This window comes from Mobula hypostoma, chromosome 19 (assembly GCF_963921235.1).
Source record: "Mobula hypostoma chromosome 19, sMobHyp1.1, whole genome shotgun sequence".
Lineage (NCBI taxonomy): Eukaryota > Metazoa > Chordata > Chondrichthyes > Myliobatiformes > Myliobatidae > Mobula > Mobula hypostoma.
In genome coordinates this window covers 62,247,835-62,350,377 of record NC_086115.1, presented here as the reverse complement: position 1 = coordinate 62,350,377, position 102,543 = coordinate 62,247,835, and the positions used below count along the sequence as shown (strand labels likewise).

Sequence of the window (102,543 nt, the reverse complement as noted above, 5' to 3'; positions counted from 1 at the left end):
ACTCTGGGCATTGGCTTTGCAGCTGACAGCACTTTCACAGAAAGTTCAGCAGTGGGGTCATCTCACACTGGTTAGCCTTCCCCAGTGTGGTCAAATCACAGGCAATAGAGACCAAAGCATACTAAGCCAGTGGGATGGGTCCTCTATATCCAGAACAGGCGAATGCAGGTGTAGAGATAAGCAGGCCAAATATACTCAGAGAAACACAATTCAAACTGTATGAACACCTTTATTTCCAAATGGTCACATTATGACAACAAAAACATTTTAAGCATTTGAGCAAGGCAAAACAGTTTGCAGAATATCTTCATCTTTAGCTCCAGATCCGCAAAATTTAAACCTGAAAAATAAAAACAAATGAAATATATCTTGAACAAGTAAGAGAATCTTACATCAACGAAACATTTACATTCATAGATTTCATCACCTTCATTGAAGATGTAGTGCAAAATGGTACTGTATTCATTTTTAGTCCAGTTCTGATGAAGGGTGTCAGGCTGAAACATTGACTATTTATGCTGCCTGACCTGCTGAGTTCCTCCAGCATTTTGTGTGTGTTGCTCTGGATTTCCAGCATCTGCAGAATCTCTTGTGTTTATGATTAGACTTCTAGTTGCATTCTTGTGGTATCATTCATAATAGTGAGTCAAACAGTTAATAAACACATTCCATTTTATGAACAGTCTAAACTAATTATATTACTCTAGTGAGAGTAGAGCAATTTATTTGGAAGCCACATACCTGGATGAATATTGAGTTTGACAATTTTAAATTAATGAAAAGCGATCATAAATGTACATAGAATCTTTTTGTGTTTGTAATGATGTCCTGGATGGAATATTTAAAGCATATTTGCTAAAACCTATTACTGGATTTTATGTTCTGATCAGGTTGCTTATGTAGCTTTAGGAGCTGACTGTAACCAATAGTGGGTTTCCGGTGAAATGAAGCAAGCATCAAAACCGTCCTAAACCTGTCAGCAGGATCTTCCTGCATTTCGTCTGCTTTTGCTTAACTGCCTAACTGAAACAAGGGATGAAGGCCGGCAGTTCAACAGCCAGCAGTCGAGTTGTAACTTTATGGACTGTCTCATATCCAGTAGGGTGCCATGGTAACGTTACGATTAGTGTGACACTATTACAGAGCTCAAAATGGTGCTCTCTGTAAGGAGTTTGTACTTTCTCCCCACGACTCCATGTTTCCTTCCACATTCCAAAGATGTACCAGTTAGTAGGTTAATTGGTCTTTGTAAATTGTTCTGTGACTAGGCGAGGGTTAAACAGGTGGGTTACTGGGCGGTGTGGCTTGCTGGGCCAGAAGGGCCGGTTCCACACTCTGTCTCCAAATAAATGAAGGCACAGAATAGCTGGGTGGGGCAGGCCCAGACTTGACAGTAATGTTGAATTGTGTACTTAGATGTTTCCCTGATGTTGATGAGAAAGTGATTTCAAGCCTTGAAGCTACATAAGTTCATGACAAAAGACAATACTGTAGTTCTGCACACGGAGACTGATCGATGGCCAACGGCATTCTGGATAGAGGAAACAAGGAATCGCTCAAAAACAGTTAAATCATCTGATGGAAAGATTCAAAGGAGGTATGAGTTAAGTTGCCTCCTATATCTTTGCAGTTCCATTCTCAACATTAATTTCCAGTATTTCAGCTTAAGTCTGGCACTTTAAACATCAGTACTTCATTCGAGCCATTGGCTTTGCCAGCAGTTTGTTAAGATCAGCTAAGTGTTCAAGAGCCTGTTACCTTCAATATACTGCAGTGTTTTCAGCTTATTTTCAGGAAAAGTATAAATGGACATTTGTCTTCCAACCAGAGGGACTGGGCAATGAATCACCTTTTATACAAGTTAGTATTCAGCAAAGCAGCTCACTGGCAAGTTTAATCATATTAGCAGAGTGTTTAGGGATTTCCATTCTTCAAGTATAATGATTATTCCCATAATGGTGAATTGGGAAAGTGTCCAAACTTGCTAGCAAAAAGCAATGTTTTAACAGCATTGCTACATCCACCGTGCAGCAGATCTACTCTAGATACATAACACTCTGCAAAATACATTCAAAATATCTCAACCAATATTGATAAATAATGCATATTCAATAATTTAATAAATGTTTACTTACACTTTCTGATCATATATTCTCAATAAAGTTATAGTTTCTGCTCCAATTTTTGGCCCAAAAAGATTTGGTAACTTATTATTCCAAAGAAATTTGACTTTAGTAACATTTCCCACATCCTCCTCTACATCAATGTCAACTGTGAATGTTTTTCCATTCTTCAACAGAGCTCTGAAAAGCAAAACAGACTGGTTAGCATCCTAAACTGACCTAAGGAAATGTGCTCTGATACTTTTCCTTTCCTGAAATCCCATAGTTTCTGATAACAAACCACCAAAAATACACTGAGTGGTCACTTTATAAGATATAGTACCTAATAAAGTGACAACTGAGGGTAAACTGAGGCTCAACTACAGGAAGCTCTAGAAAGCCATGGCATAGCCATTCTACAAATTTCTTCCTTTGGGAACCAGCACCAACCTAATTTTCCCAATCTACTTGCATATTGAAATCACTTGCATATTGAAATCACACATGATTATCACAGCATTTTCCATTCAGAGATCAGATGGCAGAAAGGAAAATGTTATTCCTGAATCATTGAGTGTGTGTCTTTTGGCTTCTGTACCTCCTTCTGGATGGTGGTAATGAGGAGGTGGAATGCCCTGAGTGGTACGGGTCCTTAATATTGGATGCTGCTTTTCTGAGACACTGCTTCTTGAAGATGTCCTAGACACTACGGATGGAGGCTAGAGCTCATGATGGAACTGACTAATTTTACGATTCCTTGCAGCTTACTTTGATGCCGTACAGTGACCCTCCCCCCATACATGCAGTAATGCAGCCAGTTAGAATTTAGTTTACTCCTTAGTAATATTGATAAATCTGATTTTAGCTTCTCCTTTTCAAACTGCAGGGTGAATTCTATCACACTATGATCACTAAGGGTTCCTTTACTTTAAGCTTCCTAATTAAACCCGGTTCATTACATAACAGGAGGGAGGAGAAGATGGCGGCACGATGCAGCGCGCACGGCCGTTCCGAATGAATATCGATATGTGTAACTCAGGGTGCCGTGCACAATCCAGACTTGATGGAGACCAGCCGTGAGAAGCATGGAGGAACACTTGGAGTAACTTCTGAAATGCCCGCTTCGCTGCTGCTGCTACTGTGTGATCGAGAATCTTCGGAAACGAAGGCCCCAAATCCTCGGCTTTGCCTATTGCCTGTTGCCGGGGCTGGGGTCAAAGCGCTCGGCAGAGGTGGTGTTCGGTGCTTGGTGTCAGAGAGCTGGTCGGAGGCTCGGAGTTTTCGGACGGACTCGGAGTCGGACTGTGGTTGGATGCTTCCAATATGCTGCATTGGCAAGTTGGCAGCGCTGGAGGTTCACCATCTGTGTGAGATGATGGGACTTTTGAGAGACTTTGAGACTTTTACCGTGCCACAGTCTGTTCTTATCAAATTACAGTATTGCTTTGCACTGTTGTAACTATATGTTATAATAATGTGGTTTTTGTTAGTTCTTAAATCGGTTTGTCATGTGTTTTCGTGATATCATTCTGGAAAAACATTGTATCATTTCTTAATACATGCATTACTAAATGACAATAAAAGAGGACTGCGTGTCCTCATAATCTAATCTAATCTAACACCCAATCTAGAACTGCCATTCCCCTAGTGGGCTCAACCACATCATTATCAACATCATGTGCTGTATTGTATAATGTGGGTGGTCATGATTGTGATTGTTCTCAGCAAATTTTTCTGGTGTAGTTGTTTGCCATTGATTCTTCTGGGCAGTGTCTTTACAAGATGGGTGACCCCAGCCATTATCAATCCTCTTCAGAGATTGTCTGCCTGGTGTCAGTGTTTACATAACCAGGACTTGTGATATGCACTGGCTGCTCGTACAACCATCCACCACCTGCTCCCTTGGCTTCACGTAACCCCGATAGTGGGGAGCGGGGGCTAAGGAGGTACAACACTTTGCATTAGGGTGACCTGTAGGCTAGCGGAGGTAAGGAGCACCTAACACCTCCTTTGGTAGAGACGGATCTCCACACCACCGCAAATGGGTTCAACCTCAAACTGCTCTAGAAAGCCATGTCATAGCCATTCTACAAATTTCCTCTCTTCATATCCAGCACCAACCTAATTTTCCCAATCTACTTCCATTTTGAAATCACATATGATTATCACATTTTCCTTTTAACATGCCTTTTCTATCTGCCATTGTAATTCGTGTCCCACTTCCTGGCTAATGTTCAGAGTTCTATATATAGCTCCCATCAGGCTCCTTTTACCCTTACAATTTCTTAATATTACCCACAAGGATGCTAGACGTCAGGAGAATGGACAAACCACAAAAAAACTAAACAGCAAATTAAATGAAAAGTGCTGGGTTGTTCTGAAAGAAGAACTGGATCACTAGTGTCCCTGAGTGCAACGATCACTATTGCCCTTCAGTGCAACGATCACTATTGCCCTTCAGTGCAAGGATCACTAGTGTCCTTCAGTGAAAGGATCACTAATGTCTTCAGTGCAAGGATCACTAATGCCATTAGTGCAAGGATCAGTATTTCCCTTCAGTGCAAGGATCAGTATTTCCCTTCAGTACAAGGATCAGTATTTCCCTTCAGTGCAAGGATCACTAATGCCATTAGTGCAAGGATCAGTATTTCCCTTCAGTACAAGGATCAGTATTTCCCTTCAGTACAAGGATCAGTATTTCCCTTCAGTGCAAGGATCACTAATGCCATTAGTGCAAGGATCAGTATTTCCCTTCAGTGCAAGGATCAGTATTTCCCTTCAGTGCAAGGATCAGTATTTCCCTTCAGTGCAAGGATCAGTATTTCCCTTCAGTGCAAGGATCACTAATGCCATTAGTGCAAGGATCAGTATTTCCCTTCAGTGCAAGGATCACTAAAGCTCTTCAGTACAAGGATCAGTATTTCCCTTCAGTGCAAGGATCACTAAAACTCTTCAGTGCAAGGACCACTTGTGCCCTTCAGTGCAAAGATTTCTGTCTGATCCAGATGTTACCCTTTATTGCAGCGACTCCTTATTGCCCCTTAAGTGCCCTTGCAAGTAACATAATTGCAAGAGAAATTATCATCTATAGATGCAGGATAATCATGCTCTTTCCAACACAGCACGCAAAACAAAAATTAACTTTGAAATTATGACTACAATACTGTGTAGGAGAATTAGGCACATTAAATTTTTTATATGGTTTAAGATGGTATGACCGCCACAGAACCCTGATCTCAACATCATCAAGGCTGTCTGGGATTACCTGGAGAAATGGTAGCCAGTGAAACAGCCAAATTCTACAGAACAACTATGACAAGCTCTCCTAGATGCCTGAAACAACTTACCACCTGATTTTCTTACAAAACTGCATGACAGTGTCCCTAAAAGCACAGGTGCAGTTTCAAAGGGAAAGGGTAGTCACACCAAATATTGATTTGATTTAGTTTGTTTTTTATACTAATTACTGCTCTTTATTCTAAATTTTCTGATATTTGGAAATTTTTCATTTCATTATTTTTGAAATCATCTTTGCTTTACGGAAATTGTTTACATGTGCCTAAGACTTTTGCACAGTATTGTATGTAAATATCAGTTTAATTGGATATATATACATCCACTCTAATGCAATATTTACATTCAAACAATCACTTCCTGCCTTCACATTTTAACTTACTCTGCAATTCGATGTTGTCGCGTATTTCCATTGGGACCATATAAAGCCACGTTGAAGAATCCCCTGATGCTCCGAGTACAGGTGACTTTAACTGAAACTCTGTATCTCCAGCCTATTGTGCAAGATCCAATTCAAAGGTTTTATTGCGGTCACCTTCCAGTGAATAAATATATTTGAAGCAATCTGAAAAACTTGATTTTATACATACGTGCAAAAGATGGAGCATCGCCAGTGTCCAGATAAAATTTGGGCTCTGAAGTAGCATTTCCGAGAGGAAAGGTATCAGCATAGTGCCCCATTAATGGACAGCCTTCTGGTAGGCACTCATTGCAATTCCCCTTAGGGAAGAAAACACATCAAGAATTATTCTTCATTAGCAACTACCTTCCTTTATTTTACATTTGCAATCAGTCCACGAAACCACAAGGGAGCTTAATCTAATATTAATAAAACAATCTAAAACCAACAATCCATTTAACCTTGATCGGCACGCTGATCAGAGAGCCCTGACGCGTCGTTCAAAGTGAGACTGGGAGCTTGAACTCACAAGGGAGTGCAGGACACATCAAAAACTGGGAGCTCAAGGGTAGAAAAAGCAGATTCAGAAATATTAAGAACAACATGATCACATCAATGAAATGTCAGAACCAGTTCTAATATTATGACTTTACTGTCCCCATTTGCCACTTATTGTATTAACTTGCTAAAGAAGAATGGGAAAACAATGGTACAATATTAAACAAAATTGGGCTATAAATTTATTGTCTGTTGGATGTACCATATTTGAAGTATAATAACATAACTGTGTTCAATATGATAACTCCATGCTATAATTCCAACCAAACCTACTCTATATCCAAGCTCCTAGACCTGGGGCTCAATACTTCACTTTGCAACCGGATCCGTGATGCCTTGACCCAATGGACTGCAGTCTGTGAGAATAGGCAGCAACATCTCTGCCACGACTGACAGCGCAACCCCACAGGGCCACATTCTCATACCTCTCCCCTACTCATGACTGCAAGGCAAGATGCTGCTCTGACTCCATCTACAAGTTTGATGACACCATCGCAGTGGGTTGAATCTCAAATAGCAATGAGTGGGAGTACAGGAAAGAGCTAGAGAACCTAATGTCATGGTGTCATGACACCAGCCTTTCTCTCAATGTCAGCAAAACAAAAGAGCTTAGTAAGGGGAGCAATGAACTTGGTTCTGTTTGCATCAACTGTGCTGACGTTGACGTGGTTGAAATTGTCAGGGAATACAGAGGAGGCTTGACCCAAATGTGCAGCAGTTAAGATGATTTTATACTGTATAATGTGTACATACATTAATAATAAATGGGCTTTGAACTTTGAAATAAAGAACCATGAGAATGGAACAAAATAAGAGAGAATGGATTTTTAACACAGCACGGTAACAAGGTAACTGAAGGCTGGCTGGTTCGATGAGTGAACAAGGACTCTGAATAAGAACTAGGTTTAAATAGGCTGCAGGTAATGATTTGAAAAGGAGTGGCACGTGACGTCTGTTAGCTGGGTGGTGCCTAGGAGGTGCTTGCCTGTGCAGACCTGCCAAAAAGCTTCAAGTTCCTGGGAGAAGGCATCACCTAGCCTGCTGTAGTCTAATTGCATAGTTACCATGGGCGAGAGAGCTTACCAGTGCCTCTACCACCTCAGTAGGCTGAAGAACGTTGGTATATCATGTTTGACTCCCACCAAGTTTTATCAATGCACCTTTGAAAACATTCTTGGTGTGGCAGCTGGTCTGCCTGTGACTGCACGAAACCACAGAGGGTTGTAGACACAGCTCAGCACATCACAGACAGCAGCCTTCTCTCCATGGACGCTGCACCTCTGTGCAGACAGCATAATTACAAACCACACCCACCCTGAATATTCTCTCTTCTCCTCTCTCCCATCAGCAGAAGGTTGAAAAGCCTGAAAACACGTACCACTAGTCTCAAGGACAACTTCTATTCCTCTGTTATATATGGAACGGTACAATGATATAGAGTCTTGACCTCACAATGAATTTGCACATTGTTGTCTGCCTGCACTGCACTTCCTCTGTAACTGTAATGATTTATTCTGCACTGTTATTGTTCTCCCTTGTACTGCAGTAAGGAAATGGCACACAAAACAACGATTTCCACTGAACCTTGAAACATCTGACAAAAATAAACAACTTTATCAAAAATTTCCATCTGAAATTTAACACCAGTGACATCAATGCTACCTTGCATATTTAGCATTTAATTTCTACCATTTGCTTGATATAGTCATACATTTAACAAGGTGGTTAGTTACTCTCATTAACATAAGCAAACTGCCATCTATTTAGAAACGTAAATGCGAAGAATTCTGCAGGTGTTGGAAATTCAAGCAACACACGTCAAAGTTGCTGGTGAATGCAGCAGGCCAGGCAGCATCTCTAGGAAGAGGTACAGTCGATGTTTCGGGCCGAGACCCTTCGTCAGGACCCGAAGCGTCGACTGTACCTCTTCCTAGAGATGCTGCCTGGCCTGCTGCGTTCACCAGCAACATGGATGTGTGTTGCCATCTATTTACCTATTTTCTATAGATAGAAAATCGTTAGCCTTCGGAATTGATAGCTATTATTAAATATCACTACACAAGATGCTGGAGGAACTCAGCAGGCTAGGCAGCATCAATGGAAACAAATAATTAGTTGACATTTCAGAATGCGAGTCTTCATCAGGACTGGAAAAGAAGGGAGAAGAAGACAGAAAAAGAAGGTGGGGAGAGGGGGAGGAGGACGAGCTAAAAGATGACAGGTGAAGCCAGGTGTAAGAAGTGGGAGGTGAGAAGTGGAAAAAGCAAAGGGCTGGAGCAGAAGGAATCTGAGAGGAGAGGAAAGTGCCTGTGGGAGAAAAGGGAAAAGGAGAGGTACCAGGGGTGGGCGATAGACAGGTGAGAAGAGGTAAGAGGACAGAGTAAGAAAATGAAAAAGCTGGAAGGGGAATGGGAAATATAACTGAAAGTTAGAGAAATCCATATTCATGCTATTAGGTTGGGGGCTTACTATTAAGTAACTCTGATAGAAAAAAAAGAATAGCTTTTAATCGTATCACTGGATTGGTGAAATTCTGTAAGCTATAACTCAGCATATTTTGCTTGCTCATTAGCACAAGAGAGCCTGCAGTTGCTGGAAATCCAGAGCAACACACACAGAATGCTGGAGGAACTCAGCAGGTCAGGCTACAGAGAGGAATAAACAATCGACTTTTCAGGCCGAGACCCTTCATTAGGACTTTACTTGCTAATACTTATTTTAAATGCAGAAAATTAATATAACTACAGTAATGCTGATCAGTGAGGGCATGAAAGGTTATGGGGAGAAGGAGGAGAGGGAAGCAGATCAATCATGATGAAATGGCAGAACAGACTTGATGGACAAAGCGGCCTAGTTCTGCTCCTGGGTTTCATAGGCTTATGGTCTTAAACATTGTCCATTGTTGATGTAACCATGATTTATTGGTTCAGATGAGTTTTGAATTGTTAGATTTTGTGTAACACAAGTTGGAGAATTAGCATGGTATCTTAGGAAAAGTAAAAACTGACTGACTATGTGTCTGCTGAGATAAGTGGTATTAAGTCATAAACCTTCTGCCTGGTTGAGTTTGATATCAGATATATGTCAAAGGTTCACAAGTGAACCTCGGGCAAGTGAAGGACCTGTTCTATGTAAACAGTAAAAAGGCATGGTTTTACAAAGAGGTATGGAGAAGAGGTTATAATTTCAAAGTGTGACCTATTAATTTAAGACGTGAATGCAGAGGGTTTATTTTAAGACTATTGGACGGGGGTCAGCCATGGATGTTGCTTCCTCACTGTCTACGTGCTACGTAAGCCTGGTCAGTACAATATGGAGAGCAAGCTGTTGACCATGCAGCAGGATCCCCCTCTCCGTGCAGATGAGGAATACCGTGGAACGGAGGGACCAATACAGTCTGGCACCAGTGGCGTGGTGGGAATTGCCTGGCAGTGTTGAACTCAACACAAGACCACTTAGGGCCTCCAATTTCAAATTCTTCCTCAGACTTTACACCCAAAGCCCTCCCCATGAATGGGTGTAGCTGCAGGGTAGTAGAGATTTGAGATAAGAGTTTTCCTTCTCCCAGATGAGCTGCCAACCATGGCCGATGAGCCCCAACTGCCCGAAGTGACTGGTTTTAAGACACTAGTAACCCACCTTTGCCCCTTCCTGTAGAAACGGTTCTGCCGGACTTAGTATCTAAGCCACACATACAGGTCAGGTTCTGGATTTGGTTGTCGGAGGCTATTTGAGATGCACGCCACTGGGAGCATTTACTAGATAGTGGGAGTGTATCCCCACTATTCGCTACCCTTCCCCCGTAGCTATGACAACCTCAAAGAAGCAGACAGGTTGTTAGGTGCACACAAAGCTAAAACAGCCTGTTTTAGGTGGGGTGTGGAGGGAGATAACAGTTGTATGGAGTGTTGCCCTTCTCATCACTAGGACTACAGAGTAGTGAAATGACCTCCATAAGGTAGACAAGAAAATGACATCTAGCCTTCCATTCACTTCCAAAGACGAAGTCTACAAGTAAATCCACACTCTATATCTGAATACACATATTTAATTGTGTCAACCAATTTCTAAGCCAATATTTAGTTAGTGCACCTGATAACTAACCTATAGGCAGTAACACACTAAAGCAAATTTAAGGGTCCATTGTAGGTATGTGACAGAGAAAGAAAAGATACAGAAATGGAAGAGTACCCAAAATTATAATTGAAAGTAGGTGGATGTTTGATGTAAGAGCATAACCTTGTGGAAAAATGTGGACTCTCTTCCAAATCCAGTGGAAGTTTACATCTTCATGGCACAGCTAGACCTGCCTGTGACTGCAGCAGACATCAACCTGCTCCAGGTAAGGTGCAAAAACTCAGAACAGTACTCTGTCACCACACTGGAGAAGCCAAAATCCTCATTGGAAAGGTAAGTATAAAATCCCTGCTCTTCATTCTCTGAAGACACTTGGGGAAACCTTTAATGTTTCTATTCTGAGAATAATTAGTATTTCTAGGAAGCATCTTGAACCCTTTGGTAAACTGTTCTCAGTAGGTGGAGATTTCATAAGGACTGTTAGGGAACTGAACTGAAATTCTTCTGGTTTGTCCCAAAGCCAAAAGAGATAAACTTCTTGATAAACTTGGGAACGTGGTTCCCCTTACAAAATCTGTAGTACCTAGTATGGGTGTTATCCTTGATTCAGATTTGAATTTTAAATCCCCCATAAAGAAAGTGACCTGAGCAGCATTTCTACACTTAATAGATATTGCAAAGGTACTTTTGTTTCTGTTATGTAATGATGCCGAGAAACTACTTCACGCCTTCATATCGAATAGACTGGATTATTGCAATGACCTTTTCAGTAGCCTTCCAAAGCAATCTATTCGTAAACTTCAACTCATTCAGAACGCTGCTGCTAGACTTGTAACCAAAACCAGGATGAGAAACATATTACTCTCATACTAGTTACTCTGCATTGGCTTCCTGTATCTTTAGAATTGATTTTAAACTTCTCTTACTTGTTTTTAAAACTTTTAATGATCTGGGACCAGAGTACATCACAGAATTGTTTTTGTTTTATAATCCTACTCGAGCTCTCCGATCTTCTTCCACCAGTTTCTTAAATTTAAACAATCTCCCTCAAAAGATATTTGACAGGTCAGCTGTTTGAACAATGCTCCTAAACTGTGAAATGCAATACCTAAAACTATTTGCTTCTCAGTTGACACTTAAACACCAGCTCAAAACCTATTTATTTAAGCTTGCTTTTAACTAGTCTTTTTGTCTTTTATTTATGTGTTTATTTTTATTTTGTTTTCATGTTTGTACTTTTATCCCATTGCAAATCACTTTGAACTACATCATCTGTATGAGAAGTGCTCCATAAATAAAGTTATTGCTATTATTATTAGGTGACAAAGATTGGGGAATATCCCAAGGGGTCATTTTTCATTTCTTGCTTTCTACCCCAATTGCCTGAACTGTCCCCATGAAGAAACATAAAAACATAGAAAATAGGTGCAGGAGTAGGCCATTCGGCCCTTCAAGCCTGCACCCCCATTCAGTATGATTATGGCTGATCATCCAACTCAGAACCCTGTACCAGCCTTCCCCCCATATCCCCTGATCCCTTTAGCCACAAGAGCCATATCTAACTCCCTCTTAAATATAGCCAATGAACTGGCCTCAACTGTTTCCTGTAGCAGAGAATTCCACAGATTCACCACTCTCTGTGTGAAGAAATTTTTCCTAATCTCGGTCCTAAAAGACTTCCCCTTTATCCTCAAACTGTGACCCCTCGTTCTGGACTTCCCCAACATCGGGAACAACCTTCCTGCATCTAGCCTGTCCAATCCCTTTAGGATTTTATATGTTTCAATAAGATCCCCCCTCAATCTTCTAAATTCCAACGAGTATAAGCCTAGTCAATCCAGTCTTTCATCATATGAAAGTCCTGCCATCCCAGGAATCAATCTGGTGAACCTTCTTTGTACTCCCTCTATGGCAAGGATGTCTTTCCTCAGATTATTGCCAGCATGTCCACACCTCCCTATAGCAGGACCAACACTCCCTCTTCTCCTCCCTGTTCATCCTAGCAGTTACAACAAATATTTGGCAAGTCCCCAGGTTCAATTCCCAACCTGCTTACTCTGATTGCACAGCAATCTTAGTAAATCATCAATAAAATATGATTCATGGGGGAGAGAAAGGGTTTTAGAAATGAGGAACAATTACTGTTTGCTTTGTCTGGCAAAATCTTAAATGCTTTCCACTGAAATACTGTATGTTTACAAGAATGGAGCAGATGGCTCCAAGAACAATCAATCATTCTGGAAACTAAAATGGTTTTTTGATCAAAGAGAAAGCTTATGCTAGAATGTGCCAAAGATATTAGTAGACATTACCAACTGTGGAGAGTTTTCTTAATTCAAAGTTACTTAATTCATATTTCCTATTTTTTGCATTATTTAATTCAATGTAATGAATAATTGAAATCAGGGCATTGTTCATCTTTTAAAAGTTAGTAACTGTTATAAAGCTCTGCTTTTGTTACTCTCCTCAGATTTCTTCAGAAACAAATGAATGACTGAACAGTGCTTAAAGTTTGTTAATATTTGATTATAAAGACTATGGGTAGAAATTTGCTGTTGGTCAGTTGGGCTGAATGAGTGTTATGATACTAGATGTTCACTGTGATAAGACCATATGGTTAGTTATATGAAATAAATCAGGCCATCTCTGTATCAATATTATCTCTCAGAATAATCCCATTAATCACACACCTCCACTTATTTTCCTGTAATCTATTCCCTCATATGTGCCTAACTCTCCCTAGTTCTCCTATCACCAACCTACTCTGGAGGCAATGTCAATTCATCTGCACACAAACATGTCTGTGGGCGGTGGGAGGAAATTGGAACACGATGATGGACAGTTGCGTAGAAAACATACATTCTCCAGATGGTGAGTACAAGTTTCTGGAGCTTTGTGCCAGAAACACTAACCACTGTGCCAACGTATTTGTCTACAAAGAGATACAGTATGGAAACAGGCCCAAAAGCCCAACGAGCCCATGCCACCCAATTAGACCCCAGTGACCAATTAATGTGGTAATCTTTGGACTGTGGGAGGAAACCAAAGCACCCAGAGGAATCCCATGTGTTCACGGGTAGAACGTAAAACTCCTTACAGATGGGATTTGAACCCAGTTTGCTGGCACTGTAATAGGGTTACACAAACCGCTACGCCACCATGCACCCCACTGGCGGTGAAGGTATCGGTGCTGCCTTATTATTGTCTCATGCACTGAGATAATCATCCATACAGATCATCCCTTATGTAATTACATCAATGTAGTTAAAAACACTGAGTGCAGAATATTAAGTAGATTTAAGAGAATATCGTTAGTAATTCTTATGGCATTAGAACTGATTTTAAAAGTGGAACAATTATAACAAGTGTAATGATTACATCTGCTGAAGCCAAATTGCCAAGAGCTAGCATTCTCTGGCATGACCTTGGATCCCTTCTCCGCCTGGTCATACAACTATAAAACTCTTTACAGGCAAACAAGCTTGCAGAAACATAAATAATAACTTACTGCTGTAAAGTTAGCATTCTCCGGCATGACCCATCTCCGCCTAGTCGTACAACTGTAAAACTCTTTACGGATTAACAAGCTTGCAGAAACATAAATAATAACTTACTGCTGTAAAGTCATTGTAGCTGTTACATGGGATTCCTATGAATCCATTTTTGGATGTAATGCTCTCTGTATAATATTTATATGCCCGTAAGTGGTTACATGCTGCAAAGTCACGAGTACCTTTAAAAGAACCAAAAGAAAAAATGGTACAATTTATTCCAAGGATATACATTAACAAACTGGATGTTCTTCAGTTCTAAAAGATAATTGCAAGAATCAGTAATAACAAGGGTGTGAGGTATGCATTAGGTAAGAAATACTTGTACCTCCCCAAATGCCACTGATATCAATTATTGTTGAAACGATGTTCTTGTCACATCCAGGCATTAGTTCTCCACCATTTGGATAGAAGTCAAGATGTCCAACAGGTTCAAGCAGTCCAAAACCTGTCACATTAATGAATTTGAAATTAGAAAGCACCAAATACTGTAACAGTTGTAGCTTAATTACTTCAAGGCGGTCTATAGGAAATCTTACCAACATAAGGAATCAACGGAGCACCATTAGTGTGGATGACATCAACAAGCAAAGCATCGGAAGGATCTAGTCTAACTTCCAGAGGTGTATTCTTAAAAAAGGGCTTCGCTGGATCAAGACCTATAATAAAAAATATTCAAGAACTCTGGCAAAAGCTAGTTTTTCACACTAACTTATTTGTAGTTGTTCTGCTTATTTTTACATTAACAAATATTTCATGTGGAATGCACTTGTTTTAACATTGGCTAGAACTATAGATCATAGGTTAAGGTTGAAAGATGAAATTTTCAAGGGGAATGTGGGGAGCTTCTTCTCTCAGTGCGCAATGAATCACCAGCGTAAGTGGTGGATGTGAGTTTGATTTTAATGTGGATAGCTACATAGACGAGATGTCTGTGGAGAGCTATGGTCCAGGTGCAGGTCAATGGGACTAGACAGGTTAATAGTTCAGCATGGACTAGATGGGCTGAAGGGTCTGTTTCTGTGATGTCGTGCTTTATGACTCTACGACTCTAAGAAAATTTTCTTGAGCAAAGAATATGGAGTATACAGTCGCTCTAAATGATTAGATAAACATTTCTCTTTTTCTCTCTCTCTCTCTCCGGTAACACACACAAAACGCTGAAGGAACTCAGCAGGCCGGCCAGCATCTATGGAAAAGAGTAAACAGTCAACATTTTGGGCCAAGACCCTTCATCTGGACTGGAAAGGAAGGAGGAATAAAAAGGTGGGGGGGGGGAGGGGAAGGAGGACAAGGTAGAAGGTGACAGGTGAAGCCAAGTGGGTGGGAAAAGGGGGGAGGAGTTGGGTGAAGTAAGAAACTGGGAGGCGATACTTGGAAAAGGCAAAGGACTAGAGAAGAAGGAATCTGATAGGAGAGGAGAGTGAACGTGGGAGAAAGGGAAAGAGAAGGAACATCAGGGGGAAGTGATAGCAGCGAAGACAAGTTCCCAGGAAGGATACATGGCTGTGGTATTGAGTCTGGGAGAGAACATGGTTGAAGAGTCAGAGGGCAGCAGCAGAAGGAGAGTAGTGAGAGAGGGTCTCACTGAAGTCCTGTTCAGGAGAAGATTTAATCTTCTTCAGAGCAGGCACACATTTAATGATGGACTCTGATTTAGTCCGCAGTGTCAACATTATATCCCCCGTTCTACTCTGCTCTGCAGCTCATTCCTTCATTTGACATCAATGGTAATACAACACAGCAACAGCTGAATTTTGATTCTGTTTTGTGAATTCTATAGGTTTTACAAGTTCCTGCACCCAACGGATCATTCCCATGGCTCTTGTCATCAGAGATTTCATCTCCTTGTCAGAATGCCAATTAGAGACAATTTATGGAGAACGTTACCAAGTGCAGACTGGAACCCAGATTGACACTTTCCAAATTTACCTCACACAGAATCCTAAAAATTGGCAGATGCAAAACACTTTGACTCTCATCCACATCCAAGTTAAACTCTAATCCCACTGCAGAATGTCAAAACTCTAAACCTTTGCAGCATTGAATTCTGCGGGCTTCTAAAACATTATTTTTATATTTTTGCCGTACTTTATACAAACTGATTTGACTAATTATCCGTCTGCTCTTAGACATGCATCAAGGGACAACATGAGTGTGACAGCCCTCGTCTACTGTTCACAGGCAACAAATCACAGCATTGTCAATAGAACTCCTTGGGGAAAATATTTTAGCTTCCGGTTCGAAATCAAGTACTGAGAATATAAAAATAAATTAACCTCAGATTTCATTTTATACAACTTTAATAAGTAGTTCAAGGTGTTTACCTGTAATTCTTCCCATCCCTGGCAAGCGTTTCCCTGCCTCTCCAGCAACATGGCTGCCAAGGCTGTGGCCAATAATGTGGGTTACGGAACGCGAGTAGTTAAAATTTTTCTATTATAAACAAATGTAGAGATTACAATGTGACAAGTGTAATTGTTTTTGGGATGAAATGTATTGTAACACTTCAGTAAGTTTAACATTACCTCCAGTACTTCAATTAGATATGCAGTTTCTGCACCAACAACCCGAACGTTGTTCGAAGCTTGATCGTATAGAGTTCTTGAACCACCTACCCAGTCGATGCATATACAATTCACATCTTCCACTTCAAACATTGCCTTAGTAAAAGATCAAAAATAATAAATGCAATTTGAGTTGCAAACGCATGTTAAGATGATATTATCAAGGAGGCTTTACTCTAGTTTTGTGTGGTGTTCTATTGTGTAGAAGGCCTTTGGCTACACATGTATAGGCAATGGACACCAAGGTCCTTCCTGTTTGATCTGTTGTAAGTGTGCATCATGGAGTAAGTGGAGAGAAGTGGGGATGAGGAAAGCAGCACTGAATGAGGCTGCAGAGGATTACTAGAGAACATTGCTGGCAGGTTGTGAGATGAAGATTTCATTGTGGAATTAATTTGAAGGGAGGGCATGGTCTGGAGACATTCAGAGTCTGTAGGGCAGATGAAATTGAGGCGATAATTAGGATGAGTTTGGGGGAACAGGTTGGAAGACAATCATAAACACGAGAGATTCTACAGAATCTGGAAATCTTCAGCAACATGTACAAAATGCTGGTGGGACTCAGCAAGTCGGGCAGCATCTATGGAAAGGAATAAACAGAAGACGTTTTGGGCCGAGGCCCTTCATCAGGAATCATGACCATTATGGTGATCATAACTGGGGTCAGAAAAGGAAGGAGCCTATCAAGAGTATGACCTGGAGATGTTTGTCCGTGAGAGGTGTTAAATAAGAGGACAATGAGTGGTGAAGGAAATGTTCATGACAGGGTGGTGGGGAAACATTCAGAGTGAGATCAGAAAAAGGATCAATGGAGGTACAGAACATTAGAAGGAGAAAAGTCAACGGCAGCCTGAAGTTGCTTTGGTCACAAAGCTGAGGCTGAAGGAGGAAAAGATCTCCATAAGAATCAAACATGTGGCTTATAGGTGTGAGAGGCAATGAGGATCTTTAGGAAGATTGTCCAAGAGCAGATGATCAGAAGAGGAGAAAGTACCAGCGTAGGAATAAGACTGACATTTACAATGTTAAACATTTGTTCTCTCCAGTCCACTGTGGGTGTAGGATATGCCCTATACAAACTGCAATGCAGTTAATTGCCCAGGACACTGCAGTGGTACCAAACCACATGGTCCCCATCATCATGAAGTAATAAGCAGTGGGCAAGGGACCACCACCAGATGCAGCATCTCTTCCAATCAGACACTATCCTGACTTGAAAATCTATCATTGGTCTTTGGGTCCCAATTATGGAACTTCCTGCCCATTGGCACTGTGGAAATAACTTCACCAAATGGACTATACAATAACTCAAGAAGACAGCTTACTGCAGCCTTCCCAACAGCAATTAAGGATAGGTGTTAAATGTTGGTTTTGCCAGCATTGTTTGCATACTGAAAAATAAACACATATTTACTGAGAAGCTGAATATAATTCGTTTTGAAATTAACTCTAAAGCCAATTCTAACGTAAATACATTTGACACATGAAATTTGCTCCATTTTGCATTTGTACCTTGCACATGTCACTCAGCCATGATTCTTCTCCTTTGTCTATATACCCATGAACCACAAACCGAGTTTTTTTGGTTCGGTCAAAGTTCGAGCTTTCAATTGTTGAAGGATTATTTGGAGAAATTTCCTGTGGAGAAAGCAAACTACAGTGTAATTATACTTTAACATATCTTTACCAAAACAACAATGTCAAGATGAGACTGCAGAAAGTTGTGAACTTAGTTAGTTCCATCACGGGCACTAGCCTCCATAGCATCCATGAGCAATGCCTCAAAAAGGCGGCATCTATCATCCATCATTATTGACCCTCATCACCCAGGACATGCCCTCTTCTCATTGCTACCACCAGGGAAGAGGTACAGGAGTCTGAAGACACACACTCCATGATTCAGGTACAGCTTCTTCCCTTCCACATCAGATTTCGGAATGGACATTGAACCCATGAACACTACCTCACTACTTTTTTTTGTTCTGCTTATTTTATTTTAACTATTATATATAAACACACATACTTACTGCAATTTACATCTTTATGTATTGCAATGTACTATTCCACATAACAATAAATTTCACGACATATGCCAGTGATTAAATAAGTGGTGCAAAAAGTGATGAGGGAGTGTTGAGGGTTCAATGCCCATTCCGAAATCTGATTACAGATGGTAAGAAGCTGTTCCTGAAAAGCTGAGTGTGTGCCCTGTACTTTCTCTTTGACGGTAGACGGCATGTCCTGGATGACGGGAGTCCTTAATGTAGATGTGTTTGTGTTATTAAATATTTAAGAGCTGTAAGGTAAAAATGAAGTAGAACTTTCAATAAGTAGATGGAAGACCTTCACGTGAGTACAACGTTAATTGAAATAGTACTTTCAATGAAAATGTGGTGGGGTGTTGGTAGGGGTGGGGGGGGGTAAGAGTTACATAATGGAGGTTATGTCTAACTCCTGTTGCTTGGTGCTCTCCATAAAATGTCATTGCTCTTTTAGGATTACTTGCATGAATATAAATGATTTCTGAGTGACAATTCAATTTCCTTGTCAAATCCAGCTCACTGTTTCTTCCCACTCAATTAAGATCCAAATGTTCCACTTGTCACCCTGGCTGTGACTCAGATTTTGCAGGTTTGCCCTACTCAAGGATTTAAAGAATGGTATGACATCATTGCTTTGAAGGGTCTGCATTGTCAGAGATACAGCTCAAGAGCCAGATGCACTGGTAAGTACGGAGATGTTGGATGCGTGAATTTAAGGTGGGGTTTACTTCAAGTCCTGCTGAATTCGGAAGCAGAACTGAACAGCACACACAAAAAGGTGGCGTTGGGAGGCTGGTGGGATGGAAGACAAGGAACAAGACCAGGAGGGTTAGTAGTTTAGAGCTCTTGGGGAGGGTGAGGGGACGACAACAATGGATTAAAGGGCAGCATTCCATATCGTCCTGCAGGTGTGGTGGGAGATCAGTATTGCCTTCTGAAGAAGTTCAGAAGAATATCAGAGGAGGTGAGATGGAAAGGGTGGTTGGAATGGCAATTGAAGGAGTGGATAAGAATGCAAATTGGAACCATCGGCTTTCGCTTTCCACCTACCAATAGGTTTCCCAGAGAAGGAGGCCAGGAAAGGTTAATTTTAGAATAGTTTTGAATTCAAAGGCTCACTGCGTCATTATAATATTTAAATATACAAAGCTTCTGCAGTGGTCAGATTGGTTTCTCACATTGCCAAGGAATTAAGAGTAAGGTTGGGCTTCAGGATTCAGATCACTATCTACTCTTCCCGTCACACCACTTCAGCCTGCCAATCCCAACAAAGGTTTTTCAGAGCCGATGTTTCTGCAAATTGACATGAAATATCCATAGTTTTTCATTAGTTCTCCTCAAGCTCTCATTCTCTGGCACTGGTTTATAACTCACCAAAACCACAATATCTCATTACATGGTCATTGATTTGACCACTGTTTGGGGCTCAGCCAGCTTTATCATGGGCACAAGTCTCGTCACCATCAATAACACCTTCAAAAGGTGAAGCCTCCACCATTAAGCACACTCACCATCGAGGACATGGCCTCATCTCGTTACCTCCATCAGAGGGGAGGTACAGGAGCTCGTACATACTTGTTTTAGGAACAGTGCCTTCTCCTCTGCCATCAGATTTTTGAATGGTGCATGAACCCATGACCACTACCTCACTCTTCCTCTTTTGCATTTACTTTTGTTTTATTGAAACTTATAGGAACTTCTCATGCCTTGCACTGTACTGACATCACAAAACTACATATTTCATGACGTATGTCATTTATAATAAAACTGTTCCTGAAGATAGCTTTAAAACAATGTCCTAACATGTATTATAAATTTAGGCTATTTATTTCTTATTCTCAACACGCAATGAGGCTTTGAAGTTTACCAGAGACCACATTCGCACCTTGTGAGTATTGGATGGAAAATGTCGACGTGAGGTTTTGCACATACTCCCTGTGACTACATGGGCTTCCTCTTAGTCCTTCAGTTTCTTTCCACATCGCAGAGATGTGTGAACAGACTTTGGTTAACTGGCATCTGCTGTGTAAGAGTGGTAGAATCTGGGCAAAGTTGATGAGGATGTGGGAACATCAAAATCAGAATCAGGTTTAATATCACCAGCAAATGTAATGAAATTTGCTGTTTAGTGGCAGCAGTATATTGCAATACATAGTGATAAAAACTATAAATTACAGTAAGTATACATAAAAATAAATTAAATAAGTAGTGCAATAAGAGAGGGGAGGATTTTGAGGTTGTGTTTATGGGTTCATTGTCCATTCAGTAATCCGAAAGTGGAGGGGAGAAGCTTTTGCTGACACATTGAGTGTGTGTCTTCAGGCTCCTGTACCTCCTCCCTGATGGTAGTAATGAGAAAAAGTTATGTCCTGAATGATGGATGCCATCTATTTGAGACTCCACCTTTTGAAGGGGTACTTGATACTGGGGGAGCTAGTGCCCGTGATGCAGATTGTATATTCGGACCCTCGAATGGAGCTCTCATACACTAAGAGCTGAACTTTTAAATCTCTCAATCTACCTGATACACTTCATTTTTTATTTGCACTGCACTTTTTGTGTAGACAAAGCACAATATTCAGTTCCCTTTCTCTGCATACTGATATGTGGCAAGATCTGACTGGCATGCAGCTTCTCACTGTATCTTGGTGACTGGTTGGCCATCCTATCCGATGATGAACTGCACAACAGAACCTGTGCAGGAGAGTTTTAAAGTGGAAAAGCCATTGTACTGGGGCAGTTTCACGCTCTCAACTGCGGAAGTCTGAGCCCAATGGTATGAGCAGTCGTCACAGCTGGAGTCTTCTTTGGTTGCCAAGGATGACTGTGACCTTTTCTGTGCCTTGTCATGTCCCTCACTCCCCTCAAAGCTTTGCAGAATCGACGCTGGCCATTGGATCTGGCTGTTGATCTCATCCGTCCAGTCCGCTGGAGCTGTCCTAGCATGCAAGGAGAGGCATGTCCCTACCTCACCGGGGTTTGAGGTCCACCAGCATATCTTGGTACATGTGACAATAATAAATAAATACCAATCTGCTCTCCCTTCATTCACCTCCTGCTCCATCTGTGAAAAGTCCACAGTGCCGATACCGGCCACCTCCTAACCCACAAAATCAGAATGGAAACAGGTTATCCATGAATCTGAGGGACTGCAGAAGAAGAAGAAATATCTACCACACTCAGCTAGTATTTTCTTCAAATATCTCTGCTTCCCCGTTCATCTTCATTCTCTTTCCTTCCATTACATCAGCTTTCTCTTTTCTACTCTTGACAATCCCAATTCCAGTTTATCATTCAGTCTTCCAATTAACAGGAGGGGGAAAAGATCAACATTTTATAATGGAGGGCTGTGTGGGAGGGAAGGGATAGATTACTCTTGTGATAGGTTAAAAGGTTGACACAACATTGCAGGCCAAAGAGTCTGTACTGTGCTGTATGTTCTCAATTTGATTAGTCCTGAATTCCAGAGCTGAATTCAACATTTAGATCTGATGGATCTGCTGCATGTTTCTTGAACCTTCATTTTATTCTTTCAAAGTGTCAAGTTTCCATTTAATTTCTTTCTTTATTGTGATTATGTGGTAACCACATTTTATTTCTTTTTAGAGATGCAACGTGGAACATTCCTTCAAGCCATGCCACCCAGCAATCCCCCAATTTAACCCTAGCCTAATCATAGGACAATTTACAATGACCAATTAGCCTACTAACTGGTAAGTCTTTGGGCTAATGCGGAGGAAACCAGAGCACACGGAGAAAACCCACACATTCCACAGAGAGGATGTACAGACTCCTTAGTTATGATATCAGAATTAAACTCTGAACTCTGACAACCTGAGCTACGAAAGTGTTGCCCTAACCGCCATGACATTGTGGTGCCTATTTTAAGTTGCTGAAGAAAAGAATAACTTTAACAGTACCTGATAAGCTGCTGTATTCCTTCTTGTCCAAAGCAAGTAACGTATATTAATATCCTCTGGAGACCAGGGTAGTCTTTTAGTAGGTCTTTCCTTTGTTCCACCCCATGGAACATCATCAGTAAAGCAGCCCAAATTGTTGAAGCAGATTTCATCAGCTATAAAGAGGAGTTACTTTAAAAGTAAAGTGCATAAACAAGGATATGAAAGAAGCAACTTTCATGTTATCCTCCATTAAATCAGATAGTGTAAATTACTAAGTCAGTTAGTAGAAAGGGATAAACAGAAGAAATTTTACAGATGCTGGAAATCCAGATCAACACATGGAAAATGCTGAAGGAACTCAGCAGGAGAGGCAGCATAAATAGAAATGAATAAACAGTCAGTGTTTCGAGCTGAAACCCTTCTTCAGGACTGGGAGAGGAGAGGAAAGAGGCCAGAATTAGAAGGTATTGGTGTGGGGGGGGGTGAGGGAGAAGGAGATCAAACTTGAAAGTGAATTGAATAGATGAAAGAAGTCTGTCAAAATTGAAAATCAATATAAACAAATGAAAAGGTGTTTTGCTGAAAAGTTTTCAATGAAGTATCTTTTTTTCTCTTTGCCACAGGTCTCAGAGCTGGTGGTTTGGCTTTAGTAGTGGGGAATTATGGATTCAGAAAGTTAACCACATCATGAAGATCTCAGGCTGAGACATTAAACTGTATGTCCAGCTACCGCTGAGCATAATAAATCTGAGAAACTGCAATAAGGCTCTACTAATGGGGGTTGGCTGAAATTTATCCTTCAACACATACCAAAGGTACAGTTCAGTAACTTGGTGACTTGTGACTTAGATCAGGTTTATTGTTCATTCATGTCCCTACTGGTTGTTGTTCTCTTACATGTATGCAATGGGTACCCTTTCTGCCTAAATTGTTACCGAAACTACTCATTACAATCTTTAAATTCAGAACATGTGCTGTGTAAATGTGGCTTCTATTCGTTCTTGTCACAATCTGACCAGCAAACAGAGTTTCCAACAAGTGAAATTTTTATGGCATCTACTTGACCACCTGGTTTGATCCACTCTATAATTTTTACTACTTTCCCACAAAAAAATTATTGAACTCCTTTTAACTTCGATTGGATTCTTACTTGGAGTATTGAGACCATAAAGTGAATTCACATAAATAACTCTGTGCTTTGTAACATGAATACGACTGTGCAGAAATCGCTTTGCTATATATTATATAGTATAATATTATATATATTATACAATTTAATATATTCTGTAATGATCAATAAATCAATTGTTTGGAATCAAATGACATGGACTGGTGTCTCAGGGCTGGGTGTGTCTGCACCATGCCATTCCCCCTCCCTCACTGCCCCAGCACTCCTTCTCTGTCCCACACCACTCCTACGGCACTCCACCCTGGCCATTTCCAACACTCTTTGCTCCTGACAGATGTACAAACTTGTTCTCTGCTCCACATTTACAAATACAGTACTGTGCGAAGGTTTTAGGCACCCTGGCTATATACATTTGCCAAAGACTTTTGCACAGTACTGTGTTATATATTATACTGTAATTACACTGCTCTTTTGCTGACGTACTACAAATGGCAAATCCATCAAGAATCAAGATTCAAGATTGTTTAATGTCATTTCCTGTCCACAAGTGTAAACGAAAACAAAATAATTGTTATTCCAGATATATAGATTAATGGTTTGTCCATAAAGTGACACTAGGCACAGGAGTGTCTGTACGTAAAGTGACTGACAGGAAATGATAAAGTAGTAGAGGTCAGGAGTGTAGAGGAGTGGTTTAGTGGGTTTACCACTTGAGGAAAGTAACTGTTTTTGGGTTTGGTGGTCCTGGCCTAGATGATATGTAGCCTCCTCCCTGATGGGAGTGGAACAAACAGTCTATGAGCAGGGTGGGTGGGATCCTTCATGATGTTACTGGCCCTTTTCTGGCACCTTTCTGTTTATAAGACCATAAGACCATAAGACAAAGGAGCAGAAGCCGGCCATTTGGCCTATCGAGTCCGCTCTGCCATTTTATCATGAGCTAATCCATTCTTCCATTTAGTTCCACTCCCCTGCCTTTTCACCATAACCTTTGATGCCCTGGCTACTCAGATAACTATAAATCTCTGCCTTAAATACACCCAATGACTTGGCCTCTACTGCTGCCCGTGGCAACAAATTCCATAGATTCACCACCCTCTGGCTAAAAAAATGTCTTTGCATTTCTGTTCTGAATGGGTGCCCTTCAATCCTTAAGTCATGCCCTCTCGTACTAGACTCCCCCATCATGGGAAACAACTTTGCCACATCCACTCTGTCCATGCCTTTCAACATTCGAAATGTTTCAATAAGGTCTCCCCTCATTCTTCTAAACTCCAAGGAATACAGTCCAAGAGTGGACAAACGTTCCTCATATGTTAACCCTCTCATTCTCAGAATCATTCTAGTGAATCTTCTCTGTACCCTCTCCAACATCAGCACATTCTTTCTTAAATAAGGAGACCAAAACTGCCCACAGTACTCCAAGTGAGGTCTCACCAGCGCCTTATAGAACCTCAACATCACATCCCTGCTCCTATACTCTATTCCTCTAGAAACGAATGCCAACATTGCAATCGCCTTCTTCACTACCGACTCAACCTGGAGGTTAACCTTAAGGATATCCTGTACAAGGACTCCAAAGTCCCGTTGCATCTCAGAACTTTGAATTCTTTCCCCATTTAAATAATAGTCTGCCCGTTTATTACTTCTGCCAAAGTGCATAACCATACACTTTCCAACATTGTACTTCATTTGCCACTTTGCCCATTCTTCCAATCTATCCAAGCCTCTCTGCAGACTCTCCATTTCCTCAGCACTACAGGCCCCTCCACCTATCTTCGTATCGTCAGCAAACTTAGCCACAAAGCCATCTATCCCTGATGGTGGGTAGGCGGGTGCTGGTGATACGTTGGACAGTTTGGACTACTCGTTGTAGAGCCTTCCTGTCTGTCACAGAAAAGCTAATATGAAAATCTTAAGTACACAAATATACTGAAGGATGAAACAGTGAGCAGAATAAACAAAGAAATTATCTCAGCTTTTGAGGAGAAACTCAAGAAATATGTTGTTTTCATGATGGACACAAAATTGATAGCAGTAAGACCATTGTCAGCAATTTCTATTGTTCGGTTCTTACCTTTCACTGCATTGCCCAAAGCAACTGCTGCAATTATAAACCACAACATCTGCAAGGAAATTTACAAGGAAACATTACCAACATTATCGTGAATGAAACTAATGTATTGAATCTTACTCCACTTACGTTAGTGGATGCCTCAGCTGGAAGACAGCAACCAGTTGAAGGATCTATGTAGTGTGCATTCACATATATACACCGCACTCTTGTTTGCTCTGTGACTAGTTTTATCTATGTGAAATGGGCAGATGACAAATTAATTATTGGAGAAAATTTAACCAATGCCACACAGCTTTATGAGTACAGTAAACTGTTACCGATAAACTTGTCAATTCAAAAACATTTCTTGTTTTGTTTCAAAATGCTTATCTAGGAAACAATAAAGTGATTTACACAGCTGCAGGCTGTCCAATATTGCATTAGCTGTAATAAATATTATCAAGCTGCAATAATAGCAAATATTTATAGCTTGAATATGTAACCATTTATGAAAACTGTTTTCACAAGGATTGGACCTGATGGAAAAACACTACTTCATATATAAAAACTTGTATTTCCTTGCATTTCTCAGTTTCTTCCAAATGATTCCAAAATGCTTTCCAGCCAATTATGAGTTTTTTTAAAGTATTGTCACTGTTGTAATATCAAACACAATTCAGTGAGATCCCATAACTAGAAATGACCAATCACTTCCCCCAAGTAGCAATGTCCAATAATCTGCTTTAAAATATTGATTGAGGGATAAACAGTTTGTTAGTGATAACGACGTGTACTTGGAAAATTGTCACGAGATCTCCGACAACCACCCAAGATGTCAAACCTTGGTTTAATGACCCAAAGATGGGTGGCACGGTTGGGGTATCACTTTACAGCTCCAACAATCACTGCTTGGGGTTCGATTCCTGCAGCTGCCTGAAAGGAGTTTGTCTGTTGTCCCCGTCACTTGAAAGGAGTTTGAATGTTGTCCCCATCACTTGAAAGGAATTTGTATGTTGTCCCCGTCACTTGACAGGAGTTTGTATGTTGTCCCCATCACCTGGTGGGTTTCCTCTGGGTGCTCCAGCTTCCTCCCACAGTCTAAAGATGGAGGGTTAGGGTTAGGGTTAGTGAGTTATGAGACCACTGTGTTGGTACTGAATAGGTGGTGACACTAATGGGCTGCCTCGCACAATCCTCGCTGATTTAATGTGAATCAAATTTTATATTTCACGCTATGCTTCAATATTTTGTTGCACATGTAATCTTTAATTTTTAAGGCCAGAACCTCTAACAGTGATGACCTTTCTCAGGACTCAGCACAGGTCAGTTCTGATCTTCATGCTTTGTTTTACCGAGGTGAGACAACCTTCTGATCTTATCCAAGCTTTAACAAATAAGCTACAATTTCTTATTGCTTCAATACCCCATAATAATTAGTTACATTAATGGATTGTTAAAGAACTTTATGGATATTGGTTTAAAAAATAGCAACTGGCAAGAGAGAGATTAGGCTGCAGAGAGACTTGATTTGGCTTCTAATGGCAGGTGAAGTGAAGGACAGATATACAGGAGAACAGAGAAAGATGAATGTAAAACAACTGCAGTAGATTACAGAAAAAAAGGAAGCAAGAACATAAGAGATAGGGGCAGGAGGAGGCCGTCTGGCCTGTCAAGCCTGCTCCACCTTTCAATAAGACCATGTGTGATTTGGCAATGAACTCATCTCCACCTACCCGCCTTTTCCCCATAACCCTTAGTTCCCCCACTATGCAAAAATCTATTCAACCTTGTCTTAAATATATTTGCTGAGGTAGCCTCCACTGCTTCATTGGGCAGAGAATTCCACAGATTTACCACTCTCTGGGAAAAGCAGTTCCTCCTCATCTCCATCCTAAATCTACTCCCCTGAATCTTGAGGCTATGTCCCCCTAGTTCTAGTCTCATCTACCAGTGGAAACAACTTTCCTGCCTCTACCTTATCTATCCCTCTCATAATTTTATATGTTTCTATAAGATCTCCTCTCATTCTTCTGAATTCCAGTGAGTACAGTCCCTGGTAACTCAATCACTCCTCATAGTCTAACAGCCTCATCTCTGGAATCAACCTGGTGAATCTCTTCTTCACCACCTCCAAAGCCAGTATATCCTTCCTCAAGTAAGGAGAACAGAACTGCACACGTTACTCCAGGTGTGGCCTCACCTGTACCCTGTACAATTGCAGCATAACCTCCCTGCACTTAAGTTCAATCCCTCTAGCAATGAAGGCCAACATTCTATTTGCCTTCTTGATAGCCTGCTACAACTATAAACTAACCTTTTGTGATTCGTGCACAAGCACTCCCAAGTCCCTCTACACAGCAGCATGCTGCAATTTTTTACCATTTAAATAATAATCTGCTCTTCCATTTTTTTCTTCCAAAATGGATGACCTCGCATTTACCAACATTGTACTCCATCTGCCAAACACTTGCCCATTCACTATCTATATCTCTCTGCAGACTCTCCAAATCTTCTGTATAATTGGCTTTTCCATTCAATTTAGTATCATCAGCAAACTTAGATACAGTACACTTGGTCCCCTCTTCCAGATCATTAATGCATATCGTGAACAATTGCGCGCCCAGGACCAACCCCTGTGGCACACCGCTCACCACTGATTGCCAATCAGAGTAACACCCATGTATCGCAACTCTCTGCTTTCTATTAGTTAACCAATCTTCTATCCACACTAATACATCACCCCCAACTCTATTCATCCTTACTTATGGATAAGTCTTTTATGCAGCACCTTATCAAACGTCTTCTGGAAATCCAAGTAAATACAATCCATCTGTTCTCCTCTATCCACTGTGCTTGTTATATCCTCAAAGAACTCCAGTAAATTTGTCAAAAAGGACCTGCCTTTGCTGAATTGATGCTGCGTCTGCCTGATGGATCCAATTCTTTCCAGATGCCTCACTGTATCTTCTTTAATGATAGCTTCAGGCACTTTCGCAACTACAGATTTTAAACTAATTAGCCTATAGTTACCTATCTTTTGCCTACATCCTTTTTTGAACAGTGGCATGACATTTGCCATTTTCCAATTTGTTGGAACCTGCCCAGAGTCCAGAGAATTTTGGTAAATCACCACTAAAGCCTCTACTATAACTTCTGCCATTTCTTCGGTACTCTGGGATGCATTCCATTAGGACCAGGGGACTTGTTTATCTTCAGGCCCACAAGTTTTCTCAGCACTACCTCTTTAGTGATAGCTATTGTACCAAGGTCCTCACCTCCCATCGCATCCATAACATCTCTCTTTGGCATGTTAGATGTGTCCTCCACTGTGAAGACTGACACAAAATAGTCATTCAAAACCTCAGCCATTTCCTCATTACCCAATATCAAATCCACCTTCTCATCCTCCAGGGCACCTACATTCACTTTAGCCACCCTTTTCTGCATTATATACTTATAAAAACTTTTACTATCCATTTTATATTTTGTGCTAGCTTATTTTCATAATCTATCTTCCCTCTCTTTATTGCTCGCTTGTTGCTTTTTAAAGTATTCCCAATCTCCCAGTTTCTCATATAAGAACATAAAAGTGTTTAAAATGAAGATGAAGAATTCGAACTTGATGCAGTATAGGTTAATGTGGAAAATTGCCAATATATGTTCTGTTAATAAAAGATGGGAGGCATGCAATTCAACCAATTACATCTGATCAGTCTACTGGCAATCATTAGCAAAACGATGGGAAGCATCATCATAAATACAAAAGTTTCTACAGATGCTAGAAATCTTGAACAATGTGCATAATATGCTGGAGGGACTCAGCAAATTAGGCAGCATCTGCAGAGGAGGAATAAACATTTAAGGTCAAGACTCAGCAGCAGTGATTTCAAGTGCTTTTTAGTCATCATAACCAGCTCATCATTGTGCAGTATGGCTTTTGCTAAAGGCCACTCAGGTCCAGATCTTATCAAACTCTTTGTCTGAAAATGGAGCAAAGTTTAAAGTAAATTTAATATCAGAGTACATATATGTCACCATTATACAACCCTGAGATTCATTTTCTTGCAGGCATGCTCAATAAATCCATAGAATCCTGACAGAATTTTTTGAGGATGTGACTAAACACGTTGATGAAGATAGAGCAGTAGATGTAGTGTATATGGATTTCAGCACGGCATATGTATCATATGCAAGGCTTATTGCGAAAGTAAAGAGGCATGGGATTGAAGGGGACATTGCTTTGTGGATCCAGAACTGGCTTGCCCACAGAAGGCAAAGAGTGGTTGTAGACGGGTCATATTCTGCATGGAGGTCGGTGACTAGTGGTGTGCCTCAGGGATCTGTTCTGGGACACTTATTCTTCGTGATTTTTATAAATGACCTGAATGAGGGAGTGGAGGGATGGGTTAGTAAGTTTACTGATGACACAAAGGTTGGGGGTATTGTGAATAGTGTGGAGGGCTGTCAGAGGTTGCAGCGGAACATTGATAGAATGCAAAACTGGGCTGATAAGCGGCAGATGGAGTTCAACCCAGATAAGTGTGAAGTGGTTCATTTTGGTAGGTCAATTATAATGGCAGAATATACTATTAATGGCAAGACTCTTGGCAGTGTGGAGGTTCAGAGGGATCTTGGGGTCCAAGGCCATAGGATGCTCAAAGCTGCTGCGCAGGTTGACTGTAATTAAGAAGGCATACAGTGTATTGGCCTTCATCAATCGTAGAATTGAATTTAGGAGCCGAGAGGTAATGTTGCAGCTATATAGGACCTTGGTCAGACCCCACTTGGAGTACTGTGCTCAGTTCTGGTCGCCTCACTACAGGAAGGATGTGGAAACCATAGAAAGGGTGCAGAGAAGATTTACAAAGATGTTGTCTGGATTGGGGAGCATTCCTTATGAAAACAGGTTGAGTGAACGCGGCCTTTTCTCCTTGGAGCGACGTTGGATGGGAGGTGACCTGATAGAGGTGTATAAGATGATGAAGAGGCATTGATCATGTGGATAGTCAGAGGCTTTTTCCCAGGGCTGAAATGGCTGCCACAAGAGGACACAGGTTTAAGGTGCTTAGGAGTAGGTACAGAGGAGATGTCAGGGGTAAGTTTTTCACTCAGAGTGTGGTGAGTGCATGGAATGGGCTGCCGGCAACAGTGGTGGAGGTGGATATGATAGGGTCTTTTATGAGACTTTTGGATAGGTACATGGGGCTTAGAAAAATAGAGGGCTATATGTAACCCTAGTAATTACTAAGGTAGGGACATGTTCAGCACAACTTTGTGGGCTGAAGGGCTTGTATTGGCTGTAGGTTTTCTATGTTTCTATGTATGTTTAATAATAACCATAACAGAATCCATGAAAGACTGCACCAACTTGCGTATTCAACCAGTGTACATATACAGAAAGAATGAAAAAATAATAATAAATAAATAAACAATTAATATCGAGAAGCTGAGATGAAAAGTCTTTGAACATGAGTCCACAGGTTGTGGGAACATTTCAATGAGGGGACAAGTGAAGTTGGGTGATATTATCTTCTTCGGTTCAAGCACCTGATGGTTGTGGGGTAATTACTGTTCTTGAACATGGTGGTCTGGGTCTTGAGGTTCCTGTTACCTTCTTCCTGATGAAGAGAGCATGACCTGTGTGATGGGGGAGGGGGCCCCTGGAAAGGGATGCTGATTTCCTGCCACAGCATTTTATGTCCATGTGCTCAATCGTGGAGAGGCCTTTACCCGTGCTGGACTGGGCTGTATCCATTACTTTTTGTTGGATTTTCTATTCAAGGGCATTGGTGTTTCCAGTCGAGGCTGTAATGCTGTAAGTTTGTTAAAGTTTTTTTTAGATTTTATTTGATTAGATTTAGATTTTACATGTCATGCTGAATTTTTGCAAACTCTTAAAGAGTGGAATTGCAGAAGCAGCAGCAGGACTACCCCTCTGTAGTTAGCTTTTTAAAGATTATCATGATTACGGAGTTCCAGACGGCTCAAAGCAGGTCCTGCTCTCCTCTGATGCATAAGATGTGAAGTTGCGACTCACGTTGCTCTCCACTAAGTTTTAGGACTTGAGCAAGCTCTTGTTTACCAGTGAGTCTTTTCAATACCTTGATGGTCAGGTGTGGTGTCAAGACCGAACCAACTAATTTGCTGTGGAACAGAGACAAGGGTCCACTTTAAGAACAGAGAGACAGCTAAGAGTCCTTGGAAGCATTCCTTCCAGCAGTGACTGACGGTCTCTCTGTCCTTGATAGCTTCACTCTGTTCTGGGCTCTTAACAGGTGGGCTTGGGCATTTGTACTACTGGTGGTCTTGATAGCACCAACCATTTGGCAATTGTCATGATGACCAGAAAGCTGTAGGATCTTCTGTACTCTTTCCACTGGTAATGGATTTCCTGCATTTCTGTAAAGCACTGATATTCCGCACTCTTTCCTCTGACTATCTGTTTAGTAGATCGTGGAATTCCTGCTGGACCCCTGCAACTTTATAATGCAAGAATCCATTGAAGACGATTTGCACACAGCAGGGTTTTGTGACAATGTAAATTAATGAGGCCCAACACACATAGACTCATTTACATGATTACTGCAAGCAGTCAGTGCTAACTATGTTGTTCACTGGTTTATTGCCTTAGCAGGAGGCCCAATTAGGGGACAGTTAGCACCCCCTAAGGCTAAAATGGGCATTCATACGAGCCCCAGCTTCCTGCAATTATATCTGTGTTCAGCAAGGTTTGCCGTGTCACACAGAAGTCCAACCAGTCACCACAATAAAAAGAACAGCTAAAAATGTTTCGGGTCCACAACCCTACAGGAGAACTGAAAAATGAGAAGACGCAGACACAAGAGGTGGCACGGTAGCCTAGCGTAATGGTTAGCAGAATGCTTTACAGCACACGCAACAGGGTTTGAACCCCACTGCTGTCTGGAAGGAGCTTGTCTGTTTTCCCTGTGACCACACGGGTACTCCGGTTTCCTCCCACAGTCCAATGACCTGCCTGTTGATAGGTTAATTGGTCATTGTAAGTTGTCCTGTGGTTAGGCTAGGGTTAAACTGGGACACTACTGGGCAGCATGGCTGAAAAGGCCAATAAGGCCTACTCTGCAAGAACACAAACAAATAAATAAGTAAATAGCAAGAGGTTCTGCAGAAGCTGAAAATCCAGAGCAACACACACAAAATGCTGGAAGCGTCTATGGAAATAAAAGTGAGAAGACAATTGTGTTTCAAAGTGTAGTCCCCTTCTGATTCTTGTTTAAATGGATTTGGTTGGCGGATTGATGTTTTTCTTTTATGGAAGCTTGTATGGTGTATAGCTCCGGGGTTGTGCTCCCAATGGGTTTTTTTGTTAGTAGGGTTTTTTTGTTTGTTTTAGTTAGTAGGGGTTCTTTTTTCCTTCTTTCTTTTTTCCAAAAAAAGTTTAAATAAGAAGTTTTTTTCTTATTATTATTGATATATTGTTTAGCTTTGTTAATCAGTTATTTGATAATTTAATTCTTATTGTACATATTGACATGTTGACTTGATTACTTCAATGTATTTTGTTGTTGATTTTCAATAATAATAAAAAAGATTTAAAATGAAATGACAAAGTGTAGAGTGGGGGAGGGATGGAGAAAACAGAGGGAATGTGTGTGACAGGAGCAGATCGGAGTGGTCAAGGTAGCAATTATTTGAGGCAGTAAAAAACAGATAGGATGAATGAGTCAAAGACATGGCTTTGGGAACTCGGCAACTCACATAAAAAGCGGATCAGGCAGGTCTATGATGTGAAGTGAACTGTCGATATTTCAGGCCAAGACCCTTCAGCAGGTCTGGAAAAGAAGGGGAAAGAAGCCAGAATATGAAGATATGGGAAGGGAAAGAATACAAGTTGGCAGGTGTTAGGTGAGACCAGGTGAGGGGGTGGGTGGGATGCAGTAAGAAGCTGGCAGGTGATAAGTGAGACCAGGTGAGGGGGTGGGTGGGATGCAGTCAGAAGCTGGCAGGTGATAGGTGGAAGAGTTAAAGGGCTGAAAAAGGGACCTGATAGAGGAGGACAGCAACACTGTGAAAAAGGAATGAGCTGGGGATCAAGCTATGACTGTCTCAGTTTTGGATATGTGGAAGAACAATTAAACAAAAAATAAGGAAAGGGAAAATAGAGTATTTGAAAGTAAATTAGCACGAAATATAAAAACAGATAGCAAAAGTTTTATAAATATATAAAGCAGAAGAGGGTGGCTAAAGTCAACATAGGTCCCTTGGAAGACGAGAAGGGGAAATTGATATTGGGTGATAAGGAAATGGCTGAGGCATTGAACGACTATTCTCTGTCGGTCTTCACAGTGGAGGGCACGTCTAATATGCCAAAGAATGATGTTATGGACGAAATGGGAGGTGAGGACCTCGATAAAATCACTGTCACTAAAACTAGAGGGCCTGAAGGTAGATAAGTCCCCTGGTCCTGATGGGATGCATCCCAGGGTGCTAAGGGAGTTGGCAGAGGTTATAGTAGACGTGTTGGTAATCATTTACCAAAACCCTCTAGACTCCGGGCAGGTCCCAGCAGATTGGAAGACAGTAAATGTCGCACCACTTTTTAAAAAAGGATGTAAGCAAAAGACAGGCAACTATAGGCCAGTTAGCTTAACATCTGTAGTTGGGAAAATGCTTGAAGCTGTGATTAAGGAAGAAATAGTGAAACATTTAGAAAGGAGGGATTCCATTAGACAGACGCACACGGATTCAGAAAGGGCAGGTCCTCTTTGACAAACTTACTGGAGATCTTTGAGGACATAATGAGTGTAGTGGATAGAGGGGAACAGGTGGATGTCATATACTTGGATTTCCAGAAAGCGTTTGACAAGATGCCGCACAAGAGACTTATAAATAAGATTCGGATGCATGGAGTCGGAGGAAGTGTATTAACTTGGGTGTTTCTCCGGTTGGCAGTCTGTGGTGAGTGGGGTGCCGCAGGGGTCGGTGCTGGGCCCGCAGCTGTTTACCACTTACATTGATGATTTGGAAGAGGGTACTGAGTGTAGCATAGCAAAATCCAGTTTTGATTTCACCAGAACTGGATTTGGACCAAAGGGCTGACTACCACATCTGAGGTGAGAGTCATTGCCCTTGAGATGAACATAGTATTTGGTATCCAGGAGCCTTAGTGAACCAAAATCAATGAATATTAATGGTAAGTGTCACACCTTCCATAAAGAAAGACGGTTGTGATTCTTCAATCACAAACAAGAGAGAATCTGCAGATGCTGGAAATTTTTCTCCAGTCCTGCCGAAGGGTCTCGGCCCAAAATATTGACTGTACTTTTGACCATAGATGGTCCTTAGCTTGCTGAGCTCCCCCAGCATTTTGTGTGTGTTGTTTGTGCTCCTTCGTCATTATAATCCCGGGTAACATGGCCAGTAGCTCAGGTACAATCATTTCTGGCCACTTCATCAACGATTTTCCTCCACTCCGTCACATGTAGGGATGTTCACAGACAATTGTGTGATGTTTAATCCTATTCACAGCTCCTCAGCAAACGCAGAAAGATGGAGACAGCATTCAGGCATGGGCTGCTTGTCAGCAGTATTGGGCCCCCTATCTAAGAAAGGATGCGCTGGCACTGGCGATGTCCCAGAGGAGGTTCACGAGAATAATCGGGTTAATGTATGAGGAGTGTTTGATGTCTCTGAGCCTGTACTTGCCAGAGTTTAGATGAATGAGGGGGGAATCTCGTCTCAATAGAGTGGATGCATCCTATAGTGGGCGGGTCCAGGACCAGGGGGCACAGCTTCTGAATAGAGGAACATCCGTTTAAAACAGTGACAAGGAGGAATTTCTTCAGCCAGACGGCGGTGAATTGGTGGAATTCATTGCCACGGAGGGCTGTGGAGGCCAAGCCATTGAGCATATTTAAAGTGGAGGTTGAAGGTTCTTGGTTAGTCACGGCATCAAAGATTACGGGGAGAAGGCAGGAGAATAGGGTTGAAAGGGATAACAAATCAGCCATGATGGAATGGCAAAGTAGACTCAATGGGCTGAATAGCCTAATTCTGCTCCTGTGTTTCATAGTCTTTCTATTATCAAGGAAAATTCACATCACAAATAGTGCCACCTTTGAGCACCACCAATAAGAGAGTGTTTGCACCATCAACAGATCACTTGCAATACCAGAGGAAACAACACACTGGACCACCACCATCAAGAATGCCTACCGTGCTATTCCACACCATCACTTCAGGAAGTCTGATCACCTGGCTGTACTTCTACTCCCTGAGTATAGGCAGAGACTGAAGACTGCAGCACCAGCAGTGAGGACCAAGTAGGTATGGACAAGGGAAGCACAGGACTGCTTTCAATCAGTAGACTGAACTGTATTCAGAGATTCATTTTCGAACCGGGATGAGTATGCTGCAGTTGTTACCGACTTCATTAAAACCCATGTGGATGAGTGTGTGCCTACAAAGACTTACTGTACATTCCCAAACCAAAAGCCGTGGATGAACAAGGAGGTACGTCGTCTGGTGAAGGCTAGATCTGTGGCATTCAAGTCTTGCAACCCAGATCTGTACCAAAAAAAACAGGTATGACTTGCAGAGTGCTATTTCAAGAGTGAAGAGACAATTTCGAACAAGGTTGGAGGCGACATCAGATGCACGACAGCTCTGGCAGGGTTTGCAAGACATTACTTTCTACAAAGTGAAACCCAATAGCATGAATAGCAGCGATGCTTCACTACCAGATGAACTCAACGTCTTCTCTGCCCACCTTGAAAGCGAGAATATAACTGCAGCTGTGAAGATCCCTGCTGCACCTGGTGACTCTGTGATCTCTGTCTCAGAAGCCGAGGCTGTCTTTAAGGAAGGTGAACCCTCACAAGGTGGAAGGTCCCAATGGAGTAGCTGGTAAGGCTCTGAAAACTTGTGCCAATCAACTGATTAAGTAAGAAGCTGGAAGGTGATGGGTGTAAAAGGCAACGGGCTGGAGAAACAGGAATCCGATAGGCAAGGGGTATGGTCCATGGGAGAAGGCGAAGAAGAAAGGTGAGTGTTTGTGTGTTATCAGTTGATCAGTTTGATTCCCTCGAGGTTTGACTGCCAGTTGGTTGAGAAGGCTTGTATGTTTTCAAAGCTTGCTTTAGAATGCTGATACAGAATTTTGACCCAAAATACTGATAAGCCCATTTGCTCTCACAGAGACTGCTCTGCAGATACAAACAACCAGTAGATTGTGTCTGATCCAGTATTCACTGTCTCTTGTGCCTCACTAAAACTAAAACTCAGTGCTTTGATTCGACTTCCTTTTAGCTTCAATCAGTTCTCATCTTTAGGAATTGCACCATTAACACTGGGAAAGGAAGGAACTACTTCTCTTAGAATGGTGTGGCAGTTTGAAGAGCTGTGGAGACATGTATTTTTAGACTTTTCGACCTAAGGATTGGACAGAAAAGTGGAGCTGATGCTATTTTGAAGTGGCTGCAGGATTTACAAGGAACTAGGAGGAGTCAACAATGGCCTCCTTCTGTATTCTAACAAGTAAGTAAGCAAGGCCAAGATTATCCAATGGAAGAGCAGGAGTGAAGGATCCATGAGTAGTTTAACTTGCACTCCTTAATTTTTTTTTACAGTGTGCTGAAATAAAAATTTTATAAGGATTATCAAATTAGCATTTTACGGAGGAACAATTGAGGAAATTCACTATCATCTTGAGAAAGTTTGTTCTGCCATTAGTAAGTCAGATTTGAACGCAAGCTTCTTTTTAGGAATATCTTTGGAAGGATAGAAGGCAAAAAAAATTAAAATTAAAGTCACAATATTTAGAATTAAAGGAAAATATGTATTCCTTTGCAGCCTCTGAATGAGGCATTGATAATGTTATCAATGACATCAAAATAAATGACAAATATTGAAATGCTACGTGGTACTGTTGATTGCATATCCGTTTAAAAATTAATAAAGTCCAACAAATGCTCAGAAAATGGAAATCGACATGAAAGTAAATAATCAGCATAAAAACCCTGAAAATATTGCAATCAATTCTAAAATATAGCGCTCAATTGGGCAAATTGACTAAATTGTATACTCAACTGTAAAATCAATCAGGAGCATAACTACAGGCAGTAACAACAAAGTAAGAGATATGCAAAACCTCTCAAGCATTTAACTGGAGAACCTACTCATAATCAGGATAATGAAGTGGTATATTTGGTTTTCCGCTTAATTTAGGTGTAAAATATGTGAGACAGTTTTAAAGTGACCACTTGCATCTGGCAATAATCCCTGATGAAGTGTCTTGGCCTGAAATGTCAACTGTGTACTCCCGTCTAAAAATTTGCATTATGTGTGTGTGTTGCTCAATATTTCTAACATCTGCAGAATATCTTGTCTTTGTGTCAGGCAATGAGAGTTCTGTCTCTCTGAATGAAACCATTTCTAGACTTAATTACACTGGTGGCCTTTAGGTTCCTGTAATGACCTGCCCAGGTAGCAGGACAAGATCATTGAATACAGAAACTACAAAATCTCATTTGTTCTTCCATAGTGGCCAGGAAATTCAGACAGAAGAATAAAGGAAGTTTTGCATTTACATAGCAATGTAAATTTCAAGAAATCTTACAGTACGTTAGAACCAAAGTATCTTTAAAGTACTGTTACTGCAGCCAATTTGAGCAAAGACCCGCAGAGAGTAATGTTATGTGAGAGCAAGATCACCTCTATTAATTAGGATTGTTATTCACCAGGACATAATGGGGAAGGAGGAAAAGAAAGGAACAATTCATGGAAAGATTTTTGTTATGGGGTAACAAAGATCAGAATCAGGTTTAATATCACTGAGATATCTTGTGAAATGTGCAGTTTTTCAGCATCAGTATAGTGCATTCATAATAACTGCAGAAAGATAAATAAATTAAATAAGTAATGCAAAATATGCAAAATAAAAGAGCAAAGAATAGTGAGGTAGTGTTCATGGGCTTGTTCATTGTTCAGCGATTGGATGGTGGCGGGCAGGGAGCTATTCCTACAATGTTGAGTGTGTCTTCAGGCTCCTGTATTTCCACCCCAATGGAAGTAATAGGAAGAGAACATGTCCCGGGCGTTGAGAGCATTTTGCTCTCAAACATATATATTTTTAAACTTGCAGTTGGGAGCAGTCACACTGGTGCTGTTATGGAAGATTGGTTAGGTCACTCTTTGCTAAGTACCGGCAGATGAAACGTTTGTGCCTTGTACTGTGCCATTTGCCATTTGCAAACTGCAGCAGGATTCTGGTGATTTTGGATTTGCAATGGCTCGGGATGCCTGCTGCTGACGTAGTGGCATCAGCGCCGGACTTCGGAGCGAAGGCTCCCGAGTTCGAATCCAGCCGGCCCCCTTGCACGCTTTCCATCCGTGCTGGGTGGAGCGTTGAACTAGCAACTCGGTCTCATAAAAATAAGAAAGCCTGCTAGAAACACGCCATCATGACAGCGTCCCGATGACTCCACTCGGAGTTAAGGGCTGAAGTAGAAGGAAAAGAAGTAGCTCAGGTTATTCCTACCTTTCTGACGGGAACCTAAACCACCCTTTCCACACACGCACAGTGTTGGGAGTTCAGGCAGCTGTACAGTGGCTAAAGGTTAGAATTTCCAATGAGACTGAAATCTTTATGCAATGTTTATTTGTACTGATAACTTTACTAAGAAATTATTAATTAAGGCAAAGGGCAATCTGGTTGGAGCTGCTCCTTTTGAGGAAGAGGCACTTGAGGTGCTTATGCAGAGAATTTATTTTATTTTTTTATTGAGATACAGCACAGAATAGGTCCTTCTGGCCTTTTGAGTCACACTGCTCCACAATCCGCTGATTTAATTCTAGCCTAATCACAGGACAATTTACAATGACCAATTAACCTATCTCCCGGTACGTCTTTGGACTATGGGAGGAAACTGGAGGATCTGGAGGAACCCCATATCCTCATAAGGCATGCTCTCTAATCCAGGTAGCCTCCTGGTTAATCTCCTCAGCACCCTCTCTAATGCTTCCACATCTTTCCTATAATGAGGGGACCAGAACAGACATAACACTCTAAGGCAACACACACAAAATGTTGGAGAAACTCAGCAGGCTAGGGTGCATCTATGGAAAAGAGGGTGGCGCAGGTAGCAATCCAGAAATTACTACCCTGGAGGTCCTGTAGCAAGACATCTGGATGCTCTCTCTTCTCCTCCAAAATGCTGTGGACATGATTCGAGACGTCCCTAACCCTGACACCTGGGAGGCAACATACCATCCTGGTGTCCTGTTCATGTCCACAGAATCTCTTGTCTGCTCCTCTGACATTCCCCTGAGAGGTCATCCCCCACAATAGTATCCAAAATGGTATACTTATTATTGAGAGGAATGGCCACAAAGGTGGCCTGCACTAAATGCCTATTCACCTTTCCATTCCTTGTCCTGACAGTCACTCAGCTCCCGTCTCCTGCAACTTCAGGGTGACTATTTCCCTGTAACTCCGATTGATGATCTCCTACTCTCCCATACAAGCCAAAGACCATCCAGCTGCTGCTCCAGATCCCTAACATTGCTGCAGCTGGATGCATTTCATGTAGATGTAGTTCCCCGGGAGACTCTGGGTCTCCCAGGACTCCAACATCCAACATGAAGAACACACAATGGCCATTTAAACAATACTAAGTACCCCAACACAGCAAGAAAAAAGAGAAACTTAACAGAAACTTACCTGGACAACTTACCCAGAGCCAACGCCTTTTCTGAGCTCAAGCCTCCTTTTAGCCAAAGCCTGTCACTCCCACTGTCAGCACTGGCCCACTCACAACAATGGCTGCTCTGCTTGTCCCTTCTGTACTTTAATTTACTCCTCTTAGCACCTTCTTAACTACTCTTTGAACTGGCACTGAAACTGAGGAATCTATGGACGTGGACTCCAACATTCCCGTGTTCCTCTGCACTGAGTTCTGCCATTAGCCCTGTACTCTTCTTTCAAGTTTGACATTCCAAAGTGAATCAACTCACACTTTTCCAGATTGAACTCAATCTGCCACTTCTCAGCCCAGTTCTGAATCCTGTCAATGTCCTGTTGTAACCTATGACAATTTTCTACAGTATTCACAACATCATCAACCTTTGTGTCAAGTAAGTGCCCTGTCAGGTCAGAGGTCATTTAAGACTTGCAGGACTTGAGCCACTCAGTAGCCGGACAGTGTACCAGATGTGTTGTTACCAAAATCAATCAGCAGTCTTTGTGCTCATTATTGTTCTTGTTTCCTTCATTAATAATTGTTCTTTTACAGGCCCTTTGCCATTGTCCAAATACATTTCAGCTGTCCGTGCAACCCAGAATAAATATCTGTTTGCTGTATAATAAATATCTGTTGCCTGCTGCCAGCAGGCCAGGCAGCATCTATAGGAAGAGGTACAGTCAACGTTTCAGGCCGAGACCCTTCGTCAGAACTAACTGAAAGAAGCTTTCCTGACGAAGGGTCTCAGCCCGAGACGTCGACTGTACCTCTTCCTATAGATGCTGCCTGGCCTGCTGCGTTCCACCAGCATTTTATGTGTGTTGCTTGAATTTCCAGCATCTGCAGATTTCCTCATGTTTGCGTCATTTTATGGTGAAACAGTCATTGTAATTCAATCGTTCCAGTCCTGTTGATATCTGGTTGGCAAGTTACGTGGAACTAATTAATAATTAAATCAGGGCAAACTGTAAGCCAACACAGGAAGAATCTGAAGGGGCTTGATCTATGTGAGGGGAAAAATGAGTTGCAGGACTACAGGGAATCAAAATCAGGTTTATCATTGGATGGGCATGCATCTCTGCCAAAGGAGGCGTACAGCACTCCTTTAATAATTATTGGATTATGAATCAGTTACTGCACACGTAGAGTATTATGTCACTTTTTGTCACCTCATTATAGACAGGGTGGGGAAGATTTAGAGAGGGTGGAGAGGAGATTTGCTAGGCGTTCCTTGGATTAGAAAGCTTACTTTATGAAGGTAGGTTGAATGAACTATGACTCTTCTCTTTGGAGCGAAGGCGAATGACAGGTGACCTGACAGATGTGTACAAGATGATAAAAAGCACAGATTGAGCAGATAGCCAACCGCGGACTTTATCGCAAGGCAGAAATGGCTAATGCAAGGGGGCATAACTTTAAGGTGTTTGGAGGAAAGGGTAGGGGAAGGAGAAGACTTCCCCCCCCTCCCCCCCCACCTTCATTATGGGGCCTCTGCCCCTTCCCTCTTCAGTCCTGACGAAGGGTTCCGGCCCTAAACCTCGACTGATCTTTTCCACGGATGCTGCCCGACCTGTTGAGTTCCTCCAGCGTGTTGTGAGTGTTGCTTTGACCCCAGCATCTTCAGGGTATTTTGTGTAGTGGGGACAAGCTCCTACTGCCTATTAAATGCTCCCAATGGTGTGCTCCTAAAATAGCCTGTGACAACCGAGCCCACCTCCGGATCATTGCAATATTGTTAGTGATTGAAGCAAAGGATGCAGCAGAACTACAGAAAAAGTCAGAATGTGAAATGCACAAAATGTCCCTGAATGACGCAAAAATGCAAAGATATTATCGATGTGGCAAATCCTCCTGTGATGCAAACGACTGTTGGTTCAAAGAAAAAGTCTGCAGAAAGTGTCGGAGACAAGGTCACATAGGGAGAACATGCAAAGCAGACAACAAGCATAACCGAATGAAAAGACTCAAACACAAAACTAAGAAAATGCATAAATTTACTGAATGCAAAACCGAATCAGACAACATAGAATTTGACAAAGGTGAACTGACATGCCTAGGACTGCATAACTGAAGCAGATCACAACATCCTTTAGATCACAATAGATGTGTCTGATGTCAAGCTGAAAATAGAGCTGGATACAGGTCCACAATTCCAGAGAATTGACTATAGCAGACCGTTTTCTAAGATACCATTACCGAAGACCTCAGTTATACTAAAGACTTACACAGGTGAAAAGGTGTCTCCCAAAGGCAAACTGAGAGTAAATGGAGGCTAAACACAACAGTTAGAGCTTTATGTGTTGAAAAATGGAGGGCCAGCATTTTTTTGATGTGGATGGTTGAGAAAAATCCAACCAGACTGGCACTCAATCGAAGCTGTCAGTGTGACATCAACAGGCAAATTCAGCCCAAATGGTGGCACTAACCAGAGACTGGCACAGCTGCTTAATGCTAATGAGAAGGTGTTTGAGAAGGGGATTGGTAAACTCCAAGGCACAAAGGCCAGAATTGAACTGGGTGAAGCAGCAACACCAAGATTCCATAAAACGCCTCCAATGCCTTACACACTGCATCCTAAAGTGGATGTTGAACTGCAGAGTTTGAAGGCATCTAGAATTCTCTCCAAGGTTTTGTGAAGTGATTGGGCCATGCTCAATGTCTGGTGATCAAGAAAGAGAAGGCCGGAGCTGTTTGCATATGTGGGGATTTCAAAGAGAGTGTCAACCCTGTGCTGCGTACTGTGCGGTATCTCCTGCCACAAATAGAGGACATTTTTGCATCTTTGGCAGGCGGGGAGAAGTTTTCAAAGATTGACTTGTCACAAACCTATCTGCAAATGGAGATTGAGGAGTCAAGTAGGAAGTTCCTCACAATCAACACTCACAAGGGACTGTTCCAGTATAATTGTCTCATCTTTGACATCACATCTGCCCCAGCAATTTGGCAAAGAACAATAGACCAAGCGCTCCAAGATATCCCAGCAACACAATGTTACTTTGACATCATCGTGACTGGAAAAAAAGATGAATAGCACCTCCAGAAGCTTGGTAAAGTGCTTACCAGGCTGAGTGAGAATGGTATGTGCACAAAGAGAGAGAGAAGTGTGAACTTTTCAAGAATGAAATCTCATATTGTGGACATGTCATTGACAAGCATGGCTTACGTAAGTCAAAAGAGAAGACTGAGGCAGTAATACAGGCACCCAAACAGGAAAATGTGTCACAACTCAGGTCGTACTGGGGTCTTGTAAACTAGTACCACCGCTTTCCCCCAAACAGTGCTGCACCCATTGAATGCACTGTTACAGATGGGAGCAAGGTGGGAGTGGTCAGAAAGATGTGAAAGAGCATTCAAGGAAACAAAGAGACTAATAACATCCAATGAATTGCTCACCCATTATGACCCATCGCTGCCTCATGGCATTGGAGCCGTTACGTCACACTATGAAAGATGGATCTGAATGCCTGATTGCGTTTGCATTACGATCACAGAATGTAACGAGCGCAGAATGTAACTATGCACAAATCAACTGAGAGGCCCCTAGTCTAGTACGGGGAATACAGAAGTTCCACCACTACCTCTGCAGACAAAAGTTTACTCCAGTGACAGATCACCAGCCCCCTTGTGCCCATTTTTAATTCCAGGGAGGGAATTCCAGTGATGACTGCTACCTGATTACAAAGTTGGGCGCTGTTCCTAGGGGCCCACTCTTATGACATAGAGTCCAAGGTTACCAAACAACACAGCAACGCTGATGGCTTGTCGTGCCTTCCACTTTTGGCAACTGAAGAACCCAGCAGAAGAGTTTCACACTGCATTGGTGGACCAGTTGCCGGTAGCAAATTCCAAAACACAAAGGGAAACAAAAAACGACCCGACATTGTCAAAAGTCTGTGAGATCACCATGCAAGAATGGCCAGCTCATGGTAACCCTGTCTCTAGAGTTCTCAGTAAGATAAGACCAACCAGTATTTGAACAAACGCTGATGTGTGGATCTCGTGTTGTGGTTCCCTCTAAACTGCACACCAGAGTGTTAGAAAATCTGCATGAAAGACACAGATACAGTCAAGATGAAGAGGCTCACCCAGAACTACGTGTGGTGGCGAGGAATAGAGAAACAGATTGAAAACTTGGCCTAAAGCTGGTCAGGATGCCAAAAAATTTAAAATGGACCCCACAGACACATTATGCCCGTGAGAGTGGCTGTTGTCACTGTGACAATGAGTACATATTGACTTGGCTGGGCCGTTCATGGACTCCATGTTCCTGATTGCTGTGGATGCTCATTCAAAGTGGCCGGAGGTTATACCATTGAAGTCAACCACCTCAGCAAAGATTGTCTCCAGCCTGAGGACTATCTTCACCAGAAACGGCCTACTATAATAAATTGTGAATAACAATGGACCACAATACATGTCAGAAGAATTCCAACCGTTCATGAAGAAAGATGGCATCTGACATTTCAAATCAGCTCCTCACCACCCTGCAATGAATGATTTAGCTGAAAGATTTATCCAAATCTTCAAGAAGTCCATTAAGGCTATGGATAAGAAGGATATTTCTCTACAGCACAAGGTGGACAATTTCCTTTTTGTGTATCAGAACTCTGTTCATGCGATGACAAATCAAACACTTGCAATGCTGTTCATGTGCAGGAATCTGAGATCTCACATAGACCTCCTGAAACCAGATCTACAGAGGGAAATGCAGAATAAACAGTTCAGCCAGTTGCCAAGTGAAGCAGCAAGCAGCTTCGAGATTGGACTGCAAGTCCTAGCGTATGACTACCGAGAAGATGGTAGGATAGATACAAGAACTGGACCATTAATGCACACAGTGGATATTGGAGATCAGACATGGAGATGTCTTATAGACAGATACTGGGTGTTCAACAGAAGGACACAGCTGAGTTGACTGGATGCAATGAGATGGACATATTACCATCACCGGATTTACCTCTTAGTGACACTGGAAACTGAGAATGTTGTCTTAGACAAGCCACCGACCAAACCTGCTGCTACTCCACAGGTCCAGAAGCGCAATGAGAAAGTTATCGTTGATAAGACAACTGCCAAAACTGCTGCCACTCCACAGGTCCAGAAGCGCTATCCTGAAAGACACAGGGCACTACCCAAAAGCCTGAATCTTTAGGACTGTGAAGTTAGTTATGGTCTGTTATTGTGAAAACATGTGTTTATGAAAGGGAAATTGAATGTTTTGTTCATATACATTTTATGTTGTATTAATCTAAAGGGGGAGGAAGTGTAATGTATGGATCTATTTCTTTTAGAGCAGTGACCCCCCCCCAGCACTACATATTGATCTGTTGTCAGTGTAAGCATATTAATCTGTCTACCAATGCGTACTGACGTGTTGTCTGCACATGTGCATTATTTCTTTCTCTCTCTCGTTGCAATATGAATACACCAGTTAAAGCCATCTCCCGCATGCATGCTTTTATTTAATTGATATGTAGTTGTGCACAGACACAACAATTATCCTGCTCTCCCAGCAAGATCCCGACGACTCTGTCAAGCACACGTACCAGATGTGAATTTACTCGATTGCTGTGAGAATTCCCAAACCTCACCAAGGTCACATTCTCCACAACAGTCACAAGACATAGAGTCGAACGCCACGTTTCTACAACTGGCCCACCAGTCCACGCTTGGGTGCGTAGACTGGAGCCAGAAAAGCTGGCAACTGCGAAGGCTGAGTTTGCCAACATGAAAAGACTGATTTGAGGGCTTCCCTGGTGGATGAGTGTTAACATGATCATCTCCCGCGGGTCCTGCTGCGGCTCAGAACAGCTTCCAAAGAGGGCCTGCAGGCATCCATGGCTAAGCGGGTATACGGGCAGCCGTTATGAGTGATTTCATTCCGGATGCAAAAACTGCCTGTTGATCTTTCAGCATGAGTCCACCCTCCTCAGTAAATACAATTCCTTTGCATCTATTCCTACCTCCTGTCATGGTATACTGCACTCTTGGGTTCCCATTGACCTACATTCTGCCTCGTCTGTTTTGGTCCACCATGATGCACACCAACATTCCCTTAGGCCCCCTTACAATGGCCCTTTCTGCATTTTGGAATGGAAAGAAGATACTTTTATCATAGATAAGAGGGTTAGCCCTGAACATATTTTGATAGGTTGCCTTAAACCAAGAGGACCTGAGAGGTAACTTTTTCCACACAGTGGGTTGTGGATTTGTGGAACAAGTTGTTGGAGGAAGTGGTAAATTCAAGTTTCAAGATTCAAAAATTCAAAAAACTTTACTGTCATTCTAATTGTACATCAGCTCTGCAGGGCAGAATGAGACAGCATTTCCCAGGAGCGGTGCAATCATAACATAACAAACGCAACACTAAACCTGAGCCGAGCTCCAGAAAGGCTCACGATGCCGGTTTCAGTGAATTCTGCAGAGGAAGAGGCCTGTGTAGGGTAACATAATTGGCTTTGCCCTTCCATAAGGTCCCTAAACCCGAGTTGGGTGCCGCCCCTGAGGCAATTAAATGCCCTATCGAGATCACTGCCCCCCCCCCCGATTATTACCCAGTCCAACACATCCAAGACTTTTTGATACATTTAGCTGGAAAGTTAACTTTTTTCCAAAGTCGATTTATTTAGGGGCTACCATCAGGTGCCTGTCTCTTCAGAAGATATTTCCATCATGGCTGTGATCACCCCATTTGGCTTCTTTGAGTTTCTGAACATGCTGTTAAAATGCAGCCTGTGTGAAGTACCAGTGGACCCAAATTATCTGTCATGACCTTGGCACCTTTTGAGGTCCCTGAGTGATGGTTTAATCATGTTAAAGTGGATCTCCCACGGTTTCACACACCTCCTTACCGTGATGGACCGTACCACCAGGTGGCCAGAGGTCATCCCCTTAGCACTGACATCGGCTGCAGACGTGTCTCGGGTGTTCATCAGCACCTGGGTTGCTCAGTTTGGCAACCCATCTGATATTCCCTCTGAACGCGGTCCCCAATTCAAATCAGACCACTGGGCTTCAAAGGCCCAGAACCTTGACGTTAGGCTACCTCACACCACAGTCTATCACCCACAGTCCGAGGGCTTATGCGAGCGGTTTCACCGCTTCTTAAAGGGCTGCTCTGAGGCTTCCCTGACCAATGAGTGTTGGCATGATGGCCTCTCATGGGTCCTACTGGGGCTCAGAACTTTTCCAAAAGAGGACCCCCAGTCATCCGAGTCTGAATTGGTATATGGGCAGCCGTTGTGAGTGCCAGGTGATTTTATTGCTGATGTCACAACCGCCTGATCAGTCTTTCAACAGTGTTCCACTCTCCTCAGTAAACACACTTCCTCTGCACCTATTCCTACCTCCCATCATGGAATACTGCACTCTTGGGTTCGTGTTGATCTATATTCTGCCTCGTTTGTTTTCATCCACCGTGATGCACATCAACATCCCCTTAGGTCCCTTACGATGGCCCTTCCTGCATTTTGGAATAGAGAAAATACTTTTATCATAGATAATAGGGTCAACCTGAACATATTTTGAAAGATCACCGGCCGATATTTGGAGGATTCTGCTACCATCCCCCTGGAGTCGCAGCATGAACATGAGCAAGTTAACACATCACTGGATGAGCCAGAGGAACTTGCATCTACTCCAGCCACAGGACAATGGCTCGGGACAGGCTCACAATGCCAGTTTTAGTGTTATAATTGGTGGAAACATACAATATTCACAACACCTGACATTGAGTTGGGGTTCAGTTTAAGAGTTTGGTCTGATGAGATGATGTAATTATGTGGAATTCTGTTATCACGCTTTTGTGTTCAGTGTTTGGAGTACAATAAATCAGTTGTTGCTATTTTCCTTAAACATAAAATGCCTCACACTGTTTTATTTGCAAAAAATATACAATACAAATTCCTTACCAACGATGTTGGAATTGAACTCTGAACTCCGACACCCTGCATCATGTTACTGCTATGGTACTGTGGCTCCCCTATGAAGTTCTACAGCACAGAAACAAACCTTTTTGTACAACTCACCTGCCCAAGTTCATTCATATACATGAATTTCACCCATATCCCTCTACCTTTCCAATCTCAGCACCTGTCTAAATGCCTTTTAAATGTGGAAATTGTTCCTGAATTAAAACCACAAGGCTACTAAGCAGCTTCCTCCCACAGGCAGTCAGATTGCTAAATAGCTGCTCTACCTGACCCTGCTTTGGACACTTTTAACTTGCACTGGACACTTATAATTTGATTTTAACTGACATGTATGTGGCTGTTGTGATTTTACTATTTTTTTGTTATGTTTATTATTTAGTGTTGCGTTTGTTATGTTATGATTGCACTGCTCCTGGGAAACGCTGTCTCATTCTGCCCTGCAGAGCTGATGTACGGTTAGAATGACAGTAAAGTTTATTGAATTTTTGGATCTTGAAACTTGAATTTACCACTTCCTCCAACAACTTGTTCCACAAATCCACAACCCACTGTGTGGAAAAAGTTACCTCTCGGGTCCTCTTCTAAATTACCACCCTACCCCCTCACCTTAAGTCTATGCTGTCGGAGAATCTTAGAGTCTCCCTCTTAGGGGAAATAAAGACTGTAGGTTGTGAGGAGGACAAGCAGAGGCGAAAAAATATAGCATAACAAAGCTTGAGAATGGGTAAAGATCTAGCAAAAGAAATATGATGTGGCAATATAAATTCAAACATTATGAAAATGATGAGAGATTGAACATCTCTGTAGTCAGGAACCTAGATACAGTAAATGTTATTATCAATGACTGCAGGAAGTAAGGAAACTTTATAGAAAGTCATCATTTACTCCCAGAGGAATGAAATATAAAAATCAGGAGATGACGTTTCAGTTATATTTTCTAGCTCATCATGGGGTGTGAGGGTGTGAGGAATGGACACTGCTTGTTTGTGATGTCCATGGGATTAGCCACTGTCCACCAGCCACTGCAGAGCCTTAGTCTTGCAACTCCGTTCTTGGCCCAATGACATCACACTCACACAGATAGACACACACACACACACACATGCACGCACAGAGAGACACACACACAGACATGCTTACACAGAGAGACACACACAGACAGACATACGCAGACAGATCGACACACACATAGGCACGCATCCACAGACAGACACATGCACACACACAGATACTCACACACAAACACAGATACAGAGACAGACACACAGACAGATAGACTCACTTTCTCTCTCATACACACACACACACACCCCTCTAAGTATGATCACATACACACAATCTGTGCACACACCCATTTCCTCGGCAGGAACCCTTCATAACTTCTGCATCTTGAATGTTTGTCCTTAAATTACTGCACCCGGGTTCACTAGCTCAGTCCCTCTACCACGAAGCCCTTTCTCTCAGTCTCCTGATTCTTTTGACCCCTTCATCAGAAGTCCTGATAAAGAGTCTCAGCCCAAAACCTGCAATGTTTATTCCCTTCCATAGATGCAGCCTGATCTGCTGAGTTCCTCCAGCATTTTGTATGTGTTGCTCTGGATTTCCAGCATCTGCAGAATTTGTCGTGTTTATCCCTTGATCCCCATCTCTCTCAGCTCTCTCTCCCTTTGCTTACCTCCTTTCCACGTTAGTCTTTTCCTCCTTTCTTCCCCTGTGACATGCCGGCATCCATTCTGGTCTTTGGAAATCTCTGGTTGTGGTTGAAGCAGAGGCTGTGAGGTGTTTTACGTAGATTCTTCGAGAGCGAGAGTGAAAGGATCTCATGAAGCGATGGGAATCAATACTGAGGCTCCGTCTCAGTCCTGCCATCAGGAAGCAGGTACGGGAGCCTCAAGTCCACCACACCAGGTCCAGGAACAGTTATTACCCCTCAATCATCAGGCTGTTGAGCCAAAGGGAATAACTTCTCTCAGCTTCACTCGCCCCATCACTGAAATGCTCCCACAACCTATGGTTCCAACCTGATGGCATGAACATTGACTTCTCTAACTTCCGCTAGGCCCCACCTCCCCCTCATACCCCAGCTGTTACTCATTTTTATGCACACATTCTTTCTCTCACTCTCCTTTTTCTCCCTCTGTCCCTCTGTATATACCTCTTGCCCATCCTCTGGGTCACCCCCTCCCCGTCTTTCTTCCCGGACCTCCTGTCCCATGATCCTCTCGTATCCCCTTTTGCCTATCACCTGTCCAGCTCTCGGCTCTATCCCTCCCCCTCCTGTCTTCTCCTATCATTTTGCATCTCCCCCTCCCCCTCCAGCTTTCAAACCCCTTACTCACTCTTCCTTCAGTTAGTCCTGACGAAGGGTCTCGGCCTGAAACGTCGACTGCGCCTCTTCCTATAGATGCTGCCTGGCCTGCTGCGTTCACCAGCAACTTTGATGTGTGTTGCCACAACCTATGGTCTCACTTTCAAAGCCTCTTCATCTCATGGTCTCGATAATTATTGCTTATTTATTTACTATTCTCATAATTATTTCTTTCTTTGTATTTGCACAGTTTTATCGTCTTTTGCACACTGGTTGTCAGCTCTATTGATGTGGTATTTCATTGATTTTGTTACGGTTATTGGATTTACTGAGTATGCCCGCAAGAAAATGGATCTCAGGTTTGTATCTGGTGACATATATGTCCTTTGATAATAAATTTACTTTGATTTTTGAACTTTGAACAATTCTACCACCCTTAGACCGAATGATGGGGCCAAGCAGTCTCTGTTCATATGTTTTTATGTTCATACATAAAATTGGGCAGCTCTAATTGAATGGAAACACGAGAGCTAGAAAAGGGATTCTACAGTTTTAAAACCCTTGTTTAGTGGTTAATTTGCACCGCTCTCTCGCCCTCCACAGAATCGCGAGATTTATAACGGGCCCATATTGCGGGTAAAAATGCAGAAATATACACTTTCAGTTTTACATACAAGTTTAAATTTATTTCAAAATCTCCAGAGTGCAGCTGAATGTATTAGGAACGGCGAGGTCCTTGGGCGCCCAGAACGGTGGCAAATTATTCGTATATGAGTCCAGAAGAGAAGCGCTAGAATTACCAGTCACACAGCGTCTGTGGCGAGACAAGCTGGTTAACGTTTAGGGCCAGGGATCCTTCCACGGAAAAGTTCATTTTTCTACAAGGTCAAAACTATCCCAACTTCGGAATGTGGATTGGATCTCCGCTCCACAGCATCCGCGCCTTACTTTTTACACACCAGTCAACCACAGAGGTAGGAGCAACACCAGCAAATAACGGAGGCATTTGCACCTCCCCAACCGCTGTTCTTCCTTTCTGCCGTCAACTTTCTGCCGTCAACTAACGGAAACTCGCCACGGAAATGAAACACGTCCGCTGCAGTAACTCTCTAAGTAAGGCACAACTCTCTAAGTAAGGCACAACGTAGCCATGGAGGCCACTGTGAAGGAAGGTCTGATTTACATGCAGCAGAATAAATTTAGGAAGGTATCTAACTTTCTTTTTATTTATTACTGATCTTGCGCTGGATAAAAATCGTGTAATTTTCGGTGGGGACCGCGACCCCGAGCTCACCAGCTGACGGTGAAATGTCTTCTAGATGTTTGCGCACTTCAACTTGAATTCGCCTTTTACACTGACATCAGGATTGCGAATCAGCAGGCCGAAGTTTCTGTTTAAATCAAGTAACAAAATTGAAATGATAAAGTCGATGTATCAGTTTATAAACGTCTTCACTGTGGATGGCGTTGAATTTTTTTTGTGTATGCGAACAATGCGGATATATAGAAGTTTCTTTTAAATGATTCGGTTAGGTGCTTGAGAAAAGCAGTAAACAAAACATTGCCAAACTCATCCAGATGAAATTGAAGCGTAGAAATAAATTTTGTATCTGTAACTCCACAAGTGAAGCGTTCTTAACCAGTAATTTATCTACCATTTTTGGTTGGCACTATTTCCCAAATGGTTGACAATGAGAATGTATTCTGCTGACATCATGTACTCAAATGCACAATGCGGTTTAAATATCTATTTGCATCTTACAATATATGATGGAATTTATTCACTTCTCCCCCAGAAATGGAAGAGAGTTTGGCTTTTCCTCTACTCTCAAAGTAACCAATCTGTAGCTCGCCTGGAGTACTTTGAGTTCAAAGAGGGCTCGTTTTTATCGGAAAAGCACATTACTAGAAGGATGGACCGAAAGTTAATCCGAATGAGTGACTGTGTAAGAATATTTGAGGCGACAGAACAGGCTTCGAAGGATTCGAGCGCCTTTTCGGTGGAGACTACCTCAAAACTGTATACGTTTCTAACAGGAAAGTCAGACTGCGCTGAATGGATGCAGAAACTCTCAGAGATTGCATTTCAGGCAAGTATAACAATGTAATAACTGCATGAATATAATAATTGTGTGGGCACGTGGCCAAGTGGTTAAGGCATTCGACTAGCGATCTGAAAGTCGTGAGTTCGAGCCCCAGCCAAGGCAGCGTGTTGTGTCCTTGAGCAAGGCACTTAACCACACGGTGCTCTGCGACAACACTGGTGCCAAGCTGTTTCAGCCCTTGCCCTTCCCTTGGACAACATTAGTGTCATGGAGAGGGGAGACTTGCAGCATGGGCAACTGCTGGTCTTCCATATAACCTTGCCCAGGCCTATGCCCTGGAAAGTGAAGACTTTCCAGGCGCAGATCCATGGTCTCGCAAGACTAACGGGTGCATTTATTTATTTATTTAATTGAATCACTTCTGATTGTTCTCATGTGAGGCCCTTTAATTAGCCCAGTCCTCTTTGGAAGCTTCCATGGGTCAGTTTAACAGAGCTGTTAACAGCAGGGCCTAGGGATGTTTGCCATCACTTTCTCTGCATCCATACCATATATACAAGGATATAGTTGCTGTATGATGTCACAGTAGGGCAGTGGTTAGCGCGACGATATTACAGCTCGGTAAGTTGGAGTCTGCAGTTCAGTTCTGGCATCCTCTGTACGTCCTCCCCTGTGGAATGCATGGATATCCTCCGGGTGCTCTGGTTTCCTCCCACAATTTAATGGTCACCGGTTAATAGGTTAGTTGGTCATTGTAAACTGCTGGTGATTGGGCTGGGCAGCGTGGATCGAAGAGCCAGAGGGGTCTGTTCGATGCTGCATCTCCCTATTAGTAAATAGATGGAGTTAGGTGTGGGCAGATAACAATTATTAAATAATTGGATTTATTAAACAATCTTATCTGATCATAGGAGTTCAGAGACAATTTAAAGAAAGTCACAACGTATGTGCCAGTGTACACTGAAGGAGGATTTGGGTTTGTATTGTATCATCAACCTTGTTCATATCACAGGCCTTGGTTGGTACTGTAGGCCTCCCAACCAGGGAAGCTCGAGGAACAGATACAATATATCAGCAGATAATGGAAAACTCTAAAAGCAAACAGGATTTGCCCTGATAATAATCATGAAAGCTGCCAAAGATGCCAAACAGAATTAAAAGGCTCGGCTGGGGACAGGAGGGTGTTATCAGAGGGGTATGAGTTATTTTATTTTCCCTAATGTTGACTGTTAGGTGGAGGGGTGGAGATACATCTCTACCAAAGGAGGTATAAGGTGCTTCTTCCCTCCACTAGCCTGCAGGTCACCCTTGGGCAAGGTGTAGCATCTGCTTAAACCCCCGATCAGAGTCACGTGAAGCCATGGGAATAGGTGGTGGATGGTCGTAGGAGCAGCTGGTGCATATCACAAGTTCTGGTTATGTGACCACTGGCATCAGGCAGACAATCTGAAGAGTATTGCCCAGAAGAAGGCAATGGCAAACCACTTCTGTGGAAAAATTTGCCAGGAAAAATCATGGTCATGAGGTTATGATTGCCTATGTCATAAGACACAGCACATAAGGATGATGTCATGCGACATGGCACATAAGGATGATGTCATGCGACATGGCACATGATGATGATGATGAATGTTGACTGGGATTCCTTTAGCACCAGGGGCTTAGATGGGGCAGAATTTGTTAGGTGCTTTCATGAGGGTTTCTTGAAATAATATGTAGATAGTCCTACTAGGGATGAGGCTTAGATTGGTAATTTAAAAACAAATAAGCTTGGTCATAGAAGACAGTGGATAGTAGTAGAGGTGTGTCTTAGTTGACTGGATGTGTGAGACCAGAACTGTTCCATGAGGATTAGTTTTGGGACCTCTGCTTGTTATAGGAATGATATACACAAAAATAGTGGTGGTCTGATTGTAAGTGTGCAGATCACAGGAAAATTGGTGGAATTGTGTAAGATATTAAAGGATAACAGTAGGGTATAAGTCAGTTAGTGGATAAGGTTTAATCCAGGTGGATACCTTGTGGAATTCATTGCCACAGACAACTATGGAGGCCAAGTCATTAGATATATTTAAAGCAGAGGTTAATAGGTTAACTCCGCTGTGGACGGTCCCAAGCCCAGCCCAGCTGCAGACATGGGGCTAGCAACCTCTTCCTGTAAAAACCCAGTGCTACAGAAACTCCAAAGACTTCATCCCTGGGAGGAGAAAGAGAAGATGGGCTACACCTGGGATGACCTGAAAGACTGGCCCAGGGCAGAATCCTCTGGTGAGCTCCTGTCGGTGGCTATGCGCTAGGTGGGGTAAACAAGTAAGTTGATAGATCCTTTATTATCCAGGGCATCAAATGCAGGAGAATGGGGATGAAGGGGATAATAAACCTGTCAGGATGAACTGGCATGGCAGACGGAATGGGTCGAATGGCTTGTGGTCCAATGATCTGATACGGACCGCGTGCAGCCAGGGCATGTGGGCCACGTGTAATCAGTTTAGATTGACATTGTGATCAGCACAGGCACCGTGGAACGCTGGGTCTGTTCCAGTGCTGTTCTGTTCTGTATTCTGCGTATCACAATGTCAAGTTTCAGAGCTTGGCCCACAAATAAAGTTTGGGCTGTCTGGAAGGCAACTCCATGCTGTTTCAAGGCAGAAGCAAACTCATTACACAATCACTGTGGAGCAGAGAGAGAGATTCCACCCATAAAACTTTTGGGGATTGCATGCTGTTTAATTGATCATTAAGGATTCATTGCTTGATTTAGACATTCAATAATTGCCAGATCTGATAAACGGGTATCAGCCTAAAACATTAACTCTGCTTCTCTCTCCACATGTATCACCTCACCTGCCAGTTCTTTTCTGCCTTTCCCCTTTTTCAATTTCTCTCGTCCATTCTTTATCTGCTGCGTAATTGAGTTTTTGATGTGGATGTCATTTATTTGAGGAAAAAGTACTATCATATTACATCTTATTAATTCAATTGTTAAGGATAATACAATAGCAGGTTTTAACTTAGCTTTGGAATTGAAGATATAAATCCCAAACGCTAACTGTGACAGTTACTAACTAATTACACTAATGAATAGGCAGGCGACTGATGACTGCAATAAAATTTCAGCAGCATTGTAAGGAGCACCCTGGAGAACTGGGTACTTCAAAACTCATTGGTTGGGGCTGATGAATTTGTAACTTGCAGCCGTTATCTCGACTAACCACAAAAAGCACCATTTTTTCGGCATCTGTTTTCTAGAGCATGAAAAGAGGGTAAGATTAGTGTGAATGTGTGGAGCAGACTGGCCCTGCTTCTGTGCACTATATCTCCATGACCCTATGAAATCATCAGGCAATCCTGAACTAGCTACTGGTAACCAATTGAACTCAGGGCTGCTTATTTAGTGATGTGAACTGCACAGAGTGATAGGGTATAGGATAGCACCACAGCACAGAAACAGGTCCTTTTTGTCCATCTCTCCATGCTGGCCTAGTCTCTGTCTAGTCCCATTTCTCTTCATCCCAATCTCAGCCCTCCATACTTCCCTATCTACATTTCTCTTAAACGTTAAAATTGAACCCACATCTGTCATTTCATACTTGCACCACCCCCTGAATGAACAAGTTCCCTCCACCTTAAATATTTCACTTTTCACCTTAAACTATGAACTCCAGTTCAGCAAGATGAGGGGAAAATGCTTGATTGCATGCACCCTATCTATACTCCTTCGTTTGTTCATTATGTGCTGTGTCGTAGGATGTGGGCAATCATGGTCTTTCCATGACCAGAATCAGAATCAGGTTTATTATCACCGGTATGTGACATGAAATTTGTTAACTTAGCAGCAGCAGTTCAAGGCAATACATAAAATAGAAGAAGAAGAAAAATAATAGTAATAAATAAATAAGTAAATCTTATTCAGTACACTTTATACAGTATATGTATATTGAATAGATTAAAATCGTGCAAAAAACAGAAATACTATGTATTAAAAAAAAAGTGAGGTAGTGTCTGAGGGTTCAATGTCCATCTAAAAATCAGATGGCAGAGGGGAAGAAGCTGTTCCTGAATCTCTGAGTGTGTGCCTTCAGGCTTCTGTATCTCCTACCTGATGGTTACAGTGAGAAAAGGGCATGCCCTGGGTGCTGGAGGTCCTTAATAATGGACGCTGCCTTTCTGAGACACTGCTCCCTGATGGTGTCCTGGGTACTTTGTAGGCTAGTACCCAAGATGGAGCTGACTAAATTTACAACCTTCTGCAGCTTCTTTCAATCCTGTGCAGTAGCACCACCCACCCCCCCCCATGCTAGACAGTGATGCAGCCTGTCAGAATGCTCTCCACGGTACATCTATAGAAGTTTTAGAGTGTATTTGTTGACATGCCAAATCTCTTCAAACCCCTAATGAAGTATAGCTGCTGCTTTGCCTTCTTTATAGCTGTATCAATATGCTGGTACCAGGTTAGATCCTCAGAGATCTTGACATCGAGGAACTTGAAACTGTTCACTTTCTCCACTTCTGATCTCTCTCTGAGGATCGGTATGTGTTCTTTCATCTTACTGACAATGAGTGCCAGGTTGTTGCTGTGGCACCACTCCACTAGTTGGCATATCTCACTCCTGTACACCCTCTCGTCACCACCCGAGATTCTATCAATAATGGTTGTATCATCTGCAAACTTATAGATGATATTTGAGATATGCCTACTGTTACGAGAATACACATAAAATTAAGATGTTTGCTGGCCTGGGCTAGCATCAGTGGCATCAGCAGTTGGTCTGCCACCTGCCCTCAGGGGAAGGAGAGATAAGGAACAATGGAGCAGCGTCTGGAGATGTGTAATGAAGGGACGTGGGAGAGAGAGCTGTCTGGAGCGGCTCCCCCTTTGAACCCTGAACTGTTTGAAGTGGTGGACAGGCGATACCCCAGCAGGGGGATAAAAAGGGACAGGTTCGCTAAGACAGTGACACACGCCACCCAAGGTAACGAGACCCTGGAAGCGGTGCGCCTCTCACGAGTGGGTGAGAAGTATCAGACAACGACAAGGGTGGAAAGGTACGATCAGCGGGAACCCGGTGTGTGTCCGCCCTTGCCTGGGTGCCGGGTTCACTGCAGAGGATCGACCGCATCTGGAGGAGGGGTCACAGTCGGTGACCTCAGGTGACATCACCAAGGACCCGCCCAAAAGCTGTTTGTGAGCCATCTCGCTGGTCTGTGAGTGAAGCCGTGTTCTGAATGATCAGTTGTTCCTATTCTGTGTCTCTCTTCCCCCACCTTGTCCATCGCCATGGCAACGATTACTGCGAACTGAACTACTAACTGGACTGAACTTTGAGTCATTTTGAAATTGGTCATTTACCCCTAGACAACGATAGAGCTTGATTGATGCTGTTATCTTAATTCTGTGCACATGTGCGTTTATCATCGCTGAACTGTTGCATTTATTATCCTTTCGATTAATGTGTTGCTTGTTTCTTTAATAAAACTTTCTTAGTTCTAGTACTCCAGACTCCAACTGAGTGATCAATTTCTGCTGGTTTGGCAACCCAGTTACGGGGTACGTAACACTACCCACACAATCATGGGTATAGAGAGAACAGAGCAGTGGGCTGAGCACACACTCGAGTTGCACCAGAGTTGATCATCAGTGAGGAGGAGATGTTATCGCCAATCTGCACAGACTGTGGTCTTCCGGTTAGGAAGTCAAGGATCCAATTGCAGAGGGAGGCCCAGGTTCTGCAACTTCTCAGTCAGGATTGTGGGAATGATGGTATTAAATGCTGAGCTAAAGTCGATGAACAGCATCTTGACACAGGTGTTTGTGTTGTCCAAGTGGTCTAAAGCCATGTGAAGAGCTATTGAGACTGCATCTGCCATTGACCTATTATGTCGATAGGCAAATTGCAATGGGTCCAGGTCCTTGCTGAGGCAGGAGTTCAGACTAGTCATGACCAACCTCTTAAAACATTTTGTCACTGTCGATGTGAGTGCTACCGGGCGATAGTCATTAAGGCAGCTCACGTTATTCTTCTTAGGCACTGGTATAATTGTTGCCTTTTTGAAACAAGTGGGCACTTCCGCCCATAGCAGTGAGAGGTTGAAAATATCCTTGAATACTCCCACCAGTTAACTGGCACAGTTTTTCAGACCCTTAGCAGGTACTCCATCAGGACCTTTAAAGACAGCCTAGCATTGGCCTCTGAGACAGAGATCACAGGGTCATCAGGTGCAGCAGAGATCTTCACAGCTGTAGTTGTGTTCTCCCTTTCAAAACGTACATAGAAGGCATTCAGTTTATCTGGTAGTGAAGCATCGCTGCCATTCATGCTATTGGGTTTCGCTTTGTAGGAAGTAATGTCTTGCAAACCCTGCCAGAGTTGTCGTGCATCCAATGTTGCCTCCAACCTCGTTTGAAGTTGTCTCTTGGACAACCATGATTGTTCTTGCCAAATTTTTCAACTTACGTGTTTTGCCATTGCCTTCTTCTGGGCAGTGTCTTTACAAGACAGGTGACCTCAGTCATTATCAATACTGTTCAGAGATTGTCTGCCTGGTGTCATTGGTCGTGTAACCAGGGCACAATATGCACCAGCTGCTCATACAACCATCCACACCTACTCCCATGGCTTCACATGACCTGATCTGGGGGAAGGGGTGGGGGGGGGGGCTAAACAGTTGTGGCACCTTGCCCAGTGGTGACCTGCAGGTGAACGGAGGGAAGGAATGCCTTACCATATCTCCACCGTGCCACCCTCTATATCCCTTACATGGGCAAACACCCTTTTTGCCAGAGCAATAACTTTAAGTGCAATGGTGTCACAGAGCAGGGAAAGTGGCTCCTGGCCCAGGAGGTCCATGAGCAAGTTGCCCATGACCCATTTGCCCATGTTTGGCCAGTATCTGTTAAATCTTTCCTAGCCTTTCCTTAGTGGGATATGGATTCTGTGATGAGGGACTGTCAATAAGGTGAGATGCCTGGACAGTGCTTAACTGCATTGTGCAAGTCATCAGGTGGACTTAGATCATCAGCCATGGTTTGCAACTCATCTATGAGAAGAAAACTCTGATCTCAAACCTTCACTGCCTTGCTATAGCCACTCATGGGCTTTGGGAGTAAACCCCGAGGAAAAATCTGGAAACGGAGTCCCTAAGGCATTCCGACATTGATTTCAACGCTGACTGGCAACTCCTGTGACGCCACTGGTTCCACGCGGTATCAGCCTCTAACTTTCCTTTGTCTTCACCAGATGTGTGGAGAGTGGGAGCCTGCTACATGAGCAACAGCTTGCTCTCCATATCGTACTGCCCTGGCTTGTGTATTGACTGAACATAGACAGCCAGGACAGAACATCCATGGACAAGTCAGCCCCCTGTATGCATTGGTGGAGAGTGGCAGTGAATTGGGGTAGCGGGTGGTGGGAGGAAATGGATATATCACTGCGGAAACTAAACTTAGAGCCCACAGGATCACCCTTGGTCCTCCGTGCATGCAAGAAGAATAATCTGACTCAGAGGAATGGCCTTTTTTGGCCAACCTTACCTCTTTTCCTGAATCAAGTCTAACACCAGGTTGAGCCATCAGGAAAAATCTGTTGCTTCACTCTCTGTTGCTGGACAATAAGTCTGAGAATTCCACATCTGTGCCTACATGTGCAAAATTCCAAAACTCACTGGCACTTTCATGGGTAATCCTGGCAGTTCCATGTAGAATCCCTGGGATTCCTCCAAAGATTTCATAAATAAAGGCATCCGTTAGTCTTGCGAGACCATGGATCTGTGCCTGGAAAGTCTTCACTCTCTAAGGTGCAGGCCTAGGCAAGGTTGTATGGAAGACCAGCAGTTGCCCATGCTGCAAGTCTCCCCTCTCCACGACACCAATATTGTCCAAGGGAAGGGCATTAGGACCCATACAGCTTGGCACCGGTGTCGCCGCAGAGCAATGTGTGATTAAGTGCCTTGCTCAAGGACACAACACGTTGCCTCAGCCAAGGCTCGAACTCATGACCTTCAGGTCGCTAGTCCAATGCCTTAACCACTTGGCCACGTGCCCACTACCATTACGTTTTGTACGTGAAATGATCACAGCCTTATTTTGAAGATTTTATTTTGTTTATTCATATACTTCATGTGAGGTAACCCATTCTGTTGTTTCACTGCAGCCAATGGAAAAGTAGAACTGATCTGTAGAAAGGTTTATTGTTCTAATCCTTAGGACTTGCTGCCACTTAGCTAAAGCTTGCTGCATTAAAAGTAATTTCCTGATCACTAAGGGTGCAACATTCACACTTAGGAGATTAATTTGTGACCTTGAATCGCAAAACATAAAAAAAACGTGATCCTTGTATTGCTTTGCCAGGTACATGTCGCTACATGAACCTCCACAAGGAACTTTCTTTAGTGAAATGTGTTTTTCTCAGTTTCTTTTCTATCTTTTCTCTTATACTGAAAATATTAAGACCACTTTACAGCTCCTGACTGAAAGTAAAATATATGGATTATCAGTGACACACAGACAATGGTTTCCAGTGTGTTCACTTTAATAATCAGTTACTCACCTGAAAATTCCCATCATTGCTAGGCATCAGCCCTCTTAACTGATGCTTTGAAATTACTGTTTAGTATAATGGTATTGGAGGGAGTCCGTATAGGACCAGTTTATCCTAACATAAGCATTTAACACTGTATTTGAAAGGTTAAGAATATATAAGTATTTAAGTTGATGGAGATGAAGATTTATATGATTTCTTATTATTTGCTTATTATTATTTTAGATGTAGGGTAGAGGGGTAGAGGGGTAGAGGTGTGTTTCTACCAAAGGAGATATAAGGTGCTCCTTCTCTCCGCTGGCCTGGAGGTCGCCCTTGGTCAGGGTGTAGCACCTGCTTAGCCCCCAGTTACGTTCACATGAAGCCACGGGAGCAGGTGGTGGATGGTCATTTGAGTAGCTGGTGTGTATCACAAGTCCCGATTATGTGGACATCTACATCAGGTTAACAATCTCTGAAGAGTATTGATAATGGCTGGGATCATCCATCTTGTAAAGACACTGCCCAGAAGAAGGCAATGGCAAACCATTTCTGTTGAAAAATTTGCCAAGAACAATCATGGTCATGGAAAGGCCATGATCATCAACGTCACATGACAGGGCACAGAATGAACGATTGATTTAGAGATGCAGTGTGGAAGAGGCCCTACCTGCTGTTTGAACTGCATTGCTCAGCAACCCACTGATTTAACCTTGGCCTCATCACAGGACAATTTACAATGACTAATTAACCTACTATCCAGTTCATCTTTGGACCGAGGGAGGAGATGGCAGCATCCAGAGAAAGCCCACACGTTCCACAGGGAGGACATACAGGCTCCTTTCATATGACATTAGAATTGAACTCCAGACTCTGACACTCTGAGCTGTAATAGCGTTGTGCTAACCACTATACTATCGTGGCAGCTGTCAACTCATTTCCAATATTTAGAGTTTTTGTTCATGGTGAAAAGATATACACAATTTAGTATTTTAGACTGATTGATTATGAATAAATCCTCTTTGATTTTTACTTATTTTAATCTTCTTGACAGTATGACGACTAATTGAATAACTTTGGAAATTTGTTTTCATGCAGCCTTCTCAAGAGGATTCAAACCGAATAGCAATGAGAATGAAAGAGAATGAACTCTATAGTTCACATGAAGCAGGTACAGCATTGTTTTATCTTTTCATAATTATAGGTTTACTTAAGAATGATCCAAGGGTTTTGATTAGCTAAATTGTACTTGTAATCCTTTGAGGGCTTTCAGTTTCAATTCTTCTTTCCCTTCTTCTTAAGCCCATTACCCCCACTGGGGCATGGCCGTCGACAGCATCTTACCAGAGTCCTCTGTCCAGGGCTGATAGAAGGTTGATCAGCCCTGTTGCTTCTGCTTTCACCACACAACTTCATAAGTCTTATAGGTAAAGATCCTTCCTCTCCCAGGGATGAGGTCTGTGGAACTTCTGTGGTGTTTCTGTAGCTGTTTTTTTATGGGATGGGGTTGCTAGCCCTCCTTCTTTCACAGCTGGGCTGGGGACTGCCCATGCAAGTTTCAGTGAGGGTAGTGCCGTTGGATGTCAAGAGCACAGGTTAGATTTCTGTTACTGTTGTTGTTTCATTACATTTTGTAACTGAAATATCCAAATCACTTTATTGTCAGTGTATGAAACGTATCAGAATTGATCGTGGCTCAGTGCCAAACATAACACACAGGACAGTACCATAACAGAGTACACAATAGCAACCAACACCTTACAAGACAATAGTGCAAATGACCATAAGCAATCAACAATTAGCAGAACACTCACATGCACAAGCCTAAATAATCTAACTTAAATAGATGTGGACATATGAACAGACTCAGTAATTATCAACAGAACAAGGAGACTTTATCCAATATTGAGAATATCAGAGAGAAAGCAACATATTCAGACTCTCTTCACCAGCAGTAGAACAATTCACTCTGTCATAGTGACTTACGTAAGGGCAGGGCCTAATAACATAAAGAATTAATCATTTTAGGCTCATACGGTTGAGGACAATAAGTAGGAAAAAAACAGCTTCAGATTTAGCCAGGTTCTGTAAAGGTTAAAGACAGGAACATGTTACAAATGTGGAATGGATTGTGATGGTAATGGAGAGGTATCACACACAAAACATGTTACTCTAAATATGTGTTTGGGGGAAGGCAAAGGCTTCTTAGTTGTCAGTAAGACGCAAAGGAAGCTCTTGCTCAAGAGTAACCAGTTACCGTACAAAAAGAGGAGGTGCAATGATGAAAGGGACTCATTTTTGTTCAGTGATAATTGGTTTTTATCTTAAATTAATTGTATTATCATGCTTTTTACTGTGAGATTGGGATAAAGAATGTTTTGTTTGGCAAAGTTAACTTTAAAAATATATGAAGTCATTGAAAATATGTTGGTTAGCTACTGTCATGCCTTGGGAATCCTTTTTGTTAAATACACTGACTTCACTTGCAAACAAGGCTTATTTCTGAATCACTAAACATTATGGTATTGTGCTTGGTCGGTGAAAGATAGATTGATCAGTTGGTGCAAATTACAGATGTACACTGCATGATGATATGACTATGCATTTAACTTTCAAAAAGCTGTTTTGTGCTTAGTACTGCAAAATAAATGTGGTGTTAGCAATTAGTGTACATTTTGCTAAGTTTTGCCACACAAGTTGTTAGGCTGGTAAAGAAGGCATATGCAGAGTTGGCCTTCATTAGTCAGGGGATTGAGTTGAAGAGCCAAGAGGTAATTTGCAGCCCCTTAAAGCTTTGGTTAGACAACACCCGCAATATTGTGCTCTGTTCTGGTCGCCGCATTACAGGAAGGATGTGGAAGAGGGTGCAGAGGAGATTTACCAGGATGCTGTTTGCATTAGAGAACATGTCTTATGGGGATAGGTTCAGTGAGCTAGAGTTATTAGGGTTAGTCTTTGGAGTGAAGGAGGAAGAATGGTGACTTGATAGAGGTGGACAAGATGATGAGGCATAGATCAAGACTTTTTCCCAGGGCAAAAATGGCTAATATGAGTGGGCGTAATCTAAAGGAAAGTATAAGGGAGAAGTTGGAGGCAGACTTTTTACACAGAGAATTGTAGGTGCGTGGAATGCACTGTCAGGGCTGGTGGTAGAGGCAGACACATTAGGCATATTTAAGAGTCTCTTAGATGGGCACATGGATTGAAAAAAAATGGAGGGCTATGTGGAAGGGAAGGGTTAGATTGATGGTGGAGTAGGTTAAAAGGTCGGCACAGTATTATGGGCCAAAGGACCTGAACAGTTCTGCATGTTTTATGTTCTGTATTCTGAGTTTTAGCAACGGAAATAATTTAGTCTTTCATTATAGTATGAAAGATAGGACTAAGTAGAGATGAAGTTATTTGAATGATCTACTATTTAAATGATGGGTGGAGAGAAGAAGTACTACAACTTATGTATATTACTGTTAATGTATTATTTATTTAAGACAGGACGCACAGACTACACTAAATTCATGAAGTGCTGGCAATCTTATAGTCATTGCTGTAAATGGCATATTTAATAACATACCTTAGTTCTATACAGAATGTTGTATATGTTGAACACACCCTATCCGAAAGTCGAAAATCCACCATTTTTCTGTGTACGGACCAGACATCACAAATGGAAAATTCCACAAGTGGCTGTGAAGGTTCCCCAGGTGATGTGAAGGTCACTGCACACCACATACAGTTCCGAGGAAGTGTCCTCTCACATGTAATGAACATAAATTAATGAAAAATAAAGGAACACTGCATAAAGCGATAAATGAAGGTCTTGAACCTGTATTGAAAGAGTGAATTAATTGGTGTTGGAGTGAACATTTGCTGCTTAATGGTACACTGATCATGAAACGAGCAAAGATCTATCACAACAGACTGAAAATTGAAGGTAGTTGTAAATATTCAGTACGCTGGTTGCAGAAATTTAAGAAAAAACACAGCATTAAATTTTAAAAGATTAATGGTGATAAATCATCTGCTGACACAAAACAGCAGAGAAATACATTAATGCAAAGATCATCGCTAATGAAAATTTAACACGCCAAACAGTTGCATGAGTAGTAAGTCTGAACAAGTGTAAGAAAAAGGCTGCTTAGCGGTAACACATAAATTCAGAGTCGTGAACAAAGCCAATGCCAAACAGCCACTGACTGTCCACCTGGGTGGCTGAGGTAGTGATAGCTTACCTTTCTGATGGTTTAATGTAAACATTGCTTCATGCACAAAACTATTCAAAACATTATATAAAACCACCTTCATGGTAGATATATAAGCTGTATATATAAAATAAGTGGATTTTGTGTTTAGACTTGGGTCCCATCCCCGAGGTATCCTAAATCCCCAAAAATCTGAAATCTGAAACACTTCTGGCCCCAAGCATTTTGGGTGAGGGGTGCTCAACCTGCACTATGATTCTAAAGCACTTTAGCCTGTAAATTTATTACCACCTTCATATGGAAACTAGTTCTTCCAGAAAGTTAGAGTTGGATTAAGTGATCTCGGTGTTCAGATGATTAATGTTTGTTTCTATTTCCCATGACAAATATTACTGTAATGTGCCGAGTGAAGCTATCAAATATTGCAATAATAGCTTAAAGAAATGAATAGATAAGAATCATGTAATATTTTATTCAGGTGCAGTTATCTCACGCATTCAAATTCCTGCATATATTTTAATGATAATTAATTTTCACTCTTGTGTTGGAGGAGGTCTTTAAGAACCGTCACCAGTGGGGTTTGAGTAATTTAGAGAACAGGTTTGGGGCAATCATTTCATGTTATTTACCTTGAGATACATCATGGAAGAGGGAGGGCCTTCCAGCCCTTCGAGCTGCACTGCTCCGCAACCCTTGATTTAACGCTAGTCTATTATGGGACAAGTTATAATGACTAACCAGTACGTCTTTGCACTCTGGGAGGAAACTGGAGTACATGGAGGAAACACACACATTTCACGGGGAAGACGTACAGACTCCTTACAGATGACGTCAGAATTGCACTCCCAATTTCTGAACTACTTGCATTTTGCCTTAGTTGCAGATTTCCTGTATCTGCAGTTGTTGAATTGTGGGATTCAACAACTATTGTCAGGGACTGAGAGAACCTCTTTGGAAAGGCTTTGGTTCATCAGGGAGAGTAAGAATGGGTATGCAAAAGGAAAATCCTGTCTGACAAAGAGAGATAGCTAATATTTCAGGGTGCAGACTCTTCACCAGATCTGATGAAAGGTCTTGGACTTGAAAGGTTAACTGTTTCTCTTCCTAACCGGTGCTGCCTGACCTTTTGAGTGTTCTAGCATTGCCTAAATTTGATATTGGATGATTGCCATGTACTTTCTTGCTTTAAGACCATAAGACTATATAAAATAAAGGAGCAGAAGTAGGCATTCGGCCCATCGAGTTTGCTCCGCCATTCAATCACGGGCTGATCCAATTCTTCCAGTCATCCCCACTTCCCTGCTTTCACCCCATACCCTTTGATGCCCTGGCTAATCAAGAATCTATCTGTATCTGCCTTAAATACACCCAATGACTTGGCCTCCACAGCCGCTCGTGGCAACAAATTCCACAGATTTACCTCCCTCTGACTAAAGTAATTTCTCTGCTTCTCTGTTCTAAAAGGACGTCCTTCAATCCTGAAGTCATGCCCTCTTGTCCTAGACTCCCCTACCATGGGAAATTACTTTGCCATATCTAATCTGCTCAGGCCTTTTAACATTTGGAATGTTTCTATGAGATCCCCCCTCATTCTCCTGAACTCCAGGGAATACAGCCCAAGAGCTGCCAGACGTTCCTCATATGGTAACCCTTTCATTCCTGGAATCATTCTCGTGAATCTTCTCTGAACCCTCTCCAATGTCAGTATATCCTTTCTAAAATAAGGAGCTCAAAACTACACACAGTTTAGTCCCGTTGCCTTTCTCGAAAGATGGTAAATGCCCTCTAATATGAGATGTGTAGTCTTAATCAAATTTGTTAATTGGAGAGTGAAGTTAAAAATATGTTCAGAGTAGAATTATTGAGGGTGAAAGATGTATATTCAAGTTTTTTTGTGGCTTGTATAATCTAAGGGAGTAAGTCTTTGATATTTTGTTCAGTAATTTAGATTTTGATATAAGCTAATATGAAAAGAAAGACGATGTTGCAACAGGCAAATCGTAAATTATACGGATTGGGATATAGCAGAGGAGATTGAACAGCAGATTTTGTCTATTTACAGAGAGTAAGACTGCCTGAGAAGAACTCATGCAGTAGATATCTCTGATATGTACATCATGTATAAAAAATATTCACCTCTCCCTGGAAGTTTTCATGTTTTATTGTTTTACAACATTGAATCACAGTGGATGTAATTTGACTTTTTTTTAACACTGATCAACAGAAAAAGACTATTTTGTGTCAAAGTGAAAACAGATCTCTTTAAAGTGATCTAAGTTAATTCCAAATATGAAACATAAAATAATTGATTGCATTAGTATTCAACTCCCTTAAATATGACACACCAAATCATCACTGGTGCAGCCAATTGGTTTTAGAAGTCACATAATTAGTTAAATGAAGATCTTTTTTTGGACACCCGTATCTGGAAGGTCCAACTGCTGGTGAGTCAGTATCTTGGCAAAAGTTATACCATGAAGACAAAAGAACACTTCAAGCAACTCCGTGAAAAGGTGATTGAAAAGCATAATTCAGAAGATGGATACAAGAAAATTTCCAAGTCACTGAATATCCCTTGGAGTACAGTTAAGCCAATCATTAATGTAAGGGGTTTCTTCTTTCATGTTATTTGCTAAGGCTAATAAAGTGGCTTCTTTGTAATGTTAACTGCTGAGTTAACGGTAGCAGTTTGTTTGGGTTATCATTACTGATAACGGGAATTGTATTCATTTGCTAACCAATTGGGATAGATGTTATTCTTTTTTGTGTGTCTGTAAGCTATTGTTTTTGCGGGCTTTGGGGAGAAGGTGCGAGGAGGATGAAGAGAGAAGAGGTGGCTTGAGGAGATGGTTGCTGGACCCGCTGGGCCTGGGCTCGGGGCGGGAACCCAGGGGCTGACGAGTGAAGGAGGATCAGCGAAAGGGAATCCATGAGCTCCAACATTTGTGCACTGGACATGTTGATGAGATTATTGGCGCCTTTTATTTGTTTTCCTTTTCTTTTGTTTCTCTACTAACCCCATACTTAAATACAAAATCTTAATCGTTTAACCGTACATTGTGTGCTGTCTGTTAATTGGCAGTGTCGGATACATCAAACGGTATCCACACAAATGTGATTACCCAGTTTGGCGTGGCCGACGGCTGCTCCCCCGGACGAAAGCGAGTTGAGCGAGCCTGAGGCTTACCAGGGGGCTACATTAAGAAATGGAAAGAATATGGCTCAGCTGTAAATCTGCCTAGAGCCAGCTGTCCTCAAAACTGAATGACCCTGCAAGAAGGGGGACGAATGAGGGAGGCCACCAAGAGACCCATGACATCTCTGGAGCAATTACAAGCTTCAGTGGCTGAGATGGGAGAGACTGTGGATGTAACAGCTGTTGTCCGGGTACATCACCAGTCGCAGCTTTATGGGAGAGTGGCAAAGAGAAAGCCTCTGTTGAAAAAACTCACATGAAATCTCTGCTAGAGTTTGCCGAAAGGCATGTGGGAGACTCTGGAGTCAGCTGGAAGAAGTTTCTATGGTCCGATGAAACCAAAATTGAGCTTTTTGGCCTTCAGACAAAACGTTATGTTTGACATAAGCCAAACACTGTACATCATCAAAAGCACACCATCCCTGCGGTGAAGCATGGTGGTGGCTGCATCATGCTGTGGGGATGCTTCACTGCAGTAGGCCCTGGAAGGCTTGTGAAGGTAGAGGGTAAAATGAATACAGCAAAGCACAGGGAAATCCTGGAGGAAAACCTGATGCAGTCTGTAAGAGAACTGTGACTTGGGAGAGGATCATTTTCAGCAAGACAATGCTCCCAAGCATAAAGCCAAAGCTGCACAAGAATGGCTTAAAAACAACAAAGTCAATGTCCTGGAGTGTCCAAGTCAGAGTCCAGACCTCAATCCAATTGAGAATTTGTGGCTGTTCACTCATGATTCCCATGCAATCTGATAGATCTTGAGCAGTTTTGTAAAGAATGGGGAAAATTTGCAGTGTCCAGATGTGCAAAGCTGGTAGAGACCTATCCACACAGACACAAGGCTGTAATTGATGCCAAAGGTGCAACTATTAAAGATTGATTTGTAGGGGATGAATACTCAGACAATCAATTATTTTGTGTTTTATATTTGTAATTAATTTAGATCACCTTGTAGAGATCTGTCTCCACTTTGACATGAAAGGGAGTTTTTCTGTTGATCAGTGTCAGAAGAACCAAATTAAATCCATTGAGATTCAATGTTGTAAAACAATAAAACTTGAAAACTTCCCAGTGAGGGTGAATACTTCTTATAGGCACTGTATCTCTCTGAGCTGGGGTGAGAGTAGATGGCATTGAAACAAACAAATATGAAGAGGGATATCTACTGTTGGGTTAATCAGTAATGTACAGAGCGAGAGGAACCGATGTAGATTGGAGGTGGAGCAGTAGATCATATTCAATGCCAGTGGCCTGCCCTGGGGATGGAGGCCTGCCTGTGTGTGTGAGATGGTGAGTGGGTGGGAGAGAGAAAAGGGGCTTGTTTTGTTGTTGTTTTTACTGCTTGTGTTGTTCAGCTGAACATGGTGGGTGTGCTGTTAGTGTCGGATTGTGTGGTGACACCTGTGGCCCCAAGCACCCCCTTAGGTTCTACTGTTTCTTAAAGCAAACCCCGCATTTCACTGCAGTACATACATGTAATAAATAAACTAATCTGAACTGGTCGCAAAGTACTTGCTATCTGAAGGGATGAAACGTATTGAAAGGGGAGACAAAAGAGTGATATTGGTACCTTAAGGCAAAAGCCTGTTGAGAGGTGGAAAGAGGAAGGGATATGATATTAGGATGACAGTATCTTTATTGACACATCATTGACACTAACCTACTCACTACCAAGGATATACATACAGAAGGGTGCTAGAAAAGGGCCAGTAATGTCATGAAGTATCCCACACACCTTGCTCATGGACTCTTTGTTCCACTCCCAACAAGAAGGAAGCTACGCCTGGACCACTAGACTAAAGAACAGTTACCCTCCCCAAGCAGTAAGGCTGATCAACACTTCTCCCACTAACTCCACTACTGCTTTATTATTTCCTGTCAGTCCCCTTAATGTACGGCCTAGTGTCACTTTATGTACATAAAATCAATCTATGTATATAAGTTGTCTTTTTCTGCTCTTTATCTTTTAGTGTTTTTTTGGTGCTGCACCAGATCCGGAGTAATAATTATCTTGTTCTTACACTTGTAAACAGGAAATAACATTAAACAATCTTGATCTTGAATTAAATAGCCCAAAATAAAATCTTGCCTACCTGGTGCTTAGATGAAGGAAGTACAGAAGCTCTGAAAGGTTATTCTAGGGGAGGGTGTCAAGTTACCATGGTCTATACTTGGATCAACAACACAGAAAAGAGTAGGAGAAGATGGCAGAATTTGTCACTGAAACGTCGGTTATAATCGATACCTGTACCCAGCTGGAAGCCCAAGAAGAGTTTATTTGTAATATACGCCAGGACAGCACTAGATCCTTTTTCAGTATTCTGATTGTTACTCAACATGCATGGAAGTTCAAAAGTATATGTACTTTATGTCAACTTGACACTCACAGAATATTTTTATTATTTATTAATATCTTCATATTATTAGCTAACTTTGCAACAAAGCCATCAATTCCATCATCCATCCAAATCATTGACATCTAACGAAGAAAGAATTGGTTTCCAATACAGGTCCCTGTGGAACCATGCTGACTGTGGCCTATTTTAGCATGTGCTTCCACGTACTCCGAGACCTCATCCTTAACAATTGACTTCAACATGTTCCCAACCACTGCAGTCTTACTAAATAGCCTATAGTTTCCTTTCTTCTGCCTCACTCCCTTCTTGAAGAGTGGAGTGATATTTCCAATTTTCCATTCTTCCAGAACCATTCCATAATCTAGTGATTCTTGAAGGATCATTACTAATATCTGCACAATCTTTTCAGTCACCTCTTTCAGAACCTGGGGTGTACACCATCTGGTCCAGGTGACCTATCTACCATCAGACCCCTCAGTTTCCTAAGATCCTTTTCTCTGGCAATGGTAACTTCACACACTTCATGAATCCTTAAACTGGAACTTCCAGCATACTGCTAGTGTCTTCCGCATTGAAAACTGATGCAAAATACTTATTCAGCTCATCCACCATTTCCTTATCCCCCATAACTACCTTTCCAGCATCATTTTCCAGTGGTCCAATATCCACTCTCACCTCTCTTTTACACTTTATGTATCTGAAGAAACTTTTTGTATCATCTTTAATATTCTTGGCTAGCTTTCTTTCGCATTCCATCTTGACCTTCTTAATGACTTTTTTTAGTTGCCTTCTGTTGGTTTTTAAAAGTTTCCCAATCCTCTAACTTCGCACTAACTTTTGCTGTATTATATGCCCTCTCTTTGGCTTTTATCTTGACTTTTACTTCTCTTGTTAGCTATGGTTGTATCATCTTTTGGAGCACCCAGAAATCGCAGCACCCAGAGTAAATCCACACACTCACTGGGATGAAGTACAAAGTCCTTACAGATGATGTTGGAATTGAACTCTGAATTCTAACGCCCTATGTGTAATAGGGCCCTATTCTCTATGCTACCGTGGCATCCTACATTAAAGTAATAAGAAACAGGTGATTTCATGAACAAACGACCCCTTAAGCTAATAATTCTATTACTTTAAAGCAAGTAATGCAAAAATGCTTTCTGAATAACTTATGCAGAATGTCTTCAAGTCCAAGGTCTGGCACTAATTCTATTTCATGAAACTTGTTAACATCAGATAGTACAAAGGAGACAAGTGTTTGCTAACCTTTGGGAGTATGTGAGATTAGATTTGGTGAACATTTCATATCTCTCCCAACTTTACTTTCCATTAACTTCAATGCAAATCATGTGGAGTGTAAACTGATTATTTGACCCAGTCATAATCGATCATCATTGGTTAGTTACGTTAAAATGACCCTAGTGTACTTTTGAAGAGACCTCATTTATTCACTCACTTGTATATTGAAGTGAAGATTAATGTTAGATTTTTAAGTGCAGTTTGGCAATAATTTTGTGTAATATGAGAATTTGCTTCAATTGGAAAAAATGAAGTTCTTAAGGTACAAAGCCTGCTTTTAAATCATGAGGGATTCACGTGGACTAAGAAACCACTGTACTCCATTTTATAACCTTCATCTCATTGGTGGATTTTCAGTCACAGATCTCATCTCTGTGATGTTATTCAGTCTTTCACTAGAAGAAATGCTGGTCAGCACACCAAACCTCTTTTATTTATTTACAGCATATAATTCATCTACAAAATCAGCATTTTATTGCGTAAACCTATATCCAGCATACAAATTAGGCATGAGAGTAGGCCACTTGACATCTCAAGCCTACCTTACCATTAAACGGGATCTTGGCTCCACGTACCCACTTATACTTTCCACATTTCCTCCACTGCACAGTGTAAATTTATCAACCTTCTTTAAAAATCTAAACTTTGAGAAAGAGAGTTCTGAGTTCCAGTGACTCAGATTTTCAGAGAGAAAATAACTTTACTTCACTTCGATCTTAAGTGGGCCTGGTTCTAGATTCTCTCTTCACAAACGCTCTGCCTTGGTTTCCTTTGAGAGGATGGTCGTGGCCTGCCTCCTTCAAGTACTGCAATTCTTTTGATGAGGTACTCTCATTATGAGGGATAGCAGGGTGGACCAAAGACGCTCTGTCACACTGCTAGCCTGCAGGTTACCCCTGAGCAAGGTTTAACACCTGCTTAGCCCCCCTGATCAGGGTCACATGAAGCCATGGGAGCATGTGGTGGATGGTCATATGAGCAGCTAGTGCATATCACAAGTCCTGGTTATGCGAACACAGGCGGCAGGTAGACAATCTCTGAAGAGTATTGATAAAGGCTGGGGTCGCCAGTCTTGTAAAGCCTCAACAGCCCAGGAGAAGGTAATGTCAAACCACTTCTGTTGAAAAATTTGCCAAGAACAATCATGGTCATGGAAAGGCCCTGATCGCCCACGTCATACAACACGGCACACCACAAACAAACTCTCATTATGCTGCTGAGCAGGTTTTAGATCTGGTGACAATGAAAGATGATGATGAATTTTGAAATCATAATGGTATGACTTAGAAGAGAAAATACAGATGGTGGTGTGTCCAGGTATTGCTCCCCTTGTCCTTCAGTTGATGGACTTTGCAGCTTTAGGAATTGTTGTGTGCAAAATTCCCCCATGTTTTTTCAATAATGGTGACAAAGGGCTGTATATAGAATTGACACTGAAAAGAGTTTAGGAACTTACTTTGGCTTAAAGTTACAGATGTAGTTGTGGAAAAATCATTGGTAAACAAACTAATGATGAGTTTTCTTTTAATAGCCAGAAACCTCCAATGAAGTATAAAATACTTTAAAAATATCAAACCTGAATGATAATTGAAAGAGCAATAACTGCAGTTTCCTCAAATGAGGATAGGATTGTGGTTAAATTCACAAGTTAACATTTTTGCCCAACCTTTCATGGTATATGATCTTCACTGAAAACTGGTATGTAGCATTATAATTTTTTTACTATATATATAAAATCTATTGCTTTTGCAGTGTTTTAAAGTTATTGTTATGGCTTTCTCATACATTCAGTGAGTAAGTAAGTATGAAAGCAGTTTAGAAAACTTGGTTGTTGACAGTAATATTCTGACCACACGAATCGCTGTCAGAAAAGAGACAGTTTAGTTTGTATGCATAAAAACAAATTGAAACTATTTGCTACAGATAGCAAAACTGAGGTTTTAGATTTTTTATTGCATGCCTTCAGTGAATGACGTTTTTAGTTGTTTATCATCCCAAGTGACAGGTGCAATGATATTTCCTGACAGATAACAAATTTACATGGCATAATTTGTCAGACATGATGCATCCTCTTTTGAATTTCCTCTTTGCTTAAGGTTTTGTTTACAACAATTTCAGTAGCTATTTTTCTCCAATTATTTTGTATTTTTCTGCAGCCTGTAATGTTTGTGTTTATGCTGTGTGTGAATCTGCAGAGGTTGGTCGTCGTGTGTTTTTTTGTTTCTCTGAAAGCAAGTTGAATACTAGTTAAAATACCCAACAGTCTGCATCATTGAAAAAGATCATAAAATCCACTTCATGCTTGAATTTGCCTAACCACTTTGTTGAATATTATTTTCACTAAGAGTAATTTTTATTACCTTTCCTTCTCTTTCAAGGGCCAATTTTGAAATATTCCTATTTTAACGTTATATCACTTTAAGATTTACTTTTTGTAGTTCATCTTTTTATCTTCTGCAAGACTGAATTGTGACCTTTAATTCTCACTGTGATGCAGAAGGTATTCAATTACGTGGAATATCACCAAATGTATGCAAATCAAAGACTTATATCACCCTTTAATTTAAGAGTTGGAATGTTATTTTATTGATAGGAAGTAGAGATATACCATATCTGTTTCCTGATGTAACACTGCCAAAGCTCAAATCAATTTCTGGTGCAAAGGATTTCAATTCAACCAGAATAGTGGCAGAGAGGAATCTGACTGGGACCTCATTTCTTCGAAGCCTGCTGGTATTAACTGCTGGATGGGATAAGGCAAGGGCAACAGTGACTATTAGGCAGGAAGGAAATCAAGATTCAGATGAAAGTTTCTAATTTCCATTCTCTATAATTCTGTACCTTAATGGCAAAAGATCACTTCCAGGTTTGTCTTGAATGGCAAACCTTTGGTCGGCTGGTGGCGCAGTGAGATGAGCACTGGGCTTGAGGACGGAGGTTCCTGAGTTCGATCCAGTGACAGACCGCCGGATTGATGTCAAGCTCGCATCTCGGCCTTGTAAAATAATACTGTGAAATGCCTGTGCAAGGAGTGGCACCCCACACAGCCTTTCGAACTGCGCCTTGTAAGGCATGAAAATGCCCGACACTGCCCTCTCAGGTCTGAGTCGACATCGTCATCACATCTTCATCTCGAACGGCATTTTTCACTATGAATAATACATGGCAACTCAGAATCTCAGAGCTGTGTGGCACAAAAAAAGTCTCTTTGGCCCATTCTGTAGTTGTCACCTGCTGTACAAATCTACACTGATCCCAGTTACTCACATCCGCAGCCTCAGTTCCCACACCACCGGGTTCAGGAACAGTTACCATCCCTTAGCTAATGGGCTCTTCCCCCCCCCCACTTATTCTTTTGAATTCCAGTGAGAAGAGGCCCAGACCCATCAAATGCTCCTCATAGATAAAGCCTTTCAGTCCCAGACTGGAGAGAGTAGTGAATCTGTGACATTCATTGCTGCAGATGACCCTGGAGGCCAAATAATGCAGTGTTATTCTTTAAAGTTAACCTGTTAATACCTGGACTGTTTTAACTGAATATAAATAAAATTCCTGTAAGGAACGAACAGCTGGTAACCCTGTTCACCACTTGTAATGAAATATATCTGTGCTTGCATTTATATAGCAAATCTTTGTTCAACAAACTTCCGATTCACAACAATTTGGGTTTCTTGTCTTCATGTTACAAAGCTATGTTTTTCAATGTCATTTTCTAGCTGTACATGTGAAATCAATCCTAATACATTTCATCCAGACTTTTTGATTTATTCGCTTCTTGGTGCAGTGCAACTTTGCAAAGCGTGTTCTTAATGTAGAGAAATGCTCTTGAGAAATGTATATAGAACATAGAAAAGTACAGCTCAGGAATGGGCTCTTCAGCCCACAGTTGTGCTGAACCAGCTAAAAATAAATTAAAATGCCCCAAAAACTAATCACTCCTACCTACTCAATGTCCATATCCCTCCATCTTCCCCAAGTTCATGTGCCTATCTGAATGTCTCTTAAAAGCCTCTAATGTATCTGTCTCTGCCGCTATACCAGGCAACGCATTCCAGGCATCCACCACTCTCTGAGTAAAAAACTTACCCTTCACATTCCCATTGAACCTGGCCCCTCTCATCTTCAATGCAAGCCCTCTGGTAGTAGATGTTTAACACAGGGAAACAGATGCTCCCTGTCTGTGCCTCTCATAATCTTATACACATCTATCAGATCTTTCCTCAGCCTCCGCCGCTCCAGAGAAGACAGCATTTTATGAAAGCACATGCCCTCTAAATCAGAAATATATCTCCTACACCAAATATTACTTGCATTTCCTACAGTAAAAATGCTGGAAGGTACTTAACCATAATGCAATAGTTTTCAGCATTTTCTACACAATCCCATTTCTCAAATATACTCTTTCTATTGATTTGTTCATTTTCTGTTGTTTCTCTTGTCTATAGTTGTGTGATCTTGTGGGATTAAAAGTACATGTGGTATCAGTTAAACTCGTAGTTCTTGAACCATACATAAACAGCTCAACAAAATGGTTGTATTTTGGGAAGAAATTTTGGGTTTTCCTCACATTGTCTGTACTGCAGACAGTTCATTGATTATTCTGTGAAATTGCCCATATTTTAGCATTTGAACTTATTTAATGTGAACAGCAAACTCTCAGTGAAATATCTACAATCTATAGAGATTTTTGTGGCTTGCCTGCTGTATTCTGTTGGCACGACAATAAAAAATGTTCCTCTGGCACTTAGAACTAAAATACTGAAAATGAAAATGTAATGGTTATAAACCAAGGGCAGATTTTGTTTGTTTTTCATTGTCGGGATTGAGATTTCACCACCAAGGCCAGCCTTTATTGCCTACATTGCCCCTGAGAGGTTGGTGGGTTCCAGCTTCTGGAATTGTCGCATATCTGGTGGAGTTACTCAAAGTGCTGTTGAGTAACCACAATGCATTTTATATACACACTCAGTGGGCACTTTACTAAGTACCCCCTGTATCTAATAAAACAGACACCGTGTATGTTTGTGGTCTTGTGCTGCTGTAGCCCATCCACTTCAAGGTTTGGCATGTAGTGCATTCAGAGATGCTCCTCTGCACATCAGTGTTATAACACATGGTTATTTGAATTACTGTCACCTTCCTGTCAGCTTGAACCAGTCTGGCTATTCTCCTCTGACCTCTCTCTTCAACGAGGTATTTTTTTCTCAAAGAACTGCCGCTCACTGGGTGTTTTCTGTACCGTTCTCTGTAAACTCTGGCGACTATTGTGCATGAAAATCCCAGGAGAATTTTATTTACTTGGAGATACAGGGCAGAAAAGGCCCTTCAAACTTTGCCACCTAGTAACCTCCGACAACTCCAATTTAACCCTAACTCAATTACAGGACATTTACAATGACAAGTTAACACACCCGGTTACACTGTCCACACACTGTCCCACTTTGGACAGTGGGAGGAAACTGGAGCACCTGGGAAAAACCCAGGGAGGACATGCCAGCTGTTTACAAAGGATGCTGGGATTGAACTGCAAAATCCAATGCCCTGAGCTGTAATTGTGTTGCACACTCTACTATGTAGTGCAGATCAGCAGCTGCTGAGATACTCTAAACTACCCTGTGTGCTACCAATGATCATTCCACAGTCATTCACCCACAGAACTGCCATTCACTGGATGTGTTTTGGTTTTTAACTCTAACCTCTGGAGAGTATTGTTGGTGAAAATCCCAGAAGATCAGTTTCTGAGATACTCAAACCATCCTGTCTGGCACCAACAATTATTCAACAGTCAAAGATCACATTTCTTCCCCATTCTGATGTTTGTTCTGAACAAAAACAACCTCTTGACCATGTCTGCATGCATTTAAGCATTGAGTTGCTGCCACGATTGGCTGATTAGATATTTGCATGAATGAGCAGATGTACCTAACAAAGTGGCCACTGAACGTATGTAGTTCACACTGCAGTCACTGTGGTGGTGGAATTGACTGGGTGCCAGTCAAGTGGCTTCTTGAGAGTTGTTAGCACACCTGCACTTATTCGGGCAACTGCAAAGTATTCCATTACACTCATGACTTGTATCTTACCCACAATATTTAATTAGTGCACTTCATTTATCTACGCATAATTCATTTGTAGATTTAATTTTTTAATGACAATAAACTTGACTTGACAGGTGGTGGACAGGCCTTGGGGTATCAGGAAAGGAAGTTACTAATGGCTCTCTTTCTCTACCATTACCTAAAGGCCCAGGAGGCTGGGCCTAGTGGAACCAATGTAAGCAGAGTGTGACATACAGTTGGCATGACCTTCTAGCAGGCATTGAGGAGATTATCAGGGAAAATAAAAGCAGGGGAATGGTACGATTGCCTCATTTGCTGACACTTGGTCATATTCTGAGTTGTGTGGGTGAATACGGGGAGTCCAGCCCTCATTATTCTTTCAGTATACTCTACAACAGCCACAAAAACAATACTGTCCATCTCAAACAATAGTAAACATAGAAAGTTCTGGAAATAGTCAGGAATTCAGGCCTGAAACATTAACTCTTCTTCTCTCCCTACAGTTGCAGCAAGACCTAATGAGGGTTTCTATTAATTTCTGTTTTCATTTTAGTTTTCCAGCATCTGCAGTACTTTTGTAATGTTCTTCTGAAATATGCTAAGTTCAAACCAGTTTAGAATCACTCATAGCAGACTCGCGAGGGATTGATTCTGGGTAAGGGCAGTGTAGCTCCTTCCCAAAGGATAAAAGTTGGAAAGGCATACAATGCTGGAGGAACTCTGCAGGTCTGGCAGCATCTCTGAAGGGGAAATGCAGTCAAAGTAAGCAAGAATGTGCTTTACAACAATCTGGTAGTTGTATTAACACCATAACTGATATTAGATTTTTCCCCCAACTACTTAAATAATAAGTTTAACCTGCACTTTCTGTGCTATGATTTGAGTTCTCATCCTGGGATCAATAGCCCAGGCCTCTGGATTGCTGATACACTCTCCTTTGTCCTTCTCTACCACCAAATCCCACCTAAAACCAATATAATTTAAAACCTCAGGCAAATGTAAGTAGTTATTTTTTATCGTTAACTGTGGGAACTATGGCTTGGGGGCAGAATTACTTCCACTGAGTTGGAAGGTTGTTTCTTCAAGCCTTGGTCTAGAAACTTGAAAGGAAAATCGAGGTTGAATAGAGACCATTTGAGTGTTGAAGATGCTGTCTTTTGAATGAGACATTTAATTGAGAGCCCTTCTGTACCCATAGCAATGAAAAACATCCCATGGTATCATTTTAAATAAGTAAAGAGCCTTCAAGGTGCACAATTTAGCCTTCAGCTGTCACATTTCTTACATTTCAATATTGGATCACCATCAAAACTAGCTAATTGGCTATAAGGTGCTTTGGGACATCCTGAAAGGCATTATATAAATGCAAGTACTTTCTTTCCTAATTACACTTTCACATCTCCAAAAGCAAATTCATTCAGTCTCATATATTTAAATAGTGTAAAGTGACTGCAGTTATTATATTTCCTGCATAAAGAATTTATAAAGGCAAATCAAAAGGATTTCCCAAAATAGATAAGATACATAATTAAGATGTCCAGAAACATTTACATTTAATGATTGCACATAAGTGCATTGTCAATAGGAGCAACTCTTTTCTACATAGACAGTATGTCAGTGATGCACTGACCTCAATGGAAATAATCACCAAGTGTCAGTAATGGGAGGAAGGAAGAGGTAATAAAAGAAATAGACAATGTATGTAGAAGTAAATGCTAGTTTAAAATAGAATGCAGTAGTGGTAATAGCTAATTTCCATCAAAGATTACAAAAATTAGATGCTTGATACATCTTTAAATTACAACCAGGACCAGACTGGAAAATTTAGAGTTTTTTTGTTCCATTGCTGAATTGGGCTTGTGGTCGAGCTATTTATATTCTCAATTGTGTTATAAAATGTGATGTTAACAAAGTTGCCTATTTCTTAATTTATATGTTTCCTATAATGTTTCAGCAACAAATAAATAATTTAGGAGTTTTGTTTAAAATTGATGGCTTTTACTTCAATATTGCAGAAATTTAGATCTACAAGCATAACTTAGTGAACGCTAAGATAGCAGATCAGATTAACTACCTTAGAACATGTATCCTCTGTAGTTTATACGATAGAAACCAGACTGTATTTGAAAGTATACTTTAGTATTAAGCATAAGCAAGCAATCACCAATTGCAAAGAACTCATCTGTAATGTTTTAATAATTTCCTGAACCTTGTACTCAATGCACATCTATCTGTACCAGAGGAATAATAGTGCATAAATAGAGGAATTAGGTATCAGTTTCAATAATGTACGTAATGGAATTCCTGAAGTGCATGCTGAGGGTCTTCAGGACGCTATATCTGAAGGAAACACTGCCATGTAAATCTGACAGTCAGGTCATGGATCTGACATGATTATGACAGTGACCTACGCTAATTTCTGAATCTAATGCTGGTTAGAGTGGCGGGGTGGAAATACGTCATTACCAAAGAAGATGTAAGGTGCTTCTTCCCTCCACTAGCCTGCAGATGATCCTGGGGCAAGATGTAGCACCTGGTTACATGTTTAGGAAACCGACCCCCCAGCAGCCCCGATCAGGGTCATGTGAAGCCACGGAAGCAGGTGGTGGATGGTTGTATGAGCAACTGGTGCAGAGGTATTAACGATGATTTTTCAAGAATCGATAGATTCTGGCACTGTACCAGATGACTGGAAAATTGCAAATGTTACTCTGCTATTTAAGAAGGTTGGGAGGCAGAGTAAGGAAACTATAGACCTGTTAGCCTGACATCAGTGGATCAGTGGTTGGTAAGTTGTTGGAATCAATTATTAGGGATGAGATTACGGAGTACCTGGAGGCACATGACAAGTTAGGCCAAAGCCAGCATGGTTTCCTGAAAGGAAAATCCTGCCTGACAAACCTACTGCAATTCTTTGAGGAAATTACAAGCAGGTTAGATAAAGGAGATGCAATAGATGTGGTGCCCTTGGATTTTCAGAAGGCCTTTGACAAGGTGCTGTACATGAGGCTGCTTATCAAAATAAGTGCCCGTGGAATTACAGGGAAGTTTCTAGCATGGGTGGAACATTGGCTGTTAGGCAGAAAACAGAGAGTGGGAATAAAGGGATCCTATTCTGGCTGGCTTCTGGTTACCAGTGGAGTTCCACAGGGGTCAGTGTTGGAACTGCTGCTTTTTATGATGTAGGTCAATGATTTGTACTACGGTACTAATGGATTTGTGGTTAATTTTGCCGCTGATACGAAGATAGGTGGAGGAACGGGTAGTGTTGAGGAAACAGTGAGCCTGCAGAGAAACTTAGGTAGTTTAGGGGAATGGGCAAAGAAGTGGCAAATGAAATACCATTTTGGAAAGTGTATGGTCATGCACTTTGGTGGAAGAAATAAATGGGCAGACTATTATTTAGATGGGGAGAGAATTCAAAATGCAGAGATGCAAAGGGACTTGGGAGTCCTTGTGCAGGATACCCTAAAGGTTAACCTCCAGGCTGAGTTGTGGTGAAGATGGTGAATGCAATTTTGGCATACATTTCTAGAGGTATAGACTATAAGAGCAGGGATGTGATGTTGAGGCTCTATCAGGCACTTGTGAAACCACACTGAGTATTGAGTGGAGTTTTTGGCTCCTTATTTTAGAAAGGATTTACTGACATTGGAGAGGGTTCAGTGAAGATTCAGGAGAATGATTCCAGTAATGAGAGGGTTACCATATGAGGAATGTCTGGTAGCTTTTGGGCTGTATTCCCTGGAGTTCAGGAGAATGAGGGGGGAATCTGATAGAAACATTCCGAATGTTAAAAGGCCTGAACAGATTAGATATGGCAAAGTTATTTCCCATGGTAGGGGAGTCTAAGACAAGAGGGCACGACTTCAGGATTGAAGGACGTCCTTTTAGAACTGAGATGCGGAGAAATTACTTCAGTCAGAGAGTGGTAAATCTGTGGAATTTGTTGCCATGAGCAGCTGTGGAGGCCAAGTCACTGGGTGCATTTAAGGCAGAAATAGTTAGGTTCTTGATTGTCCAGGGCATCAAAGGGTATGGGGTGAAAGCAGGGGAGTGGGAATGACTGGAAGAATTGGATCAGCCCATGATTGAATGGCAGAGCAGACTTGATGGGCCAAATGGCCTACTTCTGCTCCTATATCTATGGTCTTATGGTCTTATATCACAAGTCATAGTTATGTGACCACTGATGCCAGATAATTTCTGAAGAGTATTGATAATTGCTGGGTCACCCATCTTGTAAAGACACTGCCCAGAAGAAGGCAATGGCAAACCACTTCCATTTGCCAAAAACAACCATGGTCACCAAAAACAGTCATAGACCATGATCACCTAGTCATACAATATGCCGCATAATGAAAGGACGAAATACCACTTATCTATTTTTTAATTTCTTTAGAGATTTCCCATGACATGTAGTACTGGAAGCATAATTTCTTCCTAATACACCCATTTTCATTTTGCCTGTTTCAAAACAATTTATTTCTGCCATGTCTGTTCTAGTTTAAAATTTTTAATACTGCCCTATTTTAATTTCCAGTATAATATGGGTCCCTACCCATTTCAGGTGGAGCAGACACCACCATTTCTTCCTAATTGTCGCAGGATTTGTACTTGCATTCCAAGAAATGAAACTTTTTTTATTTGCATTTCCTTCAACCACATGCCCTCCCACACGCCACCCCAAATTACTCTGCAGATTGATATGCCAGTCTGCGAGTAATTTTGTTAATTATACAGACAGCACCTGCTCTTTGCCTTGCCTCCTGATTTCTAATGATCTCCCACAAATTTTCAAAGTTTGTTTAAAACTTAAAATCTTAATAGCAATAATAACATCTTCTCACTTCCTCTGCAATATCTTTTCAAATTTGAAAGATCCTCCACCCTGATATTGTAGTCTACATATAACAGAACATAGAACATAGAATAGTACAGCACAGTACAGGTCCTTCGGCCCACAATGTTATGCCGACCCTCAAACCCTGCCTCCCATATAAGCCCCCACCTTAGATTCCTCCATATACCTGTCTAGTAGTCTCTTAAACTTCACTAGTGTATCTGCCTCCACCACTGACTCGGGCAGTGCATTCCACGCACCAACCACTCTCTGAGTAAAAAACCTTCCTCTAATATCCCCCTTGAACTTCCCACCCCTTACCTTAAAGCTGTGTCCTCTTGTATTGAGCAGTGGTGCCCTGGGGAAGAGGCGCTGGCTATCCACTCTATCTATTCCTCTTATTATCTTGTACACCTCTATCATGTCTCCTCTCATCCTCCTTCTCTCCAAAGAGTAAAGCCCTAGCTCCCTTAATCTCTGATCATAATCCATACTTTCTAAACCAGGCAGCATCCTGGTAAATCTCCTCTGTACCCTTTCCAATGCTTCCACATCCTTCCTATAGTGAGGTGACCAGAACTGAACACAATACTCCAAGTGTGGCCTAACCAGAGTTTTATAGAGCTGCATCATTATATCGCGACTCTTATGCTCTATCCCTCGACTTATGAAAGCTAACACCCCATAAGCTTTCTTAACTACCCTATCCACCTGTGACGCAACTTTCAGGGATCTATGGACATGTACCCCGAGATCCCGCTGCTCCTCCACACTACCAAGTATCCTGCCATTACTTTGTACTCTGCCTTGGAGTTTGTCCTTCCAAAGTGTACCACCTCACACTTCTCCGGGTTGAACTCCATCTGCCACTTCTCAACCCACTTCTGCATCCTATCAATGTCTCTCTGCAATCTTTGACAATCCTCTACACTATCTACAACACCACCAACCTTTGTGTCGTCTGCAAACTTGCCAACCCACCCTTCTATCCCCACATCCAGGTCGTTAATAAAAATCACGAAAAGTAGAGGTCCCAGAACAGATCCTTGTGGGACACCACTAGTCATAATCCTCCAATCTAAATGTACTGCCTCCACCACCACCCTCTGCCTCCTGCAGGGAAGCCAATTCTGAATCCATCTGGCCAAACTTCCCTGGATCCCATGCCTTCTAACTTTCTGAATAAGCCTACCGTGTGGAACCTTGTCAAATGCCTTACTAAAATCCATATAGATCACATCCACTGCACTACCCTCATCTATGTGCCTGGTCACCTCCTCAAAGAACTCTATCAGGCTTGTTAGACACGATCTGCCCTTCACAAAGCCATGCTGACTGTCCCTGATCAGACCATGATTCTCTAAATGCCTGTAGATCCTATCTCTAAGAAATTTTTTCCAACAGCTTTCCCACCACAGACGTAAGGCTCACTGGTCTATAATTACCCGGACTATCCCTACTACCTTTTTTGAATAAGGGAACAACAATCCTCCGGTACCATTCCCATAGACATCGAGGACATAAAGATCCTAGCCAGAGGCTCAGCAGTCTCTTCTCTCGCCTCGTGGAGCAGCCTGGGGAATATTCCAGGTGAGACCACACCTGGAGTATTGTGTGCAGTTTTGGTCCCCTAATCTGAGGAAAGACATCTTTGTCATAGAGGGAGTACAAAGAAGGTTCACCAGATTGATTCCTGGGATGGCAGGTCTTTCATATGAAGAAAGACTGGATGAACTGGGCTTGTACTCGTTGGAATTTAGAAGATTGAGAGGGGATCTGATTGAAACGTATAAGATCCTGAAGGGATTGGACAGGCTAGATGCGGGAAGATTGTTCCCGATGTTGGGGAGGTCCAGAACGAGGGGTCACAGTTTGAGGATAGAGGGGAAGCCTTTTAGGACCGAGATTAGGAAAAACTTCTTCACACAGAGAGTGGTGAATCTGTGGAATTCTCTGCCACAGCAAACTGTTGAGGCCAGTTCATTAGCTATGTTTAAAAGGAAGTTAGATATGGCCCTTGTGTCTACAGGGGTCAGGGGGTATGGAGGGAAGGCTGGGTTCTGAGTTGGATGATCAGCCATGATCATAATAAATGGCGGTGCAGGCTCGAAGGGCCGAATGGCCTACTCCTGCACCTATTTTCTATGTTTCTATGTTTCTATTCCGTCAGGCCCCAGGAACTTATCTGTCCTAATGTATTTTAACAACTCCAACACCTCCTCTCCCTTAATATCAACATGCTCTAGAACATCAACCTCACTCATATTGTCCTCACCATCAGCAAGTTCCCTCTCATTGGTGAATACCGAAGAGAAGTATTCATTGAGGACCTCGCTCACTTCCACAGCCTCCGGGCACATCTTCCCACCTTTATCTCTAATCGGTCCTACCTTCACTCCTGTCATCCTTTTTTTCTTCTCATAATTGAAGAATGCCTTGGGGTTTTCCTTTACCCTACTCGCCAAGGCCTTCTCATGCCCCCTTCTTGCTCTTCTCAGCCCCTTCTTAAGCTCCTTTCTTGCTTCCCTATATTCCTCAATAGACCCATCTGATCCTTGCTTCCTAAACCTCATGTATGCTGCCTTTTTCCACCTCACTTGTCACCCATGGTTCCTTCACCCTACCATTCTTTATCTTACTCACCAGGACAAATTTATCCCTTACATCCCGCAAGAGATCTCTAAACATCGACCACATGTCCATAGTACATTTCCCTGCAAAAACATCATCCCAATTCACACCCGCAAGTTCTAGCCTTATAGCCTCATAATTTGCCTTTCCCCAATTAAAAATTTCCCTGTCCTCTTTGATTCTATCCTTTTCCATGATAATTATAAAGGCCAGGGAGCGGTGGTCACTGTCCCCCAGATGCTCACCCACTGAGAGATCTGTGACCTGACCCGGTTCATTACCTAGTACTAGATCTAGTATGGCATTCCCCCTGGTCGGCCTGTCCACATACTGTGACAGGAATCCATCCTGGACACACTTAACAAATTCTGCCCCATCTAAACCGTTGGAACTAATCAGGTGCCAATCATTATTAGGGAAGTTAAAGTCACCCATGATAACAACCCTGTTATTTTTGCACCTTTCCAAAATCTGCCTCCCAATCTGCTCCTCTGTATCTCTGCTGCTACCAGGGGGCCTATACAATACCCCCAGTAGAGTAACTGCTCCCTTCCTGTTCCTGACTTCCACCCATATTGACTCAAAAGAGGATCCTGCTACATTATCCACCCTTTTTGTAGCTGTAATAGTATCCCTGACCAGTAATGCCACCCCTCCTCCCCTTTTTCCTCCCTCTCTATCCCTTTTAAAGCACTGAAATCCAGAAATATTGAGAATCCATTCCTGCCCTGGTGCCATCCAAGTCTCTGTAATGGCCACTACATCATAATTCCATATATGTATCTAAGCTCTCAGTTCATCACCTTTGTTCCTGATGCTTCCTAATGTAGGACTCTTCCCTGCGTTTAAAGCATGCTTCTTTCACCTCTGAGTATTGAATCCCTACCACAAGATGCTTTTTCTTCGCTCTCTGAACAGTTTGTGTTACTTGATGCTACTGTTAGCATTCTAACTATCCTCCTTAAGGCCTTTATCTGCATTGTCAGTGATAGCAGGAACATTATGTCTAGTGGATGACGTATGTTTATGCATATCCTCTTAATCTACCCCATAAGTGTTTCCATCATCAGTCATATAAGACAAGATCTGATCCAGCTCCTTTCTACAATGTGCAAAGCAAACTATTCAGATAGTCCTATCATTGCTTTATCAGTGGTCTGTCTCCTCTCCAGGTCATACTACAATTCAATGACAAACAAGGGAACATCTGCAGATGCTGGAAATCAGAGAAACTCAGCAGGCCAGGCAGTGTGGAAAAGAGTACAGTCGATGTTCCAGGCCGAGACCTTCCAGCAGGGTCCAAATCGTCAACTGTACTCTTTTCCACAGATGCTGCCTGGCCTGCTGAGTTCCTCCGGCATTTTGTGTGTGTTGCTACAATTCAATGACTAGTTTTAAGGTGATTCAGCTATGTCAGACCCTACAAGTTTAACATTAGGCTTAAGTACTACTTCCAGTTTTCTTGAAATACTTCTCCATAAATATTGTTTCTGCAGTAATGCCGGAGACCAGAGCAACGCATTAATCACATTAATTTAGGTGAGTATCTAAGATCATTTACGTGACCTAAGCAATGAGGGGTGGAAAACAGGTGACGCTGGTGCTAACAACTTATGAAGGATACATACAAGCTTCCAGTTTCACCCATCAGTGATGTACATATTTGGTTGTGGATTCCTGCACAGTTGCTGACATGTTGAAGATGTTGGGTTATCATCCTGTGACTTAAACAGTCTATCATGTTGTTAAAACATTTTTCTTTGAAATGGAGCGTTATAAAGATCTAGGTCCACTGAACCATGCATAGCAACTTGAGAAGGCAATCTCCTTCTCCATTAAATAGAATTATTCTTCATCCTTGTCCTGCTACCCGTGTTCCTGGTAGGGTAAAGTTTAAAGTTCAAAGTAAATTTATTATCAAAGTACATATACATCACTATATACAACCCTGAGATTTGTTTTCTTGTGGGAATTCATAGTAAATACAAGAAACACAATATGATCAGTGAAAGACTGCTCCCAACAGGATGGACAAACAGCCAATGTGCAAAAAACAACAATCTGTGCAAATACAAAAAGAAAAAAAACAATAAATATTGAGAATATGAGATGAAGATGATGGTAAGGGTCAGAAACTCGCCTCTAGCAACGGTTTATAATTCACATTGCTTGTGAAGCTCCAGATGAAATTACTGATACTATTTTTTTTAATTTTCAGTGTCCGAATATAAAGTTTCAATAAGAAGTACAGATGCTTCAGACAGATGTGACCTCAAAGGAATGTATCTTCTCAAGGCAGACAAAGATGCACTGATTTTAAAAAGTATCAGCACCGAGCAAGTAGTATTTGAATGGCCTTACATGTATCTAAGGAGATTTGGTGGTGACAAGGTACCTTTTAATTATTTTAAAATTATAAGTGCAAAATGGAATAACTAGAAAGTAATAACATAGTAAAGCAAGCTATTATCAAACTGAGTGTTACTCATTTAATTAAAAACAATTCTGGCAACACTCTATCAGGGGTTCCTAGCATGGGGTTCATGGACACCTTGCTTACTGGTCTTAGTCCATGGTATAAAAAAGGTTGGGAACCTGTACTATGTTCTGTGCTCTGAGCCTCAGCAGGTCAGGCAGCATTACTGTCCTGAGTGTTTCCAGCATTTGCTGGTTTAAGATTCAGATTCACTGCATTTGCAAGGTATTTCATTTTTATTGAAAGGCTCCGATCTCATTCCAAAGACACAACTCTAGACTGATACTCCAGTGGAGAATATTGCAGAGGATGTTACCTTACAGAAGATGCACCAAATCAATTCTAATGGATGGGTGTAAATGTTCTTATGGCACTTTTTCAAAGAAGATGAAGAGCGTTATCTCTGAGGCTCCAATCAATATTTATCCATCAATTAGTAGTACTTTAAAAGATTTCCTGGTCATTATACTATCTTGGCTGGTCTTGCTTAATGCAAATTGGCTGCTGTGATTCCCGCATCACAACAATAACAGTTCAGTGGATGGAAAGTGCACTGGGACATCTTCAACTTTATGATGCATTTCTCCTGTTTTTAATCGGTTGGCAATACTCTGTGAATATATGTCATTGCAGCTGTTATGTAGAACTCAATTCTGAGATTATTACAAAAAAATTTGGTGCATAGAGTCATAGAGAAGTACAGCACAGAAACAGGCCATTCAGCCCATCTAGTCCATGCTGAAACCATTTAAACTGCTTACTCCCATCAACCTGCACCAGGACCATAGCCCGCTATACCCAAAATGTTCCACTATTTTCCACCAGCTTGAAGGTCATGAGAATAAGAGAATTCAGTCATATTTCCAACAATTAAAAACTTTTGACCAAAGTCAGAGCAGAAAAGTTTTTTTCCAAGTTATAAATTACTACTGAACATTTTTATCTTGGGTTTTGAAAAGGAAGTTTTGCTGTTAAATATTTGTGTGAGGGAGCAGAATTGGCCTGTGTGGAGCCAAGATGACAACCCTAAGTATCAAAGTACCTACAGGAAAAACAAAATATTTGTATCTTTCACCAGTGTTAAAAGGAAGCATCAGGTACTGCAAGCAAAAGTCATCATCTGGGGACTCATCTGGCAGCAGTAACCAGAGCCAGCACAGCTGAGGAAAATCATACTTAGGAGGTACCTGTTAGAGTGAATCGAATCTAGGAAGTACAATACTTTGTATCGAAAGGACGGGCAGGCATGGCATAGGTGATTGTGTTGCTCTGTTGGTAAGAGATGGAATTACATCTTTACAAAGAGGTGACATAGGGTTAGGGAATGTTGAATCTTTACGGATGGAGTTAAGAAACTGCAAGGTTAAAAAAACATAATGGGAATCACATATAGGCCTCCATATGTTAGCCAAAATGTGGGGTTGAGATTACAAAGGAAGCTGGAAAGGGCATGTAATAAGGGTAATGTCACAATTGTAATGGGGGACTTCAGTATGCAAGGGGATTGGGAAAATCTGGTTGGTGTCGGATTGTAAGAGAGGGAAATTGTTGAATGCCTGCGAGATAGCTTTTTAGAGCAGTTTGTGCTTGAGCCTACTCAGGGAAAGACCAACTTAGAGTGGGGGTTGTGTAATAACCCAGTTCTTATTAGGGAGTTAAAGTAAAGGAACCCATAGGAGGCAGTGGTTGTAAAATGATTGAATTCATACTGCAGTTTGAGAGGAAGAAGCACAAGTCACATGTATCAGTATCACGATGGAATAAAGGGAATTACAGAGGCCTGAATGAGGACCATATCCAGGTGGATTGGAGTAGGATGCTGGCAGGGATGACAGAAGAGCAGAGGTGGCTAAGGTTTCTGGGAAGAGCTCACAAGGCGCAGGATAGATATGTCCCAGTATAGTTCTCCGATGGCAGGGGTAGGCAACCGTGGCTGACGAGGGAATTTAACGACTTCTTAAAAGCCGAGGAAAGGACATATAAGGTTGCAAAAATAGGTGGGAATTTGGATGATTGTGAAGCATTTAAAATCCAACAAAAGGCAACAACAAAAAAGCAATAAGAAGGGAAAAGACGAAATATAAGGGCAAACTAGCCAATAATATAAAGCAGGATACTAAAAGTTTTTTTCTGTTTTATAAAGTGTAAAAGGGAGGTGAGATTGATATTGGACCACTGGAAAATGATGCTGGTGAGGTAGTAATGGGAGACAAAGAAATGGCAGATGAACTTAATGGGTACTTTGTATCTGTCGTTACTGTGGAAGACACAAGCAGTGTGCCAGAAGACTGTGACTGTCAGGAAGCAGGAGTGAGTGCCATTGCAATTACAAAGGATAAAGTGCTAGGCAAACTGAAAGGTCTTAAGGTGGATAAGTCATCTGGACCAGATGGACTACATCCCAGAATCCTGAGGAAGGTTGCTGAAGAGATAATGGATGCAGTGGTCATAATCTTTCAAGAATCATTTTATTCTGGCACGGTCCCAGAGGACTGGAAGATTGCAAATGTCAATCCACTCTTTTAACAAGGGAGGAAGGCAAAAGAAAGGAAATTATAGGCCAGTTACTCTAACGTCAGTGGCTGGAAAAGTGTCAGAGTCTATTATTAAGGATGAGGTTTCAGGGTACTTGGATGCTAATGGTAAAATAAGACAAAGTAATTTACTTGAATTTTCTAAAGACATTTGATAAGGTGCCACACATGAGGCTGCTTAACATGATAAAATCCTGTGGCGATACAGGAAAGATACTGGCATAGATAGAGAAATGGTTGACATGAGTGGAAAGAAATGGGGCCTTTTCTGGTTGGCTGTCAGTGACTAGTGGTGTTCCTCAGGGGTCAGTATTAGGACATTACTTTTCACATTGTTGATCAATGATTTAGATAATGGGATTGATGGCTTTGTGGCAAAGTTTATGGATGATACGAAGATAGGTGAAGCGGTAGCTAGTGCCGAGGAAGCAACGTGATTACAGCAGGACTTGTTAAAAGGCCTGAATCTGAAAGTTAAAAGGCCTGAACAGATTAGATATGGCAAAGTATTTCCCATGGTGGGGGAGTCTAGGACGAGAGGGCACGACTTCAGGATTGAAGGACATCCATTTAGAACAGAGATGTGGAGAAATTACTTTAGTCAGAGGGTGGTAAATCTGTGGAATTTGTTGCCACGAGCAGCTGTGGAGGCCAGTCATTGGGTACTTTTAAGGCAGAGATAGATAGGTTCTTCATTAGGCAGGGGAGTGGGGATGACTTTAAGAAATGGATCAGCCCATGATTGAATGGCAGAGCAAACTCAATGGGCCAAATGGCCTACTTCTGTTCCTATATCTTATGGTTTTGTAGGACTTAGACAAATTGGAAGAATGGGCAAAAAACTGGAAGATGGAAATGTATAATGATGCATTTTGGTAAAAGGAATAATAGTGCAAACTATTATCTAAACGGGGAGCAAATTTAAACATCAGAGGTGCAAAGGGACTTAGAAGTCCTCATGCAAGACTCCCAGAAGTTTAATTTACAGGTTGAGTCTGTGGCAAGGAAGGCAAATGCAATGTTGGCATTTATTTCAAGGGTAATAGAATATAAAAGCAAGGAGATAATGCTGAAGCTTTATAAGACACTAGTCAGGCCACACTTGGGGTACAGTCAACAGTTTTGGGCCCCATATCTCAGGATGTGTCATTTGAGATACTGTAACCCACAGGAGGTTCACGAGGATGATTTTGGGAATGAAGGGGTTAACATATGAGGAGCATTTGGCAACTTTGAGCCTATACTCACTGGAATTTAGAAGAATGCAGGTGGATCTCATTGAAACCTGCTGAATGTTGAAAATGTTGAACGGACTAGATAAGGTGGATGTGGAGAGGATGTTTCATATGATGGAGATATCCAGAACTAGAAGGCACAGTCTCAATATTGAGGGGGCACCTTTTAGAATAGAGGTAAGGAGGATTTTTTTTAGCCATAGCATAGTGAATCTGTGGAATGCTCTGCCACAGACAGTGGTGGAGGCCAAGTCTGTGAGTATATTTAATGCGGAAGTTGATAGTTTCTGATTGGTCAAGGTATCAAAAGATATGATGAGAAGTCAGGTATATGGGGTTGAGTGGGATCTGGGATCAGCCGTGATGGAATGGCAGAGTGGACTCGATGGGCTAAATGGCCTAATACTGTTCCTGTCTCTTATGGTCTTATGCTAGAGCTGATCTGAGCAAGGCGGTACATTTTAGAGCCAATCAAATCTAGAAAATACATGTTAGAGCTAACCAACTTTAGAAAATGCTAGTTGGAGCCAATCAAACCTTGAAGTACCAGTTAGAATTACTCAAAGGAATAAAATGCAGACTGGAGTGTGAAACCATACACAATATTAACAGTAATCAGTCACTCGATGTTCAGACTTAGTCCATTCCATAACTTTGAATCCCAAAATGTGAACTTTCATTTCTCCTACTGCTTTGACCCTTAATCCTTTGCACCCAGCATGCATACCATAATGCAATACTTCAATTCTTATAAACATTTTTGGACATCCTGATACCATGCAACCTACTTTTGCTTTTGTTCGAACTGTAAGAGTTTGAGACAGTGGCTTACTACCATACATGACCGGTTGCTGTTGTTCAACCTATCTGTGAATCAGTGTGTAAATACAGGATGTGATGCTTTCTTTTAGAATGAGTGAAGGACACAAAGATTTTGTTCCTTTTGATATTGTGCATGTTTTTTGCCTCTCATCTTGGCTCCAAACAAACCAATTATCTTCCTAATTCAGCTGTCTCACACTGGCAGCAGGATTTGCTCTTGGAACCCAGCATGCAAATGTTATCAATCTGTGACTTGGTAGAAACATTTTTTTTTAGTCAAGTTCTACTTTGTTTAATTGTTGAGAATCTTACCAGATTTTCAGTACTCAGGACCTTCTAACTGACAGAAAACAGCAGAACATTTACCAGATTTTTAATAATCTCAAAATGGAGCTTGACATACCAATTGAAGCATATCAACCGTTAAGGGGAAAAAATGTACTAGTGTATTTATAAAGTGAAGGGTGTTAGTTCCAGCCCGTATTATACTGTTGGAAATGGGTAGTACATACTATTCTTGCTCTTAATGCCACATTCTATGAACCAAAAAATGCTTTAATTGCAATTTCATGTTCAATAACATTTATATTTTTCAGGGAATATTTTCAATTGAATCTGGAAGGAGATGTAAATCTGGTCCAGGGAAGTTTGAGTTTGAAACCAACCAAGGCAAACAGATTTTTGCATCTGTAAATACTGCTGTATCAAATCAGAAGTCCAACAATGAAGAACAATGCAATTCTGATCCTTCAGAATGCTACAACTTACTTGCTGTGGATTCTGCTACTCACAGGCCATATTCAGGTTGTGCACAGGAGCATGCTGCTATAAATAAATCTCAACTATCCAAAAGATTATCTTCTGCGATATCAGATATTTCTGAAGGAATGCAGAGCTTGTGTTGTGACGCTTCCCCAGATTATTGGACACGTAGTCCCCTGAGCAAGTCACCAGTCAGGTTTCAGTACAGTTTCCCATCACCTCCTCTATTGGCATCACATAGTGAAGGGACTGCTAAGTTATCAGCAGACACACTGGAAAATAGAACTACACTAAATTCAGAAACAAATCCAGGAGTGATTGACTTGACACTTCCCTTGGAACTACCAAGTTGTAATACATCCATACCAAGACAAGTAGGAAGGCAGCAAAATAGCGTTACATCTCACAGAGGGGCTATCCAACCAAACCACATCAGTGGGTCTTTTGTTATGCTTCCCAGCAAAGTACGTTCATCTAACAATGAGAATAGTTTTGTTGAAAAGAACATTCCTTCTATCATATCGACTGAGCATTCTGACTCTCTTTATGATACTGTGTATAGTGGTCCAAATATGTCAAATTCCAAAAATGTACTTCACCAACAAACAAGTTGCAACAGGAATGAGCATGTGTATGAAGTTAATGATGATTCATCACTTTACGAGGAAGCAAAAGAATTGAGTGAAGCATGGAAAATACAAGGTAGATTGCATGACTTTGGTTATGAATATCCATACGATCCTTCTGCAGATGACTATGCTGTGCCAAAGCAGGCACTTCAGGAGCCACCTCTCAGACCGTCTAAAAATAGTTCATCTCCAAAGGGAAGAGTACAAAAAAGTGATTATGTCAATGTTGAATCAATTCTTTGTAACAGGTAGATTAGCAATGACACCAAACTTGTCATATATTATGTTTAATTTTTTTCTATAAATACAGTATAATTTCAAGCATTATGTTTTCTTCATAGTTTCTAGGTCTGGATTTTTAAGGCAAAATTACACCATAAAACTGACTGCAACTTTGTGATTTTTATGTATATGTAGTTTGAGCAGATTTAACTTCCCTCTAAGACAGTGGCCTTTGCAATCATCTCCAATCAAATCAATGTAAAATAATTGAATTCATGTGAATGGAAAAACATTTCAGAGTAGTCTGGCATTTTATTGCATTTGTTCTAAGTTATCAATGGTGGGCTATGCCAGAATTTTAAAAATTCTCATAGTCTGTAAAATCTAATTTTTGTATGTGAATTGTATATCTTTCAGACTGATATTTTTGAAATACTTAAAATAAAATATTTTAAATTATTTATCATTGTTCATCTTCTACTTTGATCAAATATCCATTTCAATCTTTATTTAATATCTGATATAATGTTTAGGAAGTTAATTGTAAAAATTGCTTCCTGGTTTGCTATGAATAATTCTTTAATGTAATTGGTTTCTCAGATAGCTGTCTTTGTGAATACCATGAATCATCAAAAAACGGATGGCCAACAATAATTAAAGATAAATCTATATATGATCCTGGTAGGCAGTTATTTCCCAGTCTTTGGTTCTGTTACCTCATAGGTGGTTTCACTGTTTGCATTTCACCTTCTGCAATGGCTGCACGTGACCCTGATCGGGGCTAAGCAGGTGCTACACCTTTCCCAAGGGTGATCTGAAGGCTAGCAGAGGGAAGGAGTGCCTTACACCTCCTTTGGTAGAGACATATCTCCACCTTGCCACCTAATTTTAAGATAGCATATAACAAATGCAATTTTATATGTATAAGAAACCCACTTTTTATATTTGCTGTGCTGAATTCACAGGAAAAATTGAGACATTCAAAATAGTTAAACATTGTATAAATGAAAATGTTTTGCACTTTAAAAATTAAAAGCAAAAATAAAACACTTTCATTAATGGCATTTCTGACAATATTAGAACTAATATCAGCAATTTTGTAACAAATGTAAACAATTAATTATGCTAAACTTGCAACTGCGCATAATGCTGGGGAAAAACAATGCAACTGGATTCCCATCAATGAACTGTACAGCTGCTCCACCTAAGTCCTGTACTTACACAGAACTTTCAGTCTCAGCCAGTGCATTTCAACGCAATGCAATGAGTGAACTAACAGAAACTGAGGTAAGGTTACTGTATTTTTATGGTACAAAGGCATCACCTTTTTCTTCAAGGATCACTTCTAGTCTGAAACATAGAAATATAGAAAACTTTCAGCACATTACAGGCCCTTCGGCCCACAAAGTTCTGCCCAACACGTCCCTACCTTAGAAATTACTAGGGATACCCATAGCCCTCTATTTTTCTAAGTTCCATGTACTTATCCAAAAGTCTCTTAGAAGACCCTGGCGTATTCGCCTCACCACCGTTGCCGGCAACCCATTCCACGCACTCACCACTCTGCGTAAAAAAAACTTAGCCCCGACATCTCCTCTGTACCTGCTCCCCAGTACCTTAAACCTGTACCCTCTTGTGGCAGCCATTTCAGCCCTGGGAAGAAGCCTCTGACTATCCACACAATCAAAGCCTCTTATCATCTTATACACCTCTATTGGATCACCTCTCATCCTCAGTCACTCCAAGGAGAAAAGGCCGAGTTCACTCAACCTGTTTTCATAAGGCATGCTCCCCAATCCAGGCAACATCCTTGTAAATCTCCTCAGCACCCTTTCTATGGTTTCCACATCCCTCCTGTGGTGAAGTGACCAGAACTGAGCACAGTATTCCAAGTGGGGTCTGACCAGGGTCCTATACAGCTGCAACATTACCTCTCGGCTCCTAAACTCAATCCCACGATTGATGAAGGCCAATACACTGTATACCTTCTTAACCACAGAGCCAACCTGCGCAGTTGCTTTGAGCGTCCTATGGACTCGGACCCCAAGATCCCTCTGATCCTCCACACTGCCAAGAGTCTTACCATTATTACTATATTCTCCCATCATATTTGACCTACCAAAATGAACCACTTCACACTTATCTGGGTGGAACTCCATCTGACACTTCCCAGCCCAGTTTTGCATTCTATCAATGTCCCACTGTAACCTTTGACAGCCCTTCACACTATCCACAACACCTCCAACCTTTGTGTCATCAGCAAACTTACCAACCCATCCATCCACTTCCTTATCCAGGTCATTTATAAAAATCATGAAGAGTAGTAAGAACAGATCCCTGAGGCACTCCACTGGTCACTGACCTCCATGCAGAATATGACCCGTCTACAACAACTCTTTGATTTCTGTGGGCAAGCCAGTTCTGATTCGGTTTGTTTTGAGACATCCTTTGTACTAATTATTCCACAGGTGTCTGACGGGGTTTTAAATTTGCAAGGACATGGAGCAATAATCTGTTATCACCATAGGGGAGGATGTCTAAGCTGTTGACTGTTTACTAGCCTTAACCCTAACTGTAATGCATGGTCTGTTTTAGGTAAAAAATGATGCTGTTTTGGAGGTCTGTCTAGGTCTAAAATTAAAACCTGTTCTGAAGTTGATATGACCACAGCTAATCTGGACCTAACCCCTTCTAGACTAGTGGAGAAAACGGGGTTTTCATGTTGCCCTAGAACATCACCAGAGCTAAACAAATCTTTCAGACTAGGGTAAATTTATGAGCCAGGTTAGAACACAACAGCTTATTGCAATCTAATCTCAAATATTTCATTGGGAGATAACACTGATCCTACCACAATTTGTCATGACACATGTTGTGAATACACTCAGGCTCCGGTTTACAATTGGTATATAATTTATACTTTATACTTTATTGTCGCCAAACAATTGATACTAAAACGTACAATTATCACAGTGATAATTGATTCTGCGCTTCCCGCTCCCTGGAGTACAAATCAATAGTTAATATTAAAAATTTAAATTATAAATCATAAATAGAAAATAGAAAATGGAAAGTAAGGTAGTGCAAAAAAACCGAGAAGCAGGTCCAGACGTTTGGAGGGTATGGCCCAGATCCGGGTCAGGATCCGTTCAGCAGTGTTATCACGGTTGGAAAGAAGCTGTTTCCAAAGCTGGCCGTACGAGTCTTCAGGCTCCTGAGCCTTCTACCGGAGGGAAGAGGGACAAAAAGTGTGTTGGCTGGGTGGGTCGTGTCCTTGATTATCCTGGCAGTACTGCTCCGACAGCGTGCGGTGTAAAGTGAGTCCATGGACGGAAGATTGGTTTATGTGATGTGCTGGGCTGTGTTCATGATCTTCTGCAGCTTCTTCAGGTCTTGGGCAGGACAACTTCCACATCAGGTTGTGATGCACCCTAGAAAACTGCTTTCTACAGTGCATTTATAAAAATTAGTGAGGGTTTTAGGGGATAGGCCAAATTTCTTTAGTTTTCTCAGGAAGTAAAGGCACTGGTGGGCCTTCTTGGCAGTGGACTCTGCTTGGTTGGACCAAGTCAGGTCATTTGTGATATTGACCCCGAGGAACTTAAAGCTTTTGACCTGTTCTACTTGCGCACCACCGATTTTTGGGCAAATAGTTCTCATTTGTTGAATGTGGGGCTTTTTACTCAACCCCAAAATAAATTCCTCAAATTCCCACCTGCATTTTGACCCTTTCTAAATTCTGAATACTTTGCACCATGTAAGACTATTTAAATAAGGAACAGTTACTTTGACAGAGTGTTATAGACCACTACAGCACAGAAAGAGGCCTTTGGCCCATCTAGTCTATGCCAAACTCTTAGTCTGCCTTATGTCATCGACCCAGACCTGCACTTCCATCCCCCTTCCTTCCATGTACACCTCCAAACTTCTCTGAAATGAGAAGAAAAAACAGCAAAGAAATCCATACCCTGAACCAAGTTATTCAGCGAGGTGTATCCCAACCAATTTCAACAGTGATGTAATTTGGATCTCAATTACTGCCTGATAAGCTTAGAACACTTATTGGAAAATTAGGAGAAATTAGATAAAATTTTCTGTTTTTGAGCATATTTTAACCCAGTTTCAATCCTACCCTAAACATCTTAGGAAGATACTTGAGTGAACATTGGGCATCCATTCCTGTCCCTCTGTCAACCAGGTCTCTGTTGTGGCCACAACATCACAGTTCAATGTTCTAACCATTGCTCTAAGTTCATCACCCTTGCCCATAATACACCTAGCATTAAAAGTCACGTCATTCAACTCACCTGAATCATTGTGTCTTTTATATTGCTACTGGCTATGGCATCTTCCTCCCTCTCAATCCTTCCGGTTTCTAACCTAGAAAATGTTCCTCCTCAGAGTATAGCAAAAGCTAGGGAGCTAGACAACATCCCATTTGCAGTTCCAGTTGGGCTGTTTCAGGACTATAATGACATGGACATCTACCTGACAATGTGGAAAATTGCCCAGGAATGTTCTCTTCATAAAAGCAGGGTGGGTTCAACCTAGTTAATCAACAAAGTGATTGAAATTAATACCAAAAATATTAATTAATTGGTAGATCCTTGCCAATAACAGACACCCATTTTGGGTTTCATTGAACCTGTTAGCTCCAGGTATCATCTCAGCCTTGGTCCACACATGGACCAAAAGAGACAGATTCTAGAAATGAAGTTAGAATGACTGGTCTTGACATAAATAGTCATCTGGTAAAACTGAATTTAATGTAATTAAGGGAACATGTAGCAATAGTTCGAGATATGTCTTGGACAAAGGAAGTTGACTGTGGTCGTTAAAACTCAATCATCCCAGTCCCAGAAATTCACCAGAGAAGTTCTTCAGGGCAGTGTCTGAGGTACAGCTATTTTCAACTACTTCATCAATGACTGTCCATCATCATAAGGTCAGAAGTATGAAAATTCACAGATACTTCTGCAATTTTTATTTGCATATGCAATTCCTTGGTGAATGAATTAGCCCAGTGCTGTCTACAAGAAGATCTATACAGCATTCAGCAATGAACTAATAAGTACAAATAACATTTGCACTGTTTAAATGACAATGACCGACAAACAATCTAACCACCTACCCTTGACACTCAATGGCATTACCATTACTAAGTTCTCCACTAATAATATCTGGGGGTGAGGAAAGATCACTACTGACTAGAAAATCAGTGGTACCAACCACATAAATACTTCAGCTTCAAAAATAGGTCAGAGGTTGGGTGGCCTGTGAAAACAGCTTTAACTTGTGACAGCCAATCCCTTCCACCATCTACAAAGTACAATTCAGGACGTAATATTCTCCACTTGCTTTGGGTAGGTTAACTCCAACCATCCTCAAGGAGCTCAACACTGTTTAAGCAATAACTTCATAAACATTCACTCACTCTACCAGTGATATGCAGTATACCATCTACAAAATACAATGTAGACATACCTGGTCCATTCTGACTGCAACTCCCAGACAACAGCATCAGCTCCATAGAAACACCACCAACTGCAGGTACCTTTCCAAGTTATACACCATCTTGACTTGGAAACATGTTGTTGGTCCTTCATTGTTACTGAGTCTGGATCAGGGATTCCCAACCATTTTTTTTATGGCATGGACCACAACCACTAACTGAGTGGTCTGTGGATCCCAGGTTGGGGACCCCTGGTGTAGAGCTTGGAACTCCCTACTTTACAGCAGTATGGGAGCACTTTCACCAGAACTATGGAAATGACTCTTGTTCACGTCTCAAGAGCAGTTAGAGATGGTCAAATATATTGGTCAAGCCAGCATCACCCAAAACCCAAATAAAAAGCCTTTCATAAACAAAGATGTTTTAAATTCAAAGTTAAAGTCAAGTAGTTAAAACACTTGGTAGATATTTTAAATGAAAACTAAATCACATAAAAATGTAAATGCAATGAATAAAAGACATAAATACAAACAAGTTTGTCACCAGTCTCGAGTTTGGAAGCACATTTAACTTAACATCATCTAGATCTGATTTGTTTTGTTATTTTTAAAGATATTATTCTGAAGCCACCAGATGGCACTATCATACTACATTTCTTATAAACTCCTCACCATTGCCTACATCAAAACATTTCGGTAATATCAAAAACTATACTAGCAAAACTTGAATGAATACTTCACATGACATAAGAACCAAACTATTTATTGACTGTGATGTATACCAATCACAATTATCAAGTGAAACAGTGCTTATGATAAATTTACAAGAAAATGTATTCAGTATATACAATATTAATGTAATTTCATTATATTATAATGACCAAAAATTTAAGATAGTTTTATTGTTCAGAAATTCAATTATTATACCAGACATTGCACATTAGCACAAATTGAAGGAGTATAGCATCACTGTCACCTTTCTTAGTTGTAGAAGTCCCAGGTTTAGACAGATGGTTCTTGGAAGTCATTTGCCTTACTTGTTTTTTTTCATGTAAGGAGGCAGAAAAAGACCTTATAAAATAAGACCATAAGCTATAGGAGCAGAATTAAGTTATTTGGCCCATTGAGTCTGCTCTGTCATTTCATCATGGCGGATCCATTTCCTTCTCAGACCCAATCTCTTGCTTTCTCCCCATATCTCTTCATGTCCTGACTAATCAAGAATCTGTCAACCTCTGCCCTAAATATACCCAATGACTTGTCCCCACAGCCTCCTCTGGCAATGAATTCCATGGCCTCACCACTGTCTGGCTGAAGAAATTCCTCCTCATCTGTGTTTTAAATGGACCTCCCTCTATTCTGAAGCTGAGCCTTCTGATCATAGAATTCCCACGCTGGGAAATGTCCTCTCCAATCCTACTCTTTCGAGGCCCTTCAACATTCAAAGGGTTTCAAAGAAGTCACCCCTCATTCTTCTGAATTCCAGTGAGTACAGGCTCAGAGGCATCAAACACTTCTCATATAATAAGCCTTTCAATCCTGGAGTCATTCTTGTGAACCTCCTTTGAACCCTCTCCAATGTCAGCACATCCTTTCTGAGATAATGCATCCAAAATTCTCACTATATTCCAAGTGAGGCTGCACCAGAGCTTTATAAAGCCTCAACATTACATCCTTGCTTTCATATTCTAGACCTCTTGAAATGAATGCTACCATCACATTTACCTTCCTCACCACCAACTCAACCTGCCAAGTTAATCTTTAGAGAATCCTGCATAAGGACTCCCAAGTCCCTTTGTACCTCAGATTTTTAAATTTTCTCTCCATTTAGAAAATAGTCTATGCTTTTTTCTCCTACCGAAGTTCATGACCATACACTTCCAGACACAGTATTCCATCTGCCAATTCTTTGCCCATTCTTCTGATCTGCTTAAGTCTGTCTGTAGCCTCTCTGCTTCCTCAAAACTACCAGCCCCTTCACCTACCTTCATATTGTCTGCAAATTTAGCCACAAAGCCATCAATTTCATCATCCAAATCATTGGCATATAACATAAAAAGAAGCCGTTCCAACACAAACCCCTGTGAAACACCACTATTCACCAGCAGCCAACCAGAAGAGGGTCCCTTTATTCCCTTTCTTTGCCTCTTGCCAATCAACCAATGCTCTATCCATGTTAATATCTCATCATGTAACAAGGAAAATAGGAAAAAGGTGAAGGAATTGATCCTTTTGCTCCCCCTGTATGTTGAACTTTTTAACATGATAGCTGCTGAGCTTTTACCTCTGTCACTTTCCTATACGAACTCCATTTTCCCACATTCCCCTAATACCAGTCTTGACTATAATCAACAATTGAGCCTACCCAGTCCTCACAGGTGGAAATTTCCAAAGCTTCGCCATGTGCCAGTGAAGAAATGTCTTATTTCAATTCTGAATGGGTGACTTCTTAATTTGGAACTAGAGACCCTAGCCTGTGAATAATCTGTCAAACTTGTAATATTTTTGTATATTTGCCAAATATTACTTTCATATATATTAGATTAAATTATTAGGCCATCTTTGTAACACCTGAATATATACTCTGTAGCCTAGGGTATCGAGAAGGACAAACTGGAGAGAAATAGAAATACTGT

At 41.6% G+C, this 102,543-nt stretch overlaps 2 protein-coding genes across 3 annotated transcripts; one reads left to right on the top strand and one right to left on the bottom strand.

The window, feature by feature from the left end:
* Nucleotides 1-209: 209 nt before the first annotated feature.
* Nucleotides 210-39,283, bottom strand: LOC134359093 (pancreatic lipase-related protein 2-like). Of its 2 annotated transcripts, XM_063072034.1 has the most exons (14): nt 39,195-39,245; nt 25,826-25,930; nt 25,700-25,748; nt 22,512-22,666; nt 18,062-18,187; nt 16,511-16,645; nt 16,310-16,418; nt 14,522-14,641; nt 14,311-14,430; nt 14,046-14,164; nt 5,987-6,116; nt 5,779-5,890; nt 2,136-2,303; nt 210-340 (listed from the first exon to the last, which is right to left on the bottom strand). In XM_063072034.1, exons 3-14 carry the CDS (start codon nt 25,746-25,748, stop codon nt 268-270), a joined length of 1,416 nt encoding a protein of 471 aa, XP_062928104.1. In that variant the 5' UTR covers nt 25,826-25,930; nt 39,195-39,245; the 3' UTR covers nt 210-267. The 2 variants fall into 2 exon arrangements, with proteins under 2 accessions (XP_062928104.1, XP_062928105.1); XM_063072035.1 differs by lacking the exon at nt 25,826-25,930 and having other exon boundaries at nt 39,195-39,283.
* A 12,382-nt stretch (nt 39,284-51,665) lies between these two features.
* LOC134358756 (docking protein 1-like) lies at nt 51,666-94,859 on the top strand. The gene is made up of 5 exons (XM_063071223.1): nt 51,666-51,841; nt 52,431-52,724; nt 62,294-62,366; nt 87,995-88,167; nt 93,440-94,859. Exons 1-5 carry the CDS (start codon nt 51,785-51,787, stop codon nt 94,484-94,486), a joined length of 1,644 nt encoding a protein of 547 aa, XP_062927293.1. The 5' UTR covers nt 51,666-51,784; the 3' UTR covers nt 94,487-94,859.
* Nucleotides 94,860-102,543: the final 7,684 nt, after the last annotated feature.

Excerpts from the sequence above, each read along its gene's own strand:
- LOC134358756 (XM_063071223.1), top strand. The coding sequence starts at position 51,785 with ATGGAGGCCACTGTGAAGGAAGGTCTGATTTACATGCAGCAGAATAAA. Across the intron at positions 51,842-52,430 it reads AGCAGAATAAATTTAGGAAG|AAATGGAAGAGAGTTTGGCT; the intron begins GTATCTAACTTT and ends CTTCTCCCCCAG. Across the intron at positions 62,367-87,994 it reads CTATAGTTCACATGAAGCAG|TGTCCGAATATAAAGTTTCA; the intron begins GTACAGCATTGT and ends TTTAATTTTCAG.
- LOC134359093 (XM_063072035.1), bottom strand. The coding sequence starts at position 25,748 with ATGTTGTGGTTTATAATTGCAGCAGTTGCTTTGGGCAATGCAGTGAAA. Across the intron at positions 14,431-14,521 it reads TCCGTTGATTCCTTATGTTG|GTTTTGGACTGCTTGAACCT; the intron begins GTAAGATTTCCT and ends TTAATGTGACAG. Across the intron at positions 341-2,135 it reads AGAATATATGATCAGAAAGT|GTTTAAATTTTGCGGATCTG; the intron begins GTAAGTAAACAT and ends TTTATTTTTCAG.